The sequence below is a fragment of the Xyrauchen texanus genome, chromosome 11, assembly GCF_025860055.1.
Source record: "Xyrauchen texanus isolate HMW12.3.18 chromosome 11, RBS_HiC_50CHRs, whole genome shotgun sequence".
NCBI lineage: Eukaryota > Metazoa > Chordata > Actinopteri > Cypriniformes > Catostomidae > Xyrauchen > Xyrauchen texanus.
In genome coordinates this window covers 6849920-6990620 of record NC_068286.1, presented here as the reverse complement: position 1 = coordinate 6990620, position 140701 = coordinate 6849920, and the positions used below count along the sequence as shown (strand labels likewise).

At 38.5% G+C, this 140701-nt stretch overlaps 8 protein-coding genes across 10 annotated transcripts; 3 read left to right on the top strand and 5 right to left on the bottom strand.

The window, feature by feature from the left end:
- Window positions 1-1778: 1778 nt before the first annotated feature.
- On the top strand, window positions 1779-8494 carry LOC127652053 (ewing's tumor-associated antigen 1 homolog). The gene is made up of 6 exons (XM_052138107.1): window positions 1779-2014; window positions 3746-3880; window positions 3975-4048; window positions 4131-4240; window positions 5026-6602; window positions 8191-8494. Exons 1-6 carry the CDS (start codon window positions 1879-1881, stop codon window positions 8310-8312), a joined length of 2154 nt encoding a protein of 717 aa, XP_051994067.1. The 5' UTR covers window positions 1779-1878; the 3' UTR covers window positions 8313-8494.
- Window positions 8495-19057: 10563 nt separating this feature from the next.
- Window positions 19058-39680, bottom strand: LOC127651880 (calcineurin subunit B type 1-like). The gene is made up of 6 exons (XM_052137920.1): window positions 39462-39680; window positions 30672-30711; window positions 24462-24638; window positions 22950-23009; window positions 22015-22199; window positions 19058-21438 (listed from the first exon to the last, which is right to left on the bottom strand). The coding sequence occupies exons 1-6, from the start codon at window positions 39462-39464 to the stop codon at window positions 21391-21393; spliced, it is 513 nt and encodes a 170-aa protein (XP_051993880.1). The 5' UTR covers window positions 39465-39680; the 3' UTR covers window positions 19058-21390.
- A 741-nt stretch (window positions 39681-40421) lies between these two features.
- Window positions 40422-45065, bottom strand: LOC127651855 (CB1 cannabinoid receptor-interacting protein 1-like). Its single transcript, XM_052137890.1, has 3 exons — window positions 44695-45065; window positions 44178-44322; window positions 40422-42116 (listed from the first exon to the last, which is right to left on the bottom strand). The coding sequence occupies exons 1-3, from the start codon at window positions 44871-44873 to the stop codon at window positions 41952-41954; spliced, it is 489 nt and encodes a 162-aa protein (XP_051993850.1). The 5' UTR covers window positions 44874-45065; the 3' UTR covers window positions 40422-41951.
- Window positions 45066-48476: 3411 nt separating this feature from the next.
- Window positions 48477-85022, top strand: LOC127652050 (aprataxin and PNK-like factor). Its single transcript, XM_052138105.1, is given in 11 exon segments — window positions 48477-48569; window positions 52345-52416; window positions 53544-53704; window positions 55590-55764; window positions 66740-66851; window positions 69589-69758; window positions 72514-72824; window positions 76580-76702; window positions 77168-77214; window positions 83563-83622; window positions 84901-85022. Coding segments are annotated over 11 exon segments (1446 nt in total).
- A 3053-nt stretch (window positions 85023-88075) lies between these two features.
- Window positions 88076-95158, bottom strand: LOC127652208 (prokineticin receptor 2-like). The gene is made up of 3 exons (XM_052138340.1): window positions 95057-95158; window positions 92199-92739; window positions 88076-88781 (listed from the first exon to the last, which is right to left on the bottom strand). The coding sequence occupies exons 2-3, from the start codon at window positions 92666-92668 to the stop codon at window positions 88076-88078; spliced, it is 1176 nt and encodes a 391-aa protein (XP_051994300.1). The 5' UTR covers window positions 92669-92739; window positions 95057-95158.
- A 2264-nt stretch (window positions 95159-97422) lies between these two features.
- On the bottom strand, window positions 97423-104047 carry LOC127651710 (U2 small nuclear ribonucleoprotein B''-like). Its single transcript, XM_052137670.1, has 7 exons — window positions 103990-104047; window positions 103645-103735; window positions 103309-103481; window positions 102717-102848; window positions 98251-98292; window positions 98006-98094; window positions 97423-97853 (listed from the first exon to the last, which is right to left on the bottom strand). Exons 2-7 carry the CDS (start codon window positions 103706-103708, stop codon window positions 97694-97696), a joined length of 660 nt encoding a protein of 219 aa, XP_051993630.1. The 5' UTR covers window positions 103709-103735; window positions 103990-104047; the 3' UTR covers window positions 97423-97693.
- Window positions 104048-109208: 5161 nt separating this feature from the next.
- On the top strand, window positions 109209-117498 carry LOC127651597 (peroxiredoxin-1-like). Of its 2 annotated transcripts, none has more exons than XM_052137499.1 (6): window positions 109209-109303; window positions 112002-112125; window positions 112295-112448; window positions 116075-116197; window positions 116409-116539; window positions 117056-117498. In XM_052137499.1, exons 2-6 carry the CDS (start codon window positions 112023-112025, stop codon window positions 117136-117138), a joined length of 594 nt encoding a protein of 197 aa, XP_051993459.1. In that variant the 5' UTR covers window positions 109209-109303; window positions 112002-112022; the 3' UTR covers window positions 117139-117498. The 2 variants fall into 2 exon arrangements, with proteins under 2 accessions (XP_051993459.1, XP_051993460.1); XM_052137500.1 differs by having other exon boundaries at window positions 109218-109303; window positions 112005-112125.
- Window positions 117499-120272: 2774 nt separating this feature from the next.
- LOC127651588 (transcription factor JunB-like) lies at window positions 120273-122093 on the bottom strand. Of its 2 annotated transcripts, XM_052137488.1 has the most exons (2): window positions 121972-122093; window positions 120273-121737 (listed from the first exon to the last, which is right to left on the bottom strand). In XM_052137488.1, exon 2 carries the CDS (start codon window positions 121697-121699, stop codon window positions 120815-120817), a length of 885 nt encoding a protein of 294 aa, XP_051993448.1. In that variant the 5' UTR covers window positions 121700-121737; window positions 121972-122093; the 3' UTR covers window positions 120273-120814. The 2 variants fall into 2 exon arrangements, with proteins under 2 accessions (XP_051993448.1, XP_051993447.1); XM_052137487.1 differs by having other exon boundaries at window positions 120275-122087.
- Window positions 122094-140701: the final 18608 nt, after the last annotated feature.

Genomic DNA, 140701 nt, shown 5'->3' with positions numbered 1-140701 from the left:
GGTACCTTTTATAATGACATCATCATAGTGCTGCGGGTAATCTGAGCTGTACCAGCACTGGCGGCAGTACAGGGACTGTAAATCATAGACTTTCCCAATAACTGTTTAGTGAAGAGCCATCCATCAAATAAAAGACCTAGCAAAGCAGTGGATGTGTGTGTGTGTGTGTGTGTGTGTGTGTGTGTGCCCAGGCTACAACATAAACACAAGTGATCTGTAGAGGTAGCTTTCGCAGTGACAGCGCAGTCAATCAGGCCTCTGTCTACATGTCAGCGGGACAGTTTAACTGTTCACCAGAGATTTATTAGCAAAGGGTCAGATCAAATATTAAATCCCCTGTCTGCTCTTGCTTAGTATGACTTGGCCCTATTGATTAGCCTCAGCTGGGAGGCCCAATCTGACAAAGGCTTAGCGCAGAGGAAACTGAGCTAAATTGCTTAACCACAATATATCATGCTTTGATAATTCGATGAGATGTTCTTTATTTATCATACGGGTGAACAGCTACAGTGATGTTGGAAAGCACTTTCATGTCTGATACAAAGAATCTACAGTTCTGACAAACTTGTCACAAATTCCCCACTCGTTATTTTCACAAGCAAATGAGCTTTGCAGCTCTTCACCGGTTGTGGCGAAGAACTCTTTGTGTAAGGGAGATCTTTAGAGGTCTTAAAGGAATATTTTGGCCAAAAATGAAAATGCTGTCACGTCATGTCATACAAACCCGAATGCTGCTTTTTTCTTCTTCTGTGGAACGTAAAAAGATGCATTCAGATTTTTAAAATGGTGAAATATTGGCGGTAAAATACCATTTCAGTGCCTGCAAGTCGGCACAGAGCTGTTGTTTGGCTTTAGAGGACTTGGCATATTGTGCAAGAGTTTAATGGACAACTTCTCCAGTGATTTTATGGTGTTTTGTTTTTTTTTTGTCCTTTTTGGAGCTTGACAGCTTCAGTCACGATGAAATTTCATTGTATGGAAATAAGCTGCATGAACATTCTTCATAAATTATCTTTTGGAGCTCCATGGAAATATAACAGCATATGGGTCTGGAATGATACAAGGGTGAGGAAGTAGTGCCAGAAGCTAATCCTTCAAGCGAAAAGCGGAGAGTTTCTACCAGTTTGAATGAACGTAGTTGTAAAGTTTGTTTAAATGTATGGTTATTGGTTGATGGAAATTTCCAACTTTCTGTTTACAAAATAGTTATGTATTGCATCAAACTGATGTACACTTTCAATTAACCTCCAAGAGGTCGATCACGTGAGCCTTTAAATTTATGTTCGGCTCCTGCAGCTATTTCCTGTCTTACATTACATTAAAATAACACTGAGGGGTTTCACTGGGGAAGCCTAGAAACCAATACATTAAACGAAACAACTAAATATATATACTTTTGTAGATATTACTGTAACTGACACGATGCATTCTGGCATACGTCATCTGTATTAGCATTTTTTTTTTTTTTTTTTTTTTTTAAATCACACATTAAAAGTTAGTTCTGTTACATTTACGTCAAAACAATGCAAACATTTTATTTAAAAATTTTTTGGTGAAAAATACCTCCTGAATATGACTAATCAAAATCTTTTATACAGTTTAAGACTCTGTATTTTCTGTTATTTATTTAATGTTTTTCCACGAAAAAGTCGCCTTGTGCGACGGTATGCGTCACGCATGCGCAACAGCTACGCATCACGCAAGTTGGATGTCCTCGAACACATTTCCGCCATCATGACTCATGGGAGGAACTACGTCTTTGGCGGAATGTTTAAACTCGTTGAACGAATGAATGTGATGGCAGCGAAAAGAAGACATAATATATGAACTGCTCACTAATACGATGCACTGTAGAGAGATCCCGAGTAATCCAACAACATGAACGGCAGAAGCTGCCTAGAACAACGTGATCGAAATGAAGTCGCCAAACTGACGCAGATGAAATCAAAGGTAAACAGACTGAGACGGAGCCCGAAAGCAGCGACATTAAACCCCGCGCAGATCTGTCACACAGGTACCAAAACACTTTATGTCGTTTATGTTCACTGTCTGCGGAAATTCTAGTACTATTTCTTTATTTATGGTTACATTAGATGAATTTAGACTGTTTCAAAGGGCGTTCTGTATGCTTATTTATTAATTTATTTATTTTTTACAAAGGAGTTAAAGGGATAGTTCACCCCAAATTAAAATTCTCTCATCATTTACTCACCCTCATGCCATCCCAGATGTGTGTAACTTTCCTGCTTCTGCAGAACACAAATGAAGGTTTTTAGAAGAGTATTTCTGCTCTGTAGGTCAATACAATGCAAGTGAATGGTGTCCAGAAATTTGAAGCTGCAAAAAGCACATAAAGGCAGCATAAACGTAATCCATACGACTGCAGTGGTCTAATTTATATCTTCAGAAGCAATATAAGAGTGTTTGTTAGAAACTGATCAATATTTAAGTCCTTTTGTAAAATAAATCTCCACTTACACTTTCACATTCTTCTTTTTCTGGTCAGTTCAAGTTCTCCATGCATTTCATCGCCTAGTGGGCAGGGAGGAGAATTTGTAGTATAAAAGGACTTAAATATGGAGTGGTGGTGGTGTAGTGGGCTAAAGCACATAACTGTTAATCAGAAGGTCACTGGTTCGATCCCCACAGCCACCACCATTGTGTCCTTGAGTAAGGCACTTAACTCCAGGTTGCTCCAGGGGGATTGTCCCTGTAATAAGTGCACTGTAAGTCGCTTTGGATAAAAGCATCTGCCAAATGCATAAATGTAAATGTAAATATTGATCTGAGCCACACCCATCATATGGCTTCTGAAGACTCCACTGGAGTCTTTTATGTTTCCTGCCTTTATGTGCTTTTTGGAGCTTCAAAATGTTGGTACCCATTCACTTGCATAGTGAGGACCTTCAGAGCTGACATTTTCTTCTAAAATCTTGGCTTGTGTTGTGCAGAAGAAAGTCATACGCATCACATGATCACAATTAGCCAATTAGTTTTGTACTGAATTGGAGGTGTACCTGTGGATGTATTTTAAGGCCTACCTTCAAACTCCGTGCCTCTTTGGGTGACATCATTGGAAAATCAAAATAATTCAGCCAAGACCTCAGAAAACAATTGTGGACTTCCACAAGTCTGGTTCATCCTTGGGAGCAATTACCAAACACCTGAAGGTATTTTGTTAATCTGTACAAACAACAGTACACAATATAAACACTATGGGACCACACAGCCATAATACAGCTAAAGGAGACACATTCTGTCTCCTAGAGATGAACGTAGTTTGGTGCAAAAAGTGCAAATCAATCCGATAAAAACAGCAAAGAACCTTGTGATGATGCAGGAGGAAACAGGTAGACGAGTATCTATATCCACAGTAAAACGAGTCCTATATCAACTGCTCAGCAAGGAAGAAGCCACTTCTCAAAAACTGCCATAAAAAAGCCAGACTACAGTTTGCAAGTGCACATGGGGACAAAGATCTTTTTTTGGAGAAATGTCCTCTGGTCTGATGAAACAAGATTTGAACTTTTAGGCCATAATGACCATCGTTATGTTTGGAGGAAAAAGGGTGAGGCTTGCAAGCCGAAGAACACCATCCCAACCGTGAAGCATGGGGGTGGCCGCATCATGTTGTGGGGGTGATTTGCTGCAGGAGGGGCATCTGATATTGATATTAATGTGCATTGCAATATCAGATGCACATGTTCTTTAAGTCAGTTGTGTTTGAAAATGCCTGTTTTTATAGGAGAGTTCAAAACACCCACTCGTCCACCAAGAGCCCAGTTTAGAAGATTGATAGCTGACGACTCCCCAAGCAATGATCCTGATTGTCATCAAGATATTATATGGGATACAACATCTCCATCACCCAATCGACATGGCAAGTGTCTCCATGAAAATGGTGCTTTCTGAAATCCTTCATAGAGTATCAAAGGAGAGGAAATCCATCATGACATCTGTGTTTATCTTTTCAGGCCGAGGACAAAGGAAAGCTGCCAGTGTCAAAGCAGTGGACATATCGGACATTGCCAATCGGATCGCTCCAAAGGTTGGCTTTGGGAACATAAACAATAAACAATTTTAGTTTTATTGCCAAATACTTTTATTAATATATATTTCTTTGATTGTAGAATGGAAGACTAGAAGAGGCAGACTCATCTTTATTGCAGTGGATTGGGGATAGTGCCATTCCATGCACCCCAGAAGTCCAACTACCCAAAGTCAAGACCATGTCAACAAAGTATGTCCCCTGTTCTGTATGCCCCATCTGTAGGATCTTTTATTGTCATATCCATCTTCCTCCTACTATTCTATTATTCGAAACGTGATGGACGCAAGCTAAAGGATAAGATTAATCATAACAAATAAATGCTAAAACAGCTTCTCATTATGTAACACTTGAATTAAAGGGATAGGTTCACCTAAAAATGTAAATGTTCTCCTAATTTACTGACCCTCATGCCATCCCAGATGTATGTGACTGACTTTCTTCAGCAGAACACAAATTAAAATTTTTAATACAACATCTCAGTTCTGTAGGTCTATTCAATGCAAGTGAATGGTGACCAGAACTGTGAAGCTCAAAAAAGCACATAAAGGCAGCATAAAAGTAATCCATATGACTCCAGTGGTTTAATCCATGTCTTTAGAAGCAAAATGATAGGTGTGGATGAGAAACACATCATTAAGTCCTTTTTTACTCAAGGACCTACTGGTCAAAGTTTGATATTTATAGGGAAAAAAGCACTTTGTTTCTCACACATACCTATCATATTACTTCTGAATACATGGATTTAACCACAGGAGTCTAATGAATTACCTTTATGCTGCCTTTATGTGCTTTTTTGGAGCTTAGATTTTTTTTGGCCACCATTCGCTTCCAATGATTGGATCTCATTGATGCACATTGGAGAGCGACTGTATTTTGACTGTTACTAAATACTTTTATACCACCCAGCCCTACCCATAATTTATTTTTGTAGTTGTCCGTACTAATCTAAATTCTGCTGTTCTGTACATGCACAGACAGAGCACTGTGGAAGACCTCATGAGGCTGGCCAAGCAGTTTGACTTCAACATGAGACAAGATGATGATCAAGCTCAGCACTCAGATGGACTGGGTTCAGAACAGGAGCTCCCACTCCATGACGACCAACCCAACACATCACACAATGGTTCTGCCATGAAGAAGTGCTCTATTACTGTAGAACCATGTGTCGTGAAGCCTGATGATGAGAGGGCATCGTATCAGGAGATTGATGACGATCTAGATTTTCTTTTTGATGGACCAACTCAGCAGCTCAGTGGGCGTCTCAGTCAAATGTCAGGTCATCGATCTCATATTGTTCCTGAGAGCGCAGTCGAGAAAAATCTCGCAGTTATGAAAGCCTGCGATTCAGAAAAAAGTTCTTCTTTTTCTATGGCAGCATGCAATAACAATATACAAGTTGACAATGCTAATGATTTTGATGACTGGAGCAATGATGATTTACTGGAGGACTCGTTGTTGGTGGAGATGACACAGAACCCAGATCTGTTTGCTTCTCCGTGGGATTGTTCAACACAGAAAAAAACTAATGTTAATCAAAATGGTTTTAATAGTAACACAGGCACCAGTGTGATGGCAAACAAACCACAAGAATCCAAAAATGATGTTAAATGTGGCACAGTTCAAGTGGAAAGGGCGAAAAACGGACAATCTTTTCAGATGGATTCTCAGAGACTGGCAAAGACCTATGTTGGATTGCCTAAATTTGGAAATCACATGGAAGATAGTTATATAAGTCAGGCTTTTCCCATGGTTAAAGATTTGGCAGTTACTCCATGCCACAGTAAAACTGACCAGGACCAACAATATCATCACAACAGTGGAGTACAACAGCTTCATGTTGTTCAGAATTTATTCAAGACATTACAACCTTCCCATTCAAAGCCTGTCAACACACACACAAGTCCAAACACTCGATGTGTTAAACAAAGCAGAGAGGATGCCTTTACCACCCAAGATGGCTTTGGTGACATTTTAGATGAAGATCTAGACTCCTTTTTTGCGTCTGATGACATCTGGGATGACGGCGTCGAGGATGATGACCTATTTTGTGAGGCGTGTGATAATCTTGAGGTACCTGGCAACCCGTCTCGCCTTGTTGAAAGCCCATCCACAAAGCACCAACAGACTAACAAAACACAACCTAAAGTGCTACAGAACATGCTGTACGTCAACTCTGAAATGGCCAGTCAGCAGACTCTGTTTGCTCAACCTAACCCACCCAGAAGACCTGCTACTAATGTTTCCACGTCCAGTGCAAACATGTCAGCATCGCTTTACAATCCGAAAGCTCACACGGTGAGTTCTGGACCTACAGGACTCAACTCTAATGTGTCATATGGCACAACGAGACCATCTGGCCCCTCAAGTAATGGACCATATAAATTTAGACAGATGGGAAGCACTTCAGTGGTGGGAAGGGGAGCTGCTGCATCCACACAACAGCGTCACGAACGAGTTGTGCTGGCCACTCTCCAATCAGATGCGAGGATACCAGACAGTCATCAGTTCAAAAAGCCATACAGTGCCTCGTCTACACCGGTGGTTGCCAAAGGTACTGTGTAAAATGTTACTCACTCTGGATTTTCTCATTGTACTGTAAAATTTGGGGACAATTGATAGTTAGGTATTCGCTTAACAATCACGTTTGACCAAACATCAATTGTTGCCAAGAATTTACATGTTAAACGCAAGAAGAAATATACTGTAAAATCAAAAAAGGCATGTTTTCCAAACCGTTTTCCATTAAATGAACATAAAGAATGACTATTAATCATATTATATGCTGTACATGGTAATAAACAACATTATTTAACTAAATGTATTTTTATAGCTGTCGAAATGAACACGCGTGCGGTAATGCATGCAATTAATTTAAAACATTTAACGTGTAAATATTTCTTAATTGCGATTTAATGCATTTATTGATTTGACATTTCATTTAGTATTTATATTGTGGAATAAATTAATAAAAAAAATTATTTAGTTTTTTCTCTCCCCAATTTGTAACGCCCATTCCCAATGCGCTCTTAAGTCCTCGTGGTGGCGTAGTGACTCGCCTCAATCCGGGTGGCGGAGGACGAATCTGTTGCCTCCACGTCTGAGACCGTCAGTCCGCGCATCTTATCATGTGACTTGTTGAGCCTTTACCGTGGAGACGTAGCATGTGTGGCGGCCCACGCTATTCTCCGCAGCATCCATGCACAACTCATCACGCACCCCACCGAGAGTGAGAACCACATTATAGCGACCAAGAGGTGGTTACCCCATGTGACTCTACCCTCCCTAGCAACTGGGCCAATTTGGTTGCTTAGGAGACCTGGCTGGAGTCACTCAACACGCCCAGGATTCAAACTTACGACTCCAGGGGTGGTAGTCAGCGTTAATACTTTTTGTGCTACCCAGGCCCCCAAACATGGTTAAATATTGTTTTGTTCTCTATGAAGGATCTAAAGGCATTTTGAGATGAAAAAAGAATATATAAAGTCAAATTTATGCACTTTTGAAAATTGCGATTAATCTCGATTTACGTAACAACAACAAAATCATACGATTAATCGCAATTAAATATTTTAATCGGCTGATTTTTCGGCACTAGTATTTTTACTAAAACATACATGTAGAAATGTCATGAGAATTACGTGATTATAGTTTAGTGATGACGCAAAAAATCGTTGAGTTAGAGTGATTCACGAAAACGAGTCGAACTTACAAACTCTAACGGCATTTTTTTAAAGGTAACTTAATGTCTAAATAAACAGTACGTTCAAATCAATGTGATATTTAGGATGTTGCTTAATTTGCAGAAAAATCAATGTTAAATATTCGTCTTAAGGAAACGTAACAGTTTAATAAAAAGCGCATTAAAATCAATGTGATATTCAGGATGATGCTTGATTATGTAGCGCAGAAATATTATTGCGACTATACCATGAATATTCAGTATATCAGCCAGCTCCAGGTCTGCTGCATGAGCTTTTGAAGTGTTGAATATGACTTGCATCAATGTTTTAAAAATTTATCCATGCCCAAGTTAAAATTTAAAACAAGAATAATTTGATTTGATTGCTTTCGTGTTGTTTTGATTTGCTACTCTTATGAAAAGAGAAGTGATATTTATATAGGTTATTTTTGTTATGTAGAGGTGTGCAATTCGGGAACAGTGAAGTGCAGTGATGCTGAGATCGAGAGGAAGAAACAACTGGCGATGGAGAGGCGGAGACTCAGGATGATGGCCAATCAGAACCTCAGAGCTCCTGTCTGATTCTGTGTTACCATGGAGATGCAGGACAAAACAGCCCAGCAGAGTTCTACGCGTTCCACACACGATCAAACAAAAGTGTACAAACAAAACTAGATAGAACAAATCTTCATTGCTTCTAATAGGAGCAAATTAATGTACACAGAGTTACCCAAAATATTTCCAAAACAATGATTTTTATTGGTTTAGGGGCCAGCTTTATGCCCAGTGTATTTGACTGCAGATGTCTTACTGTTACTGCAGAACAAACTCTAGATTAACATGTTTTGTGTGTTTTGTTTAATAGTTTGTTTTGAGACTTTTGATAAATATCTACATTGTTACATGCACAACTGTGCATTACTAAAAAAATCAGGAGTCACTTTTATGTATGTTTTATGTATCTCTATGTCAGTTGTGTAATCAATATTTTCCTTCAGATTTCATTTTAAAAATGTTCTTTCAAGCATAAATAACTCTTGTTCACGTTTTTTCATTAACAATGATGGAGAGGAAATGTTAAAAATAATTTTGTTGATTTTATTTGTGTTTTTGTCCTTTTTCAGCACTGCAACATGTAGCCCAGAGTATTAAAGTGACATAAGCATGGGTGATGTATAGTATTTATTGAGTTGGTTATTAAGGCTTTATTAAACCGCTTTCAAAATATTTGGTATTTTCCCATCATTTAAATAATCCTCGTAGAACTAGTCTCAAGTGTTGTACATGATTCACATAAAGAGTAATAATTTGATATAACAACATTGACATTCCCTTATAATCGATTTGCAATATCAGATGACGTGCTTAAGGGAGTATTCGGGGTTCAGCTCAATCGACAGCACAGTATCGATTGCTACAAAAATTTATTTTGACGTGACCCTGCTTTTACTTTGTTGAATGTATAGCCACAAGATATAAACAATATGCGGTAAACATGATTTTTAACTTCGTTACCATGGCAATGTAATGACAACAATCCTTAAAATGACTGTAAACACTATTTAAACAACATTACTGCTCAAATAATGCATGTGTTTTACATTTATGCATTTGGCAGATGCTTTTATCCAAAGCAACTTACAGAGCACTTATTACAGGGACAATCCCCCGGAGCAATCTGGAGTTAAGTGCCTTACTCAAGGACACAATGTTGGTGGCTGTGGGGCTCGAACCAGCGACCTTCTGATTACCAGATTACCAGTTATGTGCTTAGACCACTACACCACATGTTTTAACAGAAGAGTTTTTTTGCCTTTTTTCAAGAAATGGAGGGACGAGGCAAAACAATCATTTTTGTGGTAATCAACATTATGCCACAAATGTTGTCGATTGAGATTAACTATATGAGTATTGAACCCAGAATATTCCTTTAAGTACAAAGTTTTGCATAGGCTTAGGCCTGGATGTATGTTTAGACTAAACAGTGGGGTTCCCACATTCATGGAAAACATGGAGTATCATGGCATTGTAAAATTGTGATGTCCAGGCCAGAAAAAGCCATGGAAATGTGTATGATCTTAAAAATCATGAATATAAATGTTTCTGTAGCTCAGCAGGTCGAGCACGTTCCAGGCAATGCCAATGTCTTGGGCTTGATTCCAAGGGACCAAACAAACTGATCAATAATATACCTTGAAATAAGGATTTTTTTTTTTTTTTTTTTTTTTTTTGGGGGGTCCCTTTTCAAGATGGCTAACATAAATCACTCTTGTTAAAAAAAAATATATATATATATATATATATATATATATATATATATATATATATATATATATATATACTGTATATATATATTTTTTGTTGTTGAATATATAAAATGAATGAATGTAAGATAAAATTGCTGTAAACAGGTGTAATAGGTGTAAAGTCTCCTCAGCCTTGCTGTTTCCTTCTCATTAGCTCTCTGACGCCGCTGTACAGGGACACCTGCGGCACACCTGAGTGCTCCTGAAAATCGAGTCTTGTTATCAGGCCGCCGGTGTGTAACTGTAGCTAGCACGCAGAACTATAAAAACCCCCCAAGGCCCGGAGATGCAGTTTCACCTGACCATCCAAGCGTCCAGGCACTAACCCGGACCGTGTGTTGTGTGAACTCTGATGAGGACAGCATGAATGGAGGATTCTGCATCTAGTACATGCACAGATTGGTGTGTTTGGATATGGGCCTGACCTGAGGATTACATGGCTAAAGGCAAAGGTCTACATCTATGCTTCATTAACCCCTGTAACTGTTCTAAGGCAGCAAATGTCTGTGATTGTTAGAACAGTGTAATGTAGTTCTCACTTTACTCCTAAATACAAAGAACACAATATACTTTACATTCATGCTATTATCAGACACTTTTCCAGCAGCGGGTGTGATTCTCTCTAAATGGTTTGAATGGGAATGATTCATTGGCGAATCAGTCTGAATCAAAATGATTTTTAACTCCTTATCCAGTAATAACATACGACCAGAAAAGGACGTGAAAATACATTGGACACAAATATCAGTTTAGAGCTCGTCTGGAGTTCTGCTGCCAGCACATGGAGACGGAGAACAGGTTTAAGCTGAAGCAACAGTATCCTCGCTGTCCTTTGTCTGCTTGATAAACATGCTTATCAGCAGCCTGTGTGCAGAAATAAAGTCACCTGAGAATACACCTGAACTCCAAGTGAACTCTCTCTGATTCTCTCACTTTCATCAATTATTCTCCTTCCCAATCAGTCTGTATTTGTATCAACCGATACAAAATATCGCTCACTGTCCCAGATGCTGAGCCTGAGATTATTGTCCTTCCAGGGCACAGGTTCTGGAAGCGAATCAATGTCCGCCAGTGTATGCATGCGTGTGGGAAATGAGTGTGTGTGTGTGTGAGTGTATGTGTGTGAGTGTGTGTGTGTGAGTGTGTGTGTGCGTGTGAGTGTGTGAGTGAGTGAGTGAGTGAGTGAGTGTGTGTGAGTGTGTGAGTGAGTGAGTGAGTGTGTGTGCGCGTGAGTGTGTGAGTGAGAGTGTGAGTGTGTGTGAGTTAGTGTGAGTGTATGTGTGTGAGTGAGAGTGTGAGTGTGTGTGAGTTAGTGTGAGTGTATGTGTGTGAGTGAGAGAGTGAGTGTGTGTGTGCGTGTGAGTGAGTGAGCGAGTGTGTGTGCGTGTGAGAGTGTGAGTGAGAGTGAGAGTGTGTGTGAGTTAGTGTGAGTGTGAGTGTGTGCGTGAGTGTGCGTGAGAGTGTGTGTGTGAGTGTGTGTGTGTGTGTGAGTGTGTGTGTGTGTGTGAGTGTGTCTGTTGGCGAGCTGAAATTGATAGATGTTCTAATTTGTCTGTTGTGTTCACCTGATGCTGACTGATAGGGCTAGTCTTGAATCTCTCCTGTCGAAAGACACACGATTCAGTTTCTGCAAGGACAAAAATGACGTGCTGGAAAATGTGTTGTAAATTTACCCCCAGTTTAAATCCACCGTTTGACCAAACAGTCACTCCTAAAACATGACAACACATTTACTTTTAGCAGATAGAAAGTTATCATTTACTAAGTCTTTTTCTTCCGAGAAAAGGGTTCATTAATATTCATGACTCATCTTGCATTAATGGGCGTTTCCAAATTTTTATCAAATAAAATGCTTTCTAGAAAGAGTGTCACTCCACCCGCTACCAATCACTGGCGTAGCCACGGGTGGGCCGGTGCCACCCAAGGGAATTCAGGCCCAATCATTGTCTCATGCCCCTATTCCACCAAGGTCAGAGGCTGAAAGGTCTGAATAATGTCAACTTCAAAAGAACAGCAGTTTAAAAAACAAAACTAGATTGCTCATATAATAATGAAGCTATTTACAACCGATGTGGCCATGAGACGTGTTTAGTTGACGGGAATCCCGTGTCGTGCTGCAACATCTTTATTTCCCACATCCAACATAATATTAGTAACAAATGATATATATATATGTGTGAATTGTTTGCCATGATTTGTATTAATTAGGCTATATATTTAAATGACTTCATAAATGTTCATCAAACCACAAGACTTAAAATGCTGAAGTGATCTCAAAACTCCTAAAACTCTAAACTCCATCCACTGTTAATTACAGATATCATACGAATGTATTGATTATGCATTTCATTTTTTATAACTTCTTTTCATTGCATCAAAAGCAGCTTGTGACAGTATAAAAAGCTACTCTGAAATTAATTATTTTGGATGAAAAAATATGCTCTAAAAACGTTAAAATCCAGCCTCTTTTTACCCTGTACTACTAAAATGAAATGATGCCATTTCAAAATATCATATGCATGAATTTATTGCAATGAATGATTTTGCATAACCAAATTCAGTCACAGGCATAGATAGCTCTGAATTATTTTCTCTACGTTTGAGGGATGTGTAGAGGGGGGGCTCTTGGGTCTCGAGCCCGTACTCTTTTATTGAGGTGACCCTGAAATACCAAATGAGAGCTTGCAGACACAAAATAAATTACTTCTTTTTTCTTTTTTTTACACTTTATAACATTTATAAAAATGCGTCAATATTGTGCTGAAACTTCGATGCATAGATTATGGGCTTTTATAATAGATTATTATGACAATGCATTATGCATTTATTTCTTATGCTTTGAATGCAACATAAACCCAGGTTTATGTATTTATTTATTTATTTTTGTGGTCAATTTACCTGTAAAGTGCAAATGATCCCATCATTTATATTTTCATCTTTAGCATATTTTGGAAAACGAATATGAATACAAAATAATGTAATTGAAATGTTATTAAGCATAACATTTATGTAATCATAATCATACATTAACAGGCCTACCTGCTCCATTGATCAAATTCAAGTCATGTTTATTTGTATAGCGCCTTTCACAACACACATCGTTTCAAAGCAGCTTTACAGAAGATAAAACTGTAATGTATATAATGTCTATGAGTCATGATTGTGTAGTTTGATAAAATACGATTGTGAATTGTGTTTAAAAATAAGTAACTGTATTTATAACCCCAGTGAGCAGCTGAAGGCGACTGTGGCAAGTAACACAAAACTCCACAAGATGTTGATTAATGGAGAAAAATAACATTAGGAGAAACCAGACTCACTGTGGGGGCCAGTTCCCCTCTGACTAACATCATGAATATAATGCCAATATTACTTATGTATAGTGCAAATCATGCTTTAATATTATTAAACTAAGTAAGTGTTAAGGGTCAGTGTTTAAACAAAGATTTATTATCAACTGTAAGATTAATGACTAAAGTCTTTGAAGTTCATCCTGGATTATCTGCAGAAGTTCACATAGATGTGTTGCCCTTTGTTAGTTGACTGATGAAGGGCTTTGTTGGCAATTAATTGATAGTCTATATATTCTATTATAAGAGTGTAGTCCATCATTAGACAGAGGTGATGCAGGCAGAGATCAGTGAGGTGCTGCGCAGTTCAACCTGCCTGGTAATTTCGGTGAGGTTCAGTGGGGTCCATCCTAAGTCCAAGGTTCAGGCAGTGGCATATGAAGTATCCCATGTCTTATGGTTGGAGTTGGCATCAGTTCATCCTCTGAAGTCCATCGTAAGAAACTGAAGTGATGTTTGGCTGGCACCGGCTGCTATTAGTCATCATCACACAGCGACACGTAGCAGGAATGCAGCTGGATCCAGTCGGTTCTGGTGACCTCTGCATAGGAGTCCCGAGGTTGAGACAGGAAAACAAATAGAATAATATTAGCATAGATGCAATTCAGTTTATTTCAGAGTTATGGATCATGATCTGTGTTTCTGGTTCCTGAATCTGGCAGACCTAACCTAAAGCAGCCTAACTGTGAGTTGAAGGATAAATTAGGTGTATGCCGGCTAAATAGAGGAGTCTTTAGTCTAGACTTTATCTGAGTGTGTCGGAGTCCCGATCCGTGTTAGGGAGACTATTCCATAGTTTAGGAGTTAAATAGGAAAATGATCTACCTCCAATTATGGATTTTGATATTCTTGGAACTATTAACAAGCCATAATTTTGCAATCGTAATGAACGTGATGGAAATAGCGTGGTAGAAGGTCATTTAAGTACTGCGGAGCTAGACCATACAAACCTTTGTTAATGGTCAGCGCTTATATACCTTTTAACCTTAACAGTATTCAAAGCGCTTTACACTGTGACTCATTCACCCATTCATACACACATTAACACTCACACCAATGGCGGCAGAGCTGCCATGCAAGGCGCTAGCCTGACATTGGGAGCAACTTGGGGTTCAGTGTCTTGCCCAAGGACACTACAGCATGTGGAGTTGTGTGGGCCGGGAATCGAACCGCCAACCCTGCAATTCGCCGACCCCCTCTACCACCTGAGCCACAGCCGCCCCGGCTTTGTAGTTAACAGAATGTAATAAATTGAAGTGTCAAAAGTGTTTAGTTAAGGGGGCCTGGGTAGCTCAGCACGTAAAGACACCGACTACCACACCTGGAGTCACGAGTTTGAATCCAGGGCATGCTGAGTGACAAGCAAGATCTCCTAAGCAACCAAGTTGGCCTGGTTGCTAGGGAGGGTAGAGTCACATGGGGTAACCTCCTCGTGATCGCAATGATGTGGTTCTCGGTGGGGCTGGGGCTCGTGGTGAGTTGGGCGTGGATGCCACGGAGAATAGCGTGAAGCCTCTACGTGCAGGAGGTGCAAGGTAATACGCCCAACAAGTCACGTGATAAGATGCGTGGATTGACGGTCTCAGATGCTGAGGCAACTGAGATTCGTCCTCCGCCACCCAGATTGAGTCACTATGCCACCACAAGGATTTCAAGCGAATTGGGAATTGGGCATACCAAACTGACTACCACAAATAATTACTTATTATCCGGGGATATAATAAGTAATATCCGTTTTAAGCCATAAGACCTTCTAAAATCCCATGTGTTATACATGTCAAATAAAATATAACAAACGTCTGAATGTACTCAAACTCAAATAATGTTGATTGATCTTTTAATATTTTTTAAGTGCATAACCTTTAGTAGTTACAGATTGATCGATCTAGAAAGAAAGAATTTCCTGTTTCTATAGGAAATATGTCAACACAGGAAACAAAACTGCACTTGGCAGATAATTTCATGGGGTCTTTTCGGACTGGGCGCTCATTTAGTTCTGTAAAATACAATATTGCTGTTTGTGAAGGTTTATAGAGGATGTAGAGAATCTCTATAGGCTCCTGATCAAAACACTTATCTCTGAAATCAGTTTTACCAGATTTTCTGTAACGTCTGAGGGACTTGAGGTGAAGGGAGGGTGCGCGGGGTAAAAAATGTGATGTTTAATTCCCCCTTACAGTTCCTGGATACCACAATGCATACAGTATAATTAGCATCATTCTGGATAACATGATCAACGTCATAGGCAAGAGTTCCTGCTTTGTGCATTTGAACATAATTGTGTGATACTGTCTTTATTTAATTTGACTTAAAATAGCTAGTTTTATTCGTTTCCCCCTGCCCAATCTTCCTAATGTGTCGTAAACCAACAAACTGAGAAAGCCCATCTTTTAAAACGCAATAAAAAGATTTTAATTAATCTCAAGAGATAACACGTATTATTTTGGATCACATTTGTTCGTCGGCCTTATTTTTAGAGGAGATGTGGATCATTTCTGCCCTCTATTGGCACTAAACTTAATTGCAATCTGTTTGTTTGAGCGGTTGCCACGTGTGTTTTTGCTTTCCTGTTTGACAACCAATGGGAGACGGGAGAGTGTTTGAAAAAACAAACATTATTTTAGCGTTTAAATGATGTTTGGTGACACAAACGGCACAAAAATAATACAGATCACCTTTATTTTCCTTTTGTAACATCTTTGACAACATGCTTTTGAATAAGTTCGTCTGCTGCGTATTACTGGCATCTAGTGGTAAACACGTAATATTACAGATGTGGACACTCGGGTCCCTGTGGCAGTACATTTTCAACTATGTAACTTACAAAATTACAAATAAATAAATAAAATAATAAAATACATTTTCTGTTGTAAATTAAAGAGGTATTTCTATAAGTGTGTACCAGACTTTCAGAAAACATGTTCATGCCCAGTAAAACTTGATTGCACAAGGCAAGAACAGGATGGAAATAAAAAGCTCAAGTTAGCCGTTGCTCTTATATGAGGGAGTCCAAAATGTTATATTTTAAAATCATATTTTGAAAAGTTTACCTTATCATATTCTGTCATTTTACCAGACAACATCACAGAATTCATAAAACACTTTGCTGATACTGTTTGTGCTGTGGTTTTCCCTCCAAATATGCATTTGGCAGACGCTTTTATCCAAAGCGACTTACAGTGCACGTATTACAGGGACAATCCCCCCGGAGCAACCCGGAGTTAAGTGCCTTGCTCAAGGGCCCAACAGTGGCATCTTGGTGGTGCTGGGGCTTGAACCCCTGACCTTCTGGTCAGTAACCCTGAGCCTCAACCACTGAGCCACCACTGCCCCAATATGGTAACTTTTTGATGATGTCTTAAAGGAACAGTTCACCCTAAAATGAAAATTCTCTCATTTACACACTCTCCTGCCATCCCATAAGTGAATGCCTTTCTTTCATCTCCAGAACTCAAATGAAGATTTAAGAAGAGTATTCCAGCTCTGTAGGTCCATACAATGCAAGTGAATTGTGGCCAGAACTTTGAAAGTCAAAAAAGCACATAAAGGCAGCATAAAAGTGGTCCATAAAACTCCAGTGGTTTAATCCATGTCTTCAGAAGTGATATGATAGGTGTGGGTGAGAAACAGAACATGACCATGTTACAAAATGCAATAAATAAAATATTTATTTTTATTGAAAATTGATGGACATAACTTGTGCGAAAAGAAATAACGGAAGTTTGTTTCGATAAAAATGTATTATTTAAACAATAATTATATATATATATATATATAAAAAAAAAGGTGGTGAGGGAGCCCTTTACCCCACACCTGGGAGAGATCTAAAGGATCAGGAATATTTGGCAGTGTTTAGTGACAAACAGGTGTTTAAGAAACACCTGTTATACCCTACATATAAACTGATTACCAATTAAAGCAATATTCCCAAGATTGAAGAAATATTTTGAGGATGAATGAAAAACAGAAGAATCCCCCCTGATAGCACACACACATACTAGATGTGTTTACATATGGAAGACATTTTTTTTAGGTTGTTTGATGTTCTGCAATTCCTCTCGGATGTCAAAAAGACATTCAGCAGATGACTTTGAGATGGTTATAATTTACAATACTGATAAATCTGATCTTTTTAAGATGTTTAGCAGATAATAATTCGATTGTGATGCTTTCCAGATTAAAAGATCTAAAACAGACATCTCAGAGATTTAGTCTACATGTGCAAACTGATATACACACTGGCGGCCAAACGTTTGGAATAATGTACAGATTGAGCTGTTTTGGAAGGAAATTGGTACTTTAATTCACCAAAGTGGGATTCAACTGATCACATAGTATATTCAGGACATTACTGATGTATATAAAACAGCACCATCACTATTTGAAAAATAGTCCATTTTGATCAAATCTAGACAGCAGCATCACTCCAACACCTTATTCTTGAGTAATCATGCTAAATTGATCATTTGGTACAAGAAAATCACTTGCCATTATATCACACACAGCTGAAAGGTTTTTATTTGGTTCCTTAAATGAAGCTTAACATTGTGTTTGTTTTTGAGTTGCCACAGTATGCAATAGACTGGCATGTCTTCAGGATAATATTAGGACAAAAATGGCAAAAAAAGAAAAATATTTCTTTAGAAACTCATCAGTCGATAATTGTTTTGAGGAATGAAGGCTGTACAATGCTTGAAATTGCCAAAAAACTGCAGATTTCATACAAAGGTGTCACTACAGTCTTCAAAGATAAAGCACAACTGTCTCTAACAAGGACAGAAAGAGATGTGGAAGACCAGATGTGCAACTAAACAAGAGGATGAGTACATCAGAGTCTCTAGTTTGAGAAATAGGCGCCTCACATGTCCTCCGCTGACAGCTTCATTGAATTCTACCCGCTCAACACCAGTTTCACGCACAACAGTAAAGAGAAGACTCAGGAGGTCTTATGGGAAGAACTGCAAAGACACTTTTGAAACCAAAAACAAAAAGAAAAGGTTCGAGTGGGCAAAGAAACACAGACATTGCACAACAGATAATTGGAAAAGAGTGTTACGGATCTTAAACCCATTGAGCTTTTGTGGGATCAGTTAGACTGTAAGGTGCGTGAGAAGTGCCCGACGAGACAGACACATCTATGGCAAGTGCTACAGGAAGTGTGGGGTGAAATGTCACATGAGTATCTGGACAAACTGACCGCTAGAATAACAAGGATCTGCAAAGCTGTCATTGCTACACATGGAGGCATCTTTGATGAGAAATCTTTGAAGTAGTTTAAGACGTTCTGAATTTTGTTTTCCAAATTGTAATAGTAATGTTTCACGATATTAATGTCCTGATCAGTTGAATGCCAATTTCTTTCCATAACATAAAAATCTGTACATTATTCCAAATTTTTGGCCACCAGTGCATGTTTAATTAAATTGCCAGTTTTCGTTTTATAACTTGTGCATACTTTAGCAACATCCACTAGTGAAATTATTTAAAAATCCACCCCTATATACACTTCTGATATTGTGATAAATGAAAAGAACTGATGTGATTGCCAGAAACATTGCCAGTTTAATATTTTATCCAATATCCTAAGACATGTGCTATATGATTATAAATATTGCCTACTTGACTATGATTGTGGTTCAAGAACAGTGAACATCTAATTATCACACAGATACAGTTTTACAAGTCTCAAATATTTTATTTCTCATTTTCATTAAAGACATTTCAATGGTTCCCACAGCATATGACGCAGCATGCAGAGAAATGAAGAAACAAAACGTTAAACCGAAAAGCGAAAAGTTTTCATTCACTTGAAATTTTTCCTTTGTCCAAAACCAATCTCACTATCCTGCCCAGGCCATGCCAAAGTTAAACAGATGGCTGTCTGACCCCCAGCTAAAGAAATACAAAACCAAAATATAGGAGCACTATAACACATATTCTGTACAAAACAATTCAACCCAATCATGAACGGAAAGAAGGAAAAAATAATCATAATAATAAACACAACCCCTACTTTTTAACAGAACCTGTTTAAAAGGAAGGGGAAAATGAAGTTTCGCTGGGAGTGAAACCGATCCAGAATAACACATTGCTTTTCAGAACAATAATAATAATAATTATTATGGATAAATGTAGTGAAGAAACTCACTTTAAAATCACTTCCATATTTAAACATTTACCAAAAGTTTGGCAACGTCCATATATTTATATGTAACTGTCGTTCAGATTATAATATCTCAATAGTACGATTTTTATGTAAACAAGAGAATCTTTTCCCCCATAAAATCAGATCTACATGCACAACAGAAAGCAAATAAAGACATCGTATCATGCAAGCGCATCACAAAGAAAACATGGGTCTTTGGGTAAGACATTAAAGAGCCATCACCGTGCAATGGCAGGCGCGCGACGCCGGTTTGCGCGGGAAAACCACATTTGAAGCAAAAATAGCGGAGCAGAAAGATGCTGCGAGTTCATTAATCCGTATTCTCATCGTTTAATTTGTACTCTTTTTGTTAAAACAATCGAATCACACATGTCTGCGTTTTAACTGAAATGGAGAAAAAGAGAGAAACTTGATGTGCGGATATTCCTGAAGGTCAGTCAGAACTGGTTTTGTCTACTCACGATAGCTTTTCGATGACATGCTGCGAACGGACTCAATTACAGCTTAGAAAAAACCCGAACTCACATGACACACGATCCGTCCATTGAACCCTAATATACAAACATGAGCTACGAAGATCTTTACAATGCTGCCTGCAGTCAAGTTGGAGAATATGTAACTATAATGTTGAGAGGTAAATCAATATTACTTTGTTTTGCTTTAAATTCAGAAAACACATAAAAAAGTTCAGAAATTAACTGATGGCACTGTTCCATCCTACAGTTAGTTACATGAGGTGTGATTTGACCCCCCCAGCAATAAAACACCTCCCTAACAACAAATCTAGAGTTCAGGCAAAATTGCAGCAAATAATTAATTTAACATGCAAACGAACTTGCGATTTGCTGCAAATGTTTGCCAGAGGTTTGCAGCTCTTCACCGATAGTGATGAACCGGCAGCAAACTCTTGGCAAAAATGAAGGGTTTTAAAAGTTTGCCAGAACTCTACATTTGTGTCTTAATAGTAAACCACATATATGCACAACTTCAAATATATTTGCTTTGTTCCTAGCCTAATGTATATCAGAAAGCAAGACTGTAGATGAACTCCCTGACAATATAAACACAGCACACTTCTACATACATACACACATTCTTGGTAGAAAATGTGAATCAAATTTGCATTTTCTCAGAAGCAATTAGATCAAAGCAAACCAAAATTATCTTTGTTGTTGTTGCCTAAAACAGGAGGGGAAAAAAGCAATAAGCCTGTTAATAACCTTATGTTAATGTATCTTTTCAATTGCCCGATAACATGAACATTAGATAGCGATTTAAATATTCAGCTATTGTTAAATCCCACATATGTTTTCATTGGCACTTCATGCTTGAAGCGTGTTGCACTGAAATCAAGTCTCGAGTCATATCTCTCGCTCACTCACATATACTTGAGACTTAAAGCATAAAAAAAAAAAGACAGGACCAAAATAAATAAAACACAACCCCCAAAAAGCAAAAAAAGAACCAACATGTGCATACAAACGCACACACAAAATAACGCACGCGCACACACACGCACAGACACACCCTCCTTTTTTCCTTCTCCGTCAAACTGAATCGCTCGGTAGTCTCTCCAACTGTCCTTAAATACCCGAGAATTTGGACAGAACAATCTCATGCTCTCTAACACTTAGGATGGCTGGCGTCACAAGGCTCAGGGAGTACAGACGGGTACAGAGGCATCATTCAGAGAAATACTTCCATTGAGAGAGAGAGAGAGAGAGAGAGAGCGACAGAGAGAGAGAGAGAGACAGCATGTTAGCGGAACATCTGGAGCTGATTCTCAGAAAATGGAGAAGTGAAAAAGAGGGTGTTCACTGAAGGGCCTGTCTGTCTCTTCACACGTCCACCACCATCTTTTTGTGAATATCTAAGCCGCCAACCACCTGTGGAATAAACGGACAAGTGAACAGGGAAACATGTCAGTGCATTGAAGGGGACAGCTGCAAAACAGTGTACTAATTAGGGATTTGCACAGACACCATTTTTAACATTCGGTTAACCGTGTGGTTTCAAGAACAATGAATCATGTAAAACATTACATGTGCTCTGCTCGGGCAGGTTCAGATTTTTGTGAGAAAGGGACGCTAGTATCCTCATGTATTACACTACTGAGGTTAAATAGCCTTTTCGGGGTGCTTTGATTTTTAAATGGTTTAAAAAAAATATTTATGGTACATTTTTGTCCTCTTTTGAAGCTTAACAGTATAAATCACCATCCACCTTTGTTGAAGGGAAAAGAGCAGCTCATCCTTTCTGCCTAGCATCTCATTTTGTGTTTCACGGATGATACAGGGTCGGAATGACATGAGGTTGAGTAATTGATTGGAAAGTGTAATTTTTTGTTAAAATATTCCTTTAACATCTTCATTCAAGATTTTTTGTCCGAAAGCCAAAAATAATTTTGGTGCATCCCTACATCAAATCTGCAAGAAGAATGAAAAGATGCATCATTGACTCACAGCGCAGAACTCCTCAAATGATATCCTCCCATCTCCGTCCTTGTCTGCATTGATGATGGTTTTGTCGACAATCTGCTGCAGCTGAGTGTCTTTCAGGTTATTTCCTACCATCATCTTCAGCACCTGGAACAGCTCGCCATTGGATATGTAGCCATCCTTATCCATGTCATAAATCCTAAATGCAACTGCACAAACAAGAATTAAATAAATAACGAAACATGACTTAAAACTTTGCTCCAGGGCACTATTAAATCAAAGTCCTAGAACAGTTGTTATCCCTCTCATGGAATCACCATTATTAAAGGGGTTAGTTAAGAACCAGGCAAAGGAATGTGATGGAGGCTAACAATAAGAATAAGGCTAAGTGAGGGGGCCTAGGTAGCTCAGCGAGTATTGACGCTGTCTACCACCCCTGGAGTCGCGAGTTCGAATCCAGAGCATGCTGAGTGACTCCAGCCAGGTTTCCTAAGCAACCAAATTGGCCCGGTTAGGGACAGGCTAGGGAGAGTAGAGTCACATGGGGTAACCTCCTCCTCGTTGTCGCGATTAGGAGTTCTCGCGCTCAATGGGGTGCGCGGTAAGTTGTGCGTGGATTGCGGAGAGTAGCATGAGCCTCCACATGCTGCGAGTCTCCGCGGTGTCATGCACAACGAGCCACGTTATAAGATGCGCGGATTGACGGTCTGAGAAGTGGAGGCAACTGAGACTTGTCCTCCACCACCCGGATTGAGGTGAGTAACCACGCCACCATGAGGACCTATTAAGTAGTGGGAATTGGGCATTCCAAATAGGGAGAAAATGGGGAGAAAAAAACCAAGGCTAAGAATGTCTAAGTTCGTAACAGCATGAGGGTGAATAAATGATGCAGGATTTTCAATTTTGGGGGAACTACCCCTTTAACAGGAGAAAAGTTTTGAAGACTGGAAGAGACTCACAGCGGAGCTTCATTTCCTTGTCGCCCTTGACGCTGAACTGAGAGACGCCCTCAATGAACTCTGAAAAAAAAAAAAGAGAGACAACTGTGTAACCATTTCCACACTTTTCTAGATCAGATTTATGATGACGCATTTGAACGCACCTGAAGTACACAGTGCACTCCTGAAACTAGGATGGCATAACCACAGAGTTTTGGAGAAGCATAGTGTGAGCTTTGACAACAGAACACTGAACTTCTTATTTTACCAATTTAAACTGAAACCTGGGTCAGAAAATGCACCATTATATATAAATCTATGGTCATATTTACACCTTACATTAACATACATTTCATAGCCAGATAGTATCTGGATATCATTTAGCTTGACTGAATTTACACCTTGCAGACAAATAAGTCTCCACAGTGATCTGATAGAGATCCTAATATTGTTGCCCATTCAAATGGAATATGCTACCTACATATTATAGTCTATTAGACATTTTCAAAACATTGAGGGTTAATGCAAATGCTTTCCATCATTTCAGTCTGGGTTTTTGCATCACTGAAAATGTTTTGGCGGCCACCAAAGATCAATTTCGTGTCAAGGAGCAAATTTAATGATATTCATCTCGTATTTGGCGCTTTGTAAGTGCTAAATATGCTTCTCATCTGAAACGATCGAGTGAAGCCTGGTTTCATGTGGGTGTTGCGAGAGCCAACAGTAGAGACATGCAAGCATTTTCCAATGGAATAATTAATGGGATATTGTTCATTGTTTGGGTGACAAGACAGCACGACAGCAGTGTCTGTTGTGTTCTACAGATCACAATGGCAGACTAAACAATAAAAAAGGCAAGAAATCGCAACACAGCTCTTAAACAACGGATAACTAAAGCCAGTGTATTCTCATCACATCATTATTTACTTACATAGTTGTATGTAAATAACGAAAATGCATTTGCATTTACACCTTCTTTGAATGTGGTCAGAATCCATCCCTTTCAGTCATACGATCACAATGCATCTTGGGTGCCTTTACACCTGTCATTTAATCTGATGAAGAGCTATCCAATAGCTATCAGATCACTGAAAACACATCTTAATGCAAGGTGTAAATGGGGCCTTTGTGCAGAATTGTTCCCCCGTTGGTGGAGGGGGTTGGGGTGCGTGCAGGCAGGCAGCCTCATCTTTAGGCAAACAAGAACCAGGGTAGGATGAGAGAAATTTTGTTATTTTACAACGTCTTCAAACATGGCTCAGACAATCAGTTTATTACTATACAAAATTATATAATATAAAGCAGCTGCTGGTTTGCATCAGGAACAATCAAATGAGATGAAGCACCTTCTATAAAACTTTCAATTTACTGGATTATCAAAACTATACACTATATTGTAATGTAATATGTAAAATATTTTTCCCTCAAAAATAACCATGAGATATGGCCATACAACCCAACCCTTAACAAAAATATACTGCAGTAGTGCCTAATGCATAGATTTATAGAAACAATGAACAATGATTTAGAGACCTTTGAAGTCTACTTCTCCATTGCCATCTGTGTCAAATATATCGATGACTCGCTGCACCAGCGGGTTCTGCTGTAACTCGGGCAGAGACATAAACTCCTCCACGCTGAGAGAACCCGAGTTATCCAGGTCGAGTTTCTTAAACCGCTTTCCAAGTCTTTTAATCTCATCAGCGTCAACTGAAATGGAGAGAGGGAGAGAGAGGTGGACGGGGAGAACAGAGGGAGAAGTCAGAATGTTATTTCTATAGAGACACTTTATATCAAATTGTGCATCCTTTTCTCATATGTTTGTTTCAATTAAAGCTACTACCATCACTGCTAAAACACTGATCTACTGTGATCACCTGGACTGCATCAGTCTTGACTCGTGCACACACACGCATACACACATGCACGCAGGAGGCATAAGCGATACTCCACATTCAGGGCTCTCTCTCACACACACACACACACACACACACACACACACACACACACACACACACACACACACACACACACACTTGTATCCCCATTTGAGTCCCATCAGAAAGCCAGAACCTTACCCAGTTTGCCCTGCCTGGCAGACATGGTCATCGTTCAGAGGAGCTGCTGTTAAACTACAGCGGAGAGTAGCGGAATAGGCACTGCTAAATTATCTAATCTCATTCACACAGCCACGTGGTACACAACTCCAGTAATCAGCAGGCTGACAGTGGTTAGAGTTGCAAAATTTATTAAATTACGATTGAAATGGCCAAGTGCAATTATTAAAACACAATTGGAAGTATTGAATATTAAAAACAGAATGTCATTTATGCCGACAGTTTTGTGGAGATCTCGACAAAAGCCTGAAATCGTGGGCAAATCGGAGCTCGCTCCCGAGAGCGAAGAACCTAATGTATGAACTATCAAAGACGCGATTTGAGAGAAGCCGACACATCGCCAAAGTCAGCACGATATCTAGCATGTTAAATATCTGCGATTCCAAATCGTGCAATGTGAAATATGTTTTGACTGAATATAACTGCAGTGTTGACCTACAGCCAATGAGAGAGCAAGAAACGGGGTGGGAAATTTCCGTGGGAGGAGTCCTGGTGTACCTGCAACAGAACATCAACTAGCATGACTGCGATATGATCTTTGATGTTTCCTCTGAACTGTACCACAACCGGGTGGAGAAAGAGAAGAGTTGGAGGAAAATTGCCAATTCTCTTGGACTGTCAGCTAAACAGATAGATTTTTCAGTAGGAGGTACTTTTTCATATTGTAACCAATAAAATATATGACGCCTTGAGGTGATTAAAAACATACACATCATATTCTGAAATGCATAACATATGATCATGCATTTGTTTTCGTATCTCGTATCATTTCTCGCATGTACTCTGTTGTGAAACGTAATTTGGAGTCCAGGCAGAGTCGTCGGGATTCATCAATAGTGAAATGTTTTGTAATGTGTTCACCCCTGTCGCCGATTCCTCGAGTAATTTGAAAACGCTACGACTTCCATGAAACAACAGACAGTTGTGTAATATGAACTGTACCACGATCCGACGTCTCTGAAATTTGTGTAGTGCGTAGGAGGCATCTTTGTGGGAAGGGGGTCCTACACAAGTTTGTCAACACAAAACCGCCACAAGAGTTTTTTCATTTAATATTTAGTATAAATCCATAAAAAACAAGATCTGTAGTTTGTAACTACAGGTAATAGACGCCAATTCAAATACTTTAAATCTCAATGTGCTTTTAAATACAGAGATAAAGTGCAGTTTCTCATTGCGGTGTACAATCTGATGGTCTAAATTCATTTCACTGTATTTAAGCCACAGAATACAATGAACACAGAATTCATGGAGGATTTTAAAATGTTAATATCGCCGGACTTTGTTTCAGTTCATAGTTCAGAATCATACATAATTAATTGGGCCTGTAAGACACCGCTAACATTTTTCACTGCAAAAACGATTGTGAAGTTCTGCAAACTTTTCTTCTGTCTATCTGACAGATTCAAGGGCACACGTCAAGGTCTACGTAGATAATGCTATGTGAACAATCAGTTCTCGTAGTCAATGTGATGAATGCAGGAGAAATGAGCAGGAGTAAAGACTTGTATGACTTTGACAAGGACCACATTTTTATGGCCAGATGGGAACGCGAGTGTCGAAACTGGACCTTGGAGCAGTGGAAGGTCGCCTTGTCCTGTTTTCTTAACATCACGTGGATGGCCGTGTATGTGTGTGCCATTAACCTGGGGAAGTGATGGCTCAAGGATGCACTGTGGGAAAACAACATGCAGATGTTCTGCTGGGAAACTCTGGGTCCGGCCATACATGTGAACATCAATTTGAAACATGCCACCTTCCGAAACATCATTGATTCATTGACAGACCAGGTACACACCTTCATGGCAATGGTATTGCCTGATGGAGTGGCCTCTTTACCCGCTTTCAGCAGGGTAATGCACCTTGCCACATTGCACACATTGTTTGGGAATGGTTTAAGGAACATGATGAAGAGTTCAAGGTTTTGCCCTGGCCTTCAAATTCCCCAGATCTCAATACGATCTGTGGGATGCACTGGACCAACAAGTCCGATCCATGGCAGCTTACGGGCAGGGTTCCCAATCTTTTCAACCAATGAATTTCCATGCCCAAACATTTAGCATTACATTCTAAAAATGTCCCCGAAATCACATAATTGCAAATTTGTAAAAACAAAACCACACCATTTTTTGATAAAAGTTCAACTGAAAACATTTAATTTAAATTTAATCCATACAAACACATTGTATGAATCCTAAAATGGGCGAGGATTAGTGGCACATTGTTGTCGCTAACGGTGCTTTCACACTTCGATTGCTTGGACCACACCCAGATTCATTTCCTCAACCCCCCGCGGATCTCTGTTCACATTATGTTATTTCTGTCCATTTCAGTCAGATTGATGGCCATCAGTTTGCGCTTGAAGTGAACCCTCTACAGGTTCAATAATGTATTTCTTTGTATTAAAGAAACAAAGAAGAAAGTGAAAATCATAAAATAATACAAGACACCTTGAACTTAAAATGTTGTTCCATTTTCTTTTCTTTAGGCAGCATTAACTGTATTACCAAAACACACATTAAGCAGCATTATTTTGGGAACACATTAGGAATTTATTAGGCTTTAATATTCTGATTATTATATATATATACATTTATAACTGTCTTTAGCTCTAAATCTTTAGGCTATTAGTAATTTTCCACCTGTTGTCGTTGATGTATACTTGTCCCTGTAATAAGAGCACTGTAAGTCGCTTTGAATAAAAAAGCGTCTGCAAAATGCATAAATGTCAAATGTAGTGATATGGGCTTATAAACTATCACACAGCCACAGGATGTACAGTATGCTTGTTGCTGTGTGTTGTTTATAAGAGACGATAATAAAATCTGCTTCTTACTTTACCAAGAGTGTTACGATGCCATATTTTCATGTCTCCTCCACTCATATTTATCTATGAAAACCTCATTCATTTCCAAAGGCGATGTTTTTTAAGCCATGCTGAATGCAAAATCTGCATGACAATGTCCTATATACCACTGAGAAATATATATATATATTTTTTTAAAAGAATGGAGTGAGCATGTTTATTATTTTCCAACATGAAACAAGATGCAGTTTTGGTGTGAAGAAAGCTGAAGAGGCAATAAAAGTGCACACTGAGTCAAGCTGCTTTTCCAGCTGATTTCAGCTCTCTTGGTTGTGTAAAGTTTCTGGTAGTAGTGACAGGCAAAGGGCCTAATGGTGATGAAACATACCAAGTTTCGTCCCAATCCCACAAAGCATTACGGAGATACAGCCTCAAGTTCAACATTCTTCATTGAATTCGTTGAAGCGCCATTCGAAAACGGTATAGTTTATCAAACTTCTATGAACAACTTATTGCTGTGAGTGCCTCTAGATGATGCAGGCCAATTTTCGTCCAAATCGGACAAACAGCCTAGGAAGAGTTTGAAAAAGTATGTTTTTCAGATAATTTAAAATGGCAGAAAATGACGTACTAGGGTGCATTCGAATCATCTTGAGAAAATAGTCTCTAGGACACACGGTTCAAAAGTTATTAACATAAACGTGAGTGCAAATTTGGGCAGTTCAAGCATGGGTGAAGACATGCAATGGTTTGCTGTAGTACATCTGAATCATCATACGAGTGGTAAAAAGTAGTAGCCTGATATCTGCTGTGCTAGATCAAGCTCCTGGCCACTTCCCAGACTACACTAAAGCAGATGACCAAACCACTTACTCTTCATATCTATAAATATGCTTGGGGTACACCCTGATACTGATGTGTATCAATTTGTGTAATTAAACCAGGTTTTACAGCGTTGTGCGTCTGTCTTGGCTGAGATGACAAAGCCAGGTGAAGCTGGATGGAGAGTGGTAAGTCTGGAAGCACTATGGTCATACGGGGTTGGACGGCACATCATGAGGGCGAGTAAATGACAACAGAATTAACATTTTTGGGTTAACTCTCCCAATTATACACCGCTCAGCCACAACATTAAAACCACCTGCCTAATAGTAAGTGTTCAGTTTGTGTTTGCTAGATTTCTCTGGTCTGATGTGCACACTGTTGAATGTTGTTGTTGTTTTTTATGATATCAGAAAAGTGTTTAACACAGATGCTAATTGGGGAGGCATTATGGTGTAATTGTGGTTGCTAAGTGCCCATCTGACCAACAGGTGGCTCAGTTTCACACCAGCACACTTATTATCAGCCTGTTACAGTTCTCTGCAATTACTTTCTCTAGCCTCCTGAGAAAAATAAGATGTTGCTTCTAGGAGAAACACATCTTCAGGAACGGTTTACGAATCATTCCTCTCTGGGGTTGTACCTGCAACCTTTGTGTTAGCAATCCAGATCATTAATCATTACCAAATAGGGATGCACCGATACCCCTTTTTCTCTTCCAATCTGATACCTGAAATCTCAACAGTGTTGTTTTCCCAAATCAGTTAAGAATATCTATACTTCACTCTGTGATACTAATTGGGAGTACTCTTTTATATGTAAAGTTTGTATTTAAATATTGTAATAATGTGCTATGTATGGGTGTCAACAGAACTGCGTCCCTCACTAACGTGCTGCATATGCTGCATACTATATCTTTACCTATTGAAAACAGCCTTTTGTGATTCAGAAAGCTACTGCATGTCTTCAAGTGGCTTCGAATTAAATACACGAGTCAAATGGACTACTTTAATAGTGTCTTTCTGGTTCTTTTCTGTAATTTTTGGAGCTTGACAGTAATGAACGTGACTTAACACACGGTATCGGATATGGATTGGGCTCATCGGACCGATACCCGATCAGTCTAAAAGCGGCAGTATCGGAGCCGATACCAATCCAGGTATTGGAGCGGTGCATTCCTATTAACCAATCACCATCCACTTTACTTGTATTGAAAAGAACAGCTCTGACGTTCTGCCTAACAGCTTTTGTGTTTCTCAGAAGAAAGAAAATGATACAGAACGACACGAGGGTAAATGAGTAAAAGATCACAAAATAAACGAATCCTTTAACTTACAAATGAGAGATGGGCTACGTTCTTCTACACACAGAAAAGAACACAAAAGAAGCCATTACATATGATAAATCACCCTCCTTGACCAACTGGGAGTACTAAAAGCCTCTCAAATAAGCATATAAATACACACACACAAGGTCCAAAAATAAAAGTACCCCTAAACGTGTTTGTCAGTAATTACAAATGTCCAAAAGAAATAAGAAAATCCACATGAAAATGGGACTATCACCTCATGTTCCTTACCACCAACTCTAAAAATACACTTTCAGCAGCCCTAACACTGACCTTTACCAGCTGGAGTAATATATAGACCTAATTTCCACAGCAACACCCCTACGCCACCATGTCTAGCCTGAGTGCACTAGCGCTGGCCCCCCTCCAAACTCAGAGAGCCCCACTGATCCAGGGGAAGCCCTTTCCCTCATGACTCCATTCTCCAGCTGATCCTGGAGCAGCCGATACAAGTGTTCAAAGGAACAGGAACGCAAGCTATTCTGAATGAACCCAGACACGGAAAGGTATTTTCTAAATCTCCAAATAGGCCTTGACCTCGACTAGTCCTTACTTAGTTTGACTTGCCTAACAGATGTTAAAATCCCATTGGTGAAATTAATGAAACAAAATCAAAAGAGGTAATATGGAACAACTGCCCATATACTTACAGTGTGAGCACATTTCCAAGGGATAACTCGCCTCGTTTCCCTGTAGAAAGAAAGAAGAAAAAGCCCAAATCAACATGAGAATACACATCACTGGTAAAAATCAGATTTCAAATCCAATCCCCACAAGTTAAACGTATATCATCGCCTCAGGTGATTAAATAAGGACAAAAATGTACAAAATTGTATAGGCTAATAATATTCTTATTTTCAAAATAAGACGGCACTCTTGTAAAGACTCTTTGCCAATCGATTTAGAGGACTGGAACTATCTGTTGAATAATCAATACATAAATTAGAGACAGAGCGTGAGCTTATTAGAGATGTAGAATATTAGAGTCAGGGGAACAGCCCGTGTTTTTAAGCCAGAAACGCTCTGTCTGTGAATGAATTTGCACATTCGGTTTGCTGACATGTCTTTTGGAAGGTAAAATTAGGGGCAGTTCTAAAAAAAAAAGACACAGTGAAATCAATGGGACAGAATGCAGGTGACTTGAGAAATGTTTTTATAAGTTGAAGATCTACTACATGGCTGTGGCAGGGTGGAGGGCGGGAACGGATCGTGATTCCGCACACCCGGCCCCTAACCAGGCTAATTAGCCCTCGATAAAACGGCGAGATTTATGGACAGCTGTCCGACACCTGTGTGTCTTTTTGGTTAAGTTTATAATTAAAATATTATTTATATTATCAAGCCGGTTCTCACCTCCTCCTTTCCATTATCCCCTTTACATTGGTGCCAAAACCCAGGAACCGTAGTAGAGTCCTCTCCACTACCATCCACCCCAAGGAGCAGCCGTGGCCATTCACCAGGGGACAGAGGAGCCCGGCTGCCTGAGAGCGGAGGTATGGCCGCCGACCGCGAGGGGAGGACGGTCTCCTAACCGATCAACTGGAGTGGTCAGGGCCGCTGCCCGGGGCGGAGTCGTCCCCTACCAGCTGCTGAAACACGGCGGGGTCTGAGACCACCAACCACGAGCGGGGGAGGGGCTCCTAACCGATCACCTAGAGTGGTCAGGGTCGCTGCCAGGGGCGGAGGAGACCCCTACCAGCCACTGAAATGCGAGCGGGGAGGGGCTCCAGGCCGACCGCCTGGAGCGGGGGAAACCCCTTCCATCCACCAGAACGTGGCACTGCATTCCGTCCACCAGGGGCCGGAGGACTGCCTCCGATCCTCCCGGGAAAACGTGGCTGTCGTCGGGTGGAGGAGTGGCCGAGGAGCAAGCTACGGCGTAACGGAGAACAGGCGAGTAAGTGTTTTTTTTCCTCTAATTTTTTTAATGCTTTTTTTTTATTTGGCACTATCGCAATTATGGCATGTAGGTGCCACACTTTTTTTTTTTCCTCCCCATGTCCCCTCCCTCATCCATGTAGATGGGATGACCTGCCGGCAGATGGGGCAGAAGGCACGCCCCTCCCCAGGGAAAGAGGGGGGATGTACGTCATGCCAGGGGCTCCCCGGCCTGAGAGAACGAGGGAGGAATGTGGCAGGGTGGAGGGCGGGGCAGGGTCATGATTCCACACACCCGGCCCCTAATCAGGCTAATTAGCCCTCGAGAGGGATAAAGGCTGACCGAAGACAGCAGTGCGACAGAGAGAGAGATTTACGGACAGCTGTCCGACGCCTGTGTGTGTGTCTGTGTGTCTTTTTGGTTAAGTTTATAATTAGAATATTATTTATATTATCAAGCCAGTTCTCACCTCCTCCGTTCCATTAACCCCTTTACACTGGCATTTTAAAAATGTGCCGTTCATACACGAAACCTGGCACAATGATCAAAGACATTAATAAAATAATACTCGACTTGGTTCCAAAAATCAACAGTGTGAATGGAAAGTGGACTTCAAATGCTTTAAATATTTTATTTATTTTGGTTTAGAATCTTGGTTTAAGGTTTTTCCAAAATTCTTCAACAAAGATCAAAATTACTAACACTAAAGGCCAACGTATACTTTGGCTGTCATGCACAGTATGCATGATGCAAATTTCGTCATCAGCACAGTCCACCTGCAGCCCAGACTTTCTTGACAGGCGGACGCGGTCCTCGTATGTGCACATCGTATATGCGCCTGCCATTGACTATACTAAAAATCACAAAGCAGCTGTATTGGGTCGTATTCGTTTGCGGTCAGAAGAGTATACTTTCGAAAAGCAACACGGTTGACCTTTCACAAGCTGATCTGGAACGAATAAAAACAAAGTACATCCGGGGCTTAACTCAAGTTAAACACAACAAAGCTGGTACAGACCTTTAGGCTGTTCTGGAATACTGTGTTGTGTCTTTTCTAAGTTTTTGCACAGTGGACGATCAAATATCAGAAAAATTCCATAGATGGAATGTTCAAATAGGCCAATGGAATGCTCGTTAATTCAAACTCCAATAGTCAAAATATTCAAATGCAAACAATCCTACAAGAGGCATTTGATCTGCTTTAAGTATCTCTCTCTTTCTGTATATCTAGCTAGCTAGCTTGTGGATTGTCTTGTATTAAACTTTAACCTTTCAAAACTATTTTAAACTTTCAGACACACTTGTCATGACAAACTATACCTATTTAGATTTTAGTATATCGTGTCATCCTACCTTGTGCAATATTTGTTTACAAAGTCTTAAAAAAAATCATTCTTTTTATCATTAACAAAAAAGAAAATTAAATAATTAAATTGAAATTATTTGCATCGTAATGAGGCAAAATTGCATAATCGTGGCAGCCCTACCATAAAAATTATTTAAGCTCATCAAATTCCTCAACCAAGCAGAATTTATTTTAGTTATACCATATCCTCTAGTCAGAATGTTTTACAATTTAGTAAATCAGGGTCTTCATGTATTCTCAATTAATGACAAACAGCTGTCACAAGTCACAGGCTGCATGGGTCCTGAGTCACCACTATGGCACTTAAAGTGTCTTAGCTAAGAAGCTAATCAGATTTAAGAGTGCGTTTACAGGGCGATGGAGGAGGCCACCAGTCCCCGAGAAAAGACAGCCAATGAAACTGGATATTGTGCTGCTAAATGTTTTGCTGTCTGTAATATTATGTAAACACTGACACCACATAAATACACACAATCAATTATTCTTATTACCAAGCATAATGAGACCAAAGGACAACATCCTTTATTGAAGACTTTTGCAGTACGACAACAACATTAAAACTAGTGGTCGATTGCAGCAAGGTGGCTACTGGCCAACATAGCATGGCAACGTCGTCTTGACTTGTTTGGGGCAAGTACTGCTCTGTATTTTCACCATTATGTTTTTCTTCAGTGTTCTCACATGAAAATAACAAAGTAGTCCTGCCCACCGATGGCTACACAAATATATATGAATGGAATAGTGGAATCTGTATTGGATGACACACTTGTACTGTGACAGTATATACCATCAGGCATTATTTACTATACATTAGAGGAATTACACGCTGTACTCAGCTAATGAAGAAATCAGGCCATGCTACCACCACCCAATTTCAGTGCACTGGGACATGCACAACTAGCAGGAGACCAGGACAGGAGAGAACAGGAGAAGAAATGAAGAGTATGCCATGATAGAGGAGATAGAGAGGGAGGTAGATAAAGACAGAAAGATGGAGAGAAAGAAAATGGAATGGGGGCAGCGCTTCTAAAATGATACCTCATTAGTTATTCCAGTGTTTCCAAACCACAGTGCCGCATCACACTAGTGTGCCGTGAAAGATTGTCAGGTGTACTGTGGAAAATTATCAAATTCCCAAAATAAATAAATGCATGAAAACACAATCATTTCAGGTATCCAAACTCTGAGAAATTCGCCATTTTGAAACAATAATCTGTCACTTTTGTGATTGTGAAGAGCATTTATTAGGAGTGGTGGCGTAGTGGGCTAAAGCACATAATTGGTAATCAGAAGGTTGCTGATTCGATCCCCACAGGTCCAGGTTGCTCCGGGAGGATTGTCCCTGTAGTAAGGGCACAGTAAGTCGCTTTGGATAGAAGTGTCTGCCAAATGCATAAATGTAAATGTAAATGATTAATATGCACAAGTGAGTGATATTTATACATGTTAAGGGTCATCACATGACTGGCGTCAGCACTGCAGAATACATTGAAGTCTATGAAGTGACGTCACATTACACCAAAGTGTTTTCACACACACGTTTTTGCTTCACCAATAATGTCTTTGAGAGTACTAAGCAACAAAATATATTAAATGTCCAAATTTGTGAATAGACATTGAATGTCAATGTCTCTTCAGTATATCTAACGCAAGCACTGTTTGTGTCTTGTTGTTTTTTTTTGCATAGCCGAATTTCAAACATCACAAGTAAACACGCTACTAAGACAGACAGTAGAATAGGTTGGCACTGCTTTGGTGGCATGGGGGGGACCTACACAATAGTAGGCAGGTGGTTTTAATGTTGTGGCTGATCGGTATAATCTAATATATATATATAGTTACATGTTTATCGTTTACATGCATAATTTTACATACAGCCATTTTTGCAATTCTGCTCCAAATATACATACTTCATCTTTAAAGCACCCTCTTTGTGTGAATTAAATTATTAAAGAAGTAAATTTTAGGTGCTTTGTGTGTTTGCACATTTGGTGTGGAAGTGGATCAAACACAATGTAGGACATTAAATCAGTATGTCGTTAAATCTCAAATTTGTTAGGACGTTCCCGTGCACTTCAAACAGAGTGCTTTGCCAGAGCTAGTAGGTTAGCTCAGGTTGAGTGCCTTGTGCTATTTTGACGTTAGTGTTAGAGAGACAGCAAATGAACTTAAAGTGGATTGAGGGTTTAGGATTACTTCAACTGGTTATCGAGTCTTAACTGTGAGCAAGTCATTAGGCATGAAAAACATCTCAAAACAAACAAAATGCAATCATTTAAATAGTTAATTGGTTAAAATGAAACAGAATGTTAAATTGGCCAATTTACTCTTAATGACGTCACTACCTTCTCTAGCAGTCTAACATCCAATTAGGAAGTTCCTCAATGGTCTGATCTAATAGGAAGATATCAATGAGCCAACTGGCACCTGTTCAGATACTTCATTTCCAACAGCATCCCTGCACCCAATAGGTGTACTTCACAACTATTTAGCATGCAAAAAGCATTGTGTCAAATTAGTTTGATGAGCTTGTAGTCAAATGAGCTTGTAGTAATTCTCTCTGGTAATGGAAGGAATTAAGCGCAGGTGAAAATGCATTAGCAAATCACACTCATACCCCTACTGGCATGGGTCAACAGATGTAGTGTTAATTTGCATAATTTAGCAGATGTTTTTATCTGATGCACTTTACAAAAGGGGAATGCTAGAGCATTCTACAAAGTTATTAATGTTTCATTCTAAGGAGACAGTACCAAAAATATGCTAATTAGGGTAGTAATGTATAAGATATCATCCATGGAGAATATTTCATAACAACGTCAACGTGAAAAAATGTTCACACCCCATTTTATTTCTGTAATCTGGCATATTTCAGAGTAAAACAGGATATTCAAAGTGGAAAAAAGCAGGAAGGGACATTTTACATTTGTTTGGGTATTGATTGGATCATGAAAAGTGGCCGTTACATTGCAGAATGGAAAAGGTGGTTGGAGGCTGGAGGCGTCATCCGAAAAATAAAGTTGTTTCAGATGCAGAGTCATGCATAACAAGACCAGGAATGTGCATTAAATAGTAAATGGTGACAATTTTGAATTCATGCTGACTTTAACTATAATCCACATTTAATAAACAGTACTCAGTAATATGTGACAGATACATCACTCATATATATTGTCTTAATTGAGGGGACATAGCTCATTTCAGCAGTCCAGATGAAATGCTTGTGCCCAGAGTCCTTAAACACTGGCTAAACATGGTCAATTACTACGAAATTAAAATGAGTAAAGATATGCTGGTGTAGAGAGCTGTATTTGGGGACCAGGTTAAACTAAAAATGAGTGACTCATTTGAAAGACTAAGGGTGTGTTCACACATGGCAGGTTTGGTTTGATTAAAACGAACTCTGGGGAGATTGCTCTGTTCATTTGAACAAGTGTGAACGCTGCCACCCGAACCTTATTGCGCACCAAACAAGTGGACCGAGACCGCCTGAATAGTGGGTCTCGGTCCGCTTCCAAAAGAACTCTGGTGCGGTTCGATTGATATATGAACGCAACATGGACCAAAGACGTCTAAAAACACCAAAAACAGGAAGTTGCCTAATACTGACCTAAAGGATTCCTCGTTTTTCTCATCATAGGAGCTATGTTGAGCATTACAGTATGGTACTGGCTTCAGGACCACCCGTCAGCTGTCCTTGCAGCATATATTCGTTTGTGTGTGCAACAGAGGAATTCCTGCCGTTGTTTTGACTCCTTTGCACATTTTATTGGTGCTTCATTAATTCTCAGCAGGTAAAAATACCACCATACATACATCCAACGAGCGCATTTCGCCAGCATTGTTTTTGATGATCGGCAAGTTCCGTCACAAAATATACGTCATAAAAGCTGTCCAATCAGGTCGTGACATTTCCCTGATGCCTTTGCTTTTGTATCGTTAGGTTCAGTGTTAAAAATCCCAGTGTGAATGTCAAGCGAACCAGGATTAAACGTATAATTAAATGTTTTGGTCCGGACCAAGAGAACTATAGTACTTATCGAAAGCAAATAAGATGGACGTCCCACCTTAGCACTCCCTGACTCGAACAGATTTAGAATATGCAGGAAACGTTTTCCAGAGAGTTTAACAATCCAGGATGTGCTACGACATTCGATAAACCATCAATAAGCACCTCTACTCTAAATGAAACACAGTCATTTGATGCGCGGTTATCGACTTCATTCGCTAAGTTGCGCAACTCTCTAGATTTATGTGAAGCGTCAGCTATAGATTATTTATTTATTATTTTATTGCAGAACTTACATACATAAACGATCAGGGAGATGAAGCATGGTTGTATCTTTTACAATGAACAATCATAACAACAGAAAACAATATTATGGATTTGCGGACATCAAAATATGAAGTTATATACACAGAAAAAAAGAAAATCATATAATTTATGAAACTTGCTCATTTTGTGGTTTTGTTGAAGAAACAGCTCCACATTTATTTTGTGATTGTAGTATAACTAATAAATCTTGGATTGACTTAAGCTCTTGTGTTTTTAGCCCCACAAATAGCTTTAGTTTACACAATATGGCGATGACCTAACGTCACATCAAAACAAGTCATGAGTAATCGAGCACACGCTTCAGTCTATAATAAGACAATGGTGAGCAGGACACGCCCACATCATTATCATACAAGAAACAGAAATGTAAGAATAAATATAAAAATAAATAAATGTGGGAATATTTAAATATGGAAATAAATACAGGTGGGAATAAATAAATATAAAAATAAACAAATGCAGAAATAAATAATAATAAATAAAAAAAATGAAAGAATAACAATTTTTTTAAAGAATTAAAATAAAAAGAGAAAATAATAAATAAAGGAAAAAAAGTCTACAGTAATAAATTTCATTAAAAACGAATTATATTTGTTTAATCAAGACATTTATTTCTTTATTTTCTTATTATTACATTTATTTATGTATTTATTTAATATTATTTTTGCAGGTTTTGTCCTCCATACTGCAATAAGACGTTCCCTCTCAGATATCAATGAGACATTCAGCAGATGTCTTTGAGACGTTTATGATTTAGTATGTTTGTACTATAAATCTGATCTTTTTAAGATGTTAATCAGATGTTATTGAGAACCCAGATAGCACACGAACATCTCTGAGATGTCCATTTTAGATCTTTTCATCTGGAAAGCATCACAATCAAATTAACATCTGCTAAACATCTTATAAAGGTCAGATTTACAAACAATCTAATAATAAACATCTCAAAGACACCTGCTGAATGTCTTATTGGCATTTGAGACATACTTATTGACATATGACTTATAGACATGTTGCAAATAAGCAAACAACATAAAGAAATACGTCTTCCAGATGCAAACACACACATAAACAGACATCTGGGTGATGTGCGTGTGCAATCAGGGTTAACATACTGTTACAGATAAGAGTTGTTTAAGCATATATATATATATATATATATATATATATATATATATATATATATATGACTTCCTGTATTATGTCACTTGTGTCAAACTCATGATTGAGTACACATTAACTGATACAAGACTACTACACTTGATTGATCATGTAGGGCCACATAATCATTATTCGTAAACAATGCTTGTTTTGGAGACCCCTTTTAAACAGCACCCCCTTTAGTTGATGGTGGGCCAGCGATATCAATCGTTTCAGGAGAAACAACCAGTCGATTCATGTTGTCAAGAGATCTATTTAACACGCAAACCAGCTCTCGATCAGGCTTTACACATGTATCGATTGAGCCCATCATCGCCGTTACAATGAGGAGCGGTAGCAGCAGCTAGCTCGCGATACAATGTTTCTCTTGTCCTGCCGCGGTCATTACAACGCTCATATCGCACATTGTATCACTGATTGATCAAATAGAGAAATTACACTGGAATCAAAGGGAAAACAAATGTGTTTTCTGTGTCCATGTTTCCCTTCCTAGCGTAAAGAGGCTTCCCGAACGTGGGCCACACTGACAGCCTTCAACAACGGCTTTGATCACGACACCGCGAGCACATTTCGAGCAGGTCACGGCACCAGAAAAATAGCTTTTAACGCTCTGTTGATCTGAAGTGCGGCATATACATAGTATGTAACGTATTATGTACATTTGCACTGCTTTTACTATAGCTGTTCGCTGGTCTTACCATACTGTCGGTCGGCTCTTCTTCGCCTTGTGCAGAATCTCACGAATTTAACGGGTCGCTCTTGCGCTGTCGGTGATCGGAACCGCTCGGATTTGTCTTCTCGGTCTTTCAGTCGACGGATGACGGATTCACTGCAGTGGCTCCAGCAGGTCCGCAGCGGAGGGGGAAGAGGCAGTGGGTTGAGTTGGTGGTGGAGACGAGAGGAAGGGAGGGACAGAGCAAGAGAGAAGGGGGGAGGTGCATTAGAACAGCACATCCGGGTATTTCAACCTTATTTTCTCTCTGTCAATACAGGAAACCTTGGTTTTCAATGAAATAATATTACAATAACGCACAAAATAACGTGCATTTGGCACATTCTCCTTAATATACATGTATTTGCGTCTAAAAAAACAAGAGCTGGCTAAAATGACCTCATATATATATATATATATATATATATATATATATATATATATATATATTCAGTATGCAAAAGCTGCCTCATGACCAATCCAGGACCATTAGGCCTACCGTACATTAACTACGTTTTCTTATATTTGGATAACATATTAATCTTAAAGATAGACATCATATTAATTAGCTTTTTTCATGTTTTATTTAGAATTATATTTTAATTGGTAATATCAGTTTTCTCTGTACTCAGGATCACCAAGGATTCACTCAAAAATGATAATTATCCTTGGTCACCACTTGCATTGAATGGACAAGCAGACATCATATCCCCATTAAAATATCTATGTTTATGTTCCACGGCAGAAAGAAAGGCATACGAGTTTTAGACGACATACCGGTGAGTAAATGATGAGATAATTATCATTTTTGGGTGAACCATCCCAGATGTGTATGTATAGAAGAAATATTTCAGCTGTATGTCCTCACAATGCAAGTGAATGGGGACCAAAACTTTGAAGCTCAAAAAAGCACATAAAGGCAGCATAAAAGTAATCCATACAACTCCAGTGGTTTAATCAATGTCTTCAGAAGTGATATGATAGGTGTGGGTGAGAAACAGATCAATATTTAAGTCCTTTTTTCCCCCTACAAATCTCCTCAGATTCACACTCTTCGTGCATATCGCCACCTACTGGACAGGGCTGGTCAAAGGTGGAGATTTCTTTGTAAAATTATCGGCAGTCATTCATTATCATTGTGTAAACAATCAAGTTTTATCACACAAGCATTTTCATTTTTAAAAGTTTAAAAACTTAAACTTGTTACTGCATATCAGGTGCAACCTTGATACAAGAATGTTACTAAATTATATTAATACTTAGCCAAAAATAACCACCACATTTGTTCTTGACTGTTTATTGCAAATCTGAGTTATTTTATACTTTCCTTATACTTTTGTATTTTTCTAGGCTGGTATTGTCATAGCTGTAATGTAGTCATTCAAACAGAACAGAATTTCAAGCAACAAGATTGTTTATATTCTTACAAAACATCAAAAGTTTGGCTCAAAGTAACACAAAAATCGTAACTGATATTCAGCAACATACACCGCACACAAACAAACAATTATGAGACTCAAGAGAAAATGGCCATTAAATTAGGTAGAAAGTTGTAAAAATAAGCACAAAATTGTAAGCTGTTTCACTCATATCTCTTTCCTGTGATCTAATACTTCCTGTTGATATGGGCCGTAGATTTAGGCAACATAAATATCGATATTAACAACAGTAACACAAAAGAGAAGTAACTAAACATCCACTCACAGTCCATAGAGAAACATACACGCCTGTCACCAATAAATAATTGTTTTATCAATGCTGGTCCCAAAAAAACACAAGATTAAATGGACTGGCTTACTTTTGTAATATTCAATTATTCTAATATAGATAGTCATATATATCCAGTATATGTTCATACAGCACCGGTAGAGCAAGCACTGTGGAGCTAAAATAGCAAATGACTGAACCTGCAGTGAAGCCTTCTCACTGGAGTCATGTTGAGAGGAGGCTTCATTGTATTTGTAACCATAATAGAGCAGGTATGTGTTGTGCAAATGACAAAGACAGAGTTGAGAATTCGAATCCTCATTCAAAATCGTTGTGTGTCATTTCTACGCCACTATCTTCACCAAACGTATATTTGTTTCTAGCAGGTATTCTTTACTTTTCCTCATTTGCCATTGGCCAGACAAAAAGATCGTCCTGCCTCAATCTCATGTCATTGGTTGAGTTAGCCGGGATGCTAATACAAACAGATCCCGAATCCTGTTCAATCTTTTTCAGATTTTCACCAGCTCAGGCATTACAAATGGCAAGGAACACAAATTAGGAGAGATTCTTTTCATCACTGGCTGACAACTTAAACACATAAATGTCCAGATCTTGACTGGTGAACAAATACCCTGATGTATGACTTGTCTGGAGCCTTTAATATTCACAGCTTATTTCACAGATAACCTTTGAGTCATCTATCTGACACACAGCGGCCCCATGATGGTTACAGGACATTGTGCAGGTTTGCTGCTGTGGTCGTGTTTTACTGGAAGACCTCCTTGTTTATCCACATGAGGCTGCGGGTCTCATTGGGCTTGGCCTCGTACTCGATGCAGTTGAAGCTGTTGCCGAACTGGCAGTGTTCTCTCTTGTAGTAGTTGTAGTATTTCACCTGCCATACTGTCTCAAACACCCCGGCATCTTTGAACTGGCAATGACAAGAAGATACATGGTTATTAATATTATGGAGAAAATTCCAAACAGCATTTTTGTGCCCTTGAAGGGTACTGCGGGAGGTTGGCACTTACTTATTGGGAGTCGTTCCATGCATTGAAAATGGCCATTGTACATAAGGAGACTCCAAACAACTCGGTTTTAGCCAAGGGTGTCACACATGCAGACTGTTTTGCTGAGATCTCGCACTCTTCGGTTGGAGGTATGACACACTTGCCGATACAAAATGGTGGAGAGGTGACAAACATACCAACTCACTGCAACTCTCTCTGATTTCCTGTCATGTGGAGCTCGCCGATGTAACAACAGGGGTACGACGTGAGCATAAACAATTTTAATAGAGTGATTTAGGGTGTTTTCTGACCTGTAGCTTGCTTGATTTGTCCCGAACCAGGGATAAAATTGTCACAATGTTGCATTTTCTTCATGGTTCAATTCGCTTTTGCAAGGTTAGTTGGTATATTTAGGTTATTTTCCATCCATCATTAGCTGCTTTTGCATTATTTCTGCACTGAAAAGTACCTGTTCTCATGGTCACGGAGCTCTCTCTACCTCTTGTGCCCTCACACTTGCATACACATATACATAGAAAGAGTGAAGCCAAATTTGTATCTGTCAAAAAGTTGCTGATGCCATCTTACCTGGGTCCATTCTGCCGCTTTCCAATAGTTGCCAAAAGGCTATATCAGCTTTTTGACGATGAGCTGACCTTCAGATTTCTTCTCTGTCCAGGTGGCCTTGGACTGATTGTTTTGGTGCAGATTAGAGCTGCGATTACTGTGTTCATATACTATGCCTACATGAACCGAACCAAGGGAGAAAACGCACCAAGTTCCGAAACAAATGCTGCAAACAAGCCAAGTGTGACAATGGCAAACGATTTATGGAGTAAATTTATGAAAGTGTATGTCCATAAATGCAGCTTTCAGTGAGTAAATAAATTATGTTCAATAAAAACAGACTGTTGTGGCTCAGCTTTCTGATTTCATTAGTCATTTAGTGTAGGAGAAAAACAAAGGATAAAGGCTTAGCGACAGAATCACTTTGGATTACAATACTTTTTTGTGATGATATGCAGTTGTGCGTGATGAAAATGTACAGATCAGCTTCACGTCTTGCCAGTTTTTTAGTAAAAGAAGCTCATTGGTCACTTGACAAGAACACAAGAGCCTGCCCCAAATGATAGAATGATTTTTTCAAGCAAGCCGGATGTGTTTTTTCAGTTTTTGAAGCCATTATCTCAGCAGGGAGTCCCGCTGGCAGACCCTAATGCGTGCTTTGTCTCCCTTCTCCAGGCTGTCGATTATGTTATTGAAGCACACACCAGAAAATCAAATCGGCTAGTGTGACACGGCCTTAAGGGGTTTATTCAGATAATCCAAGCAATAGAAACCCAAGCAAAATCCATTCCTCAACAATGTACCAATTGTGCATTATTTTATCATAAAATTTTTGGAATTGTAGTGTTTCGAACATTACAATTTTTATGGTGGTTCTCAACCAGTGGACCAACGCAAACTTCCATGGGGGGCTGCAAAATGACTTACAATGTTAAATAAGTTATCAGAATGAACAAATTTGCTAGGTGATGTAGGCCTACAACATATGAACTGACAGATCAGAAAACATCTGGAAATCTATTGACACTCCCTATAGGCAAACTAAGCAAGTTGCTTAGGGCCCCCGATCTGCCAGGGCCCCCCGCACTGTCAAAGACATAATAAGTAGTGTTACAAACATACTGACAGGGCCCCCCCACACAAATATTTGCCTAGGGCCCCCAAAAGGCTAGGACTGTTTTGGGCCTTGGAGTCGAAAGGTTGAGAACCACTGCAGTATTCCATTCTATTCTATTACATTCTATTCCATTCCATTCTATTCCATTCCATTCTATTCCATTCTATTCTATTCCATTCTATTCCATTCCATTCTATTCCATTCTATTCTATTCCATTCCATTCTAGTCCATTTTATTCTATTCTATTTCACTCTATTCTATTCCATTCCATTCTATTCTATTCAGGGTTTTTGTTACCTCAATGGAGATTTGCACAGGTTGCCTGTCCCCGCTCTTGGTGTGTGGCACACCCTCAGTATCATAGGTTCCATTGTAAACGATCTGCTCGTCATCTTTGGACTGCTGCTCCAAAGGAAAGGGTTTTCCACCGATCCCCATTGTACTAAAAAATTAAAACAAGAGGTAGTGTTACGGTGTCTGCCTATAAAGTATAGCCTATAATTAGCATGTTTAACACATCTAAAATGTCTTCTATGAATAAAACACACTAAGGGCAGCAAGCACTCGTAAAACAGGTTCATTTCAGCCATAACTCGTTTTTAAATGTTCAAGTCGCACAGCAAAAATTAGGAAACGCATTCAATCATTCTGTACACATCAAGCAACGTGTCATACATGCATATTAATGTATTTTCTAACAGGGCCGCAAGTGCACATTTCGACCTTAAAACATTAATATGCGACAACATATAGAGGCAGATGCATCAAGATCGGATAAAGCGCGTATTCGCGATTGAATGTTTAATCGACTTACATGGCCTCCGCGTTACCCGGTTTCACGATCACCTCGATTTTGTATTTCGATCCCGTTAGCATTTTGATTGTCCTACTCTGGCCGAACCTCGTCCCGTCCACTTTGTAAAACACGGGTCCATCGTTGGGTTGGATTTTCAAAGAAATGGCGATGTTTATGATCGCTGGAACATCGGCCATAATTGCGAGATAACGGTGGTCGGTGTACTTCTAGGGTTCCCCGTCATTAATGGGATGGCGGATGGTCCCAGGAAGCAGTGTTGAGGGATGCTGTGACGTCTGCGCAAGCCATGTAGCCTTTATCTAAGCATATGTGTACAGCTGCACTGGGCTGATATAATGCACCAATCCCGGTGTTTATGATTTGCGCAGAGTAAACAAAGGCAGCCCTAATAATAGTCACGCAGCTGCACTCTATGTGTCTATCATTCATTTATTACTACTAATATAGATTTTGCTTGCTTTATATGTTCGGTGGGAAATGTAAATATTGAAAGTGGCATATCAAGTATTAATGTTGATCCGTAATGCCCTAGTGTTAGTGTCCATCTCAGTTTGGGATTACAAACAGTCCCTGTCCAAAGTGCTGAAACTGAAGAGAATCTGTCACGTGACGCCAAAGCATCAAGGTCAGGATTCATTAATAGATCATAAAAACACACGTGACAACCAAGGACATTTAGGTAAATGAAGGATCCACAAAGACACGTGAAAATAATGAATATAGAAGTTTCAATAAAATATGCATTTAAGGTGCGTTAAGTTATTCAGTTGTGCATGTTTCCAAAATCCCCCCTCTAAAGACATATCAACCAACCCCATCGATGTCAGAAAACCTGCACGTGCACATTGCACAATGATTGATAGGCAGAGGAGGGTTTTGATTGGCTAAAACACAGCTGGCTGCTCCACTGACTCTTTTGCTTTTTACAATGCCTGGAGATGTCATTAAGAAATATCATATTTTTAAGGACCTTTCATATTTGTCAGGTAATAGGGACGTTTAATATTTGGCAGTCTATTACCATTTTTTTCCATTACAAAAACCTCAGAAATTCCTTTAAAGAAAACTTTCACCCAAAAATGACAAATCTCTCATCATTTACTTGCTCTCTTGCCATCCCAGATGTGTACGACTTTCTATCTTCAGAACTCAAACAAAGATTTAAGAAGAATATCTCAGCTTTGTTGGTCCTCACAATGCAAGTGAATGGTGACCAACATTTTGAAGCTCCAAAATGAAGCACATAAATGCAGTATAAAAGTAATCCATACAACTCAATATCTTCAGAAGCAATGTGATAGGTGTGGGTGAGAAACATATATATTTAAGTAATTTTTTACTATAAATTCTCCTCCCTGGCCAGTAGGTGGCGATATGCATAAAGAATGCGAATTGCCAAACACAAAAGAAGAACATGTACATGAAAGTGGAGATTGATAAGACTTAAATATTGATCTGTTTCTCTACCACTCCAATCTTATCTCTTCTGAAGACATGGATTAAACCTGTGGAGTCATATGGAAAACATTTCAGCTGACTTTATGTCCTTTTGGAGCTTCAAGGTTCTGGCCACCATTCAGTTGCATTGTATGGACCTTCAGAGCTCAGATTTTCTTTAAAAAAAATGTGTTTGTGTTCAGCAGAATAAAGAAAGTCATACACATCTGGGATGGCATGAGGATGAGTAAATGAGGGTGAGAAGTTTAATTTTTGGGTGAAGTGTTCCTTTAAGGAGGGCCTTTTGTGTTGTTGAGAAAATCAAATAAATTAATAATAATAATAAAAAATAATAAAACAATAAAAAGGCATGAATCTTACAATCTTACATATCTATAAAAACAGAGAAGGAATGATAAACAAACTTCTCTTTTCAACATATAAAATAATTCCATCAGCTAAAACTATCAAACCTTATTTCAGTCTCAAGCAAATTGCAGTAATACAACCAAAATTGTCCTTAACACACAATCAGACCAAAAGGCACATTATCATACATCGTCAAAGCCATAAAGATGCCCATTGATCATTGATCATAAAACATCCCATAAAATGATTAGTTCAGAGTCCAGTAAGTGTTTCAGTGATAATACTCCATTGTAGAGACCGCTGATGTATTTCAGTCTATTAGCATGATCCCAAAAGTCTCTCAGTCCTATCTCTCCAGCTCTGCCTCCAGTATCTCTCCCCAGATCTCCAAGTCCAGTCCATGCTGTTGGGTGAGATCTTGTCAGAAGAGCAGATGTTGCTGTATCGGCCCTTCAGCCATCTTCTCTTTACACAGCCTTTCTTGTAGTTACGATCAAGAGTAACTTGGGACAGAAGCGAGCAAATGGAGAAACATCACCAACACACAAATCTTGAACAGGCAGACTGTGCACATGATAGATTTTTGGTGGATTGAATGATTGTTGAAGTTAATTTGACTGAAACTGCATGATGCAGAGTTGCAATAACACAAACCTCCCATGAATATCCATCAAGCCTGTCCCCGTCCATCTCCCTCCGGCTAATGGCTAACACCGTAAGACAGGGGCTCTGCCACAGGAGATCACTGCCCTTGATGTACCATTCCATGTTTACAGGTGAGAGAGGCCCGGCACAAACTCCTGTGCTCCAACTCACAGAAGATCCTCACACTCATCTCTGTAGGAAGGGTCTCAGAAAAGTTCTGGTGAAATGGATCCAGGCCAAGGATCATAGTGGAGCCTCCTTCTCACTATTTCTCCTTTTACAGACATTCTGCCTCTCTCAACGTTCCTTAACAAGTTTAAGGTGTAATACGCATCATAATTGATAAACATCAATGATGATTTTTTCCTATAAACTGGGAAAATGTAACAGAAAACACCTATTTGAACATTTCATGAGAACAAGGTCATTTCAAAAGTGTAATTTTTTTGTCAAATCTGTATGATAATTCTCAGTTCTTATATTGACACTACCATTACCATATGTTTGTACATAGTAGCATGGCAATATCATGGTGGTGTGCCATGCACTGAAGAAAAAATAAGATAATATTTAATATAAGATAATAAGTGGTGAGGTAAATATAGCAGAAAAGATACTTTCAACATTGAATAAGTGAATTAAAAGCGTGAACTTGAAAATATTAAGTAAATTCTACAAATGTAATTAATTAAAGCATATTACAATTAAAGATATATCAAATAAGTAAATATTATTTATGATTTTTTTGTTATCTTAACAATGTTTCATTATGTATCACTCCTAAAGTAGAAAGCCTTGTCATATTCTCTAATTTAAGGACAATTTACTGGTAAACAAAATAAGTAACTGTGGCAGGGCGGAGGGCGGGTCGTGATTCTACACACCCGGTCCCTTATCAGTCTAATCAAGCCTTCGAGAGGGATAACGGCCGACTGCGGAGGATGGTGTGGGAGAGAGAGATTGTTTACGGACATGTCCGTCATGTGTGTGTGTTTGTCTTTTGTTTAAGTTTCTCATTAAACTATTATTTATATTGTCAAGCCGGTTCTCGCCTCCTCCTTGCCCATCTAAATCACATTACACTGGTGCCGAAATCCGGGAAGGAGGAGGGATGCCCGTTGCGGAGTCCTCGACACTGCTGTCCACCTGGGGGAGCGGCGCTGCCATCTGCCGGGGGCGGGAGTAGACTGACCGCCCGGACACTGTGAACGTCCGCCGTCCGCGAGGCGAGTGGGGACTGGACTCCCTGACCGCCTGGAGTGAAGGAGCCGCTGCCAGGGGTGGAGGAGTGCCCTGCCATCCCCCAGAAACGCGGAGGGGTCGACAGAATGCGGAGGGGTCGACAGAAGACCACCGTCTGCGGGGGTCGTGGGTCTGACTCTGGTAAAAAACTCCGGAAAGAACACCCCTCCACATTCACGGTGACTCATGGGGACACTCCTCCGCCCCTGGCAGCGGCCCTACCGCTCCAGGCGGTCGGGGAGTCACTTCCCTCCTCCCTCGTGGACGGCGGTCTTCTGTCGACCCCTCCGCATTTCTGGGGGATGGCAGGGCTCTCCTCCTTCCCGGGTTTTGGCACCAGTGTATCGTAGTTCAATGGAAGGAAGGAGGAGGCGAGAACTGGCGAGTCAATATAAATAATAGCTTAAGGATTAAACTTAAACAAAAGACAAAAAACACACACATGACGGACATATCCGTAAACAATCTCTCTCTCCCGCACCATCCTCCGCAGTCGGCCTTTATCCCTCTCGGAGGCTTGATTAGCCTAAGGGACCAGGTGTGTAGAATCACGACCCGCCCTCCGCCCTGCCACAGTAACTTTTCCTTAATTTTTCAAATCTGGTGTTCCCAGCATGCACTGGACATGAATAATTAATGATTTTGCATGGTTTCTGTGTTTGCAAGATTGCTTACACTGTTTTTATTGTCGATTTTGTTGTTGCATTTGGTAACTTGTTTTGTGAAGTCTGAAGTTAATTTTCTACTCAAAATCATCCATTTGTGATAAATCTGCTGATTGTTATCATCGTGATCATGATTTAAATTCTGCTTACAAGGAAAGTTTAAATGTTCTAACAAAATGTTCATTTAAATGATAAATTATACGTTTAACATGTACATCTGATTCAAAAATTGAAGTTATTGTATTAACAAATGTTTTAATTACATTTACTCAATAACTTTAATCAATATTATGTCATGAAGTAGATCTTACTTAAAACTGAAGTAAAATGGCAATAATCCAATACCATTGTAAACATCAAAGTGTCACTTTGACAGCTGAGGATTTAAAAGTGTTTGTTTGGTTATGCATGTGACATCACACCTGGCATTACAGAGACAATCTAAAACGATTTACATCCAGAATGATGATATTATATAGTACTTTGACAGTGTACGTCAGTATAAATTAAAAACATGTAATTAATCTTAGGTCTTATTACTTATAAGGTCCGACATGAATGTTTACACAGCAAATGCTTATGGTAGAGACTTACTCACACTTTAATCAATATTATGTCATTAAGTTTAGTAGATTTGACTTAAAACGGTGTGCAAAATGTTTCAATCGTTAATGACATGGTGAACATGGAAATCATCCAATACCTTGGTAAATATCAAAGTACTATGGTTTTACCATCTAATACCATCGATGCACCATGGTACCATCAGTACAATTAACTCATGTGCTTTACATTTACCTGGAACTGCAAACAAATTACAGTATCAACACCGATAAATATCGTTTCTTCGTGACGTGGCCCATTCAGACCGACACCAGTGTTATACAAGTCCTTTGATGTACATTTCAAACCCTTCTTAAGTAATGCCAAGTTTAATTAATCACTCGCAGTATCTGTTAATGTTAGTAGATACAGCCACAACCTCAATATATATAACCGTAGAAACGCTACTGATTTAAAAGGAAAATACGTGATACGTGAGGCGTCGTTTTAACCGCTGAGAATTTTTAAACGTCTCTGCTTGTTTACGCCGGTGACGTCACACGTTGCCAAACCGCGCCCCATTCTGACTGCGCATGCGCAGCATTAAAGCGGCAACAAAGTGTGTGTTTGTTTTCTTCATGTTGTCTTATTGTTGCAATCTAAAATCAATTATTTTACTTTCACTTTCATGCACGTGTCATTTTTCTTGCAGTAATGACAGCTAAAGTGATAGTTCACCCAAAAAATTATATCCCAGATGTGTATGACTTTCTTTCTTCACACAAGATTTTTAGAAGAATACCTCAGTTCTGTAGGTCTATATAATGCAAGTGAATTGTGATCGGACCTTTGTAGCTCCGAAAATCACATAAAGGCAGTATAAAAGTAATCCATACGACTCCAGCGGTTTAATCCATGTCTTCAGAAGCGTTATGATAGTTTTGGGTGAGAAACAGGTCAATATTTAAGCCCTTTGTTATTCTAAATCTCCATTTTAACTTTCACTTTCAGATGTGAAAGTGGAGATTTTGAGTAAAGAATTTCTAATCTGTTTCTCACCCACATCTATCATATTGCTTCTGAATATATGGATTAAAACACTTCAGTCTTATGGATTAATTTTGAGTTGCCTTTATATGATTTTAGGAGCTTCAAAGTTCTGGTCAGCATTCACTTGCATTGTGTGGACCTACATAGCTGAGATATTCTTTTAAAAACCTTTGTTTGTGTTCTGCTGAAGACAGAACGTCACATATCTGGAATGGAGTGAGGGTGAGTAAATGAGGGAGAATTGTAATTTTTGGATGAACTATCCCTTGAAGTCCTCAAGATGGCACTCCACTGTCCAATAAAAATACAGTAACACCAAACGCTCCTATCTGGTAGTTTGAAGCTTTCAGGAGATACTGGTACAGAATTGTTCAGCATTTTCAAAGTGCCGGCAAAACTAAGAAATACTGAAAATGTTTCAAGTAACAAAACCTAAAACGAAATCACTTTTTTAATTGTTCCAGAGTGAAATTATTATTTTTAAATGCTGGTTTCCACTTAATTAGCAGTTAATTTTGTTCCAGTAATTTTTTTTCATGTAACCAAACACCAAAGAGTTTATCACAGTACATTTTAGGATTACACCAATTCCTGTTGAAATAATTAGGCAGAACTTTAAGTAGTGCTTTGATTCAGAAGGACACTGCCAGTTTAAAAACCAATATAAAATATATATATATTTCGGCCCGCATAATATGACGTTTAGTCCAAACGTGCTCACATGCAGGAGAGAGAGACTTTGACTATTAATTGATTTTAGGTGGCCAAATGAATTTTGAAGAAATATTTTTGAGGATCTATTTAATATTAAGAACACGTTTTTTTAAATACTATGTTTGTTATGATTTTTTCCCTGAAAATTCCCCCACATGGGAAAAAATTTAAATCGCTTATTTTTGCTAATTTTAGGTGAGGCAAGTCCCTTATTTTGAGCTTGTTTTTTCCTTGCTTCTCTTGTGAGATCTGTTAAACACTTCATTTGGTATATCAGCCACTCTTAAAGGGATAGTTCACCCAAAAATGTACATTTTTGGTAAAAAAAAGTATTTACCCTCCTGGCATCCCAGATGCGTATGACTTTCTTCTGCAGAACACAAATGAAGATTTTTAGAAGAATATTTCAGCTATGTAGGATCATACAATAGTGCCAAAATTGTGAAGCTCCAAAATCCACATAAAGGGAGCATAAAAGTACTCCATAAAACTCCAGTGGTTAAATCCATGTGTTCAGACACAATATGATATTTGTGGGTGAGAAACAGATACAATTTAAGTAATTTTTATAATAAATTCTCCTCCCTGCCCAGTAGAGGGCGATATGCACGAATAATGTGAATCACTATAAACAGAAGAAGGAGAATGAGACTGTGAAGGTAAAAATGACTTAAATATTGATCTGTTTCTCACCCACACCTATCATATCACTTCAGAAGCATGGATTTAACCACCAGGGACGTCTGGAGTACTTTTATGTTGCCCTTATGTGGATTTTGGAGCTTCAAAATGTTGGCACCCATTCACAGTTGCATTGTATGGACCATCAGAGCTGAAATATTCTTCTAAAAATCTTCATTTGAGTTCAGCAGAAGAAAGAAAGTCATGCACGTCTGGGATGGCATGAGCGTGAGTAAATGATGAGAGAACCGTTTTATTTTTCCTTCACAGCAGCTGTAACACTTTCTTTCCTCTCAACCAGGTGAGTGATAAGAGGGTGTCGAGGAACCACGTCATTTTGGAGAACTGCAATGGTCAGCTGCGTCTGAAGCCCGTAGGTTTTTCTTTTGTCGCCTGATTTTATGTGGGACGAGAGTCGTGATGGTGGTTTTGTTGATTTAGCATGTACTCTCCCAGCAGACAAAAGCAGCATGTGCCTTTGATGATAAGACATCAAAAGTTTTTCAATTATGAGGTCTCTCCTCTGTCTCTCTCTTGAGCAGCTGTCTCTCTTAATTACACGTGTAGTTATACCCTCTTTGCCATGCTGTCATAGCAACAATGATTGCATTTGGACCCTCTATTGATCTTTTGACTCTCGAGTATTTAATAACCCTTGTTTTCAAAACAGCTTTTATCTCATTAATTTTCAGAGTATGCAGATTATTGATGCAATGCTTTATCTAAGCAAACTCGATTTCATTTGTTGTCATGTTTTGTTGGAATCTATAATGTAACACATGCGTTGCACTCAGCCACAAATAAATCTAAATATAGCCTCAGAATTGGCAATAAATAGCCTCTTGATCTTAAAAAGAAAAACTTATTATATTTTGAATCGTCTTGTTGCCAAAGTCATGGCCTAGTATTCTAGGGCTCCAGATGCAATTAGCCATGGTTCGCATGCAGATGATGCAGGTTCGAATCCTGCCCGCATCGTGTCCTGCTCACATTCCCCTCTCTCCTGATAGTTTCCTGTCCAAAACCTACATGTTTTTGAGTAAAAAGATCTCAGATCACTTTCCTGTGCTCATGCCTGTATACAGGACGTTTCACTTGCTTGGTTTCATCCATGTATTTTATGCAAATATTTGCAAAAGTAATGCTGGATGCATATGACACGCATATGATGCATATGAAATTACGCAAAAAATACGTATACGCTTGCTCGAGTTAAAAAATACAATTTATTCACTTAGGATAAATATGAAGTTTTGTCTGCAAACTCTAAACCACAAGTAATTTATTACAATTGATAAAAGAGCCACGGTGGCTTCAGCAGTAGCTGCAAATTCCATTTTTATTTTGCACCAATTTATGTTGTCTTGGACACATGGCATGAAAATGCAATTTTTTGCAATATTTAGATTTTTCACATAAATGTAATTCTCAACTGGGATGGAAACCTGACTACTGTTATGTGCCTTTTTAACAAGCATTCCTCTCATGTCTGCTCCTCAGACACACCTGAATCCATGTTTTATTCAGACGAGCATTGTGGCCTCCCCTCAACCGCTGGAGAAAGACCAGTGGCACTCTCTGCGGAAGGGAGACATCTTCTCTCTCATGCCCAGGAAGTATGTGTACAGAGTGCATGTCAAGGAACAGGATGAAATCCAGAGGTAATTCTGCCTATCACTTACAAGCCATCATTTAGCATTCAGCAACTTTTGTTGAGAGGAATGTAACTAGGAGACTTTGGGCCTGGACACCACCCGTCTCATTCAGGCTGAGAATGGAGCTGAATTTGATTGGCTGTGAAGCCGTACATTTAATATATGCGCAGTGCCTAAATGACGTTTAGAACATAATCCTCTCATTATTATGTATATATGTTGATTTCAGGCACACTGAAGAATTTTGTGAAGTTCTTGTGTATGCACATGTGTTTTGAATGGAAACTTGATTTGACAGAGTAAAACATGTTTGCAACAACTAAGCGAAGGCCTTATTTATTTTACTCTATAAAAGGAAGTTTTAGATAAAGTAGATAATGCATCCATTCTAAAATCTTGCCAATAGTTAATGCAGTAATTTAATGCTGGTTAAAGTTAATGTAATGTAAGATTACAGCAACAAGTATTGAGTAAATTACTAATCCACAACAAATTAGTAATTACTTCTCGAAAAATGTAATCAGGTTATTTTACTGATTATGTCATTGAAAAGTAATCACATTACCAATTACTTTACCTTTAGGTTACTTTCTAAAACACTTCATAGAAAAGGTTGTTCCGCTTTACAAATTCAATATAATGTTTACATTTCCGCCTCATTCATTGTCACACACACACTTCAGTTGTCACAGAAACACAAACGGATGTAACCCAAGTAATGGACTAAAAAATCATTATTTTAATTGAAAGTCAGTAACTGTCATCTGATTACAAGACTTTAAAATGTAATCCGTTACACTATTTTTATTACTTTTTTACTGTAACTAGAGTATAATCTGTAATCAGATTACAACCAACACTGAAGGCTATAAATACAAATTTCTCTCCACAATACACTACAAACTGGCAGTTTGGACATCCTGGTTCATCCTGGTATGCAACACCCACTTTTCGCAATCCAGTTAATTCACAGATAATATTTAGTCACATCCCACATTTAGTTTTGCATGGAAATGCATCACATCACAGAAGTAAAATTCGTTGCAAATGCCATTTCATGTTGATTTTAAGTTTAATTAAAGATTCCTCTTGCCTAATTCTACTTTTCATGAATATTCAAATGCGCTTATGCATGAGGTAGAGCTATCATTATTTGTCATGCTAAAAATACCATCTTTTATTAAGGCGATTCATTTATTGTATCTTTTCTTGTGACCTTTAGTTGTGATAATAAACGTCTGGTTGAATGTGCTCATTTGAACCTTTACCTCGTCCTTCATTTCATAAACTGATCTGTGACCTGCTGCTGAGTGGAGATCAAAGGACACTTTCGCTGTTTTGCACTGTTGTAATGAACACACGCATTCCTTAGATGAATAGACACATTCACACAGACGCTATGATAACACTGCTGATTGGTTGGGTAAAATAAATGATAAGTGATGCTGTGACAAATTTTATCTGAATGTGCTGATTTGCATACATTTGAAAGTCATGGCTTTCATGTGTGAAATTAGCTGATTAGAAGGCTGGCTGAAGGCCTTTCTTAAGGTGGGCTCATGCTGACAAGGGATTGTTGTTTTTGATATTGAGGAATTGTTCTAAAGACTGGTGAGATCTAAGCCATGATGCCCCCCCCCAGGAGGACTCACCTATTGTGTCTGAATTGTGTCTTTGTGCTACAATGTATGTTGTTGTTAGTCGATATTGAAAGAAGCTTGGAAAACAACTTCCTTAAATAGTTCACTACACAAAAAGGTGTTCAGAATATGAAGAATCATTGTGTGTGTTGGTTGTAGAATACGCAGTCTGATCCCAGAATCTTTCTGAACATTCAGATGGAAACGTGAGCTAGCTCTGATGAATGATTTCCACTGTCGTTTCTTCACAGGAACAGCCAGACGTTTGAGGAGCTGGAGGTGGAGAAGCGTCTGACCGAACCAGCAGAGATCTCTGAAAAAGAGTCACCAGCACTTCAGTCCAAGACCCAGAGCTCCACACTCCCAGGAGATACAGGACAGGATGCTTTCAATTGTTCTTCACACAATTCGTTCTCTTTAAAAGAGGTGTGTGTTTGCATACTAACAAATTTTCCGGAAATAAAGTCGCACTTGACTATAAATCGCACCGGGTTAAAATCGCTCTGTTGAGAGAAAAAAACACATATAAGTCGCATCTCTGTTTAAGTTGAAATGACAGAGGGTGTATGTGCAGTCACTAGGACCTGGGAGCAGCCGCTCGACGTCTCTTCATTGGTCTTATATCTCCTTGACCGGTGCAGATGTCAAATGCGCTCCGTGAAGATTACAGTTCCTCAGAATGTATACATCGTATCATGTGTTTTTGGGCTTGTTTTAAATGGGAGAATTTGCTTTATGTAATCGTGTGTAACAGTTTCTCATATTAGTTTTATGTTCCATGAAATAAACACTACAAGTAAGATAACATCTGTTACTCTATGCTGTGAACAAATAAACAGCTTTTAGTCTGTGAGTAAAATAATATGCCTGTTGTATTCTATTAATTGATTAACATTGCAACCCTCTTGGCAATGTATTAAAAATCTAATTTAATGACAGAATGATTTACTAGGAGTGTGAAGCATAATTTTATGGGCATGTGAGGAGTTGTGTTTGACAACAGTCTAGAATTTGTTGGAACAATAATGTTATGATGGACAAAATATTTAAACTGGTTGCATAAAGTACTTTGATAAAGCAAAATATTCTGTCAGTCTTCATGACTGATGTTTTCATCTAAGTCGCATTGGACTATATGGTGCAAGGCCTCTCAGATGTTGAAAAAAAAAATTCTATTTATATTCTGGAAAATACGGTATAAAACCCTCCTCTTGTTTACTATACTTTTCTCTCCTTTACTCCTCTCTTCTATTCTCTTCTCATCTATACTCAAATCCTCTATACACTACTCTTCTCTACTCAATTATGCTATAATCTACTCTTCTATACTCAACTCTTCTCATCTACTCAATTGTGCTATAATCAATTGTTCTCTACTCAACTCTTCTCTTCTACTCAATTATGCTATAATCTACTCTTCTATACTCAAATCTTCTCATCTATATTCAATTGTGCTATAATCTACTCTTCTATACTCAACTCTTCTCTTCTACTCAATTATGCTATAATCTACTCTTCTATACTCAACTCTTCTCTTCTACTCAATTATGCTATAATCTACTCTTCTATACTCAAATCTTCTCATCTATATTCAATTGTACTATAATCTACTCTTCTATACTCAACTCTTCTCTTCTACTCAATTATGCTATAATCTACTCTTCTATACTCAACTCTTCTCTTCTACTCAATTGTGCTATAATCTACTCTTCTATACTCAACTCTTCTCTTCTACTCAATTATGCTATAATCTACTCTTCTATACTCAACTCTTCTCTTCTACTCAATTGTGCTATAATCTACTCTTCTATACTCAACTCTTCTCATCTATATTCAATTGTGCTATAATCTACTCTTCTATACTCAACTCTTCTCATCTACTCAATTATGCTATAATCTACTCTTCTCTACTCAACTCTTCTACTCAATTGTGCTATAATCTACTCTTCTATACTCAACTCTTCTCTTCTACTCAATTATGCTATAATCTACTCTTCTATACTCAACTCTTCTCTTCTACTCAATTGTGCTATAATCTACTCTTCTATACTCAACTCTTCTCTTCTACTCAATTATGCTATAATCTACTCTTCTATACTCAACTCTTCTCTTCTACTCAATTGTGCTATAATCTACTCTTCTATACTCAACTCTTCTCTTCTACTCAATTATGCTATAATCTACTCTTCTATACTCAACCCTTCTCTTCTACTCAATTGTGCTATAATCTACTCTTCTATACTCAACTCTTCTCTTCTACTCAATTGTGCTATAATCTACTCTTCTATACTCAACTCTTCTCTTCTACTCAATTGTGCTATAATCTACTCTTCTATACTCTACTCTTCTCATCTATACTCAATTGTGCTATAATCTACTCTTCTATACTCAACTCTTCTCATCTATACTCAACTCTTCTCTTCTATACTCAACTCTTCTCATCTACTCAATTATACTATAATCTACTCTTCTATACTCGCCTCTTCTCATCTACTCAATTATGATATAATCTACTCTTCTATACTCTACTCTTGTCATCTATACTCAATTGTGCTATAATATACTCTTCTATACTCAAATCTTCTATTCTATACTCAACTCTTCTCATCTATACTCAATAGTGCTATAATCTACTCTTCTCTACTCAATTGTGCTATAATCTACTCTTCTATACTCAACTCTTCTCTTCTACTCAATTGTGCTATAATCTACTCTTCTATACTCAACTCTTCTCTTCTACTCAATTGTGCTATAATCTACTCTTCTATACTCAACTCTTCTCTTCTACTCAATTGTGCTATAATCTACTCTTCTATACTCAACTATTCTCATCTATACTCAACTCTTCTCTTCTATACTCAACTCTTCTCATCTACTCAATTATGCTATAATCTACTCTTCTATACTCAACTCTTCTCATCTACTCAATTATGATATAATCTACTCTTCTATACGCTACTCTTCTCATCTATACTCAATTGTGCTATAATCTACTCTCTATACTCAACTCTTCTCATCTACTCAATTGTGCTATAATCTACTCTTCTATACTCAACTCTTCTCATCCACTCAATTGTGCTTTAATCTACTCTTCTATACTCAACTCTTCTCATCTATACTCAATTGTGCCATAATCTACTCTTCTATACTCAACTCTTCTCATCTATACTCAACTCTTCTCATCTACTCAATTATGCTATAATCTACTCTTCTATACTCAACTCTTCTCTTCTATACTCAACTCTTCTCATCTACTCAATTATGCTATAATCTACTCTTCTATACTCAACTCTTCTCATCTACTCAATTATGATATAATCTACTCTTCTGTACTCTACTCTTCTCATCTATACTCAATTGTGCTATAATCTACTCTCTATACTCAACTCTTGTCATCTATACTCAATTGTGCTATAATATACTCTTCTATACTCAAATCTTCTATTCTATACTCAACTCTTCTCATCTATACTCAATTGTGCTATAATCTACTCTTCTCTACTCAATTGTGCTATAATCTACTCTTCTATACTCAACTCTTCTCTTCTACTCAATTGTGCTATAATCTACTCTTCTATACTCAACTCTTCTCATCTATACTCAATTGTGCTATAATCTACTCTTCTATACTCAACTCTTCTCATCTATACTCAATTGTGCTATAATCTACTCTTCTCGTGCTATAATCTACTCTTCTATACTCAACTCTTCTCTTCTACTCAATTGTGCTATAATCTACTCTTCTATACTCAACTCTTCTCATCTATACTCAATCCTTCTCTTCTATACTCAACTCTTCTCATCTACTCAATTATGATATAATCTACTCTTCTATACTCTACTCTTCTCATCTATACTCAATTGTGCTATAATCTACTCTTCTCTACTCAATTGTGCTATAATCTACTCTTCTATACTCAACTCTTCTCTTCTACTCAATTGTGCTATAATCTACTCTTCTATACTCAACTCTTCTCATCTATACTCAACTCTTCTCTTCTATACTCAACTCTTCTCATCTGCTCAATTATGATATAATCTACTCTTCTATACTCTACTCTTCTCATCTATACTCAGTTGTGCTATAATATACTCTCTATACTCAACTCTTCTCATCTACTCAATTATGCTATAATCTACTCTTCTATACTCAGCTCTTCTCTTCTATACTCAACTCTTCTCATCTACTCAATTATGCTATAATCTAGTCTTCTATACTCAACCCTTCTCATCTGCTCAATTATGATATAATCTACTCTTATATACTCTACTCTTCTCATCTATACTCAATTGTGCTATAATCTACTCTTCTATACTCAACTCTTCTCATCTATACTCAACTCTTCTCTTCTATACTCAACTCTTCTCATCTACTCAATTATGCTATAATCTACTCTTCTATACTCAACTCTTCTCATCTACTCAATTATGATATAATCTACTCTTCTGTACTCTACCCTTCTCATCTATACTCAATTGTGCTATAATCTACTCTCTATACTCAACTCTTGTCATCTATACTCAATTGTGCTATAATATACTCTTCTATACTCAAATCTTCTATTCTATACTCAACTCTTCTCATCTATACTCAATTGTGCTATAATCTACTCTTCTCTACTCAATTGTGCTATAATCTACTCTTCTATACTCAACTCTTCTCTTCTACTCAATTGTGCTATAATCTACTCTTCTATACTCAACTCTTCTCATCTATACTCAATTGTGCTATAATCTACTCTTCTATACTCAACTCTTCTCATCTATACTCAATTGTGCTATAATCTACTCTTCTCATGCTATAATCTACTCTTCTATACTCAACTCTTCTCTTCTACTCAATTGTGCTATAATCTACTCTTCTATACTCAACTCTTCTCATCTATACTAAATTCTTCTCTTCTATACTCAACTCTTCTCATCTACTCAATTATGATATAATCTACTCTTCTATACTCTACTCTTCTCATCTATACTCAATTGTGCTATAATCTACTCTTCTCTACTCAATTGTGCTATAATCTACTCTTCTATACTCAACTCTTCTCTTCTACTCAATTGTGCTATAATCTACTCTTCTATACTCAACTCTTCTCATCTATACTCAACTCTTCTCTTCTATACTCAACTCTTCTCATCTACTCAATTATGATATAATCTACTCTTCTATACTCTACTCTTCTCATCTATACTCAATTGTGCTATAATATACTCTTCTATACTCAATTATGCTATAATCTACTCTTCTATACTCAACTCTTCTCATCCAATCAATTGTGCTTTAATCTACTATTCTATACTCAACTCTTCTCATCTATACTCAATTGTGCTATAATCTACTCTTCTCTACTCAATTGTGCTATAATCTACTCTTCTATACTCAACTCTTCTCATCCACTCAATTGTGCTTTAATCTACTCTTCTATACTCAACTCTTCTCATCTATACTCAATTGTGCCATAATCTACTCTTATATACTCAACTCTTCTCTTCTATAGTCTTCTATACTCAACTCTTCTCTTCTACTCAATTGTGCTATGATCTACTCTTCTCTACTCAACTCTTCTCATCTACTCAATTGTGCTATAATCTATTCTTCTATATTCAACACTTCTCTTCTGTACTCTATTGTGCTATAATCTAGTCTTCTATACTCAACTCTTCTCATCTATATTCAATTATGATATAATCTACTCTTCTCTACTCAACTTTTCTCATCTGTAATCAATTGTGCTATAATCTACTCTTCTAAACTCTACACTTTTCTTGTACTCAATTGTGGTATAATCTACTCTTCTATACTCAACTCTTCTCATCTACTCAATTGTGCTATAATCTATTCTTCTATATTCAACACTTCTCTTCTGTACTCTATTGTGCTATAATCTAGTCTTCTATACTCAACTCTTCTCATCTATATTCAATTATGATATAATCTAATCTTCTCTACTCAACTTTTCTCATCTGTAATCAATTGTGCTATAATCTACTCTTCTAAACTCTACACTTTTCTTGTACTCAATTGTGCTATAATCTACTCTTCTATACTCAACTCTTCTCATCTATACTCAACTCTTCTCTTCTATACTCAACTCTTCTCATCTACTCAATTATGTTATAATCTACTCTTCTATACTCTACTCATCTCATCTATACTCAGTTGTGCTATAATATACTCTCTATACTCAACTCCTCTCATCTACTCAATTATGCTATAATCTACTCTTCTATACTCAGCTCTTCTCTTCTATACTCAACTCTTCTCATCTACTCAATTATGCTATAATCTACTCTTCTATACTCTACCCTTCTCATCTACTCAATTATGATATAATCTACTCTTCTATACTCTACTCTTCTCATCTATACTCAATTGTGCTATAATCTACTCTTCTATACTCAACTCTTCTCATCTATACTCAACTCTTCTCTTCTATACTCAACTCTTCTCATCTACTCAATTATGCTATAATCTACTCTTCTATACTCAACTCTTCTCATCTACTCAATTATGATATAATCTACTCTTCTGTACTCTACCCTTCTCATCTATACTCAATTGTGCTATAATCTACTCTATACTCAACTCTTGTCATCTATACTCAATTGTGCTATAATATACTCTTCTATACTCAAATCTTCTATTCTATACTCAACTCTTCTCATCTATACTCAATTGTGCTATAATCTACTCTTCTCTACTCAATTGTGCTATAATCTACTCTTCTATACTCAACTCTTCTCTTCTACTCAATTGTGCTATAATCTACTCTTCTATACTCAACTCTTCTCATCTATACTCAATTGTGCTATAATCTACTCTTCTATACTCAACTCTTCTCATCTATACTCAATTGTGCTATAATCTACTCTTCTCGTGCTATAATCTACTCTTCTATACTCAACTCTTCTCTTCTACTCAATTGTGCTATAATCTACTCTTCTACTCAACTCTTCTCATCTATACTCAATTCTTCTCTTCTATACTCAACTCTTCTCATCTACTCAATTATGATATAATCTACTCTTCTATACTCTACTCTTCTCATCTATACTCAATTGTGCTATAATCTACTCTTCTCTACTCAATTGTGCTATAATCTACTCTTCTACTCAACTCTTCTCATCTATACTCAATTCTTCTCTTCTATACTCAACTCTTCTCATCTACTCAATTATGATATAATCTACTCTTCTATACTCTACTCTTCTCATCTATACTCAATTGTGCTATAATCTACTCTTCTCTACTCAATTGTGCTATAATCTACTCTTCTATACTCAACTCTTCTCTTCTACTCAATTGTGCTATAATCTACTCTTCTATACTCAACTATTCTCATCTATACTCAACTCTTCTCTTCTATACTCAACTCTTCTCATCTACTCAATTATGATATAATCTACTCTTCTATACTCTACTCTTCTCATCTATACTCAATTGTGCTATAATATACTCTTCTATACTCAACTCTTCTCATCTACTCAATTATGATATAATCTACTCTTCTGTACTCTACCCTTCTCATCTATACTCAATTGTGCTATAATCTACTCTCTATACTCAACTCTTGTCATCTATACTCAATTGTGCTATAATATACTCTTCTATACTCAAATCTTCTATTCTATACTCAACTCTTCTCATCTATACTCAATTGTGCTATAATCTACTCTTCTCTACTCAATTGTGCTATAATCTACTCTTCTATACTCAACTCTTCTCTTCTACTCAATTGTGCTATAATCTACTCTTCTATACTCAACTCTTCTCATCTATACTCAATTGTGCTATAATCTACTCTTCTATACTCAACTCTTCTCATCTATACTCAATTGTGCTATAATCTACTCTTCTCGTGCTATAATCTACTCTTCTATACTCAACTCTTCTCTTCTACTCAATTGTGCTATAATCTACTCTTCTACTCAACTCTTCTCATCTATACTCAATTCTTCTCTTCTATACTCAACTCTTCTCATCTACTCAATTATGATATAATCTACTCTTCTATACTCTACTCTTCTCATCTATACTCAATTGTGCTATAATCTACTCTTCTCTACTCAATTGTGCTATAATCTACTCTTCTATACTCAACTCTTCTCTTCTACTCAATTGTGCTATAATCTACTCTTCTATACTCAACTCTTCTCATCTATACTCAACTCTTCTCTTCTATACTCAACTCTTCTCATCTACTCAATTATGATATAATCTACTCTTCTATACTCTACTCTTCTCATCTATACTCAATTGTGCTATAATATACTCTTCTATACTCAATTGTGCTATAATCTACTCTTCTATACTCAACTTTTCTCATCCAATCAATTGTGCTTTAATCTACTCTTCTATACTCAACTCTTCTCATCTGTACTCAATTGTGCTATAATCTACTCTTCTCTACTCAATTGTGCTATAATCTACTCTATACTCAACTCTTCTCTTCTACTCAATTGTGCTTTAATCTACTCTTCTATACTCAACTCTTCTCATCTATACTCAATTGTGCCATAATTTACTCTTCTCTACTCAATTGTGCTATAATCTACTCTTCTAAACTCTACACTTTTCTTGTACTCAATTGTGCTATAATCTACTCTTCTATACTCAACTCTTCTCATCTACTCAATTGTGCTATAATCTATTCTTCTATATTCAACACTTCTCTTCTGTACTCTATTGTGCTATAATCTAGTCTTCTATACTCAACTCTTCTCATCTATATTCAATTATGATATAATCTACTCTTCTCTACTCAACTTTTCTCATCTGTAATCAATTGTGCTATAATCTACTCTTCTAAACTCTACACCTTTCTTCTACTCAATTGTGCTATAATCTACTCTTCTATACTCAACTCTTCTAATCTATACTCAATTATGATATAATCTCATCTTCTCTACTCAACTCTTCTCATCTGTAATCAATTGTGCTATAATCTACTCTTCTATACTCTACACTTTTCTTCTACTCAATTGTGCTATAATCTACTCTTCTATACTCAACTCTTCTCATCCACTCAATTGTGCTTTAATCTACTCTTCTATACTCAACTCTTCTCATCTATACTCAATTGTGCCATAATCTACTCTTATATACTCAACTCTTCTCTTCTATTGTCTTCTATACTCAACTCTTCTCTTCTACTCAATTGTGCTATGATCTACTCTTCTCTACTCAACTCTTCTCATCTACTCAATTGTGCTATAATCTATTCTTCTATATTCAACACTTCTCTTCTGTACTCTATTGTGCTATAATCTAGTCTTCTATACTCAACTCTTCTCATCTATATTCAATTATGATATAATCTACTCTTCTCTACTCAACTTTTCTCATCTGTAATCAATTGTGCTATAATCTACTCTTCTATACTCAACTCTTCTAATCTATACTCAATTATGATATAATCTCATCTTCTCTACTCAACTCTTCTCATCTGTAATCAATTGTGCTATAATCTACTCTTCTATACTCTACACTTTTCTTCTACTCAATTGTGCTATAATCTACTCTTCTATACTCAACTCTTCTCTTCTACTCAATTGTGCTATAATCTACTCTATACTCAACTCTTCTCTTCTACTCAATTATGCTATAATCTACTCTTCTATACTCAACTCTTCTCTTCTACTCAATTGTGCTATAATCTACTCTTCTATACTCAACTCTTCTCATCTATACTCAATTGTGCTATAATCTACTCTTCTCTACTCAATTGTGCTATAATCTACTCTTCTATACTCAACTCTTCTCATCCACTCAATTGTGCTTTAATCTACTCTTCTATACTCAACTCTTCTCATCTATACTCAATTGTGCCATAATCTACTCTTATATACTCAACTCTTCTCTTCTATAGTCTTCTATACTCAACTCTTCTCTTCTACTCAATTGTGCTATGATCTACTCTTCTCTACTCAACTCTTCTCATCTACTCAATTGTGCTATAATCTATTCTTCTATATTCAACACTTCTCTTCTGTACTCTATTGTGCTATAATATAGTCTTCTATACTCAACTCTTCTCATCTATATTCAATTATGATATAATCTACTCTTCTCTACTCAACTTTTCTCATCTGTAATCAATTGTGCTATAATCTACTCTTCTATACTCAACTCTTCTAATCTATACTCAATTATGATATAATCTCATCTTCTCTTCTCTACTCAACTCTTCTCATCTGTAATCAATTGTGCTATAATCTACTCTTCTATACTCTACACTTTTCTTCTACTCAATTGTGCTATAATCTACTCTTCTATACTCAACTCTTCTCTTCTACTCAATTGTGCTATAATCTACTCTATACTCAACTCTTCTCTTCTACTCAATTATGCTATAATCTACTCTTCTATACTCAAGTCTTCTCTTCTACTCAATTGTGCTATAATCTACTCTTCTATACTCTACACTTTTCTTCTACTCAATTGTGCTATAATCTACTCTTCTATACTCAACTCTTCTCTTCTACTCAACTGTGCTATAATCTACTCTTCTATACTCAACTCTTCTCTTCTACTCAATCGTGCTATAATCTACTCGTCTCTACTCAACACTTCTCTTCTACTCAATTGTGCTATAATCTACTCTTCTATACTCAACTCTTCTCTTCTACTCAATTATGCTATAATCTACTCTTCTATACTCAACTCTTCTCTTCTACTCAATTATGCTATAATCTACTCTTCTATACTCAACTCTTCTCTTCTACTCAATTGTGCTATAATATACTCTTCTATACTCAACTTTTCTCTTCTACTCAATTGTGCTATAATTTACTCTTCTATACTCAACTCTTCTCTTCTACTCAATTGTGCTATAATCTACTCTTCTATACTCAACTCTTCTCTTCTACTCAATTGTGCTATAATCTACTCTTCTATACTCAACTCTTCTCTTCTACTCAATTGTGCTATAATCTACTCTTCTCTACTCAACTCTTCTCTTCTACTCAATTATGCTATAATCTACTCTTCTATACTCTACACTTCTCTTCTACCCAATTGTGCTATAATCTACTATTCTCTACTCAACTCTTCTCATCTACTCAATTATGCTATAATCTACTCTTCTATACTCTACACTTTTCTTCTACTCAATTATGCTATAATCTACTCTTCTCTACTCAACTCTTCTCTTCTACTCAATTATGCTATAATCTACTCTTCTATACTCAACTCTTCTCTTCTACTCAATTGTGCTATAATCTACTCTTCTATACTCAACCTTTCTCTTCTACTCAATTATGCTATAATCTACTCTTCTATACTCAAATCTTCTCATCTATACTCAATTGTGCTATAATCTACTCTTCTGTACTCAACTGTTCTATATTGTACTCTTTTCTTATTATTCTTCTCTTGTTTACTTTATTCTGTGTTGTCAAGGAACGCACAGCATGCAAACAGGGGGACTCTAATCTGCCACAGATGAAGCAGGTCCTGCCAGCCTGGATGATGACTTCAGATTCAGTTACCAAAAGCCAGTCATCTGCCAAAGGTACTGTCCCTGTAGTGATGGAATAATGTCTCCATGGCAACAAAACTGATGCTCTATGGTGCCTTTGCACCATAAATGCCATTGGCACTGTGCCCATGCTGGTAATACGACCATCATATGTCAGAGACAACAAATAAAGGGGCCTGCGTAGCTCAGCGAGTATTGACGCTGACTACCACACCTGGAGTCGTGAGTTTGAATCCAGGGCATGCTGAGTGACTCCAGACAGGTCTCCTACTGGTTGCTAGGGAGGATAGAGACACATGGGGTAGCCTCCTTGTGGGGTTAGCATTTCTCGCTCTCAATGGGGCGTGTGGTAACTTGTGCGTGGATTGCGGAGAGTGTTAGGCACAGCGAGAGCCACATGGTAAGATGCGCGGATTGACGTCTCAGAAGCGGAGCCAACTGAGACTTGTCCTCTGCATCCCGGATTGAGGTGAGTAACTGCGCCACCTTGAGGACCTACTAAGTAGTGGGAATTGGGCATTCCAAATTGGGAGAAAAATGGGTTTAAAGACAAAACATAAATGTGTTGGAAATTCTCCCTATCAACACATTCATCAAGTGTCACACACTGTTTGTGTGGGTTGTCACATCAACAATGGGATTGTACTTTAGGGCTGTCAAATTTTAATTTTAATATTCGTCGAATGTAAGATAAAAAATGCATATTGGATTGTGAAAATGAGCATTTGATTATTGGATGTGTGCCAAGAACTGACAATGACTTGCAATCTTGGACTAAAACAGATGCAGTGCAACGAATAAACAGAAGTGTCAAAGTGTCAATTTAAAAATCAGACGTCTTGGGAGATTTTTACCACTACTGTACCTAGAATAATGTCTTTTAAAATTCTAATATAATTCGAATATTGGAAATATTTCAGTTAAAAATTCAAATGTAGTTTCTCCCTGTTGACAGCTCTATTGTACTTGGCCTGATCTCAAGGGGGTAAAGTTGGAAGGCAGGGAGAGAAATGAAAGGGTAGACATAGTCATTTGTTATCAGCTCACTCAGTCTTGTCAAATCATTTAGAGTACTGTAACTTCGACCCAGCCAGATTGAGTCCAGGTTTGGCTCAGACACCTGCCTCATCCTTTCAGCCTCTCAAATGAATCCTGCAGCTCTCCAGAAATGCAAATGTATCGCTAATGTGCTGCAGACCTTATAAACACCTCATTAACACCAGACATGTCATACACACCACACCATCTGGATCTCTTGGCACTTGGCACTCAGCTTACAGGGCCCTACTTGAGAAAACTTTCTCAATCAGAATATTTAGAAGCAGGTTTGCATCTCTAGCTACTGGTGGGAAACATTTATATTTTACTTAAAGGTTTTATATATTGTTTATTATAGTGATAGCAGGAGGGAAATTCTTCTGTGACTGCCTTCCAGTGTATTTATGTGTATTTGTTTTGCATTGTAATCTGTAATGGTCAAATATATTTTGAATTACGAGAATGGGAAATTAAAAGGAAAGCTGGTTCACTTTACATGCACATGGCATGTAATAAGCTAACTGCATGGTGAACTTCTAAGATGCCCAGTTTCTCTCTTTTATCTCTTGTTCGCTGCTGCTTTGGTTTGCTAAATGAAGTGCTGTTATTTTCTTTCACTTCACTAGGTTAAATCAGGTTATGAATGCGAGTGTGTGGGTAAGCGTATTGAAGGACTTTGTTTATCATCAGAGTCAGAGAGCTCTTATTTGCACCTGCAGCAGTCATTTGGATTGGACCAAGGGTTGACAAACTTCATGATAAGTGCACACGATACACACTCACTCAGTCGCAGTCAGACAGTTTGTCTCCTTGCACGCACTTAGCTCGATGGAGAGAGTGAATCATGGAGAGCCATATGTTTGCTGTACTTAATGTTCTCTCTGTCCACAAATCATCAAACTTCTCGTCTCTGACCTTTGATCTCTCAGTACCAGGGTATCACATCTGGAGCCCAATGTTGATTAGCACAAAAAGTAATTTCAACTCTACGTTATTTTCTTGAAAAAAGATACGAAAATCGAGGTTACAGTGAGGCACTTAAAATGGAAGTGAATGGGGCCAAATTTGGAAAGGTTTAAAGGCAGAAAAATTGATTCTTATAATTTTAGAAAAGCACTTATATTCATTTTGTCAAAACTTGGGTATTATTTGAGCTGTAAAGTTGTTAAATTGGTGAAACCACAATTACAGGGTTTACATCGTCATGGCAACAAAGTTGTAAAATTGGCTATAACTTTACACAGAAAAGGTTAGTAAGTGATTTTATCACACTAAAACTATGTTTACACGTGTATTGTTTACGTCTTGTGGCTATACTTTTGAAACTGTGAGTATTTTAATGTTCAAAAATTGGCCCCCATCCACTTCCATTGTAAGTGCCTCACTGTCACCCAGATTTCTGTTTCTTATTTTTAAAGAAAAGGAGTTTATAAGAAAATTAGTAATTTTCATAGCAGCAACGAACATATTTTGAATTGTAAAAATGTTTCTAAAAATACTGTGCATTATTATTATTTTTCTGCCTTGTTTTCTCTCATATTCTTAATATAAAAGTAAATTGACAAAAATCAGAATTTTTTTCCCCAAGTTATAACATATAACATGTAGTTAATACATGACCTCCAGATTACATACTAATAAGTAAATACTGTCTAGTATAGATTGGGACAGAAGAAATACATTTGATTATATTGTATTGATTACCAAAAATGATTATATATTTTTTCTGTAGCAGGTGCGAGCAGCTCAGTGAGAGGGACCCCATCACAACCCAAACGCACAACTGGACCCAAACAAGCTCGCACCACACAGCTCTCATCAGAGAAGGACGAAAAGGAAGAGACGCCCAAAAGTAAAGCAAAGAAACTGTAAAGTGAATCTGAAGATGAGTTGGAATCTCTGGTAAAGCGAGATCATGTCTTCTATTGCAGTGGTTCTCTACTGGTGGGTCTCGACCCAAAAATGTGTCACAGACAACAGGAGTAAAACTTTGCAGATTGCAAATTATCATGAAATTAGCCATCTAGTTGTGAATAGTTTGCTTCCAAAAGATTTTGTTATTAATTTCAAAGGCTGTGTGTACAATCAAACTCTACAGCAGGGCTTTTCAATTACTTTCTTAGAGGGGGTGCAGATTATCCACACGCACATGCATCAGAAGTGGTAAAAATGTACATCTGATATGGGTTTCAGAATTAGGTGTGGCAAAATTGCTCGATGTGCTCTTTACGCTACGTTTCACCTGCACACGTATGAAAATTGGTACACGTGTAACATGCCAATACCTACAAAAAAGTATCTGGACCCATGTCCTAAACTCAACAGGAAGCCAGCCATTTACATTTTACTCTTCAATTTTTGCTCAGTTTTTGCCATTTCCAGGCCTCTTACTTTAACGAACTCCTCCTACAGATTAAATCAGATCTACTTCATATTTGGTTATTCTAAGCTTTTGAGTTTTCTTTGAACGCCGTGTCCGTGGCAGCCTGACGAAGTTCGATGTATCGCCATGAAACAGGAAGTTGTTATAACTGAAACGTAAAATGTCGAATCTGCTCCAAACTTCACATGTCCCAGCCTGAATACACCTACGTGCCAATATATTCAGAGTAAAAAAAAAATCGGAGTCACATTTCCCCTGGTACAGCAGCCCCAAACGTGCACCAGGGTGCGAGGGCCCATTCATCGCTGCTTGCAGCTTTAATGAATTATAATTTTTTAAGGTCTGGCTATAAATCTTTCGTAAGATCTGGCTGAAGAACAAACATGACTTATACTCTTAACTAACAAATACTTTTTTTTATCAAGTTTACATAATAAAAATGTTAAGCCTATTGTTTACAATTTATTACATTTTACATTTATGCATTTGGCAGACGGTTTTATCCATAGCGACTTACAGTGCACTTATTACAGGGACAATCCCCCCCAGAGCAACCTGGAGTTAAGTGCCATGCTCAAGGACACAATGGTGGTGGCTGTGGGGCTCGAACCAGCGACCTTCTGATTACCAGATTACCAGTTATGTGCTTTAGACCACTACCACCACCACCACCACCACTCCACTTATTAAAACATTTAGACCTGCTAAAGCCCTCTCACAATATCAACCCACATATGAAAACAATGGTCATAAAAATGTCATGTTTACTTAATGCATTTAAATTGGGACCTGTGTAGCTCAGTGAGTATTGACGCTGACTACCACCCCTGGAGTTGCAAGTTCGAATCCAAGGCGTGCTGAGTGACTCCAGCCAGGTCTCCTAAGTTAGTAGGGAGGGTAGAGTCACATGGGGTAACCTCCTCGTGGTCACTATAATGTAGTTCTCGCTCACGGTGGGGCTTGTGGTGAGTTGTGCTTTGATGCCGCGTAGACGTATGTGGAGGCTTCACGCTATTCTCCACGCTCAACAAGCCACGTGATAATATGCGCAGATTGACGGTCTAAGACGTAGAGGCAACTACGATTCATCCTCCGCCACTCGGATTGAGGCGAGTCACTACGCCACTACAAGGACTTAGTTTGTAAATTGTACATTTTAAATTGGGCTGAGGGTCAACGCCTGGAATTTCAGATGGTGAGACAATTTGATAGAAAATCAGTCGGAGGGCCAGACAAAGATGATAGTTGGGCCGGATTTGGCCCGCGGGCCACCAGTTGACTAGCCCTGCTCAGTGTTTTGCTACAAATTCATATGTAACTTGTTAAAAGCTGTCCAAATTAGAAGACCGACACTGACATGGACAGGATGTATGATATGCCCACATCCTGAAAAACTGTAATATGAATAAATGTTTGTGTTTTTGGTACAGTGTTGGTTCGCCACTTTATGTCCAATGTAAAATCTGGGTCCTGAAGAAATACCAGTTGAGAGCCAATGCATTGTATATTAATGTATTATTAATTAATTAATGTGTAATTAATTAATTATTAAAGGTTGTTCAGATAGTTCCAGCTCTAAATTCTGATTGGCAATGCAAACATGCAAATGCACTTTCTTCTTTTTTCCAATCCCCCCCCTTAATCTCCCAATTTGGCATGCACAATTCCCAACATACTTTTAAGTCCTCATGGTCGCCTAGTGATTCGCCTCAGTCTGGGTGGCGGAGGACGAATCCCAGAGACATTGAGCACGTTGCCACGGAGACATGGCACGTGTGGAGGCTTCACGCCATCCACCGTAGCATCCACGCTCAACTCGCCACGTGCCCCACCGAGAACGAACCACATTATTGCAACCACGAGGAGGTTACCCCATGTGACTTTACCCTCCCTAACAACCGGGCCAATTTGGTTGCTTAGGAGACCTGACTGGAGTCACTCAGCACGTCCTGGGATTCGAACTAGCGAACTCCAGGGGTGGTAGTCAGCGTCTTTACCACAAAGCTACCTAGGCCCTTGCTGTTGCTACATTGCTTGTCGACATCTGTATGCAGCAATTTTTTTAACATTTCATTCTTTCATTACATTGATGATGCTGTTTTATTAAAGCAATAAGTCGCTTGAGGATGTGCGTTACACTGATTTTAAAACAGAAAGGGGGTTTTAGGCATGACAAACTCCATGGTAAAATCACGTAAAGGGCTTCTTATATTGAAATGAAATCAGAACTGAGTTCAGGTCCATTATTTACTGTGTACATGTATCTTCTGACAGCATGATGCTACAGCACCCAGGAGTAGTAGAGTGGCATCAGTACCGGACGTACGGAACCAAGAGTGGGACAGCAGCAGTGTGATGGAAAGTGACGATGGTAGGAGAAGTGTAAGTGACAGGGGAGTCAATGTCAGACAAGGAGTTCTAGCTGAAGGGTCAAAGGTACCAACAGAAGATTCCAGTGATTCGCAGGGACCCTCGCAGACTAAAATTCATGGGTCAAAGGTCACGGAGTCCGAGAGCACAAGAAGAACCAGTAAGGTGAAAAAACGACAGCGGACACCTTGTCCTTACGGCAGCTCCTGCTACAGGTACAGTGTCAAATATGAGAAAAACAGAAGCACAAAATGATAATTATTGAAAATCTGTCTGTCCGCCTGTCTGTCATTCTATCTGTCTGTCCATCTTTCTGTCTGTCTGTTGTTCTAGCCATGAACCCCTTTCCAACTGGTATTAAGATGCGTTTTTGGTGATTGGATCACACTAATCCGCTAATCTGTCCTGAATGCGTCCCAGCAGCAGCGAAACACCACCCCTCACCTGTCAATCAACCTCTGCACTAAAACAAGAGTTTAAACTTTGCCAAGTAAGAGTGGTTTAAAAGGAAATAACCGTCCGATCAGAAAAATTCTAAAAGCAGATTTATACACAATCATGAGAACTTCACGGATCTTCTTCAGTGTGTCTGAAATCAACATGCACGGACACTTATGAGAAGCACGAACATCTGCAGTTCAGGTTAATACAGGTTATCCACTAAAATAACAGACAATTCTGCTCGAAATGTTGATTTTGAGCACCCCTTTTTTTCTGACTTTGTCTTTTCTGACTTTGTTGCGCTTTAATGTCAGGCAGTAACACACTGTGATTGATGTATGTTGTCATGAAACGGAATCCCTCCCCTTCAAGTCTTATAACAACTGGTCACAGGAGACACATTTAAATGACCAGGTGTAAACAGCTATGTGTCTCACTTGACCACATGTGATCAGATCACCCGAGACACTTCTTAGAACCAGGTGTAAATGGGGTCTATATGTCTGTCTGTCGTTCTGTCTGTCTCTTTGTCATTCTATCTATCGTTCTGTCTGTCATTCTAGCTATCATTCTGTCTGTCTCTCTGTCATTCTGTCTGTCATTCTATCTATCATTCTGTCTGTCTCTCTGTCATTCTATCTACGTTCTGTCTGTCATTCTATCTATCATTCTGTCTGTCTCTCTGTCATTCTGTCTGTCATTCTATTTATCATTCTGTCTGTCTCTCTGTCATTCTATCTACGTTCTGTCTGTCATTCTATCTATCATTCTGTCTGTCTCTCTGTCATTCTGTCTGTCATTCTATCTATCATTCTGTCTGTCTCTCTGTCATTCTATCTACGTTCTGTCTGTCATTCTATCTATCATTCTGTCTGTCTCTCTGTCATTCTGTCTGTCATTCTATCTATCATTCTGTCTGTCTGTCTGTCATTCTATCTATCATTCTGTCTGTCTCTCTGTCATTCTATCTATCGTTCTGTCTGTCATTCTATCTATCATTCTGTCTGTCTCTCTGTCATTCTATCTATCGTTCTGTCTGTCATTCTATCTATCATTCTGTCTGTCTCTCTGTCATTCTATCTATCGTTCTGTCTGTCATTCTATCTATCATTCTGTCTGTCTCTCTGTCATTCTATCTATCGTTCTGTCTGTCATTCTATCTATCATTCTGTCTGTCTCTCTGTCATTCTGTCTGTCTCTCTGTCATTCTGTCTGTCATTCTATCTATCGTTCTGTCTGTCATTCTGTCTGTCTCTCTGTCATTCTGTCTGTCATTCTGTCTGTCTCTCTGTCATTCTATCTATCATTCTGTCTGTCTCTCTGTCTGTCTCTCTGTCATTCTATCTATCGTTCTGTCTGTCTCTCTGTCTGTCTCTGTGTCATTCTATCTATCGTTCTGTCTGTCATTCTATCTATCATTCTGTCTGTCTCTGTCATTCTATCTATCGTTCTGTCTGTCATTCTATCTATCATTCTGTCTGTCTCTCTGTCATTCTATCTATCGTTCTGTCTGTCTCTCTGTCATTCTATCTATCGTTCTGTCTGCCATTCTGTCTGTCTCTGTCATTCTATCTATCGTTCTGTCTGTCTCTGTCATTCTATCTATCGTTCTGTCTGCCATTCTGTCTGTCTCTGTCATTCTATCTATCGTTCTGTCTGTCTCTGTCATTCTATCTATCGTTCTGTCTGCCATTCTGTCTGTCTCTGTCATTCTATCTATCATTCTGTCTGTCATTCTATCTATCGTTCTGTCTGTCTTTCTATCTATCATTCTGTCTGTCTCTCTGTCATTCTTTCTATCGTTCTGTCTGTCATTCTATCTATCATTCTGTCTGTCTCTCTGTCATTCTATCTATCGTTCTGTCTGTCTCTCTGTCATTCTATCTATCATTCTGTCTGTCTCTCTGTCATTCTATCTACGTTCTGTCTGTCTCTCTGTCATTCTATCTATCATTCTGTCTGTCTCTCTGTCATTCTATCTATCGTTCTGTCTGTCATTCTATCTATCATTCTGTCTGTCTCTCTGTCATTCTGTCTATCGTTCTGTCTTTAACTTTCAAATAATAGACGGGTCCGAGTCGGTTCCGGATTGCACATTTCCGGGTCTCTTCGGGTTCGGGCACACATTTTTGGACCAACAACATGCACACTTGATCAACAACATGCACACTTGATCAACAACATGCACACTTGATCAACAACATGCACACTTGCGGTACTTGCTACAGAGAGAGACCCCGATTCCTTTGTCATCTCTCCTTAAATACCAAGCGATTCTATTGTTATTTCAGATGTGTCTGTGTGATGTTATCCAGGTTTTGGTTTACAATTTAGGGGTTTGAAGGTGGACCTTTGAAACTTGTGATTGAGTAGGTCTTTTGATGTTTACAAAGAATGCATCTAATCTGCATACAGTGTTGCACTCTCTGTGAGAGACCTGGGAGGGGTTATGCCTCTGAAAGAATGCAGTATTTTACTAAGTTCTTAAATCTTACTTGTGATTTGACTGTGCTGAAAGGGAATGAGACAGTGTTACCAGTCACACTGAGACCTCTTGAATGATACCAAACATGTGTATCAAAAACCCTTTTACATTACAGAACAGGACAAGTAATTACTTAGTTTTTGTTGACTCAATTGCGTTTTATTGTCCTTGCTCAGTAGGGTGTGTTTTGTCATGTGGAGATGTTCTTCTGTGGGAGAGTTTTTATGTCTTGGTTCTCGCAGAGTTGCATAGTCATCTCAGTGCTTGCAGCCTTACATAAGCACATGTTTTCCCCAATTGTCTGACATTTATTTTTAATATAAAAAAGCAAAGAGATGAAAACTCAATGAAGTCTTTATTTGATCCAGAGGGTTCTGTCCTCAAACACAGGGGCGATGCGTGACATAATCTTATAAATCGTTTGCGTTTGGACTCGGTTTTTCGTTTGCACTTAAATACCCTCGCACAACACCTTATTTGACCCTTTAGACTATGCTGTATTGTCCTTTAGACACAGAAATTTCAATATTAGAGTTGGAAACCGATTATATATATTAAAAAATGCATTTTCAAAGTTTCTCCTATTCTGTTCAATAGACATATTGCAGTGTTTTGAAGGGTCACAAAATGGCAACATCAAACTTAGTTATACAGTGAAAACTTGGTATGGGGCGGCTGTGGCTCAGGTGGTAGAGCGGGTCGGCTGCCAATCGCAGGTTTGGCGGTTTGATTCCCGGCCCACGTGACTCCATATGCTGAAGTGTCCTTGGGCAAGACACTGAACCCCAAATTACTCCCAATGGCAGGCTAGCACCTTGCATAGCAACTCTGCCACCATTGGTGTATGAATGGGTGAATGGGACACAGTGTAAAGCGCTTTGGTAACCTCTAAGGTTAAAAAAGCACTATATAAGTGCAGAACATTTAGTATTTCTATTTTTCTTCAGTTAGCTGTCAGTGTTACGTTTCTTGAATGTTCATGGTGGAATTCATTTGTCTTATTGTTTTTTTGGTTCAGTTCACTCAATTGTTTTCTTTCTCCAGAAAAAATCATTTCCACCTTCAGGAGTGCAGTCACCCTGGAGACAGTGACTATGAGGAAGAGGAGGCAGATGATGATGGTGATGATGACAGGCCAGAGTGCCCATATGGAACCCACTGCTACAGGTAACCTGCAGACATCATGGGAGGGAAACAAACTAATGTATTGCAGTATGAGATATTGACAGTGTTCCTACCGTCATAGAAATATCAGGGAGTATTGAAATTGTGATTTTCAGGCCTGGAAAAGTCATGGAAATTAATAAGATATTAGTGAATTAGTTACACTCAGTTCTAAACAGTTTTATCAGCTAGAAATTGCAATCAATATATAATAATAAATCTCCTTTTCCAGTGCTCAAATGACAATAAAATGTTTGGAAACTCTGTATTAACCAGAAACTCAGTAGTAAAACATAGTAAAACTGTATTATTTTGTTCATTGTGATTGGAGGAGCATTTAAAAGTTATTTTAATTTAGTTTTCTTTACTAACTACGAACTATGTAATTTAGTTTTAAATACTAACTATAATTCTAGTATTTAAAGAAATGTTTCAAGTGAGTTCTTTGTGCTTGCCTAAATATTTCAGGAAGAATCAACAGCACATGAAAGACTACCAACACACTAAATCTCCATGTAAGTATCTTTACTGTTGTTTGTTTTTAATGTGAAGATATGTGACATTTTTAAGCTATTTTGACACATAAAAGCCTGCAGTTACACCGTGAACTAACCAGATGCGATTAGCAATAAAAGCTGTCTCTGCCATGTAAACCTTAATATTTGTCCAAACCAGCCGCGACCAAGACTTCTGCATCTCAACTGTCCAAAATCCCACTCCTGTACATTAAACATGTACATATTCAGTTCTATTTGGGCGTGTGTCACCTCACGCATCACTTTAGTGTGAACAGAAAATGGAAATTTGACACATCTCCTGTACTTTCTTTTGGGGACTGATTAACAATATTTATACAAATCTAAAAGAGATTTAGAAAAGGGTTTTGTGAGACTCTCCAGGACTCAATAATTCATGGCAAAATTGAACAGACTTTTTTTGTTATAACTATCTTGGTGCAATATAGGGTAAAACTATTTTTTACCCAAGCTCAGGATTGGAGTACTAGTTTGAAATGGAGTGATTGCATGCTTGAACGCTCTCTGACATCTTGTTTGAAAAGCAGGGAACGGCGTTTCTGTGTATTACCAAGTGAATGTCTTGTTGGTTTCTTAAATATTTTAGCACATTTCCAAACGCTTTTAGTATTCAGATACCAGTAAGAGTGTTGGACTCTCAGCTTAGTTTAATGCATTTTGCTGTTTAAACATTTCCGCAGGTTTTCCCAGCTAAAAACAGCTCCAAAAGTGCAAACCGATACCATCTGTGCACTTTAAATTACTCATTCATACGAACATGAGTGTTCAATACCTCTTCTGTATTTAGTCCGGTAGATGTCAAATATCATTTGACGTGAATGAACACGAGGCTGTGAATGTTAGAATTACAGTGTGTTTGATATATTGTTCTGATTAAGATTCGAGCTCACGTCTAATATTTACATCCTGACAGAGATTTTCTGTCCACTGGAAACTTTTTGGAAAGACTGAGCGTTGCATTGGCTGAAGGATCAGCACCAAGGTACACAAAAGTACAACTTATGTTTGTACAGACTGTACATAATTCCATCAGCCTCTTTTTCCCCCATTCCCATCAAAATAAATATGGTGTCCACCCTGGCTAAATCCTCAAATATGTGAATAAATGATATTTATATATTTTCACTTACAGTGCAATGTTATTTGTTCTTTGAGATACAACCTTTGATATTCTGAGATGAGGAATTAACCATGTGTTTATTGTTGAAACTTATGCATATTTAACAAAGCCGTGCAGTCAACTTTAGCAAGAGGCTGAATCGTTTTCCATGGCACTGAATCAACTTAATATTTAGTAGGTAACCTGAGACTCCTCTGGGCATTGTTCACATTTAACAGAATTCAATTCCTCTTAAACTAATACAAAACATGGCAAATGGGGAGGTACAGGGTGCACATATGGACAACAGCGTTCATCAGGAAATATATTAACAATGGCACATGCTATTTGAATGCAGATATTTGGATTCACATCTGACTTCAGATGGGATTGTTTAGATAAAAGAACATTTACAAAAGCTTTCGTGATTACCAATGGTTTCAGAAATGTAATGCTTGATGATGTCACAGACGATTTTGTTTATTTTTCACCAGAAAACAGCGTGCGTAATCCCTTATGAAAACCAGGCCCGAACCCACAGACTTTCACAGCTGTTTCCAGAACATTCATCCGTTTTAGAGTATCTCTTTGAACATGCCAAGTAACTTTGGACACCGCAATGGCCTGGATATGATTTCACGCTCGAAGTCTTCTGGTTATAGTAAATAAATCTGCGCTTTCATGTGATATATGATTGTCTATTGAAGTGCTATGTGAAAAACATTTATATTCATACTAATATTTTCTACTACATTACGTCTAGGTGGCACTTATTTGCAAGGTGAATGTTTTAGGCCTTATTTTGTTATTTTATGTAGCATAAATGCAAAAGTGGTGTTGCTCTTTGAGAAGTTCAGATTCTAAGGTTTCAGATGATACCACATATGCCTGATTTATGTATCCTGGGACTTTTAACATTTTAAGCGTTAACTTATTTCGCTATATCGCCCCCCTGTGGACTCCCCGGTGTGTCTATAGAGTTAATGCAACTTACACACAGATAGATATGTGAGCGTTAAAAGATGCACTTGCCGTAATATTGTGAATCTTGTTAATTTTTTAGAACTTGGCGGAAAAGAGGACATTAAGCGGCTACAGAAGGAAGCAAAAGCATTTCTCAAGAGGAAGAATTAACTCGTTTTTTGGTGTACATTCTCTGAAATCAAATAGTGTCCTTCAGCAAACCTTATAAAGACAATGAAGCACTGGAGTGTTTGACAGAAACCGGTCCACGGAGGCATTACATGTATAGACTTGGTTTTAGATCTTATAGAATAAGTCGTTTGGCCCTTTTTTCCTTTTTATTCTTCTTAATATTTAAAATATAGTTCACACAAAAATGAAAGAATTGCAATCATTTACTCTCCCTGATGCCGTTCCAACACTGTATTATTTTCTTTCTTCTGTGAAACATAAAATGAGATGTCTGAACTGCTCTTTCCATTCCATTGACTACTTTTATGATGCTTTTTTTTCTTTTTGGAGCTTTACATTATAAATCTAAGAAGACAGAATGTCATACCGGGTTTAAATGACATGAGGGAGAGTAAACGATGACCGAATGTCCCTTTCAGTTGCACTGAACCTTACTTTGTGTTCTCAGCAATCTAATGGGGCTGTCCTATATCTGTCTGTTTTTGTAAAGTCAGAGTCTGATTTTGTTCATTTTATAAATTCATTTACAGTTGTGTGGGCTTTTATTTGTCTTAATATCGTTTTACTGGACTTTGTATTGTCACCATAGAGGGAATACTTGTGACCGAAAACAACAGTTAGTTTTAAAATTAAAGTTTAATGATTGCTATAATATATTGATCATTTATATCAGTTTCATCATTAGTTTCATTATCTTTACTACTTAACAACAGCAAAAGTACCAGCATAACATTACTGCTTTATGACTCTGTCTCTGTTCTAAAACCTAGTGAGCTGCCTTGCTCACTCCCTACATATGGAGTGATGGTGGTGTAGTGGACTAAAGCACATAACTGGCAATCAGAAGGTCACTGGTTTGATCCCCACAGCCACCACCATTGTGTCCTTGAGCAAGGCACTTAACTCCAGGTTGTTCCGGGGGGATTGTCCCTTTAATAAGTGCACTGTAAGTCGCTTTGGATAAAAGTGTCTGCCAAATGCATAAATGTAAATGTACATAGACAGTTGCCGCCTAAAGTATACTCGGCGAATGCTAGGCATCGGCGTACAGGATGTGTGGTGCAAATTTCGTAATCAGCAGATTGCTTGAGCACTGAACGCGTAATTTTTCTTACTCTGAATGCACAGAAGGCGCATGCAGTAACCAGTGGGTCCACAAGGTGGCAACACTCAGAATTGTTTCTTTTCTGTATGGAAGAAATTCTAGATGATGTAATTGCAGTAAACAACAAGAGACAAAGTAAAAATAACAAGATTGAATGTGTACATCAAGAAGACGTGCATTTGTATAACTTTAGTCTGAATGAATATAAAGATGTCTATATAGGTCTAAACTCCTGAAAAGAATGAAAAGTTAATGGCATAATGCAATGCACTAATAAGCTTAAAATGCAATTACATACACAAACAGAATAAAATTGTGTATATATAAATGTAAGCGCAGCGTAGTTCTAGCGGGAAGACTAGCAGCTGTACATCATCACATCATTAGCTGGGTAACTCCCAGCCAATCACATGTAAGCCATTGCTTTATAAGTCTGCTCACAATCTATCACATTGCTATTTCGGTGTGCTAACACGGCAACCTCCACCACCCCACCACCACCAGTTGAGACCTGTCCCGCACGGGGGTAGGCTACTCGCCCCTGCCTCCTATCTCCGGCAGGACATGACGGTTCTGGGTACAACTCCCTCGGACCGCCGGACGGGGCCTACGCCAAAGAGAGAGACATTACATTTCTGTTTTACATTTATCAAATAAATGGCATCTTAAACTTCACTCAAGCCTGCGTGTCTTCCCGATAGAACTAGATTTCTTTGTTAATTCTTTTCATACGGAATTATGTTTGCGTGGCTACTATGCCTTAAAATGCTGTCTACATAGGCAGCTCACTAGGTTTTGGAACATAATCTCTGAAAGCAAAGACAGCTTGTAAAGACGGCCAAAATCCTATAGGCTACAATTTTCAAGAACGGTTGTTTTGGAGATGAAGTGATTTTCAGTGACCAAGAACGTAAGAAGGGAACCAAACAGGTCTTAAACAGGGAATTCAGGACTTTCCAGACCACTGTGTCTTTTAAGAGTCTGAAACCACTTTTCTCACACACTTTTCAGATAACAGAAATATACAACTGGCATCTGAGCATTCAGAAAAGGAACTGTTGAGCTAAACAGATTAAGAATGCTGAAGAGCTTTATAGAAGTTGGCTCGGCCGGAGTTCTGCCACATGGACCTTGTTCACTCAATGGTTCTTATTCAAAATCTAACACTGCCTCGCGTCTGCTGCCTACACAGACAGCTGTCTTCTGAAGGCTAGGATATCTTTATTTTTCCACATGCCGTTATGTCTTTCGCACAGTTGAGCTCTCATCTTTCAAACGTATACTCTTAAATTTCCCATAGTGCTGCTGATCAGTACTGTTACTGATAGATCAGATACTGATAGTGAATGGAGATGTCAACATTAGTCTATTACTCAGGGCAGTATTCCTTCCAATCAGTGCCAGATGCCCTCACCAATGTCTCCACAGTGATGATTTATTTCCTGGCGGATATAAGAGGATGTTTGATTCTGCTGTCTTTAAGATTAATAACACTGTGGTATCTTCAACAGGAGGAAGAATGTGCCATGGCAGTTGATTGTAAGCTGCTTTTAAGCCGTAAAATCAGCCATGCATTTAGTCTTTTTGGAAACATTTGCTTTTCCAAAATCTAGTGTGCTGTCCACGTTGGCACCATGTGGCGGAATGACCCGCCCGCCTCTGAGGGCCGTCCTTCAGCCAGGCCTACAATGTGAGTTAGACAGCACGTGTTGTGGCCGAGGGGCTAGGAAGCCAGACTGCCTTCCCCTTCACTGCCTTTCCACGGCCCCAGGGAAGACCGCCACAGAATCCGCTGCCCCTTGTGCCACAGAGCCTATGAGGGAAGCGTGTGTAGCCGTTGGACCCCACCCATGTCCTGGACCATCTCATGGACACTCACCTTACCCACATTTAGCCTCATTCACTGGGAGGATACTTCCCCATGGATATTTGATTCCCCTTTTTGAAAAATGTGGTTATTATTATTTCAAATAAACACCTTTCCAAGGACTAACACCACTCCCAATGGGTCTGCCTTTTGCTCACCCTGCCACAACCATTATAAGGCATCAAGACGAAGAGTAAATTCGGCAACAGTAAGTAAAAAGTTCTTCAGCTGAAATCAGATTTTTTTCACCAAAATGTGCACCACTGCCCCCAGTGGCCAAAGCTGGAAGTGTTGTTGTACGTATGAACCAAGTGTGCCGCACAAGCCCTCAAAAGTGAAGCCAAAATGTCTCGATCACCCCCCGGTGACTGGTCCTAGTATAGGTCATAAACCCCGCCTCCCCATGTTATTCAACGGGACGTGAGACCAACTAAACAATTAAATTACACTTCACATATCTTTTTTCCAAAGATAGTTTCTGTCATTTACTGTAGTTTCTATCACATTGATGTAATTTCAAGTGTTTGTTTTCAAAATAAGTTTGTTTTTAGTTATTTGATGCTATAAAGATGGTGCTGTGACATCATGATTGACAGCTGTGATTGACAGGTTCTCTGAGTGAAGTAGTCACTGTAAGTATGGAAAATGCCATTGATAATGTGTTTGTGATTACTTCCTGGTTTCCATGGGACCACAACAGCATTCACTTATGACATTCCAGTTCAGTTAGGATGCTGCCTTAAAAGGCAACTGTCTATGTAGGCAGATCAGAGCAAGACAGCTCGCTAAGCTTTGGAAGAGAGCCACTGTTTGCTTTTCGAAAAAGAATTTGACCATTAAAACCTTTTTTTTTTTTTCATTCAACAGAAGAAAATTTGGTTGTTTAAAGATTTTGAATGCACCAAAAATGACCCCCCCACCCACAACACCAACTATCCACAGTCCACAAGTAGTATAGTTCATGCTTATGGTGGCTGGATTTCACTAAGTCAGAGCGGTTGCTCAATGGCACACAGATTAAAACAGACTAGACCTGTATGTAACCCATTCACTGTTTGAGATTTAAAGCTAATCTCTAACATCACAACATGCTCCCAACAGGCTCATTCCCAACCTCCCATCTGTCACTGTACAATCAGAAGGACAAAGCCATTAGATCAGGTCAGTCCTTTTATATTTTAGATGAATTTATTTATCATGTTTTTTGGGGGGCTTAACCTTAATCCACATTATTTGTCCTGGACAGGAGAGAAAAAGAGACAGTGATGCCATCTGATCAGCCATATGTGTTCCTACAGTTGAAGTCAGAAGTTCACATACACCTTAGCCAAATACATTTAAACTCCGTTTTTCACATGACATTTAAAACATTGCCTGTCTTTGCCTGTTAGGATCACAACCTGTCACTACTGAAATGTCTTTAATTCAGCTTTTATTTCTTTCATCACATTCCCAGTGGGTCAGAAGTTTACATACACTTTGTTAGTATTTGGTAGCATTGCCTTTAAATTGTTTAACTTTTGTCAAATGTTTTGGGTATTCTTCCACAAGCTTCTCACAATAAGTTGCTGGAATTTTGTTCCATTCCTCCAGACAGAACTGGTGTAACTGAGTCAGGTTTGTAGGCCTCCTTGCTCACACATGCTTTTCAGTTCAGATTGAGGTCAGGGCTTTGTGATGGCCACTCCAATACCTTGACTTTGTTGTCCTTAAGCCATTTTGCCACAATTTTGGAGGTATGTTTGGGGTCATTGTCCATTAGGAACACCCATTTGCAACCAAGCTTTAACTTCATGGCTGATGTCTTGAGATGTTGCTTCAATATATCCACATAATTTTCCTTCCTCATGATGCCATCATCTATTTTGTGAAGCGCACCAGTCCCTCCTGCAGTAAAGCACCCCCATGCTTCACGGTTGGGATGGTGTTCTTCAGCTTGCAATTCTCACCCTGTTTCCTCCAAACATAACAATGGTCATTATGGCCAAACAATTTCAATATTTGTTTAATCAGACCAGAGGACATTTCTCCAGAAATATTTTTAATATTTAAAAGATATTTGTCCCCATGTGCACTTGCAAACTGTTGTCTGGCTTTTTTATGGCAGTTTTGGAGCAGTGACTTCTTCCTTGCTGAGCAGTCGATATAGGACTCGTTTTACTGTGGATATAGATACTCGTCTACCTGTTTCCTCCTGCATCTTCATACGGTCCTTTACTGTTGTTCTGAGATTGATTTGCACTTTTAACACCAAACTACATTAATCTCTAGGAGACAGAATGCATCTCCTTCCTGAGTGGTATGATGGCTGCATAGTCCCATGGTGCTTATTCTTGCGTACTATTGTTTGTACAGATGAACATGATACTTTCAGTGAATGTTACATTTTATATAGCACTTTTCTGACACTACACTCAAAACGCTTTACACATTGAACAGGAGACTCTCCTCAACCACCACCAGTCTGCAGCATCCACATGGATGATGCTACGGTATCCACAGTGAGCCAGTATTCTCAACACACACCACTTATTGGTGGAGAGGAGAGAGTTGAGTTATAGAGCTTATTTATTATTAGAGTTATTATTGTACACATTGTATATTTTGAACACAATGTGTACAATGGTACACTGTGTTTTAGCTGTGAATTATTGGCTGCGAAGAGCATGAAACCCTGACATTCCATTCGCAATATAATATGACAAATGCAGCATCTTGTGATGCTAATGCGCTAGTCGTTGGAAAATGTAGCTTGTTTCTGAATAAGCGACACTACTGTGAAAATAGCTGAGCTACAGTATTGTCATGCTACTGGAAACCGTAGTTGATTTAGTGGTTAATTTAGTCTAATTTTAGGGAACTGTTCTTAACCTTGCTAAGGCAGCATCCTAACTTTAATTGAACCTCTGGAGGGACTGATTTGGAACACTCTACATACTCGCACTATTGGCACTATTTTACCCAATATCTGTGTGTTCAATGTATTTACATGCTTTTTAGAGTATCGTGTTGTTAGCTTAGCAACATGCTAACTCTATTGAAACAGATACTATTAGCAGAGATGGGTCTGTCTGTTTAAATGAATGGGAGAAATTGGAACGGTCAATGGATGTGGAAACAATGTCCCGCCCTAAAGGTAAAAGAGCCACTGTTTTGGACATTTTGGTCTTTTCACATTCAAGCATAAAGGCACTGCACTGTCATGCCGCTTGTTTACATAATTTTTGTTTTGTATTCTTGTTTTACCAGTGCTCACAATTTTTGTTTGTCAGTGCTCACAAATTATTTAATTCATGATATTTTTATTATCGTATTAGCAAGCTAACAACATCCAGTTTTGGGGATTAACGATATACATGTAACGGGATTACTTATTTAAAATACGAAATATAAGTAACTGTATTTCACTACAGTTACAATTTAAATAGTTGGTAATCAGAATACAGTTACATTCAAAATAATTTTGATTACTGAAGAGATTAATTTGCATTTTAATGTCATTTGTTTACTTCAATATTTAGCTTATTCAATTGGAAAACATTTATTTATATAAATGATGTGATCCGAGGAGCGTTTGAACGGCGGTGAAACTCTTAAGATGTTACATTCATCTAAATTCACACTGTTGTGAGTGAAAAGGTGGATATGATGTCATTGAGGGATTTTCCAAATGTTGTTATCCTGTAAAAATATCTAAAAATCCTTAAAACACAATAAATATTTCGTTTTTTTTCAGAGAATGTATTTTAACAGTGAAGTGTATATTCTTACTTTATTTGTTTATAGTCAAAACAAGTCAATAAATCTAACACTGCTGAAGAAGTAATCCAAAGTATTTAGATTACATTACAGATCTTGAGTAATCTAACAGAATATGGTACAAATTATGGTAAATGCACTTATATAGCGCCTTTATAACCTTAGCGGTATTCAAAGCACTTTACACTGCGTCCCATTCACCCATTCACACACACATTCATACACCAATGGCGGCAGAGCTGCTATGTAAGGCGCTAGCCTGCCATTGGGAGCAACTTGGTGTTCAGTGTCTTGCCCAAGGACACTTCACCATGTGTAGTCATGTGGGCCGGGAATCAAACCACCAACCCTACGATTAGTGGCCGACCCGCTCAACCACCTGAGCCACAACCGCCCCAATTACATTTTACAGCATGTATTCTGTAATCTGTAGTGGAATACTTTTTAAAAGTAACCTTCCCAACCCTGACAACATCATACTCTCTTAAAAATACATTAAATGCACAAATATTGGGTCAATTAGTATTTTTTTATTATAAGATTTAAATATTTATTCACTACAATTTTTTTCTTTCCTCCACCACATGATAATTCCTGGATAATTATCTGTAAGAGGACCCATGGTTCCTCTAATGAAGGGTTTTGTGCTGAGGTTGACTCATAATACTGTGATTTGTTCTGTTTTATATCTCCCAAGCCGTCTGCTTATGTCTACCTATTTGCTCAATGGTTTAAACCAACTAGGAAATTCTTACATGCGATAACACCCAGTCTCAGCATTTGAGTGTGCTGCTTTAAAACAACTAAAGGATTAGTTTAGTTCATGCTGTACGCACCGTTTAACGGTGCAGGTATGTGTTTGCATAGCGCACAAGCAGAAAGTCTTGTGTTTGTGGATCACACTAACCTAGCAAAATGAAAGAGCTGATCACAAAGGACCTTTAGAGAAATGAGCAGATGAACATGGGCCGTTTATAAAAGCACATCAGCTTACTTTCATCCACAATGGAAATGCATCAACAGCCTGGATCATTGTTCTCTCATCAGCAGTCTGAACAAGCTGGTTTCGTTTTAAGCAGTCCAAAACGCCATTGATTGTACAGTCTGGTTAATAAAACCATTCACTACCAGTCAAAAGTTTGGAGACAGGCTCATTATTAATTACTGTTTTCCACATCATAGATTAATAGTAAGTCATCAAAATTGCGTGTGGATTATATAATGACCATGACACTTGTTGGCTGCTTTTCCTTTAGTATCTAGTAAATTTAGGGTTTTGCAAAATATTTGCATTCATCAGTCATATGTATCGCATAAATAGATATGGAACAAGTAGCCTAATTTGTTCACCGATGTTTTCTTTCTTATAATGAAATGTTGGATTGGAGGCTAGCTAATATTTTAGGCCTGTACTGTATCGACTGTAAATTCTGTTCATTGGTTGGTCTCTAGGGGAATAGAAGTCGTACGCCATCTTATGATGAGTTTGAGGCTGGACTATCTAACCAATGGCAAAAAGGGAGAGTGTTTGGGAAACCATTATTTTTCCAATTGCGTTTGGTTACACAAGTGTCCATTAACAAAAGGCGAGTGGAAAATATTTTTGTGATGATTAACATTATATCATAAACGCTGTCAATTGAGCTTAACTTGCATTGAACTCGGAACATTCCTTTAATTTAGTTGAGCTTGGGGTATTGTATAATTGCTTTACAGACCCTTCCAAAGTTTGTTTACAGACATTCCTTGGCCCTCACTTTACATCTGCTACTGTCATTATGAGGTTTACAATGCCCTGGGTAGACCACCTGGCCAAACCTTTTCATTTATTTATCGATTTTATCCTTCCATTCTTTCATTTAATTTGTGTACACTCCACATCCTCGGTCCCTCGCAAGGATGAAGTCCTGATGTCCTCTTCCGCCATCTTGCCAACAATCGTCCTTGTGAGCGAGCGCCAGTTAGCAAGTCTGACGGCCCTGAAGCACTTTGCTACATTGTTTCTAACACTAACAAAACACAGAGTGTTAATGACCCCATTGCTCATTGCAATACACTCAATGATGTAGAAAACCACTAGCGAGTTACGTTCACGCGTGATCAGCGTGGGATAGAAATCGCGCAGCAATGTGAAGCTGTAATACGGGGCCCAGCACAAGACGTACGCCACCAGAACTGCTATCAATGCGATGACTGTCCTGCGCCGTCGGTGAAGTCGTCTCCGTAGCTGCTCCGTTGGAAATCCTGGGACATTCTTGAACCACAGCTCCCTCCAGATATGGGCATAACAGATAGCCATGGTGACTACGGGCCCCAAGAACTCAACTAGGAATATGAACAGGAAGTAGGATCGATACACGAGTTGCTGGTCCGCAGACCAGATCTGAGCGCAGAAGATCTTCTTGTCTTGGGCGAGCGTGCTCTGCGGGTACTCGTGTTCTGTTGCGAAGTAGGCTGAGGGCACCGATATGAGGATTGGGATTATCCAAACACCAAAGATAATCCAGTACGCCGTCTGAAACTTCATACGGGGCTTCAGGGGATGAACGATAGCCATGTACCTGCGGAACACAAAGAAAACGGTCTGAATAGATCTTATGAGGCTTTGAGGGACATGCTTAACGTCTCTTCAGTGGCACGCACTAAATAAAGCTCCTCGATCACTTCTGATTTTTCACAGCTCATGTTGTTTTGAGATCTTTGTCTACTGAATATTCTTCAAAATATATTTTTTCAATGTTTGAAAAGCTGAACGATCCAAAAACTGCATCCAAAAACGTTGTTGTTATTCCTGTTAAAAATCAAAGATGGCGGCGCTGTGAATAAGGTCTATCTCATTGTAATTGAGGTTATTTCAGGTTTATATTTTGTAACCATAAACGAACGTACCCTAAACTTTGCATGGAGGTTTTTGAATGACAACCTAATTAGAACTTATACAGTATTGTAGCTAATGGTTCTTGTTAGTGTTTTTAATAGCAACTCAATCATCTTTTAAATGGCAATTTAATTGCAATTAACCAACGTTTTCAGAACGATGCAAGGAGGTTTTTATGTGGCAACCTAATAAGAACTTTCTCAGAATGTTCTCTAATGGTTATTTTTAGGTTTGATGAAAGTTGAGCACAATAAAGAACTTTTTTTTATAATATTTTAACTGATAATCAAACCCATAAGTGTTAGACTCAGGAGGATGATTTGGAAAGAATCTAGATCAGGCAAAGGTGAGCATTTAGGCTGGATCTGAAATGTGTTTTGGGTATCTGTAATGGCATTCATCAAGCATCTCAGAGTAGTATCAATATTCATGGCTATTTAAATCCACAAAACAGTCCCAGTGCACTCTAGCACCCTGGCAGACAGCAGTCTATTAACACATTCATATGCACACAAAGAGCGCTAACTCTTTGATCTCTCTCTGTCCGATCTGATCGCCGCCCCCGTTCTTAATGAGAAATTTTCATAACCTTTCGACATTCATGGTGAATAACAGGGTCCTCCATCTCTTGTTCTGTAAATGAAAGGTACAGCACTATTTCTACCAATTACAAGCTGTCCATTGTGATTAATAGCACAACTTTGCCAAGGATTGTATTTTTGTCTCTCATGGGGTTGCAAGTATGTAATGGAAGATCTGAAATCTGCCATGTCTAAATTGTTCATTAAGTGATAACAGAATATTACCCTTAAGGAAAGACATTCAAAATAATCATTCCTAACATTATAGAAATGTCCTTTTTAGGTTGTATTCTTTAATAACCATATACTAACGTTCCCAGTACGTTACAAGGATTTTTTATATGACCCAATAAGAAATTAGACAGGGTGTTCTCTAATGGTTTTATATTTCATTCATGTTTTTCATTATAATTTAATCATTTTTCATATTTTTTATAAACATTGCAGGTAGGTTATTAATAGATAATAAAGACTGACCTTACATTGAATAAAGTGGCACATGTTGTAGTCCAGTGGGAACTGGGAAGCAGCCACGTTCACATAAACAGTAGTGAGCTGATTCAGAGGATGCATTTTCACACTAAAATAAAAATGTTACTCCACTGACGTTTAGGGTTGGTTTGGGTTGGGTTAGGTGTATGTTTTATTAAATATGCATTCCTGTTGACTATATTACATAATTTACAACTAAACACAACTCACTTTTGGCACCACTCTGTGAAAAAGTTTACCTGGAAACTAAAGGTCACTTGTACCCATATGTTCAACAACACTTCCAGTACCGGCCACTGGGGGTAGTGATTTGAATTTCGGTACATTCAGACCAATTTCTGCAACATAATTTTGACCTACTGTCACAAAATTCACTGTGCAATTAGTCTGTTTGAGATAAAGTTCGGATTTCAAATAAATATAGGCTAACTAAGAGCTATTGAGTCTATAATAAAAACATTATGCAATAAATTTTTCCTCTGGGAGGAAAAATGTATTTTGTAATGTAATCTAAATACTTTGGAGTGTTTTAAGAAATAGGGTAATTTTGAAGACATGTTGACTTCAATCCAGGATTTGTGTGATATCTATATTAGTGATTCTCAACTGATGTACTGAAGGATCGCCTTGAGAATATCCCGTTCAAACCAAGAACTGAAGTATTTGATTAAATGTCCACACTAATCAACTTGCACTCCATTCATTTAGTCATGTCTATTGGAAGTGTGGAAGTGTGAACACGAAAATGTTAAGAACCACTACTGTTCTTCCCTAAGGACACCTGAGGCTATGGGCGAAGATTCATCATCAAAGACTCAATAGAAACAACCTGTTGGGGAACAGAGTTTCTGTAGATCGCCAAGAGTGCACACAATGTACTTTTCTCCCAAATACAATACATGCGGTTACTGTGATGCAATGTTCATGGGAAGACTAAGTTGGCATGAAGCCCTTCATGTCCACACTGCACACTTTTGACTCTGTGTTCATTTTGGATATTACTCATTATTCATTTTAAAATTAGGACAATGTACCATTGTGTCATCTGCTACTTGGCAAGGTTGCAAACATGTTGTCGGCATTCAGGGGAGTCAACAGCCCTGAGTAACATGCAGGTTGGATGATGTAATGAGTAGTATTGTAAGCGAAGACAGAGGCTCTGTTCCAAAACCTAGTAACAGATTCTTAGGCAGCATCACATGTATCCTTAGGCGGCATCTTGGGGGGGTGGCAAATGGCACTCTGAAGGCCACGGGCGGGGTTTTGGAGAGAGGCCATGCGGTTGAAGTTTGAAAATGGCTGAAATCACTTACAGCACCCTTTGGACAAATACCAGTTTGCTTCTGCATTGACTGGCACACCCAACATTTCGGTGGCATTCACGAGTGCTTATCTCATACATATTTACTTGAAGTCTTGACAACTTGAATGCAGCATAAGGGCAATAAGGGCTTTCAACCTAGTCTCATAGAATCACATTATTATAGCAAAATTTGTGCCAAAATTTTTTTATGTGTTTTTTCCGCTGGACGTATTGCAACAATTTCCTTCAGAAATGAACACTAGAGGCGCTACAACAACAATCACTTTTATTTACTTTCACACAAATCACGAGTAAAATGGCAGATAATCTGTTCATAAGCATATACCTATACATGTCGCCCAGTTCTTCACACAATCCTATCTTGTGACATCAAAACACTTTTACTATGATGCAAATTGTGCACTTGCAATGCAAAGGACCGAGTCCTGAAGAGCATGCACGATGACACGTGAATCAAAAGTGTCATAGAAACACCACAAAATGACTTGGTTGCTTCAGTAATTGTATTGTTTATCTCAAATGTGCTGTTATGACAATATCGATTAGGTTTAGGTTTAAGGTTTAGGATAGGGAGGTCGGTTTTGTTGATCTATTTGAGAGAAAATTAACTCACTTTAGGTGCCAACCAGTGGACATTTCACCTCGGGACTGCCACAGTACGTTTAAGGAACATTGTGATGTCACGTAATTTTCATGAGCTCACCTGTCAACAGCAATGGCTAGCAGGGCATTGGTGGACACGTAGAGAGACACAGTCCTAAGGTAGTTCATGGAGACACAAAGCACAATCCCATGGTCCCAAGATAAGCGTTTCACCACATAATAATCCACCAGAAATGGGCAGCACACAGTCGCCACCAGGAAATCTGATATTGCCAAGTTGGCGATGAGTAAATTGGTGAGATTCCTTTGTTTTTTGTAACATGCCAATGAGGCTATAAAGAGACAATTCCCAACACCACAGACTAGCATGATGCAGATCAGGACCACCGCAATAACGATGGTAGCCACAAAGAACGCTCGTCCTTGGGTCGTGTCAGGAATCTCATCAAAAGGAACCTCGTAATCCAGGGGGATGTCGTAATTTGGCATGAGACCGTGGGGGTTCTCTGACGGGTGGATTTCCCCAAGAGTCCATGGCCAAGTTGGGGTGCTGCTATTGGGATCTCCCATCTTCTGTCAAAGGAAGCTGTAGCTGCCAGGATCTTCCATGCTCTTGTTCAGTGAATATATACTGTTGATTGCTGCACAAATCAAGAATGAGTTTTTTTACACAACATAAAGAGAATCACAGAATCTTTCTAGTTTTAACTCTTAAAATCAACATTCAATGCTGTTCGAAACTTATGTTACTTCTGTAATCTGATGTATTTCGGAGTGAAACAGAATATTCAAGGAGCACGTTTACTAGAGGTGGGAAAACATATTGATTGTTAAGTATCATGATATTCCCCTCGTGATATTGTATTGATATTTGCACGCCAAATATCGATATTACTTACATTTTTTCCACATTAATATTATGGTGATGGGGGAAAAAAATCGACGTAGGAGTTCAACAACAGTCCCTTAGAAGGTGCAGTTATCATGCTTTACACACAATTACCCTTCCTTACTAATATATATTAGGATTTTACAGTAGTAACAGTAACTGAGGATTTGACAAAAATGTTAGTATAATATTAAATAGGCTAGCCTTTTAGGTGAAATCAATTATACTTTAGTGTATTGAAACGGTGTTCTAATAAATACAAAGTTAAAGTGTTTAGGCTACTATTGTATTCATAAATACTATAATTTATTTTTAGAATGACTAGCTAAATTGACCTAACCACAGAAATAGGGAGCCATGGTCTTATATCCTCATGACTTCGTATTGTACATAGATATTAGGAAATATACTGGCCAAGTTTTGTAAACTGGCATTTTATATTAATTTGACAATGGTGATTTGTATACAGTTCTCTTATATCCGATGAGAAACATTAAGTAAAATATCGCAATACACCAAACATAAAGAATCACAATAATATTGAATTGTGACCTAGATATAGATATAATATAGTAGGGTACAATGGAGCTAAAAGCATCCTTTAAGGAAATGTAGCTTTTTTTTTTATTATTGAATATTGATGGAGCAACATAATTTGTGTGAAAAGAAATAAAAACGGAAGGTTGTTTATTAAAATTCGGTTTTAAATAAAAGGTGGTGAGGGAGCCTTTTACCACTCACTTAGGTTCCCTCACATGGGGTAAAAGGCTTCTTCACTTGGGGTAAAAGTCTCCCTCAATTGGGGTAAAAGCCTCCCTCACTTGGAGAAACAGGCTTCCTCACTTGGGGTAAAAGCCTCCCTCAATTGGGGTAAAAGACTCCCTCACTTGGGGTACAAGCCTCACTCACTTGGAGAAAAAGGCTTCCTCACTTGGGGTAAAAGACTCCCTCAATTGGGGTAAAAGCCTCCCTCACTTGGAGAAACAGGCTTCCTCACTTGGGGTAAAAGACTCCCTCAATTGGGGTAAAAGACTCCCTCAATTGGGGTAAACGCCTCCCTCACTTGGAGAAACAGGCTTCCTCACTTGGGGTAAAAGTCTCCCTCAATTGGGGTAAAAGCCTCCCTCACTTGGAGAAACAGGCTTCCTCACTTGGGGTAAAAGACTCCCTCAATTGGGGTAAAAGACTCCCTCACTTGGGGTACAAGCCTCACTCACTTGGGGTAAAAGGCTCCATCAATTGGGGTAAAAGGCTCCCTCACATGGGGTAAAAGGCTCCCTCACTTTGCGTACAAGCCTCCCTCACTTGGGGTACAAGCCTCACTCACTTGGGGTACAAGACTCCCTCACATGGATTAAAAGACTCCCTCAATTGGAGTAAAAGTCTCCCTCACTTGGAGAAAAAGGCTCCCTCAATTGGAGTAAAAGACTCCCTCCCTTGGGGTAAAAGGCTCCCTCACACAGAGAAAAAGACTACCTCACATGTGTTTAATAGGTGCCTTTAGCCTCTGCAACAGGGGGGCTTTTTACACCAAATGGTATCCTTTCACTTATTGGAAAATGTTTGATATAATGTCCTTAAACAATCTGAGAATGATAAATTAGTATGTTAATTTCAGGGATTCTCATTAGCTACAAACATTTTCAACGTTTAAAAAAAAAAAAAAAACTTAATCAACTATAAGACACCACACCCAATAATCTCAAGGATCAGGAGTATATTTCTGTATATATTATATTTGCAGTAAATCATTCATGATCATAAACCATTCACCCCACAATCTGTAGCCTATTAAAAATATTCTGCATTTAAAACAGATTTATGGCGAGCTGTTATAACAGCCAGCATTTGATTTAAATGAAACTTTAGATGCATGCCATAAACTGTACGCGATTACAGTTCATTTAATATGTTTCAGCAGCTCGTGGTACTGCTTCCATATGCAACTCAGTTACAACCAACAAAAAGAGTGCAAATAAAACTGCACTGCATATTTGCGCAAAGATCACCTATACGACACTTTCCCCTTCAGAAATAAAAATAAATCAGCTATATCCTGTATATCCTACCTTCACAGTGTTTTAACCTTCTTGATCTCCGAACGATGACATCTGCGCGTCTTTTCTTCTTTGGTTTTTCTTTTAATTGGAAAGTGCGCCAATGCGCTGTTCTGTCCGATGAGAAATGAAACGGCGCTCGGCGCCTCCTCCACTCTAAAGGGAGGGCATTGCCCCTCTAGGTTTCCTAGGTTCTCAATTAAATTGTGCAAAGGTGCTCAGCTGCCATGAAAATAATGTCACACAACAAAAACTCATAATGGTTCGAATATAGGCTCCTTTATGCAAAACAATGCATTATATATTATTCTTCTCAGATTAAATGTGACCTGGACCTGTTTTGTGAGACTGTCCCAGCATCTTATGTTCCCAACTAGAGAAGACGACCTTCTGTTTTGCCAAAATGTGTCATAGACGAGAAAGAGGAAAAGCCATATGCACAACCTGCATAGAATAGTAAAACAGGTGTCGTGTTAAAGATTTACTCACTAGAGTAAACCTATCAAAGAGCATCAGTCATGTCGTCCTCCTCCCCCCACACTTCTTTACTCCTGACAGAATAATTCCTGAACATTCTCTAAATTTACTGCTTGAGCACTGATAGAACATGGCAGATTGCTGCAATGTACAAAAATAACCTTCACTCGCTTTAAATCACTCTCACACACTGTCCGGGGAAAACAGAGCCATAAATCTGCACTGAAACCACAAGCTGGTCTTACAGAGGCACCATGGAAATGAGCAACACAACCAGACAAACTTACAATGTTCAAATGAGTGGGACAGCCGTGTACATCCATTAAACTTTATCTGTGATCCAGTGAAATGATTTGACAGCAGCACCCGGCGCCTCCATTGCAGACTGCAGTCCACACACTAATATCCAGCATGCTTGTGTTACTCCACATATTGTGTAAAGCTACCCAAGGTTTGATCCAGAGCAGAGCTGTGTGCTGAGAGATGATTAGGCTGTCACATGGCGATGAGAGATTAGTAGTCTACTCGTTTGGAAATGAAACGAGGATGACAGGAGCAAATATCATCTTCATTGTCTTTTTTCCCCCTCAAGCTCTGGCGAGAAGTTAAAAATAGTCTTGAGTTTAAGTTTTAAAGGTTGCCGTTTGAAAGTTATTCAGACCTTAAACACACAGATATACAAGGTTACTAAACTTGCTAAGGTGTTCTGAGTGGTGGTACACAGACAGAGAGAACCATAGATACAGACCAATAAATGGACAGGCAGAAAGATAAGAGATAAAAAGACAGAAGGATCGATTGAGACAGATAATAAATAGACATTCAGACCGAGACAGACATGCAGACAGAAAGACAAACAGAGAGACTGATAGACAGACAGGTAGACAAACAGGCAGAAAGACAGAGAACGATAGATAGATACAGAGAATGATAATAAATAGACAGAAAGACAAAGACAAACAGGCAGAAAGACAGAGAACGATAGATAGATACAGAGAATGATAATAAATAGACAGAACGACAAAGACAAACAGGCAGAAAGACAGAGAACGATAGATAGATACAGAGAATGATAATAAATAGACAGAAAGACAAAGACAAATAGGCAGAAAGACAGATAGAGAGAACGATATGGATATAGACAAACAGAGAACGATAAATATGCAGAAAGACAGACAGCAATAGAAAGATGGATAATAAATAGGCAGAAAAGACAGAACGATAGATACAGACAGAGCCATATATAAAAACATAGACACACAGACAGATATACAGGCAGACAGAACGATAGACAAACAGAACAATTGATAAGACAGACCCCATATATATACAGACAGACCCAGAGAGACAGACAGAAAAATGGATAGACAGAACAAAGATATACAAAGCGATAGACAGAATGATACACACAGACAGACAGGTAAGAATAATAGACAGACCAAAAAAAGACAAAGATAGATAGATATACAGAGATAATCAGAAAGACGGGGGGAAATTAAAATGATAAATATGAAGAAAAAAAAATGCAATTTCAAATATTAGTGAGGAAGCATCGATGAGTTTTCTTTCTTAGACAAAATCGATGTTCATCTCTAAACCACACAGCCCTTTGTAGTTCAAATGTTAATAACAGTGTCTCGGTTGTGTAAATGTACTGTAAAGCCAGTGCTATGAAATGCCCCTTTTATTATGTACCAGTCAGCTTGTTCACAAATTCAGAAATGAGTTGAACCTCAAAAGACACTTTACGGTGTCGTGAGTGATGCATATAAATGTCTCAGAGAACTGCAAACATCACGCCTCAGGAATATAATGTCAGAGACATCCATTGAATGGGTTACTACAGTCAAAGCTCTTCATTATGAAAGTTGAGCAACACAAGGGCAGGACGACATGTTTAGTAGAAGCTAATTTTATTAGTCTACGGTACAAAATAAACATCCGACCTGAAATTCCATAATGTCCTCAGTGGCCAAAACATTTTCATACCAAAAACAAAAAACTACTCGGTCACTGAACAGACTGATTTTAAAAATAAAAAATAAAGTAATAAAAAAAGATTGAATAAAAAACACAAATCAGAACCGAGTCTCCAGGCATCAGAGCCTCAGTTACAGTCCATAACAGATCCAGTTTCCTGGAAAACCAGTGTAGACACCGTAGTGGGCGGGGTCACTTTTTGGCATACGTGATCTTCATGGCACACGTCGCTGTAATTCTGAAACCCTGTAATGCGTCTTTCGCGACTCCGGCTTGAGCTTCACCCTCGAACTCAACAAACGAAATGTCGTGTTTTCCAGGGACCAGACGCACCTCTTTAAAGCCTGGAAACCTGCAAAGCAGATGGAATGCCGATGAACAACAATCAAAGCGGACTTCAAAAAAATATTTTTATAACGTATATATAACCAAACCAGGTTTTCAACAGTTTTTTTTATTTTATTTTTTTACATGTTTGTCAGCGTAGTCTCAAAATGAACTTACTGGTTGAACAACATGGAAAGCATCATCTCATTGGTCTCTTCTGGAAGATTATTCAGGAACAGAATGTAATTTGGTGGGTTGTCAGGGACCTAGAACAAAAAAAATAAATCATTCATTCATCAATCATCATGCATTTATTGCAACCAGAAGCAAGTTAGGAATGAAAACTAAACTATATTTATACTAAAAATCGAATAAATCAATTTAATGTTTCAAGTGTGTGAAACATTAAATGCATTACATACCTGGACTGTGGCTGGTGCAGGTGGTTGTGTACTCACAGTCCCCTTGTGGTGGAAAATAAACAAAAAACAAATTAAAACATCTTTTAGCAAAATTGACAGGTTTCTGTTTCCCCAAATTTAAGAGTTGAATTCCTACAGAGTTCTGTATAATTTACATTTACGCATTTGGCAGATGCTTTTATCCAAAGCCCTTATTACAGGGACAATCCCCCCCAGAGCAACCTGGAGTTAAGTGCCTTGCTCAAGGACACAATGGTGGTGGCTGTGGGGTTCGAACCAGCGTCCTTCTGATTACTAGATTACCAGTTATGTGCTTAGACCACTACACCACCACTCCAACACCAATCCTGTATGAAGGATCTCAACAGGGTGTTTATCCAATTTAGAGACGTCGTGACTGGAGACCCCAGACCTCACTTCCATACAGGGCGATGGGTAAAACGACAGTCAAATATGTCGTCCCAGGTTTTGATTGGGATTTCTAAGTTATGAAACTCTTTCAATGGCACAGAATGCTCTTCTTGATTTCTCCATCAGTGTGTTAACAGCCAAACCTAAGCCACCTGACGTGATCATTTTTAGTCCAAGATAGTAATTTAGTGTGTTCTAGGGTGGTGTTGCCTAGTGTGAAAACATATCTGATGTCTTGAAGTTTGGCTTTGGTTAGAAAAATCATAATTTTGGTTTTAATAGGATTGAGTGTCAGGGCCCAGTTGTGGCAGTACTGCTGGAGTAAGTCTATGTGCTGCTGTAGAGACCAGATCATCTGCATACGTTGTTTAGGCCAGGAGCTGCAGATTGTTCCAGTGTTGTTATAAAATATATTGATATAAAATGTTAAAAAGAGTGGGACTTAAACTGCAGCCCTGTCTCACCCCACGGCCCTGAGTGAAGTATTCAGTTCTTTTGTTGCCAAGTTTTATAGCACACTTATTGTTTAAATACATTGATTTAATGATATTATACACCTAAACCTGTTTAGAGAATTTTATAGTAAAGTCCATCAAGCCAAATGGAGTCAAACGCCTTTTTAAAATCAATGAAACATGCAAAAATGTTAGATTTCTGTGTTTGGTGAGCATGCTTGTCAATCAGGGTGTGTAGATATGATATGTTGTGCGGAGGTTTGGTAGAAACCAATCCAGTTTTATACAGGACATTGTGCTCTATAAATGTCAAATTATTTTGCTCATTTGATCAGTTTGGTCTTTAAACACAAATCTAGGGCTGAAACTACTAATCGATAAAATCGATTATTATCAATAATGGAAATAATCAACGAAAAACATCAATATCGATTAGTAGAATATATGGTGCAAGCACGGAGAAGCTCCATCAGTGACAACAACTTACAGTGGAAACTGTGTTGCATGACGAAATGTTGAAAGTGGAAAAAACACGACCCAAGTTGTCCAGAGCATGAAGCACTTTATAAACACTTCAAAAAAAGATTGTAAGCATACAATTTAATGTGGAGCGATTGCTGCATCAGTTGCATTGAATGAGTGATTGTCCCGTTTGATGCGCTTCAAAAATCAGACGAGTATTTTGCAAACTGAGCGAGCGCGCACATCCACTTCAATCAAACGATCACAATGGAGAAAGGGAGCGCAATTATTTTCCTTAAACTCGTGCATCATCAAACCGTGCTTTCAGTTTCAATGTAATCAATTGTGCCCCTATCATTGATGTCTCCGAGTTCAAATTGTAACGTTTAAAGTGTTTTAGATCATGTAACCGCATGTAACACAGAGCACCGGGATGAGACTTTTCAGCACAAGAGTGAATCTGCACTGTGTTTGCAGATGACTGTACTATATTAAACTGTATATAATGCATAATAATGCTAAGGGTCCTGATATTAGTCTTATTCACCAAGTAAATTTATACCATGGCAATCATTACTTCACTGGATAAACACACATTCTTTTCAAAAAATAGTTTAGAAAAATGTAATCAGCAACAATACCATTTTAATACCAACAATATTCATCTAAAATACTTTTAAGTGTCAGTGTTCCAGCATATGTATCGAACATAATTATGCATTTTTCAGCTGGACAGAATTATTCATATTTCTATTCTGGTGTCAACACTGCCCTCTGCTGGGCTGATGTTGTCTCGCTCCATCCCTGATCAGAGAGTGTGAGCAGAGTGGAAGTGGAGCGGCATGATTTTGACTGGAGCGGGTTTTAAAAAAGAAAGCGGAGCGTCATTGTTTTCCATTTTTTCCACTTTCACGAGCACAGCACCTGTTATCGGCCCTTAATGCAAAAATTCACCATGTGTTAAGTAATGTTAAACACTATGGTAACTATTCTATTGGTAAAAAAAAAAAAATCTAATTTAAAATGTAGCGGCACTTGGTAATTTTCGACCTCCCCCACGAACGTTACTTTCAATCTCTGTATTCGGTTTACGCTCCCTATTATTGAGTTATGCTTGAGGTAAAGGTCGAGTTAACTACATGCTTGTGTCTCGTCTCTTTATTCCTAAATCAACTGCCGTATATGAAAATGAATGATGGCACAGCGAAGGAGAATACAAGTGTTGAGGCGACTGCCACGATAACAGGTTTGTGGTGAAATCCTAAAAGACGTTTTCAGAAAACACCATGATACTCTGTTCACATGGAGAGAAAATCTAAAGGTCAGAAATACATATACACACACACATCTCTCCACTATTAAATATTTTGAATAATCATATCATTGTTTTAATCGAATGAATCACAATCTTAACTGTAGGCTATAGCGAGCGGGAAAATGGACAACCAGGAGTGGAGTGATTAAAGGATGCTTTGAGCGCGGAGGGGAAATTGTTGCCGCTCCACTCACATACAGTTGCAGTCAGAAGTTTAAGTACACTTAGGTTGATGTCATTAAAACTCATTTTCTAACTACTCCACAGATTTCAAATTAGCATACTATAATTTTAGCAAGTCGTTTAGGACATTTACATGCGCATGACATGAGTAATTTTTCCAACAATTGTTTACAGACAGATTGTTTCACTTTTAATTGACTATCACAATTCCAGTGGGTCAGACGTTTACATTAAGTTAATGGTGCTTTTCAGCAGCTTGGAAAATTCCAGAAAATTATGTCAGGTCTTTAGACAATTAGCCAATTAACTTCTGACAGGAGGTGTACCTGTGAATGTATTTTAAGTCCTACCTTCAAACTCAAACTTCATGGGAAAATAAAAAGAAATAAGACCTCAGAAAAATTGTGGACCTGCACTAGTCTGGTTCATCCTTGGGAGCAATTTCCAAACAAAGGGGTGGAAAAAGGGTGAGGCTTGCAAGGCAAGTAACACCATCCCAAATGTGAAGCATGGGGGTGGCAGCATCATGTTGTGGGGTGCTTTGCTGTAGGAGGGACTGGTGCACTTCACTAAATAGATGACATCATGATGAAGGAAAATTGAGTGGATATATTGAAGCAACATCTCAAGACATCAGCCAGGAAGTTAAAGCTTGGCCGCAAATGGGTCTTCCAAATGGACAATGATGCCAAAAATACCTCTAAAGTTGTGGCAAAATGGCTTAAGGAAAACAAAGTCAAGGTATTAGAGTGGCCATCACAAATCCCTGACCTCAATCTGACAGAACATTTGTGGGCAGAACTGAAAAAGTGTGTGCGAGCAAGGAGGCCTACAAACCTGACTCAGTTACACCAGTTCTGTCTGGAGGAATGGGACAAAATTCCAGCAACTTATTGTGAGAAGCTTGTGGAAAAATACCCAAAACATTTGACAAAAGTTAAACAATTTAAAGGCAATGCTACCAAATACTAACAAAGTGTATGTAAACTTCTGACCCACTGGGAATGTGATGAAAGAAATAAAAGCTGAAATAAATAATTCTCGCTATTATTCTGTAAATAAAGTTTTAGTTTATTTTAAGACTTAAAATAAAGTAGTGATCCTAACTGACCAAAGACTGGGAATGTTTTCTATGAATAAATATCAGGAATCGGGAAACTGATTTTAAATGTATTTGGTGAATGTAAACTTCTGACTTCAACTGTAATCTGTCCCCGATAGAGCATTTTACTCTTTAATAACCAGTACTTTTAGTTCTACACATTTTTACAAGTAATGAAAGGAACCATTTTGCATATGTCCTGAAAGTAATAATAATAATAATAATAATAATAATAATTCAAACTTTTCATAATTCAAGTTTGGTTCAAAGTTTTGTGAGAGTATAGAATCACGAATTCAGTTCTGTCAATCGTACAAAATCCTGACGCCCTGTATCATTTTGTTTTTTTTAAAAATATATATTTTTTTTAATCAAATTAAGGAAAGAAAATAGTCATTTATCCGATTAATCAAAGAATGACCGATTATAATCGTTAGTTGCAGCCCTACATACGTCACAGTCAAACTATGATGCAAATCTAGTTTCATCAAGCTGTAATGCCCCACCAAACATCACCCCATGACACGTTTAAACTCACCGCTGGTTTCTTGCTGACATTAGCCGCCTGTTCCTGAGCTTTCTTTTTCTTCTCTTTCTTCTTTTCTTTATCTCCAAATGTGCCTCTCATCTTCATGATGATGTCAGAGTCTGTTTTTGCATACTGGATTCGCTACAAGCAGATCAAATGCGAAAATTAGAAATGGAGAAATGAAGGCATCGAATACTTTAAACATCTGACTTTCCACCCTGTTCTGAGACAACATCTAATAAACATCGGCACATTAAACAGATCACCCAAAATTGAAAACAGTGTGTGTGTGCATTTTGGAGCTTCAACGTTCTGGCCACCATTCACTTGCATTTTAAAGACAAACAGAGCTGAGATATTCTTCTAAAAATCTTAATTTGTGTTCAGCAGAAGAAAGAAAGTCATACACATCTGGGATGGCATGAAGATGAGAAAATGATGAGATTTTCATTTTTGGGTGAACTTTTTTTCTTAAGCTCTAATGTTTCGTCCTAAAAATAAATAAAAATAATTGCTTTCTGAAATGGAAATATCAACACACTGCAATGCATTTTCTCACAACAGCAGCATGTAAACAGAATAAGCAGTATGGGACCCTCACCATGGGCTTATTGTAGAAAGGGAATCCCTGAAGCTGTCTGAGGGCATTTGTGGCTGCAGAAAGCTCTTTGAAGATAACAAATGCCTGGCCCCTCATTTTCGGCGTCTTCAGAGCAACAATGTCCAGAATCTGGCCGAACTGGGAGAACAATGCGTACAGTGATCTCTTCAACTCTGCAGGGAAAACACACAGAACGGTTCAGTCACAGGAATATTTCTTTTGTAATTGCAATATATTTCGTAACCAAAAATCAGGTTAATGTTCAGAGTGAGACAAATGGAGCAGATATGTTCAAGCTAAACTACTCGAATACTGTATGTATGGTATGGACTTTACCTTCTTTCTTGATTTTGTCGTTGACATTGTTGATGTAGACGGTGTGATTCGGTCTTATGTCCATGACTAACAGATTTCAGGTAACGTATGACTGCAACAAAGAGAAAGACTTCATATAAAACACAAAGATTAAAGTCAATAGGCGGTTAATATGGAATAAAATGACTGTCATATGCAACTTCTCAGTGAGAAAATCTCTTTTAGTACTCTATGCTCCAAACAACCCAGACTTCAGCCAACACACACGCACAAACGAGAAATACTCACTAATTATTTGTTCAAACAAAAACTAATTTATTAAACTCTTACATATAAGTAGAAATGCATGAATCACATCAAACTCACCACACTCCAGGCTGAAAACGGAAACTGCCGCTCCGCTTCTTCTTATCATGTATTGTTTGATGCTGTAACTGCTTGTGGCGCCACCTGCTGTCGCGGCGGAACAACAACACCTGCGTCAAGAGCGCATTTACCGAAAACGTTCCCCACACATATTATTTTGGCACTTTTGGGCTAATATCTAAACGAGTAACTTCATAAAACTAACCAATTGTGAAAAATTTGATGAAGTGCACTAAACACAAAAATCTGGAATAACAAAATTATACATTAAAAACTTTTTTATAGTTTAACATGTGTAAACATTGCATACTGAAGTCATTACATTTACATACATTTACATTTATGCATTTGGCAGACGCTTTTATCCAAAGTGACTTACAGTGCACTTATTACAGGGACAATCCCCCCAGAGCAACCTGGAGTTAAGTGCCTTCCTCAAGGACACAATGGTCAAAGCCAGTCAGAAAAATATACATTTTAAATATCTCTAAAAATAAATAAATAACTTTAAATGAAGACATCACAAGCATTACTTTTCTCAAGATTACAAAACACTTCACCCACCACCCCTGTTGTGCAAATGTTTCAATTCAGCAATCAGATAGCAACTCAGGACTTAAGAAAGGAAATATCTGTGATCTACAGCTTTACCAACGATTCAAATAAACAGTTCACCCAAAATTAAAATTCTCTCATTTACTCACCCTCATGCCATCCCATTTGTGTATGACTTTTTTTCCCCTGCAGAACACAAACGATTTATGAAGAATATTTCAGTTCTGTAGGTCCATACAATTCAAATGAATGGAGACCAAAACTTTGAAGCTAGTAAAAGCACATAAAGGCAGCATAAATGTAACTCCAGTGGTTTAATCCATGTGTTCAGAAGTGATATGATAGCTGTGGGTGAGAAACAGATCAATATTTAAGTCCTTATGATTATGAATCTCAACTTTTACATTCTTTGTGCATTTCGCCACCCTGGATTGGGATCATTTATGGTAAAAAAAATATTGATCTGTTGATCACCCACACACATCATATCACTTCTTAAGACATGGATTAAACCACTGGAGTCTTATGAATTAATTGTATGCTGACTTTATGTGCTTTTTGGAGCTTTAAAGTTTCGCTCTCCATTCACTTGCATTGTATGGACCAACAGAGCTGAAATATTTAAAAAATCTTCATTTGTGTTCTGCGGAAGAAAGAAAGTCATGCACGTCTGGGATGGCATGAGGGTGAGTAAATGATGAGAGAATTTTCATGAGCACCAATATGTAGCTGAAAAAACCTTTATTTAGTTTAAGCCCAGAAAATGAAAAATAAACATTGTACAAAAAGCATGTATAACATGCCATTGTTCAGCACAACACAGTGCATGGTTCATATGTACAGCATTCTGTTGGAGGTGAGCAGCTTTATGTGGTCTGAATAAGGACCATGTGTTTTCTCACAGTATGTCCCAGCTCTTAAGTCCATGAGTGTATCTGTGCTCAGAGTGTGTTGATGCTATGTATTTTGCACTTGGTGAAAAAGCGGTGTGTGTCTCATGTGTGTAAGCTCGGCTGGCTTGTTGCGGCTGAAGACAGCATGGAAGTGTTATTCTGGCGATCAGCAGCCTTTTCTCCATCCTCCTCATCATCATCCCTAGACACAAGCAAAACACTTTTAATACTGGATTGCAAACAAAGACTGCAGAGCATCTGCACAAGTACAACTAACCTATGCCAAGAGAAATAAAAGGGAAAATAACACAATATTGCATGTATCTATACTTCAGAGATCAGAAACTCCAGAAAAGGCATCCTAGTCTATTTTGAATATGAAGAGACAGTACCCCCTGCTGTTAGACTCATCAGTTGACAGTAGCAGCTTTGCTCCAGCTGAAGCTCACAAACTGAGGATAGCCAAACACTGGGTCCAAATACTTCAGCTGCCAGCGCTTAGTTTTGGGATCTAAACAACCAAACACAATAATGGCATCTTTATTTATAAGTACATGTAGCAAAAAAGCAAACGTTAATGAGACTCTGTGCAAACGCGGGAAAGGTATCAGATGGCAAATTATGGTAAATTGTGACCGAACTTTCATTAAATAAAATAACTATCACTTTAAGGTGGTTTTAGGCACTCTGCTTAACTTCAGTTGCTTTTATAAAACAACAACATCTGATCAAATACTCTAATATTCAATAGCTCAATTCATTAATATTACTAATAATATCAATATTAGGGCTATCAATCGATTACATTTTTCAATCAAATTAATTACACGATGTGCTGATTAATTAATCAAATTAATTGCAATTAATCACATATCAATATTGACTGAGAAAGGCCCTCAACTATATAATAATTAAAGTAATTAAGCAATATTACACGAGCAAGAGCGCGATATGGCCCTACATCAGCACTGCTGTGACGAGGCCGAGTGCCGTAGCAAGATTACGAGTGTGATATTGAATATATATATATATACAAGAGTTCGATGAACAAGTAAATTAATAAAAAAATAGGAAAAACCGAGTACGGTCATGAAAAGCATTTGTGCATGGAAATACATACTTACTCGACAGATCAGAATCTGCCGTTGCTGGTTCAAACCAAAAGATGCGTCCAAGCCTCCATTAGTCATCCAAAAATGTCACTTCAGTAATAGTATCACAGCTTGTGCTGTTTCTAACAAGTTATTGGATAAACAAGGATGGATGTGTGTGTGTGTGTGAGAGAGAGAGAGTGCATGTGCGATCACCTGTTGCTACTCCCAAGCAGAGATGCTGTCAGCTTTCTGAAGATCAGCTTTAAAAATTGCGTCAAGACGGGGGTATTTCTCCCTATTTTGCAGTAGCTGGTGCGCAAGTGTCGATCACTATAGAAACCGCAATGCCCTCCGCCATTTTGAAAAGTAGTCCTTCTCCAATGTGGAAATCCCGGTAAGAGGGAAGTGCCTTGAGTTCTGTAATTAATCGGTCTCTTGTGTCTCTCAGCTGTGATGAGCCATAATGCTGAAGTTGTTAGTTTAAAGCAGTTTAAAGCTGTTTCCTAGCTTTAGTAATGTAGTAGCGATCACAGAGTGTTGTATGTAAACACTGACTGACCTGGATTCACTTCACGTCACTTAACTGGCTCATATTACACACAAAAATGATCTTTTGCCACCACCTGCTGGCTAACATATATAATGTATAAAAAAAAGACAAAAAGTAGCTCTTAACAGATATGCACTGCTCTTACAATTTAGTTTAGAACAGCACAAACACAAGTGGACACACACACAGTGAAGCGTGGGGGTGTGGCTGCTGTCAGACCATCAGTGCTCATGGAACGTCTCTCGTCCAATCAGATTCAAGGACTGTGACAAACTGTTGTATATTTATAAATAATACATAATTCAGATAGCTCAAATTCATTACATCCTATACACATATTGTGGCAACACACAAGCATTTAAACAATACAAAAAGTGGCATTAAAAGTCATAATATTGTTTATTTTTCATGTAATTGAACATAAACCATTTATTGGTCTAATTCCCTTAGCAATGTTTTAATAGTTGGTCTATGAACTTGTGTGTCAATGGACGCTTTCAGAGCATTGCACTTTGGTCGTCACATCTCACTTTTCAGCATCTCTAGTCATAAGCGCTGTGTTTTTAGGATGCTGTGTCAGGTTAAACGTAGTTTGAAACTTTGAAAAATGTGTCCCGAAACCTTGCATCGTGCTGTGCTCAGTCTAGCGTTCTTTGAGTGCAAAAGCGTGTCTGTTGAAGGCTGTTCTGCCTGTTGCTCTCATTGGTTTGATAAAGGCATGTTGCCCGTACAGCTGGAGTTGCGCTGACTGCCCCCTACTGCCACAGATTCTCCAAAATATAAAGGTGGTACATCAAGATGGTAGGAACATTCCTTATTACAGAATTTACGTAATGTTCAGGGGCACGATTAATTGCTTGATTTTCCAATGCATCGTGATCTTCGTTTGAACGATCTCGACATCGAGTCGTGAATTCCAAGATTGATCTTTCACTCAAATGGCTTCCTCCTTTAGAATAATTACAACCAACCAGCCACTTTCATATTCTTCAGGTCATCCTTTCTGGACACAGGGCAGAAGCATATTCCATACACATGGGTCTCAATCCAAACACTCATTTTAAAAATGACCTACTTACCCAGGACTGGCCCCCTACCAGCCTCATCGATGCCCAGACAGCAGTCCTCTGTCTTGCACACGACTTGAATGGGTTTTTCACAATTCCTGACATTTAATTGTAGAAAACATTCCCTGTCTTAGGTCAGTTAGTATCACAACTTCATTTTAAGAATGTAAAATGTCAGAATAATAGTAGAGAGAATAATTTCAGCTTTTATTTCTTTCATCACATTCCCAGTGGGTCAGAAGTTTACATACACTTTGTTAGTATTTGGGAGCATTGCCTTTACATTGTTTAACTTGGGTCAGACATTTTGCATAGCCTCCACAAGCTTGCTGGAATTTTGGCCGATTCCTCCAGACAGAAATGGTGTAACTGAGTCAGGTTTGTAGGCCTCGAACACGCTTTTTCAGTTCAGATTGAGGTCAGGGGTTTGTGATGGCCACTCCAACGCATTGACTTTGTTGTCCTTAAGCCATTTTGCCACAAATTTGGAGGTATGCTTGGGGTCATTGTCCATTTGGAAGACCCATTTGCAGCCAAGCTTTAACTTCATGGCTGATGTCTTGAGATGTTGCTTCAATATATCCACATTATTTGTCCCCATGTGCACTTGCAAACTGTTGTCTGGCTTTTTTATGGCAGTTTTGGAGCAGTGGCTTCTTCCTTGCTGAGCAGTCGATATAGGACTCGTTTTAGTGTGGATATAGATACTTGTCCAGCTGTTCCCTCCAGCATCTTCACAAGGTCCGCTTGAGTTTGAAAAGGCTACAGAATCAGATGGAAACTAAATACACAATCTTTTAACTTTTCTCCCACTCCTGTGTACAGTTCCTTTTGATGGATTAAATTATTTATAGAACATTATTTATTCATATGATGAAAAGGTCAACACAATATAATCGATTTAATTATCTTACATAATTGCTAAAATAATGAATTAATAGAATAATGGGGGAAAAGTAGTATAGCTATTGTTATAATCGTTATTGTTTTAATAATTTTAAAACGGTATTATTTGTATTTATTTTGTATTTTGGTATACCTCTGTGAACTTTGTACCTCCCCCTCTCATGACTTTTGCTGCACGTCGCGCGGATTGATCTTCCTGTGCTCGTGCATTTGGCTTCACCGTTTACGCCTCTTCAACACACAGAACCGGTAAGTTTGTATTTACACTTATAAGGAGGTACTGTACCATTATGCATATGCCAAAATGCCTGTAAAATAGTTTTGCTGATTTAAAACGAACAAAAGACCGTGCGCGTGGAAAACGCCGGGCGCTGCTTAGTGGTTCTGGCCGTTTGCAGGGCAGTATTTCAACAACACGTAATGTCCTCGTGCATTTAACTTGATTACTTAAGTCTGAATAAACTAAAGCTTCTTCTTATGGGGTTTACACAATATCAGTTTTATGTAATATCACCCCACCGTGCATTTGCACGTTACTTGGTTTAGCTCGTGTGGCTAAGCGGCTAAATAACTCCACATACAATGCGAATATTTACGATTCATGCATGCATTCCAGTTCTTCTCGTATTTCCAGCGTTTCGGAATCATTAGTGCACCTGTCGCTTGCAAGTGTAGCCAGAATTGCGTATATTAGTCAAGTCATGTTTATTTGTATAGCGCCTTTCACAACACACATCGTTTCAAAGCAGCTTTACAGAAGATAAAACTGTAATGTATATAATGTCTATGAGTCATCATTGTGTAGTTTGATAAAATACGATTGTGAATTGTGGTTAAAAATAAGTAATTGAATACTAATTGTTTTTATAACACCAGTGAGCAGCTGAAGGTGACTGTGGCAAAGAACAAAAAACTCCATAAGATGTTGATTAATGGAGAAAAATTGTAAGTGTTAAGGGTCAGTGTTTAAACAAAGATTTTGTAATGAACTGTAAGATTAATGATTAATGTCTTTGAAGTTCATCCTGGATTATCTGAAGAAGTTCACATAGATGTGTTGCCCTTTGTTAGTTGACTGATGAAGGGTTTTGTTGGCAATTAATTGATAGTCTATATATTCTATTATAAGAGTGTAGTCCATCATTAGACCGAGGTGATGCAGGCAGAGATCAGTGAAGTGCTGCGCAGTTCAATTGGACAGTAATTTCGGTGAGGTTCAGTGGGGTCCATCCTAAGTCCAAGGTTATATTAGTGTATAAGCACGCTTGTTTTTTTAACCAGGTCAAAGTCTCAGAGGGTCATTGACCCATTTATGTATTTGGTGTGGCCTTCACACAATCAGTTTTTGCAGAGATATTGTTACTGTGCGCTATCGCAGCTCACAGGGCCAATCATAGTGTGTGGAGTCGACCTCAGTCAAGTGCCTGCACAAATGCTTATAAAGTCCCTGAACATCATATTTTGTATGTGCATTTGGATAGTTAACACAAAATACTTTCAGGAAGTTCACATGTCAAGTTCACATTTTATTTTCACAACACGCATTGTTTCAAAGCAGCTTTATGGAATATATATGGCATATCAGGGTTTTTCCTGCATAGAGAATTACTAGGCAGCCGCCACCATCAAACTTCATGCCGCCTCCGGCTGTCTACAAAACTCTGGTGGGTGTCAGAGACCCAATCTGAGCGGGAGTCGGACCGGGAGAGATACGCCGGCTGATGCGCACTCTTAACATGGAGACGCTCGTCTCTCACCCCCGCTGTCTGCAGCTCACAACATGTTGCATCATTGATCAGATCATCATGATAAGATCAATCTTATGGGAAAAATAACACTACAATGACAACAACAATTAAATGCATGTGTGTGTGTGTGTGTATATATATATATATATATATATATATATATATATATATATATATTACACATTAGGTTTTGGATAGACTAGATTGACACATGCTTATCAATAATATTCTTATGGCTAAAAATGTCAACCGTTTTCATTGACTAAAACTGCATTAAAATGCCCAGACTTTGTAAACTAAAACTTGACTTAAAAAAAATAGGTTAAGGTTGACTAAATATGATAAAAACTAAAAAGGACATTTGACACATGACTAAGACAAAATAAAAAACAGCTGACAAAATGAACACTAGTATTCAGTTGCCAGGCCATTAGGATTGTATTAATGGAAAGCCAACGTTTACGTGTGACATCACTCTGCGTGGTTATGTGTGGATGCGGTGGGAAATAGGGTGAAGCCTCCACACACGCTACGTCTCCGTGGTAACACGCTCAACAAACCACGTGATAAGATGCGTGGATTGACACGGAGTCACACTGCCACCACGAGGACTTGGAGCGCATTGGGAATTGGGCATTCCAAATTAGAGAGAATAAGGGAGAAAAAGCAATAATAAAATATTACATAAAAAATCCTCCCATTTTCTCATACCGTAGGACCATTGAAGATAAACTGTTAAAGGCAAAAAGGTAGTAAAAATGTTTGCGACCAGCTACAGGTCCTAAAATATACTTTCATGTAACATTTAACCTACAATCTTAATTTTGATTGATAAAAAAAAGCCCACGGTGGACATGTTATTGTGTGTAAACGTACAGTTTATTTGAACTTGGACTTGACTTGGCTGAATGCCCGTGTGCAGACTCAACGGCTTCTTTGATTAAATTCTTGGAAGCCCATTGTTCAGAACAGCTGACTATCATGTGACCTGCAGTGTGCAATCTGCTGCAAGCCTTTTGCAGGCATTATACATGGATACCTTTCGGTGCAAAGCTAAAAAGCATCTTGTTTATTCTTTGTTAGATTACAGGATCAGATTTCCTGAGTGCAAGCTAAATCGTATAACCAATTACACAATTTAATTGACTGTTTTTTGTGCAATAATTATAATTAAATTTGATTAATTATTTCTGTGTCAGCAGTAGCAACCAGTCCTCAACATGTCTGCTGGAAACGCTAAGATCGGACAGCCTGCCCCTAAGTTCAAGGCCACAGCTGTGGTAAATGGACAGTTTGAAGACATTCAGCTCTCTGACTACAAAGGTAAGCATCTAATATTGTGTTTGTAGTTTGGGGTAAAAATGGGCTTTAAAGGTCATTTAAACTACTTTTAGGAACACTGGTTGTCTGTTTGTAGTCCAACTCTTTCCATTTTTATGCTTGTAGTCAGCCATAACCTGCTTTAAGTTTTTCTCTCTCATTGATCTTCTAGGGAAGTATGTCGTTTTGTTCTTCTATCCACTTGACTTCACCTTCGTGTGTCCTACTGAGATCATCGCGTTCAGTGAACGGGCCGCAGAGTTCCGTAAAATCGGCTGTGAGGTCATCGCTGCCTCCACAGACTCTCATTTCAGCCATCTGGCATGGTGAGGATCCCTATTGGCTGTTTCTCATATCTTCCTTAGTAGGGCTAACTATATGTACATATTATGCAACAGTATGAATGGGTCAACTGGTAGAGGTTCTGCTCTACGATTTGTACCGATTGTGTCCATCGAGTTCCAAGTAAAACGTGAAAGTAATCAAATGAGATTATATATATTTCAGTAGTCATTAGGCACACACGATATCAGGTGCCAAATTACATATGTCATCCTGAATCAATATGAACATTAGATTATAGTAAGATATTAGAGATTAGAGCCTGTGCGTTGGATTTGTCCAATAATTTTAACATGGTTGTGAATGTTAACGTATTTCCCAGTGGGACTTCTGTGGCTTCACGTAGTTAGTGGTTATGTAACGTGGTCTTTTACCCTGGCTGTCTGTGATAATGCTGTTGAAGAGGCACTGATAAAGGAAGGCTGCAGCAGTTTATTGGTTCTAGAAACTTCCACTCTTGTTGTAGTCGTACTGGCTACATAATTAGAGGAAGCTTTTTTCTTTGCATTAACCGTTAAGAGAAACTGAGCTAAGACTTTTGAGCTAAATGTTTTGTAAAATGTCTTGAACTATGCAGCTTTGGTATAACTTTAAAGGTGCACACAGTAAATTTTTCCTCATTAAGAGTTTTTCTCTTAAAGAAATGTTGACCGCTCACATGAGATGAGGACTCCAGTCATATCAGTAATCTTATAAAAGCTGTTTATACAACATGGAGAGGGTCTCCTCATGGTGGCAGCCATGTTAGAATCACATGACCAGCTGAATACTACTCGCTCAGAAACCGCTCTGTTATTGGACACTCATGGATTAAATTAATAATGGCTCACGGTGAATTGTTTCACCAATGTATGAATGATGCTGCATCCACACCTCTATATGTCCGTGTAAAGCCCAAAGTAAACTTTGGTCAGTTGTGGATGCGTCTGCGTGTAGGGCTGGGATGCGCGTCATTTCGTCAGACCCAAAACAAAGATGGCGGCGCCGGAGAGTAGTAGCAAAACGAGTGGCTCCTCAGACTATCAGAAGTGCAAGGCGGCACGCACTCGTTCCTCTAAAGTTTGGGAATTCTTTAATTTAAAAGGAAACAATTCCGTGATATGTCATCTTTGCAAAATGGAGATGGCCTTCCATTCTAGCACCACGGCAATGCACCAGCACCTGAAGAGGAGCCACCCGGCGCGCGCACACACACACATACAGTATTCTTAAGGCGAAAGGAAAGTGTCAGAGTGTTTGTTATTTGCATATGAATGAAGATGCTTTTTTTTTCAGTAAGCTAGGCCTATGTTCAACATAAATGTTGAATTCTGAATGTTTATTTTCATTATTTATTTTTTGTTGGAAAATAACTTTCTGTATTAGCTTAAAGCCCCCAAGTTTACAATAGTTACTGTATTCTTTCAATAGCTCTAAGAAAGGGTGGCTGGGTGACCTTTTTTTTTTTTATTGAATGCTAGACATCAGAATGCATTATTTTGCTCTTGTACACTTTTACTTGAATTTTATTTTTGAATTTTGAGTTTAAGAAAAAGGTGAGTGGCAGAGTGTATTACTATATGTTGTTGTTATTTTTATGTGAAAGAAAAATTACAAGATGCACTTTTTTTCAGTAAGCTAGGCCTATGTGTTTTCAAGGCTTCAAGGTTTTATTGAATGCTACCTCTGACTAAGAATGCATTACTTTGCACTTGTATAGTCTTTTATTTTGGAATTTTAAGAGCAATAAACATATGTTGCAATGTTAAGGAATTCTTTTTTTTTTCCCATTCAGATATGTAAATCAACATGTATAAATTGCTATTAGTCAATTAATGGGAAGATAATCTAATCGAAATCGAATCTGACTGAAAAAATTAATCGTTAGATTAATCGATGCATCGGAAAAAATAATCGCTAGATTAATCGTTTAAAAAAATAATCGTTTATCCCAGCCCTAGTCTGCGTATGGAATGCGTCATGCTAATTTTGTCATTAGCAGAGTTCTCGAGCACTAAACTTATACAGCCCTATTTTTCTAACCATGCATCCTCTGAACGTGCAGTATGGACTTATTTGCACTAATTCAAATCAAATCAAGGTAGCAACACACAGTTGACCTATTGCTTACACAAAGATGTGTTAGAAGATGATGCAATCGCTGCTAAACAAGGCAAAGGTGGAAACGACAACAGTGGATGTGCATGTAAACGAGGTTGGAGATATCTGCATTTGTATATCTCGAGTCTGAAGGACCATAAAGACATCTTTTGGTGTCTAAACCACTGAGGAGAAATAGTCTAGTATCTCATAGCATGCATGCGCCAACAGCCTGTGGATGCGTGCGCAGTCAAATGAAGCATATTTTGAAAAGTGAGCATTTGACTATACGCAGACGGCTAGCATTCGCATAAGAGTCAAGTATACTTTAGACTTAAGTCCATGATAAAAAATTACAGAGGACACTTTTAAATGATAAATTGAGACTGTGACCAGAGAGCTTACATATAACCAGTTATGAGTGACAGAGTTTAAACAATCTGGATGGATATCAGTATCAGTTTGGAGCATTTCTGATTCTAAATTCTGATTGGATGAGCCACATTACTCCATGTATAATGTAAAGCAGTCTTGCCCACTGATAGCTGCTTGGATATACCATGGTATTAGAGGCAAACCAAAATATTTACTGATCAACACATTTCTACTGCCACACAATATGTACCTTCATAAACTCATCTCTATATCGGTCAACATTACATGTTATGTAACAGAAAGCATTTGTTTCCTGTAGCTATTGTTAAAAATGTTAATCATTGTTAAAGTGCTCTGCAGCAACCACCCACTTCCATCGAGTCGGTTTCCTTTACACTGTCATACTACATATGGACCCCATTTACTCCTGGTATCAAGATGTGTCTCGGGTGACTGATCACATGTGGTCAAGTGAGACACATCTCGGTTTACACCTGGTTGTTTAAATGTGTCTCCTGTGACCAGTTGGGCTCAGATTTGGAAGGGAGTGATTCTGTTTCATGACAACATACATCAAACACAATGTGTTACTGCCTGATATTAAAGCGCAACAAAGTCAGAAAAGACAAAGAAAGTGCAAAAAAATGGTGCACTATTTCTCCCATATGCACAACCGCAAGCTCAAATGCAATATTTCAAGCAGAATTGTCCGTTATTTTAGTGGACTACCTGTATTAACCTGAACTGCAGATGTTCGTCCATGTTGATTTCAGACACACTGAATAAGATTTGTGAAGTTCTGGTCCTTGTGTGTATATATAATATATATATATATATGCTTTTTAAAATTTTCAGATCGGATCATAATTTTCTTTTAAAGCCAAGTTTAAACTCTTGTTTTTGCTCAGCTGTTGATTGACTGGTGAGGGGTGTCACTTCGCTGTTGATGCGAGACATTCGACATGGATTATTGTTTACACCTCAAATGTGATGTGGTTACATGTGTTTTGGACCGCATCCGTATGTGGTTTTGTTTTTGAGCACAAAACGCTTTTGACCCCGTTTAGTGCTGACCACATGTAATCGGATCACCAAAAATGCATCTTAATACCAGGTGTTAACGGGGTCATCTTTACGCTTTGCTTGCTCCTGATAGGATCAACACCCCCAGGAAACAGGGTGGACTGGGCTCAATGAACATCCCATTGGTGGCTGACCTGACTCGGACCATCTCCCGTGACTACGGCATTTTGAAAGAGGATGAGGGTATTGCCTACAGGTCTGTGATGTCATTGTAACGTTTGTTGCTGATTCAGTTAAACTACCACCATTTATCACCTCTACATTTCCGTGCACGATAACAGCAGGTGATAGTGATCAAGTGTACTTGATAAAGTTCACGTGTACTGCAAAGTGGGCATAGTACTGTAAAGATACATTTTATTGCCATGCAAACTAGATTCTCTCTTTCTCTTGTCTTGTTCCCACAGAGGTCTGTTTGTGATTGATGATAAAGGCATCTTGAGGCAGATCACCATCAATGACCTGCCCGTGGGTCGCTCTGTCGATGAGACACTGAGGCTGGTGCAGGCCTTCCAGCACACTGACAAATATGGAGAAGGTGAGTGAGCAGGGCCGTACTTGGTACAAACTGATCATTTTGCTGTCTTTCAGTCAGTGTGGGGGCATCAGAAGTTTCTGGTGGGGACTCTAGCGAAATCTAGAGGGGCAATGCCCCTCTTAGTCCCCCCTCAGAGCTGCTGCTGCTCTTTTTAAACCCCCTCAAACATGCTGTAATGCCCAGAGATGCTGTTCTGTGACACTAAATGGCCCTAATTAAAAAGAGCTCTGTAAATGGAGTCAAAAGCATGACACTCAAACCACTTGTGGAGGTCAAATAAATGTATGACCAATAGTGTGGTAAACTTTTTGTGCTTTATCAACATGAAGTAACACGCTAAGTTAGTGATGTACATTAACAGAGACTTGAGTCGTTACAGAGGGTAACTTGTTTATAGTTATTACAATTTAGGATTTTGTATCTTCCTGTATGCAGAAATGTTTGCATAAATTGATATCACAATTTTCACTCTCCCTCTCAGAAGTTCAAAATAACACATCTGTCTGTTCTGTGTAGTTTGTCCTGCTGGATGGAAACCAGGAAGTGACACTATTGTTCCTGATGTGCAGAAGAGCAAGGAGTTCTTCTCCAAGCAGTAACAGTGGTGCTGTATTTGCCCAGATTTGACTCCCACTCAGTGGAGTGCCAGAGCACTTGCCTTTAGCCTGAGAGTACTAGCAAAGCTGTCTTAGCCAACGTAACAAACCTTTAGCAGTTTAAATGCACTTGTTAGATTTCTGACCCTGTGTAACATTTCCTTTCTGTCTGAATTTGCTGTTCCAGTCAGCAACCCCCATGCTCTGAAATTTCTGTTGGTTTTAAATGCTTATGAGATAAATTGGTATTATTTAGGACACGGTGCAAAATGTAAGTCAGTCTGATTTTATGTGAGCTGTTAAACATTCTGGTTATTTTCAGTATGTTTCAGTATGTCAAATAAACAGGACGTTATTGCATTACGTTTGAATCGTCTTATTTTACCAGTAGATCTTGTAATATTACAAAAAGTGTGTGATTGTTGCCCCCTAGCGGCACCAAACGCAGTTGCAGAAATTGCACACTTCAATTTGTTTCGTATAGAACGGTTTTCACATCTGATCAGTAGATGGCAGTAATTCATTGAATTTTGTTGAAACTTTTTTTTATTTTGGTGAAACGTTCAAAGGTCGGGAGTAAATGTCATGTCGAAATTTTATTGTCTTTATGATTCTTTTTCTTTCTAAAATACATTTTATTTCGAATACCAGCATGCACACAGACAATTGTCATATTGTTCTAATTGATCATTGATAATGTTGCAGTGAATCCAAGTCAATGTGGAGTTTTGCTGCTTTTCATTTTCTAAATGATGCTGCATAATGCATTACAACTAGGGTAGGTTGTTTCAATGGAATCCCTTGTATACAACATCAATACTTGATGTCTTTTATGCAATCATTGATTTTAAAATGACTAATATTTGGAGTAGATGCAGGAATGTATTTATTGTGTTTGAATCTGAGACCCAAGATCAGGAACATGAAGAGTTATTTATTTGACAAAACACATTACAATTATGCCTAGTCTCCCTATTAATAGATCTGACGGGTGATGACTACATTTTGTATGACGTCCTAGCAAACACAACGTTTCTCTTATGTTAGTGTATGGTTGCCATTTTAGTATTTTTTTGGGAACCAATTCGTAATGTTCTTGAAATGCTTTTTAGGTTTTTAATATATATATAATTGTTTTTTTCTCACATATTAGAATAATAGTAAAGTCATCAAAACTATGGAATAACATAAATGTAACTATGGGAATTATGTTGTGACTAAACAAAATCCAAAATAAATCAAATCTGTGGTATATTTTAGCATCTTCAAAGTAGTCCCCCTTTGCCTAGAATTTGCAGACATGTACCCTTGACATTTTCTCAACCAACTTCTTGAGGTATCACCCTGGGGTGCTTTTTGAACCATATTGAAGGAGTTCCCATCTATGCTGGGCCCTTTTTTGGCTTCTTTTCTTTAATATGCGGTCCAAGTCATCAATTTCAAAAACTTGTGAGGCATCTATTTCTCAAACTAGAGACTCTGATGTACTTATCCTCTTGTTTAGTTGCACATCTGGTCTTCCACATCTCTTTCTGTCCTTGTTAGAGACAGTTGTGCTTTATCTTTGAAGACTGTAGTGACACCTTTGTATGACATCTTCAGTTTTTTGGCAATTTCAAGCATTATACAGCCTTCATCCCTCAAAACAATGATTGACTGATGAGTTTCTAGAGAAAGCTGATTATTTTTTGTGTTTGTTTTACGTAATATTGACCTTAAGACATGCCAGTCTATTGCACACTGTGGCACCTCAAAAACAAACACAATGTTCAGCTTCGTTTAATGAACCAAATATCTCTCAGCTGTGTTTGATATAATGGCAAGTGATTTTCTAGTACAAAAATTAGCAATTTAGCATGATTACTCAAGGCAGGGATGGATTATGATTGGCAAAGTCCCCCCTCCAAAAGTTAATTTTGTTTTCATTGTTGATGAGTTTGAGCGGAGGGGGGGGATCGCCAACCTTAAAGCCTAGGGTCCCTGGGCAGTCAAAGGCCCCTGGGCATTGGCCCAGTCGGTAATCCATCCCTGACTCCAGGATAAAGTTTTGGAGTGATGGCTGCTGTCTAGATCTGATCAAAAATGAAATTATTTTTTTTCTTCAAATAGTGATGGTGCTGTTTTTTTACACCAATGTCCTGACTATACTTTGTGATCAGTTGAATGCCACTTTGGTGAATAAAAGTACTAATTTCCTTCCAAAACAGCAACATACTTTATTCCAAACTGTTGGCCGCCAGTATATGTGTGTGTGTGTGTGTGTGTGTGTGTGTGTGTGTGTGTGTGTGTGTGTGTGTGTGTATACATATATATATAAAATCCCAGGATATCAGCAGTTACAGAAATGCTCAAACCAGCCCAATATCAGATCAGGCCGTTTCAAAACCCTTATTTTATGTGAGTCTGTGTTTATTACATTGGACAGTTCAACAAAACTTGTAAATTTTCCGCAAATCATTAGAAAGAGTCCCTAGATTTCCCTATGGGAACTTCTCTTAATTGTTTTGTTTGTCTCTTATTTACTCCGATCTATTTTTGTGCTGAGCGACAGCTAAATTTTTTTTGCAAACTACCCGGAAAATGCCCGCGTTCATGTTTTTATCTCGAGTTTTCTTTTCGCTGAAACTGTTTTGGGAACTCAACTGGTTTCTGCGCGCGGGGAAAATCCCCAGTTTCTAAATTTTCACTCATTCACACGCGCCTCATTCATTCGAACTTCAGACTTCAAAGCGCGCGAACTTCCTGACCGGTAGCGTGGGCGGGGGTTCCCGCAAGCGTACTCTGTGACGTATGTGCCCAAAACAGCCCATATATGGTCTTTGCGTCAGCCTGAAAAAGAACCAACGTGGGCACGTCTTCAACGTCAAACGGCTCCTTGATTTTAAAGTTGTGTTAGCTAGCGAAGTTCTGTAAACACTTACCAAATTAAAGGTGCTGCACCTCTGGTAGCGCATATACGTCACCCATACGTCTATGGAACGTGTGTGTTTACATCTAAAGATATTTATATTTATATTTGTAGGGTGTTTGTAATGTCAACAAGACATTTAGTAGATGTCTTTGAGACGTATATGATTAAGGATGTTTATAAATCTGATGTTTAAAAAGTTTAGCCAATTTTAATTAGAACATAGACACTTAGACATCTTGGAGACGTACATGAAAAGCGATGAACAGTTCTAGACATTAACGTAGGTTGTAAAAAATAATAATAATTAAAATCGCTTACAGCACCGTTAAAATGTACTTTTCAGTCTTTGCATACAATGAACAACCCAAACAGTGATGTTCTTTTCAACACTTTTACTTAAATATAAAAAATATAAACAAAAGCAACAAACAGAAAATACATTTAAAAAAGTCTTGATCAACCTGACTCACAATGCAAATAACTTACAGGAATGTTCTCATTGGATAGCACTTCAAAACAACAAGTTACGAAATGTTCATTTAATGGCATTTCCCGCGTTCATAATGGTCCACATAAGCTTTTAAAAGCGCTTTTAGTTGAAAGTACGTTATTAGATTTAAACGCCAAATGCACTAGTTTTCTACAAGAAAACACATTAGAAATATACAAGTTTCGTACTCAGTGCCGTTATATCATTTGTAATAAAAACATCACAAACATCATGATCTGCTCTTCCAGTGTTTCCCCTTTATCAGTGTCCATGTCATTTTAAAACGACTTGATCTTCGGCGTCAGCATGAGCTGGCACCCGCTGCTCACATGGGTCATGACCTTCTGCTTGAGCTGGGCCACTTGCTCCCTCAGCAGGGAAGCGGTGCTGGACAGTCCGGCGTTATCCGTCTTAAGGATTTTCACTTTGTCCTCCAGCCGGGAGATGCGCTCCAACTTCCGCCGCCGGCACTTGGTGGCCGCCACACGGTTCCTGAGACGCTTGCGCTCCGCTTTGACGCGCTCCTGGTCCTCCATGTCGATGGGAGACATTGGTGGAGACCCGTCGCTGCTCTGCAGGTCAGGAACGGTCTGTGGCTCCTCTTTGAGCGTAACAAGTCGCTGTGGATGCAGCCCTGCGTTGGGCAGCGAGTGCTGGAAATGGTGGGGATGCGTCGAGGCTTGGTGGTGGTGATGGTACTGTTGGTGGTGGTGGTGAGGCAGATAGCTGATGGTGGCTGTCGGGTAGTTAGTTGCAGGTGTGAGGTTAGTGTTGGGATTGCAGCTGTTTAGGGTGGTGTACACCGGGCTCTGCGGCTGCATGGTGGAGCCAAAGACGGAGGAAGCCGCCGAGCAGGACGACAAGCCGCCGGCTCCGATGGACACGTTCGGCGGGGGCATGTGGTTCATTTGGTGGAGCTCGTCCAGCGCTTTCACGAAGCCGTCTGCGAAACCCTCCTGCTCCTCTGTGATGCTCCGGGCGTACAGATACTGTCCCGGCGTGGGAGATGTGATGATACCGTTACCGTTCTGGATAATGAGTCTTTCCAGTTCCGGAGAGGCGAGTTTCAGCGAGCCCACGTCTCCGTTCGCAGCCGCGTAGAAGTCGCTTTCGGAGCGGAGAGACTTGAGGTTCCGGTAGGGTTCGGCGAAGCTCACGCTCATGTTCTGCTTGAGAAGCTTGTAGTCGTGCAGGGCAGCGTCTGGGTGACCATAAGAGAGAAACGAGTCGTCATGATAAAACGGTTGCTCCATTTTTGTGGACATGTGCATGTATAGACAAGCCTACCAGAGGCTGTGGATAGCAATTACGCTGGGTGTTTGAGTTGACTGTACACCTTTAATGTCCGTTAATCTCGAAAGATCCGTAATATAAGGCTACATGAAGCAAAAAAGATGTCAAAGAGAAAGAAACTTCCAAAAAAAGTTTACTGTACCAAGTCGACAGATGTTTTCCTTCCAAAAAGTGCGTTCTCTCGGTTCCTGGGAAATTATTTACAAACACAAGAAACACTGGTTGAAGTTGTTCACAGCGTCTTCCGTCTCTCGGAGCGTTTAGATATCTGCGTGTAGTGAGGCTGGAGTTTACTTTATACTTAAGAGTTTCGGGGGCGTGGCTAAGAGAACTAAGAACGCTGATTGGACAAGACTTCGTTCTACACCTCGAGCTGTCAGATGGGCGAAGACGTTGTTGCCAGGAACCGCTGAGATTGAAAACAAGGCTGGAGGCGAGAGTGCAAAAAGTGACCGCAACAGTTACACGGGCACTTTTTAGATTTTCTAAAGCAAAAGAAGCCATGTGTGGTCAAGGGACTTGAGAGAAACACGAAAACAGCTCGAAAAGGATGTTTATGCGCTAAATCTGGCGACTTAAGTAAAAGATGAAACTGTGCAATTGTTACCTCAAATAATTATTTCTTTTTTTTTTAATAATTATTAGCTGGTTTTGATGTTGTGGTTTATCGTTGTCTGGCACCAACAATAAGGGTCATGAGCTTCAGTTAATGTTCACATCAACCATCAGAATGGGGAAAAATGTGATTTCAGTGATTTGTACAGTGACATGATTGTTGGTGCCAGATGGGCTGATTTGAGAGTCTCTAGAGTTTACTCTGAATGGTGCCAATACAAAAAACATCCAGTGAGTGGCAGTTCTGTGGATGGAAATGTCTTGCTGATGAGAGAGATCAACAGAGAACTGCCAGACTGGTTCAAACTAACAAAGTCTACAGTAACTCAGATAACCACTCTGTACAATTGTGTTGAATGATATTCTGAGATGCGGTTGGTGCAGTTTTGGTGGCACGAGGGCGACCTACACAATATTAGGCAGGTGGATATAATGCTGTAGCTGATCAATGTGTGTTTGTGTGTGTGTGTGTATATATATATATGTGTGTGTGTGTTGTATTTTATATTTTTTTTTGCTGTATTTATTGATTATTTGATTATAACTTGTACTTGCCATGATATAGCCATTGATGCTGATTTGGCAATAAACACCAAAAACAACATCAAAAACTTCTACCTGATCTGAACCATGATATTTTCTTTTGTTGCTATCTAATGAACTCCAGTTGATCAGTCATATAAAAGGAATATCTGGGGTTTAATACAAGTTAAGGTCAATCCACAGTGTTTGTGGCATAATATTGATTACCACAATCATTTCTGTCTTTAAAAAAAAAATTATAAACATTTAAAATATTGTTTTAAAAGTATAGCCACAAGATGTAAACCATATGGTCTTAACATGAGTTTAGTGATACTATCTGTATCTGTGTAAACTTATATCCAATTGTACAAATTTGTTGCCATGTTGATGTAACATCCGTTGCAAAAACAACAATTTAATCAACTTAACAGTTCAAATAATAAACTAGAAGAACAAATGTAAGTGCTTTTATAAATTTATAAGCTTCACATTTCTGTTTTTAGAACCCTCCAAAAATTGTCCCATTCACTTCCATTGTAAGTTGGACTTTTGCTTTTTTTAAAGGAAAAGGAGGGATGAGTCTAAATATACATTTTTGCGGTAATCAATATTGTGCCACAAAAACTGTCGATTGAACTATACTTGTACTGGAGCTGTAATTTTCCTTTAAATAATGTTTTTGACTTGAGTGAAACCATTTGATTCAGTCATATTATATAATGTTTTTGACTAGAATAAACCCACCCAATAATGATTTAACCCTACGAGGCAGCGCGATTATTAAAATAAAATAAAGCTATCACAGTAATTCAGGATATATTCATTTGACACATTTTATATTAGTGTTTATTGACATGGTTGTATTTAATATGACTCACTGAGTCATATTATATTGTACGTAGCCTACTATGCGAGTAATAAGAGGCCTACTTTATAGAGTGTTAGGAGTCTGACTCCACAGATATATGGCCTATAACACGTATTAAATCTCTTGAGGGATCCCTAAGGTGAGCTATAAGCCAGAGGGCTCTATTGATCAGGTGTAAACTGACTCAATTTTTGGCAACTGATATCATCAGCCCATTTATGGGCATGACCACACAGTATTTCCTTCTTAGTAAATGATCGGGAAACTTCTCCCATCTTGGCCAGATTCCAGAGGCTACGCCCCCACACACAACTGGGTGGAGGAGGTGGAGTACACTTCACGCAAAATAGGCCTGGAGAAGCCAGACAGACAGCAGCACATACACAATATGCTTTCACAAGTGTAATATATCAGTAATGAGAGATTTAAAGTGTGAAATCTCACGTGAAAAATGTTATGTTAATGAGAAGAGTTTAACAAGTGAGGTGCCAGATTCCTTCACAGAGAGGAGTCTGGGGCAAGCTGTCAGAAGGCCAAGGCCAATATATCAGCTAATATATATTTTAAGAGTCAAAAGTACACAAATACTTGTTTTATCAAGCTACACTTTACAATACAGTTCCATTCATTAGCATCAGTTAATGCATTAGGTATCATAAACAAACAATGAACAATATGTGTACAGAATTTAGTCATCTTTATTAAAGTTAATATATGAAAATACAACTGTTTGTTGTAAGTTATGTTAGTTCATAGTGCATTAACTAATGTTAACGAATACAACTTTTGATTTAAAAAATGTATTAGTATATGCTGAAGTTATCATTAACCAAGACTAATATACACCGATCAGCCACACCTGCCTAATATTGTGCAGGTCCCCATCCTGCCGCCAAAACAGCGCCAACCCGCATCTCAGAACAGCATTGAGATATTATATTCTTCTCAGCACAGTTGTACAGAGTGGTTATCTGAGTTACTGTAGACTTTGTCAGTTCAAAGCAGTCTGGCCATTCTCTGTTGACCTCATCAACAAGTCAAGTCATGTTTATTTGTATTGCACCTTACACAACACGTGTTAGAGAAGATCAGGCATTAACAGAAAATGAAACTGTAATATCTATAAAGTCTTCATTGTGTAGTTTGATGAAATACGATTGTGAATTGTGTTTCAAAAAAGTAATTAAATAATAATTGTTTTTATAACCCCAGTGAGCAGCTGAAGGCGACTGTGGCAAGGAACACAAAACTCCACAAGATGTTGATTAATGGAGAAAAATAACATTAGGAGAAACCAGACTCACTGTGGGGGCCAGTTCCCCTCTGACTAACATCATGAATATAATGACAATATTACTTATGTATAGTGAGAGTCATGGTTTAAAATTAGTAAACAAAGTAAGTGTTAAGGGTCAGTGTTTAAACAAAGATTTATTATCAACTGTAAGATTAATGATTAATGTCTTTGAAGTTCATCCTGGATTATCTGCAGAAGTTCACATAGATGTGTTGCCCTTTGTTAGTTGACTGATGAAGGGCTTTGTTGGCAATTAATTGATAGTCTATATATTCTATTATAAGAGTGTAGTCCATCATTAGACCGAGGTGATGCAGGCAGAGATCAGTGAAGTGCTGAGCAGTTCAACCTGCCTGGTAATTTCGGTGAGGTCCATCCTAAGTCCAAGGTTCAGACAATGGCATATGAAGTATCCCATATCTTATGGTTGGAGTTGGCATCAGTTCATCCTCTGAAGTCCATCGTAATAAACTGAAATTATCTTTGGCTGGCACCGGCTGCTATTAGTCATCATCACACAACAACACGTAGCAGGAATGCAGCTGGATCCAGTCGGTTCTGGTGACCTCTGCATAGGAGTCCCGAGGTTGAGACAGGAAAACAAATAGAATACTATTAGCATAGATGCAATTCAGTTTATTTCAGAGTTATGGATCATGATCTGCATTTCTGGTTCCTGAATCTGGCAGACCTAACCTAAAGCAGCCTAACTGTGAGTTGAAGGATAAATTAGGTGTATGCCTGCTAAATAGATGAGTCTTTAGTCTAGACTTTATCTGAGTGTGTCGGAGTCCCGATCCGTGTTAGGGAGACTATTCCGTAGTTTAGGAGTTAAATATGAAAAGGATCAACCTCCATCCATCCATCGAGAGTCAAATTCTATTTTAGCGGCTTATTTTTAGAGGTTTTTGGTCCAATAATTAGTACCTCTGTTTTGTCGGAATTGAGTTGAAGGAAATTTCTGGACATCCAATCTTTTATTTCATTGATACACTCTGCTAATTTGGAGAATTACTTCAACAAGACATTTACATCCACAAAACTGCCGCTCACTCAAGTTTTTTTGCTTTTGGCACCATTCAGATTAAATTCTAGCGATTTAATCCGAATTAAAATTTTCAGCTGATTCACTTAAATGGATAGAATCATATTTAAAGGGAAGAACACAATATGTGAAGGTTCATAATCATAAATCTACTGTTCTTAATACCCCTACTGGTGTCCCACAAGGATCTATACATGGACCACTTTTATTTAGTTTTTACATTAATGAACTGTCTCCTGTTTGTACTGATGTAGAGATCCAGTTACAGTATATGCAGATGATACAGTGATTTATGCACATGGTTGCACAAAGGAGCAAGTTGCTTCTAAAGTTTTTAGTGCAATGAGCCATAATACAACATGGCTCAATCGATCATGTCTCAAGTTACATTTAACCAAAACTGTTATGTTTATTTTTTTTCAAAATGGCCATGCACTGGTCCAGAGCCAGATATGCCAACAAGGTTTAATTTAAGTAATTTTAGATTTATCAGAAAATCAGCTATGATATATACAGTATGAATGCCATGATCATTCCACATTTCACATATTGTCTGACAAGCTGGACACAGGCCAACAAATCGACAATGAAGCCACTTGAAATTTTATATAAACGTACCTTCAAAGTTTTAGATCAGAAACCACCTTGCACAGCTGTCAAATTTTAAAGAAACATGATAATTTACTCAGACCATCCAAGATGTATCATCCAAGAGTTTTTTTCTTCATGAAATCAGAATTTAAGACTTTTAAGATTTCATTTCAGGCCTCCTTTAAACAATGCAAGTGAATGTACTCCAAAAAGGTCCTATAAGGTCCTAAAAGGTCATATTTAGGGCGCATCAAAATAATCTAAAGGGCTCCTGTTGACAAATAAAGTTCTTCTGAACTTTTTTTTAGATTATGTTGATTATTTTGATAAACAAAACAATACTTAGTGTTAATGATGCACTTCCTGACTTCTCCACGTGACGCGTGACCTTACCAACGAGCTTACGTCAACCCTCTCATGAGCGCACGTTAAAGAGATGTACGGAAGCGAAGATTTGTACTTTAAAATATTTAAGTATTGTTTTGTTTCTAAAACTAATCATTCGTAACAGTCTCTTCAATAGGCTGTATGTTTTTGTTTTTAAGTGTTTTCGTTTCTTTGTGTGTAAGTTGTGTAAAATGAGTGATTTAGGAGCTTTAAGCAGCTTCATACACTGCATGCCATTGAAGAGACTGTAGAGGCCAAAGTATACTTTAAAGATCGAATTTATGGTCTGCTTATCATGCTCACTTGGAATTTAAAGGAATGTTCCGGGTTCAATTCCTTAACTTGCATTTGTGGCATAATGTTGATTACCACAAAAATGTATTTAGACTCATCCCTCCTTTTCTTTAAAAAGCAAAAATCAAGGTTTAGCACTTATAATGGAACATTTTGTAATGTTAAAATACTCCCTGTTTCAAAAGTATAGCTACATGACATAAACAATATGCATGTAAACATGATTTAGTGTGATAACATAACTTACTAACTGGCTAACTGCCAGTTTTACAACTTAGTTGCCATGACGATGTTATGTTAACAAACCCTAAAACCATAAAATGAAAACAACTTTACAGCTCAAATAATACACGAGATTTATCAGAATTACTGTTAATGCTTTTATAAAATTATAAGCTTCACATTTCTGCCCTTAAACCTTTCAAAAATTGTCCCCATTCACTTCCAGTGCAATTAATTTTTGTGTTAATCAACATTAATGAATACAACCCGGAATATTCCTTTTTAGAGTATTTATTAGAAAATAAATAGTTGTAGCCCAATATAGCAATATCTAAAATAAATGTAATTAGTATTCTTTTTATTATGTTTTTTATTAACAATAAGGCACTCACGGCTGTTTGACCATGAGTATATTCACTATATAGCACCGCCTCACTTTATTGCTTAATATTTGTGTTTCAGTGAACAAACATTTCCGTCCACATTTGTTTTAACCAAACTTATAAATATTTAGTACAGTATTACTGGTGAAATCAGCAGCAAAGCTTCAGTAAGAAATCTACTATTTATTATATTGATTAAATTATTAGATTTTTAAATCTTTTTGTGTGTGTGTGTGTGTGTGTGTGTGTGTGTGTGTGTGTGTGTGTATGTGTGTGTGTGTGTGTGTGTGTGTGTGTGTGTTTATTTTCTAATCTTATTGGAGCGACTGTTCCAAAGGGCCCAAGGTGATGAGAAAGGATTTTGATCTCAGGTGTCTGATATGCTACTGAACAGCACATGGGTTTTCCATTTGACATAGCCGCAAAAACTTCTTGTTGAGTCTGATTCACTGACAATAATCTGTGTGGACCTTTAGTTGTGTCATCAGTTCAGGGTGGAGGTTATTTTAGATCACATCTAGAGACAAGATTATGTTTTGAGTTGATGAACCACTGGACATGATACAGGCTATAACATTGCAGTTGATGTTGTGTGTTAGGACAGCAGAATATTGCAACTATACACCGATCAGCCACAACAATAAAACCACCTGCCTATTGTGTAGGTTAGCCTTCAGAGATGATACTCTTCTCACCACAATTGTACAGAGCGGTTATCTGAGTTACCGTAGACCCGGTCTGGCCATTCTCTGTTGACCTCTCTCATCAACAAGGTGTTTCCGTCCACAGAACTGCCGCTCACTGGACGGTTTTAGTTTTTGGCACCATTTGGAGTAAATTCTAGAGACTGTTGTGTGTGAAAATCCCAGAAATACTCAAACCAGCCCGTCTGGCACCAACAATCATACCACGGTCCAAATCACTGAGATCACATTTTTTCCCCATTCTGATGGTTGATGTGAACATTAACTGAAGCTCCTGACCCGTATCTGGATGATTTTATGCACTGCTGCCACATGATTGGCTGATTAGATAATCTCATGGATGATTGTTGAGCGGCAGTTCTGAGCACAGAAATGTCTTGCTGATGAGAGAGGTCAATGGCCAGACTGGGTCTACAGTAACTCAGATAACCACTCTGTACAATTGTGTTGAGAAGAGTATAATATCAGAATGCTATTCTGAGATGCGAGTTGGCATTACGAAGGGGACCTACACAATATTAGACTGGTGGTTTTAATGTTGTGGCTGATCGGTGTATATTACCCTGATCTGTAGGCCTGTAAGTTGCTCATTTAAATGTACAGTTTCAGTATTAAACATATAAGTGACATATTGGTTGTATCATTATACAATTTTGAGAAGATAGCTCATATTGTAGGTCTATACGAACGCCAATCTTTCATATCTTGTTTAGTCTACCAAAATAATGAGTAAGCCTTTTTTTTAATTTCCAAATTAGACCCAGTATGTTTGTTCATGAATGAGCCAGTCATAGTGAAAGTGTGAGGCTAGAGAGAAAAAAAGAGAAGAAACAGATAGACATCCAACCGTAACCATGTGGTATGTACAGAGAGAACAGTGGCTTCCGGCTTACTTCTTTGATATCTTTAAATCAAAATGGCTACACAGGAAGTTGGCTTCCTCTCTCCCCAATGCACCACCACAAAGCTCAATTCCCCTCTAGATATCATGTCTCTAGAAGGAGAATTGAATGCACCACATAGTAGTACGTCATGTGTAATATCAGAAAATCATGTTTTATAAAATTGGGTGTACTATCTTTTATTTTCCTCTATCTAATCATTGCATATCATGTGTTTTCAGGTGGGCCATTGAATCAAAATATATCATGTTTACCAATCATGAACCTCTTTGCCTCTTTGCTATGCCATTTGTTTAGCATCTCTTTACTTAACTTATGTATGGCCATGGATCACATCCAACAGTATGTTTTCCCATCAATAATTCTATTACTTTCAATATCAATTGATCACTCTCGTCTGACATCATCATAGCAGTCCAGATCAAACAGAATTACACAGAAGAGTTTTGTTTTCTTTGAAGGCAGATTTACTAGATTAATTTCCCTTTAATAAACATTTAACGTGGAACATTGATAATTCATCATTTAATTTCAGCATTATTACAGGAGGTTCCAAGGAAAAGAAATCTGATCTCATTTTCTTTCATGCTACCGACATACGCACAAGCATTCGTGGCTCATGTAAGCAATTTCCAAGCAAGTGTAATGTTTTCTGAGTGAATAATTTGGGTTGACAGATCATAGTTCATGGCATTGAAGAAGGTATGCATGGGGTGAAGAAGGAACGCTCAAGAAATGGAAGAGGGCGGCAGCCGATGTGCCTGTGGTCATATCAGTCAAGCTGGTGAACATGGTGCTCATGGCTTAACCGGGAGAGAGAACGCTTAAATATGTTCACTAACTATTAGCACATCATTGCACACTTCACTGCCAGAGAGTGACTGGAACGTTCCCTTGGTAAATAAGAAAATCGTAAGTTCTAATTTCGCAGCAAGAGTTGTAAACACTCATTCTAGAAGCCTGTACCAGATGCTTCTGCTCTCTGTTTCAAAACAGGTTTCTTTTCACTTTTAGTTTGATGTGCTGCAATTCAGGACAGGAAATGAACGCTGTCATGATTCCCCTAACTTTGTAGGTTGTATCAGCTGTGTGTGGTCTTACAGAAAAATCTTCACGCAAATCATATCTATACAAAGACCATGGTCATCAAGCTCCAAAAAAGACCATAAACACAATGAAAGAACCATGAGGTCATTCATATGACTATATTTGAGTCTTTGGAAGCCATACGGTAGCTTTGTGTGAGGAACCAACCAAAATTGAGCTTAAATATTTCTTCTCCCTACATATTACAATTATTCTGTTGCATTCGGTTACAATGCGGTTACGAATCCTGTTTTGGCGCCTACAATGTCAAACCTTATGCAACGCGTCAAGGTGTTTTAATCTGAACTCGATCGTGAATCAGATTCAGAACTTTTATTTTTTATGGTGTTTTTTTGGAGCTTGACAGACATAGTCACTATAGACTTTTGTTGAATGGGTAAATGCCATGAATTTCTTAAAAAAATACAGGTTTGGAATGCCATAAGGCAGAATAAATAATGGAATTTAAATCTTTGGGTGAACTATCCCATTAAAGGAATGTTCTGGATTAAATACGTTTTGTCAGCAGTGTCCCGGATTTGGATCCAGTGTTGAAACCAGGAAGTAATCATGTTCTCATAATCAGTGATGAGAGTGATTCAGAGGTTGCAATTTTCCCTCTAACATAACACGTTTACTCTACTGATGATTAGGTTTAGGTTTGGGGTTTGGGTTGGGTTATAAAATATGCATTCAGGCCCAAACATACTATACCAAAATCCGTGAATGTAGGCCCCCTTTGCTATGCAATCTCGATTTCACAGGTCGTTGCATTGTGAAATGTGTCAGAACGCAATTCATAAACTTACGCATGTATTCTCAGCATTGCCACAAGGTACGCTACAGCAGATTTTCATTTTTCAGTCAATAACTGTCATGGCGGAGCAGCAATTTGAGGAGAGTCTTGCCGAACAAGTTACATATTTTTCTGTCACCTTTTTAGCAAATACAAAAGCACACTCCTCAACTGTCAACATGTTGACTCCACCACATCCTGTTTCATGCCACCTAAAAAACTCTTTCGCTCCCTTGTGGTCCAAGGGTTGTAACTGCCAGAGCAACACACGTAATGTATGTATAATGGGACCACGCGTTTGCCGTGGGTTGGCGCTCATGTCTGCGCATGCATACTTGCTTGAAGTATGTTTGGGCCCTTCCTTTTCACTGTATTACTTCCTGTAAAGCTGAAAAAAAAAATCACCTCACACCTCGCTTTTGGCGCCCCTCTGTGGAAGATGCAGCACACACGTGCCCACACGCCCAACAACACTTACAACAACAACCTTCTGGGGGCAGTGTTGTGACCAGTCTAAATAATTTTTGTGGTAATTAACAATATGCCTCAAATGTTGTTGATTGAGCTTAACTTGACCCAGGATATGCTTTTAACTGAAGACAAAGATCATTTTTTGGCTGAAATCAGACTTCAGAGGAGAACACACTGAATCATTAGGGCAACGAAGGTAAAAACAGAAGCAGCCCAGCAGGCACTGTAACAAACACACACATTTAAATACACAGGATGACTTCAGCAGCCACACATTTAACCAGATACACACTTCTCAGTCTACTTAGCGAGACTCCTGTGGGGCACGTAATGTTGGCCAGCGGATACGAATAGGAAATCTCTGCGTCTTCTTGGGCAAGGTTAGAGTTAGCATCAGCGCTGATCCGTGAGAGGCCTTTAGGAGTGGTGAGTCAGGTAACAGTGACTCTTTCTGTTCCCAAGGGCAAGGAGAACAATGGCCAAGTCCTTCACCAGCAAATTAAGTCCAATGGAAGAATGACATCATATAAAAGATCTTTGTAGTTAGCTTGAGCAAGAGAGTTGCTAATTCACTATGGGAGTTACTGTAACTAAAAAACTGTTATTAAAAAACAAGTGGCAAGTCGAAATTGTTTGTGGTAAACAACATTATGCTGTTGATTGAGCTTAACCTGGACTAGTCCTATACATTAATTACATTAAATTACATTTAAATGAAAAAATAAGTGCAGTGATATTCCAGTGCATTGTTTAACGACTGCTTAAACTAGACTAAGAGTGGTTTGCTTATTGTTAGTGCTAACGATGACTATTAGCATTTAAAACTCAAAAACTCAAACATCCCCCCTAGTCCTCACCCCCAACATCCCCATTTCGGCCATCATTATCCCCTCTGCACCGTAGGGTCAGGTGTCTGTCGTGTTTGTGGCTAATCGCGCTAATGAATGCTCTGCTAATCGCTGCTCTGTGACTGGGCTGTAACTGCCGAATAGCTGCAAGTGATGGGCAGAGGAGCCTCGTAGCAGTCAGAGACCTTTAGCACAAGGCATGCGGATGTCAACGGGATAAATGAGATTGGCAGGAAAAGGCCGCGCTACGCTGCCCTGGCGCTCGAGGCCAGAAACATACAGATGGGGCATATGGAAGAGAATGTGGAGGGAAAATATTTAGAGAGTAGGCGTGAGACAGTTAAAGGCACTTGGTTTGATGCTAGCTAAACAGGGAATATGCTTTAGCCAAATGTATGGGAATTCTGTAGGTTTTTGTTATCACAGGTAACAGCAAGTTTTTCATCATATCATGTCCCAGACTCCTAATTACCCAGTTAACAAAAAAGTTTCTCTGAAAAATCCTCTGAATGGCCACTGCAAATGTTCCCTGAAAGTCTTCGTATAGGGTACTTTAAATGTTAAAAGGACGTTCAGAAGGATGTTCGCAGTACTTCCAGCCAATATTCGGGGAACATAAGGGAATGTTTGCTACCAGTCCTTTGAAAGTCAATTTAAATTTTTTCCCCCTTTTTGAGGCTTGATTGAAGTGATCACTAGAAACAACTGTCATTTGGAAAAGAGTGACAGGAAGATAAAAAATATTGTTTTTGTGTGGTCTATGGGAAAAAAGCATGTTGGTTTGAAAAGACGTTAACATAAGAACATAATTACCTTTTTAAATTTTATCCCCATTTTCTCACCAATTTGGAATGCCAAATTCCCACTGCTTAGTAGGTCCATGTGGTGGCACGGTTACTCACCTCAATCCAGGTGGCAGAGGACAAGTCTCAGTTGCCTCCACTTCTGAGACAATCATTCTGTGCATTTTATCACGTGGCTCGTTGTGCATGACACCGCGGAGACCCATAGCATGTGGAGGCTCATGCTACTCTCTGTGATCCATGCACAATTTACCACGTGCCCATTGAGAGCAAGAACCACTAATCATGACCAAGAGGAGGTTACCCCATGTGACTCTACCCTCTCTAGCAACCGGGCCAATTTGGTTGCTTAGGAGCCCTGGCTGGAGTCACTTAGCAACCCTGGATTCGAAATCGCAACTCCAGGGGTGGTAGTCAATAATAATGAGTAATCTTTGAGTAATGATAAAATCAGGGATTAACCAGTGTTACAGCATGTACCAGATTACAGGGTTTAAAGTGTAACATTGTCATGACAAAGAAGTTGCAATATTGGATATAACTTTAAACAGATAAGGTTAGTAAGCAATTTGATCACACTAAAATCATGTTAAAACTTATAATGTTTACGTTTTGAGGCCATACTTTTGAAACAGTGTACATTTGAATGTTTACAGACCGGCCCCATTTACTTCCATTGTAAGTGTAAAGTTTTTTACATTTATTTGATTTAAACAAGGGATAAGCAAAAACCATTTTTTCTGGAAATCACCATTATGCCACAAATGCTGTCGATTGAGCTCAACATTATTTCTTAAAGAAGCACATCTTTCTTTCATTAAAAAGGTCAAAGGTCACATATATATTTTTAAAACTTTTATCCAGGGCCTCAGGAATGACAACAGGTCACCAACACGTCATGAAAAGTGATGTCATTTCAGATGACGTGAGATCAGAGTGAATCAGTGAGTGTTTTTAATGTGAGTAACGCCCCCCCATACACACCCGAACAAATCACATGAAACACAGTTTGGGTTTCCTTTAATTTCTCGTACTGTAACACAAAGACACCTCCAGACTTGGCGCACGCTAAATGTGTTTCAGGTGCAATTCAACGACATCAGACATTCTCAAAGGGCTTTATTAATTTCAGAAAGCCTTCCATAAAAATAATTTCTATGCTACCCGTAATGCATGCCAGTAGTTCTTAACTGGTTTTGCTTCAGGACCCAGTGTCAGTCATTGTTTGCCACTGAAGACGTCCAGAAAGTGTCTTGAAATATTTTAGGCACTTTGAGGTGTTGGTGATTTCCCTGCGTTGTAATGTTCTCTCAGTAAATAGTTTCACTTTTGCTGTCTGTAACTGTAAATTGTGTCTGTGCACTCACAAACATGAATTTGTAAGTATATTTAGTATCCTTTAGCAAAATAATCACATGAACATGTTGTTAGCATTGATTTAAGGACATTGGTTCCTCATATATTGCCACTCTGCTCACTGTTGCATCATACTGTACTGAGTTGCAACCGGAGGCATTTAATAGTCCTACACCCACCCAAAAAGAACAGGAACAAATGAGAAAAAAAGGAAAAGAAAAACAGAAATGTGCTCTTCGATCTTTTTTCTCTCTCAAAGCGTTGGGGCACTTCCTCTTTTTCAAGTTAGCAGAAGTTGGTGTGCGTGTGTTTACGCACAGCCCTGACTGCAAACAAATGAACATCTTTGATGAGCTGTTTAATGTTCCCTGTGGTATTGGAGTGAGAAACCTCAAATGAGTGCCTTAAATCCCCGCTAACTGCTTATAAAACAATGTAAAACCTCACGGGCAGATAACACTGTGGATTTGGCAACCGCTGATCAAAAGTTCTGCCGAAATCGCTCTGAACATAGCGAAATGCGACTCACTGCCCTCAGTGGCTGAAACTGGAAGTTTTGTTAAACATACAAGCACATTTGAGCTACATTTTCCGATTGTTATTTTCACAGGGTGGCGCCAAAAGCCTGTAATTTAAGTAGTACAGTCAACAGGAATGCATATTATACTAAACATATGCCCTAGCTGAAACCCCAATCCTAAACCTGACAGTCAGTGGAGTAAACATGCAATTTTAGAGTGAAAATGCAACCTCCGATTCGTGCTAAATATTGTTAATGTAAATGTGATTACTTCCTGGTTTCTATCGGACCAGAACTCATGTTTTTTGAGGTTGCACATTACTCTGTCAGTTGTGCTACAGGGAAATGCATTCAAGCCTGATTAGATGGAAGTATGTCTGATGGAGGCTGCCGCTTGTTAGTCATTTAGCTGAATGATGTCAATTTCAGGGTACATGAACTTTTGGAAGCAACATGCCGATTTCCTGTGATTATGTTGCACCTCGAGTGCCTTATTGCTTTCATAAAATGCCAGTAAAAGCAATACAGTAAAACACACCAAATTATTATTATCATTATTATTATTATTATTACATGAACTAGGCCTTTTGTGGTAGTCAAGCAACATAGCAACTAGCCACATTAATATGAACGTTCATTCACAGGTGTGTTTTACAAGAGCTTTGAAAATGGCTCATCCAATCAAAATTTAAACGAACGAAATGAACTATCAGATCATTATTAAACTAAATTCAGCCTGGAGCCGTTTTACAAAACTATCTCTTGCTTGCAAGCCTGACGTACATTGACATGAGTACAACAAAACAGATAACATCAACGACGAAGCTGCCCGCTGCTTCTCACATCTCCATGTTATCATTTAACTTTTTCATGTTCTGTAAGTGATACAGTGAGAGTAATCCTCAGATGAGCTGTTTGATTGTGCCGTATAGATTTCTGTTCCATGCAGACTGATCAGTCGATATTATAAAAGAGCGAAAGCTGTTTCCAGAAACTAGAGTGAACTCACTTCCCTGCAGAGGGTTTTCATTCAAAGAAGAGTAAGTGTGTGCGTATATGTGTGAAAGTTTGAAATAGAGAGAGCAATGTCTAGAGGAAGATGTGGCTGGCTAGCCTGCATGCATGATGCTTTGGTCTTAGGTGATGTATGTGAAAGAGGAGACACACACACACACACACACACACACACACACACACACACAATATAACTCATCCCTAATCGGAAATAACAGCTCATAAGGAGGAAATAAAAGTGATCTACATGACCCAATAACATAGTGACCTACTGATTAAAAAACAGCATACATTATTTTCAACCCATAATTGGTTTATGTTTAAATAGTGGCTCAGTTATTATTATTATAGAAAACTATTATTTTTTGAACTCTAATTCCTTGGGTTAAACCGCGTTTAATGCACCAAGTGGATACATATTTAGCCAAACTAGACGTTCTGCTATTGTACATTTTCTGTGTTACTTCGCCTATAAATGTTGTCCACTCTTCACCAAAATTGGTAAGATGATCTTCAGACTAAGCCTGAAAAAAGTGACCTAACGTATTTTTCATTTTCATCCCCCATTCTCCAATAAATCTGCAATGAAACTGACAGTGTAGCGGCCAAACAGGAAGTGTGCATATATCTTGAGAACGCTTTGGACAATTGCATTAAAATGGTCCAGGTTGGAAGAAAACACACAATTTCCGCTTACCTGTACCAAAACCTCTTTTCCCGCCCCCAATGTTACATTGCCCATTCACAGCCAGTGTAACCGGAGCCAGCTGGTATATGATAGCTGTGAGGTATGTGTAAACCTCACTCCCCTGGCCTCATGAGGCGCAATAATGACTGACGTTAGCGGCTATAGCCTTTAGCCTCCTTGTTAGTGTGCCTGACTCCCATGCCAAAGACAATGACACCATCCCCAATTTGTATCAATTCAACAGTGAACACATTTCCCTTTAGTACTACTGACCTCTATGATGGGTTCTGGTACCATGGGAACCAGGAAGTAATCACATTCACAAAAACAGTGATGAGTGCGATTCGGTAGTTCCATTCGACTCTAAAATGTTATTTTTACTCCACTGATGAATAGGTTTAGGGTTAGGGTGTATGTTAATAAAATATCCATTCCTCTTGACTGTATTACATTTACAACTAAAAATACCAACTTTCTTTTGGTGCCACTGTGGAAATAACAACACTTCCAGCTTCAGCCACTGGGGGCAGCGGTTCAAGTTTTGGTAAGCACAGGCTGATTTTAGTAGCAGAACTTTTGACCTACTTTCTGCGAATTTATCTAGTGATCAGTCTGCTGATGCCACACCCACCTGTGTCGGTCTTAGCACACCCCGGCACATTATATACCTGTATATACTGCTTTAATTTAAACACACCAAACAAAACATGCATTAATGACACCTTATGATTTATGAAAACCCTTTTCCTGTGAGTAATTTCATAAAGCTGTAATGTAATACAGATGTGATGTATAAAATGTAGGTGATCAGTATTTTGGTCTCATGTGTTACTCATCAGAGGGAGTTGTAGAATTACAGAGCAGTGCATCAGCCTAAACAGCAGCGTTCATATGCGTTCCCCTAAGAGAGTTCTGTGGTCTTAATGGTGTGACCCAGATTTGGTTTTGAGCCCCCCATTGTGCACATATATGGTGCTCAGTCATCTCGGAGTGGTCTGATCAGCCAAACTGTGTTCCAGCTTTGTGACTTCCCGTGACCCGTCCTCATACATACATACAAACATGCGGGTGAATCAGTGAAACCTTCAAAAGGTGATCAAATGATAAAATTAATAAAGAAATCAATTATATTTTGCATAAAGATAACAAAGCCTATTTTAGGACCTATTTAGGACAATCTTGGATTGTGCATCATTTTAATGACAATAAGCACATCCCCCAATTCTCATTACCATATTGCCTATTGATTCTTTGTCATTCATATTATTTTCAATGGAAATTCTCATTACTGTTATTACAGTAAATGTAAATGAGCATAAATTAAAGGCAAAAAATACTACCTTGATATATACTTTACGATTTAAATAACATGATATTTTTCACTTGTCTTTAATGAGAATGAGAGTTTTTAGTTATTTTGCATTTTTTGCATACAGTAATGACAATTGTGATGTAAATGTCAAACTAAAATCTTTATGGTTCTATATGGTTCATCTCTGCAATATATAATTTCTTATTTTAGATTTTGGCATGAAACATGACCTGGACCATCCCTGTACGTACACACAGACTACCATGTCATAAGACCAGTCTATTTTACTCACCAAGTACATTTCCAGATATTTACACACACATACTCGCACTCCTCGTCTGTTTGTGAGTGTGAACAATAAGAAAAATGCTGTGTCACCTGTGGTTATGTTAATGTGTGTGTATGAGTGTGTGTGTGTGGGTTTTATCGAGAAACTGAAAGCGCCATTCAGTGTATGAACTGGGCCGGCTGCTGCGGCTTTTCCACAGATGGTGTCTGAAGCTGTCAGATGCCTTGATAAACATCAGGGTGTTAGCATGAAGAGCCCTGCTCTTTTCTATAAAACGTATTAGTTATGTTTTCTTAGTACTCCTCTCTGTAGTTGATCTTACTCATAAGATGGCGTGCTAACGATATCCACTGCTGTTCAGATATGAGGAGTATATCAAATTCTGCACCTCGACAGAGTTTAGGTCAAGTCATGGAAATGCACTGCAAGTAGTAATAACTAACTGCTGTCATAGAATCATGTTGTTATACCTTCATTTCATCAAAGTGAACGTTATATGCCATTATTCAGATTTTGGGTAGCATGTGAACATCTTAACTGCCGTGATTTTCGGCTTGTCCATTGTGCACATGTGTGGTGTGCATGCCTCTTCACGGTTTGATGTCAAAACCAGAGAATAACGTGATTATTTCAAATCTCATAAAATATGTTTTTTGGGAGTGTAAACAGGCTTAATTATTTGGATTCACTTCTCACAAATCACGAGTAAAACAGCAGATTTTCCTTCATTTTTGCCCTGTTCCTCACACAATGTTATCTTATGACATCAAAACACTTTTACTATAGCCCATGACTTTAAGGCGATACATTTGAATGTTTGTATTACATAACCAACTACATTTACAAGATTGTTTGTGTGTGATCAAATTGCACGGTTGCTCAACTGATACAGCGTTGCACCTGTAAAACAAAAGAGTCGACACTCAGCTAAAAGTGTCATAGTCCAATAAACAACGTGCAATTGCGTATTTCAACTCACATTTGCTTTAATGGCACTATTGGTTAGGATTAAGTTCAGGTTTAGGGTAGGGAGGTTGGTTTTGTTGATTTAAAACCTGATTGAATTAACCTTAAATACCTAATCTGTTTGGGGGAACATTTAACTCGCTTTTAGCGCCACACAGTGGACATTTCACATCGGAACTGATGCAGTATGTTAATTGAACCACGTAAAGTCATTTTTCAAAAATGTCGCCACACATTCATGTAATTTTCATGAGATCGGGCTGAGTAATCTTCGTGGTAGTAATCATTTGAAGTGGTTGGATTGATGGCAGAAGAATTAGGGTCAACACTGGCAAGGAATTAATTTAAAATAACATATATGACACTGAGGAAAAAATCTACTGTACTGCTCAGAAGTTACTCTTTCATACCTATACCATAAATAGATAAATGGTTGGCGTACAGTTATATGGAGCTATGATCATTTGGTCTTGGAAAAATGTTATGAGAAATGTATATTGAAATCTCTGACTTTTTGATTGCAGACTTTGGTACCTCTGAGCACATTTGAGACATTGTTGAGATCTCATTTGAAACTCTAGAGGAGACACATGTGAGATTACTGAGATCTTTTACTCAGGAGAAACATCTGAGAAGTGTGTCTATATTTAATGCCTCTAATGGTAGTTAATGCTAAAAATCTGTATAGACCGGCTAAAATGTTTAGTAATGCTTGAATTTCCCTCCACGCACCACAATGATGACTGAACATGTCAAGTCCCACTCATGCATACAGACGGATGAGGAGCTGCAGAAAGCAGGTGTGGTGCATTAGGGCATGTGGTGGTCTCGTGAGTGAGGTGGCAATTTTTTAAACTCTCAAAGTGAGACAGAGAAAGGAAAACGCTGAG

Coding starts and splice junctions, on each gene's coding strand:
- LOC127652053 (XM_052138107.1), top strand. CDS start 1,879: ATGAACGGCAGAAGCTGCCTAGAACAACGTGATCGAAATGAAGTCGCC. Junction 4,049..4,130: donor CCAATCGGATCGCTCCAAAG/GTTGGCTTTGGG, acceptor CTTTGATTGTAG/AATGGAAGACTAGAAGAGGC. Junction 4,241..5,025: donor GTCAAGACCATGTCAACAAA/GTATGTCCCCTG, acceptor GTACATGCACAG/ACAGAGCACTGTGGAAGACC.
- LOC127651880 (XM_052137920.1), bottom strand. Junction 22,200..22,949: donor CAAGGAAATGAAGCTCCGCT/GTGAGTCTCTTC, acceptor TTGTTTGTGCAG/TTGCATTTAGGATTTATGAC. Junction 21,439..22,014: donor CATTTGAGGAGTTCTGCGCT/GTGAGTCAATGA, acceptor TTTATTCCACAG/GTGGTTGGCGGCTTAGATAT.
- LOC127651855 (XM_052137890.1), bottom strand. CDS start 44,873: ATGGCCGATGTTCCAGCGATCATAAACATCGCCATTTCTTTGAAAATC. Junction 44,323..44,694: donor CCGGGTAACGCGGAGGCCAT/GTAAGTCGATTA, acceptor TTAATTTTTTAG/TACAATGGGGATCGGTGGAA. Junction 42,117..44,177: donor CTGTGCAAATCTCCATTGAG/GTAACAAAAACC, acceptor TGTCATTGCCAG/TTCAAAGATGCCGGGGTGTT.
- LOC127652208 (XM_052138340.1), bottom strand. CDS start 92,668: ATGGGAGATCCCAATAGCAGCACCCCAACTTGGCCATGGACTCTTGGG. Junction 88,782..92,198: donor CTAGCCATTGCTGTTGACAG/GTGAGCTCATGA, acceptor TGTGTTCCGCAG/GTACATGGCTATCGTTCATC.
- LOC127651710 (XM_052137670.1), bottom strand. CDS start 103,708: ATGGACATAAGACCGAATCACACCGTCTACATCAACAATGTCAACGAC. Junction 103,482..103,644: donor CGACAAAATCAAGAAAGAAG/GTAAAGTCCATA, acceptor TTTTCCCTGCAG/AGTTGAAGAGATCACTGTAC. Junction 97,854..98,005: donor CTTTCCATGTTGTTCAACCA/GTAAGTTCATTT, acceptor TCTGCTTTGCAG/GTTTCCAGGCTTTAAAGAGG.
- LOC127651597 (XM_052137499.1), top strand. CDS start 112,023: ATGTCTGCTGGAAACGCTAAGATCGGACAGCCTGCCCCTAAGTTCAAG. Junction 112,126..112,294: donor TCAGCTCTCTGACTACAAAG/GTAAGCATCTAA, acceptor TTGATCTTCTAG/GGAAGTATGTCGTTTTGTTC. Junction 112,449..116,074: donor CATTTCAGCCATCTGGCATG/GTGAGGATCCCT, acceptor TGCTCCTGATAG/GATCAACACCCCCAGGAAAC.
- LOC127651588 (XM_052137487.1), bottom strand. CDS start 121,807: ATGCACATGTCCACAAAAATGGAGCAACCGTTTTATCATGACGACTCG.